This window comes from Corvus moneduloides, chromosome 3 (genome assembly GCF_009650955.1).
Source record: "Corvus moneduloides isolate bCorMon1 chromosome 3, bCorMon1.pri, whole genome shotgun sequence".
NCBI classification, from domain to species: domain Eukaryota; kingdom Metazoa; phylum Chordata; class Aves; order Passeriformes; family Corvidae; genus Corvus; species Corvus moneduloides.
This window is the reverse complement of record NC_045478.1, coordinates 111,582,885-111,725,092: the sequence shown is the minus strand read 5'-3', so window position 1 is coordinate 111,725,092 and position 142,208 is coordinate 111,582,885. Positions and strand designations below refer to the sequence as shown.

Genomic DNA, 142,208 nt, shown 5'->3' with positions numbered 1-142,208 from the left:
ATGCTGAAGTCTGCCAAATATAAATGGTTAATTTGCTGTTTATAGCCCAGCATAAAGATTCCATAACAAAGGGATACAAGTTCTGTACCAGAAGTACCAGAACTTGCATCCTGCGTGGTATAGTCAATAAATTCACCACTGTTCTTACTACCAACTGTTGTTGCTGTTAGCTGTTGGATAGCCTTAAAAGATTTTTCTATTTTACTAAATGTCATGTACAGTGCAGGAGATGAAATATAATGTGGTTTGAACACACATCTCTTTTAAAACTTATTTTACTGATTTAGTTGAACTGAGATTTTTCTTTAACAGGAAAGGAACTTTTATTGTGGTCTGCACTCATCAGTGTTATTTGCTGTGAGCAGGGTAACAGAGAATAAGATTTGTTTTAACTACACCCCAAGTACACAGGAGTTGGTATTTCTTTCTTAGGTCATTCATACAATGCAAAGAAATGGAAAAGCTTAAAAATCAATTAATTGATGGGTGCTATATACGTTTGAATTATCTTCTTTGTGTATATATTGCACATATTTCAGTTAGTGCAACTTGCTTAGAAGGTTGTAAAGAAATAAGCAAACAGAAGAAAAAAAATCCGATTGTTTCCTATCTTCAGAGTCATTTTGTAAACACACTTCATAACTTAGAGTTTTTGCAGTAAGTTGAAAAGTGATCTTTGTATAATATTGTGTAAATAAAAGATTTGTCCTCCAAAAACCTACTGTCTACTAGCTGCTGCTCCTTGTTAAAGCCATGGAGAGAACTATCCACAGTTTTCCTACCAGGAGAAGGTGTTGTGACTTGCTGTGACTTTTGTGAGAGATCAATATGTCGTGATAGAAGATAATAAAAGTATGATGACTAAGCAGAGTGCTGAAGCTTATCAGAGAGAGTACTACCTCTGTCTTATACTGAGTTTGATAGACTTTTATGAACTTGCCAGTTAAGTGCTCTGTGCTTATCCTAATGTGCAGGCATACAAAGAGAGGCAGGAAATACTCAGAATTAAAAGGGAAAATGGGTTATTGGAACAGCTGTCCCGTAGCTCTGCTCAGTATGGAAGAGTAGGGAGGGTCTAGGAGGAACCAGTGATATCTTGCTCACAGCAAAGCAAACAGTGTGTTCCTTAGTCTTACTTCCACTCCCCACAGAGCCCTCTCTCCCAGTGTAGGTGTATGGAATTTGGACCTGCAAACTCTGGCTGGCTGTAGAAACTGAGGCCAGTTCCTATGCTGATGAGGCTGGTTCCAATGTTGTATTGGCAGGGCAGGAGAAAGACACTCTACCTGAAAACTAGCATTAATCTGTTCTCTTCAATAATCTGTTTGGTTTCTTATTGAGGCATTTTACCTTTGTCTTGGATTTATTTCATTACTTTACCAAAAATAGAAGGCTAGAAATATTCACAGAAAGTGTCCCCTGACTAAACGCTGATCGTTTTCTGGATTTATCAAACTGTGGATGAAGTAAGCTAAAAACTGTCTGGATACTTTTGAATAGATCATGGTTTAAAGGGGAGGTGAGCCCTCAGCAGACACACCTTCAACACTGTATGACTACCTCATTAGCATTAAGGGACTCTGACCTTCACCAAATCCTGAATATCTCACTTTCCTTGTTATCAAAGCCAACCGCGCTCAGGTGCCAGAGGCAGCGTGGCCATGGGGGCCAAAGCAGGATAATTCTCCTGCTAAGAAAAGACAACTTGGTTGTCAAAATGCACCAGACCGAGAGTGTTGAGCGGGCCTGGATTTCTGTGAAGGACAAAAGGGTCTGGATTCTCCTCCCTGTAAGCACCACCCATTCTGAGTCATCTGAGCTGGAAGAACTGGCATAATTGCAAAACATCTTCACACAGATGGTATGATCCAGTGAAGGTTACATGAGGATTCTTGAGTGAGATATTTGGCTGTTTAATTAAAATACTATGAGGACAGGTTTTTATTGTTGGGTACTTTTCACAAACATTTCTTCACAAGGCGGAGAAAATGTTTTTCCTTTTTAGCGTCACAGGGGTACAGAGTATGAACTTTTATTTTTGTTAGCTCATTTCCAGATAAACATGAGAACACATTGTAAAGGTCACTTTGTGTTTTAAATTCAACAAAAATTCCATTTCATGTGGTATCTCTAGCATATGTCCCATCTGCCATTCGAAACTTTTAAAACTGCATTTCAAACGAAGTTATCCTATAGAGTTCAGGCACTGCAAATCATCATGAATTTTGACCACTGTAGATGTGATGATACTTTGTCACAAAAGCCCAGATCCGTGCAGGGCATATACTTGTGTTGATTTCACTGAAATTTAGGGGCCACAAATAGTTTTATGGAAAAGAAAATCTGCCTTTACAGCTATGCTTCTTATTTGAAACAGTTTAATTTCTGAGGCCTTAAGATGAAGCAGTGAAATGTGCAGATGAGATTTGTTGGACACTGGACTCATGGGAAACCCCTGGATGCTCTCTCTGGACCCTGTTCTCCATTGCCCTAAATATTTTGTAGTTGTTTAGGCATGTGCAGCAGATGCAAAGTATTAATAAATCTGAATTCTCCACTTACAACACTGGTAACATTTTGAGGCCACTTTCCACAGATATAAATGACAACCAATGGAATGTCAGAGTTTCAGAAACCTGATTTCCAGAGATTTCGAATTCTTTTTATACCAGCTGAAGTGAATTAAACCATTTTCTGAAAACTGGGTTCCAGATATTAAAGTCTGGCAGGCAAAGCTGGGTTATCCAAAATTAGATGCCAATTCTGAAAAGACAATTGTAAGTGATGATCTCATAGGGGAAGTCTGAGACAGAGCCAAGAGTAGAATCTAAATCATCTGATACCCAGTCCTGTGCATTAACCACACCACTGATTTTTTAACACTCTGAGCTTGAATACTGAGTTCTTAAATAAATAAATGCAATTTTCAAAACTCATCCACAGCATATGTAAAATAGCATTTTGATGTAGTTTGCTTAATTCTGGTAGCTGAAGTCAATTTACATCTCAGATTTTCAAAGAAAGTGGTTTCAAATAAATTCATTCTTTATTGTGGTGAACTTAGGCCCTACATGGGTAAATGTTACTTTTAACAAATCGATTCATGGATTTTTTTTTTTTACCATTCTTTATGTGTTTTCTGCACTTGTAAAATCAGTCCTTACCAAATACTTTTACATGAGTGTATCTGTGGTTGCTATAAAATACTATACATATTAGAAGCTAGAAAGCAGTGAGATTTTCCATTTTTCCTATGAAGACAGGCTGAGTGAGCTAGGGTTGTTCAGCCTGGAGAAGAGAAGGTTCTGGGGAGACTTTATTTTGGCTTTTCAGTACTAGAAGAGGGCTTTATAGGAAAAGCAGCAGAAGACTTTTTACCAAGGCCTGCAGTGACAGGACAAGGGACAATGTTTTAAACTGAGAGGGCAGGTTTAGATTGGACATAAGAAAGACATTTTTTATAACAAAGGTGGTTAGACACTGGCACAGACTGCCCAGAGACACTGTGGATGTCCCATCTCTGTGAATGTTAAGGATCAGGTTGGATGAGGCTTGTGGCCGCCTGGTCTGGTGGGAGGTGTCCCTGCCCATGGCAGGAGGTTGGACAGGATGATCTTTAAGGTCCCTTCCAACCCAAACCATTCTGTGGTTCTGTGATTTTACGAGTTGCAATGACTGAAGCAAGATGAGGTGCAACAAAAATTTCAGAGCAGAGAGCACCACTGAAGTAGGACATGTGGGCTTAGTAAATAGGCCACGTGCAAGGATATTGGAGAGATTCAATCCCGATGGATTCAATCCTGCAAGTATTCCACATGCAAGAAGTTTGGAGATGGAAACACCTGTTGGTTGGTTCCGTGGTCTGTGGGATGCAGGAAGGCCTACGGTGCCGCTGTTCTGCAGGGGTTTTCAAGCTCTCCTGCTCAGGGTCCTGCAATGCTTGGAGAGCTCTATACAATATTTTGAAGACCAGGGAGGTTTGAATAAATGAGAGAGACATTTCTGAATGAAGTGCAGTGTCTTTCATAAAGTAGTTTTTCCAGAAGGCATACAAATTATCAATATCTGTTAGTGCTGGGAGTTTGAATTGCACCTTTCACTTTTTCTCAAAAGACTTGGTATTTTTAAAGCCTTTTGTTTTTAACCAAGTCCAAAGACTTACTAAGACTGAGAATGAAAATGGGGAAACAGCTCAAATTTGTGGATGCATCACTACCTTAAAATAAGGAAAACCTCTCTTCTCCTGTCACACTCAATATCACAAACGTTCAACTAGCAATTCTCTAGAGATTATTTGCCCTGAATTTCAAATTGAATAAGACAAACAAGAAGGAAAGGAAATACAGATTTTCTGGGTGTTTTGTTTTGTTTGGGTTTTTTGTATTTTGCGGGTGAACATTGGATGTACTTAAAACTTTTGTATGAGAATTTTTATGCTTCTTGATTAGGGAGATATTGATGTCTCAGACTAGATAGTAAGAGAGGAATGTGCATTTACTTGGATTCCAGTAGACAGGCTCATGAAGAGAAAGTCTCAGATGCGAATAAAAAACTGTGAGGTTGTTGCCTAATTGATTAGAAGCAGAGAACTGTCAGACATCTGGAGTGTGCAAAGTGTAAGATTGTCCTCTGATTTCTCAACGTTGGCAGTTTTGATGCCACTTGTACTTTAAATTAGTATTAATACTCGGGGAAAAAATGCAACCTTTCTCTCTTTAATCAACAGTTTATAAATGCAGTAGCACATTTCAGATGTGAGTAATGTATTTTTTTCTGGCAATTGATTAATGTGCATAATAAGATGGATAGGCCTGTCTGCTGAGATGCAGAACAGTGACACACAGCATAGTGCTGCTTGAGAAGGAAATAATATTTTATTTTTTCATTAGGTCTCAAAGCTTTGGATATCCATGGAAATCAATAGCTGCTTGTAAGATGGATACGACATATTGCATGGTTGCTCTAGTTCCTGTAACTTATGTAAATATTCGTTTCTGATTATTTTTGAGGAAACATCCTTTCTACACAGAATTAGCTTTACCATCAAAGCCGGTGTTGGGAGAACACCCTGATCAGGTTACTAATCAGCTCGTAAGGGAGTGGAGATTTAAGACAGGAGGTGGCAGCCTTGAGTAGTAACTCATTGCTGTCTCTGCTTAGTTAAGCTCGGATCCAAATGGAGTCAGAGCTGGGCATAAATAACTCAGCATCTCAGCCCTTTTTCTTAAACATCACAACGACAAGCAGCCTGCATAGTGAAGATGGCAACAACTAATTTTGTCCTTTTTGCCTAGTAATTAAAAATGTAGCTAATTAATTTAATACTTTTAATGTGAAGCTTGTGTGAGTTTTCCTGGATTTTTTTTAACATTTGGATCAGCAGTTGTAGCAGGAAAGACTGCAGCACACTGCAGATGCTGAATTTAATCTGTCTCATTCTCATCTGGGTATCAGATCATGTTGCAAACAAGAATAACTAACAAAATATGGAGTTGATTTATTCAAATAAAATTTGTGCCTAATTCTGGTCTCCTTTTTGGTATCCTGGAATGTTGGGTGTTTCTTCATCCCCTAACTGTGGTGTACAAGCAGGTCATGAGGTACTTCCATCTCCCTCATGATCTACCACACAGTAATGGCAAGATAACCTACTTTTATTAGTAATATCACTGAAATTTTCTAATCCATAAATCAGCAGAAGACCTTGCAACTATACAGTCTCAGCAGAGAGAGGAACTTGATGACATCATTGTTTTTCCCCTGTGAAAATGCTTAGTTGGAAAAAGACAAAAAAAGATTAAATGAATCAGAGTAGCTCCATGCAACCTCCCACTTCTAATCTTCTTGAAGAATGTGAACAGTACCATTCACTGGTAAAAATGTAACCAAGAAGAGTTCTGCAGCGTTGTTCATTTCTGCTGAATATTCACAGTAGGAATTATACTTGTAAATTTTATTATTGTAAATTTTGTGTATCTATTGATTAATTTTTCCCTACAGCTCCACATTTTAAAAATATGTATTTTGGGCCAAATCTCAATTTACAATTTTTTCATTCAGGTGCATGTGAAAAGTCTTCATTTGAAAGTTTGCTAAACAACAAATCCTTCAAATAGAACAGGTTGCAACTCTGCTCTGCCTGGAAAGTACACATGCATGTAAGTCTTGATCCATAACAGAACTAATTTTCTGATCTTGTTTTTTGTCACAGTCTGTAGACAAAAAATAGCATTTTCCCCTTTTCCCCCTGTGGCTTGAATCCTGCAGTTAACCTGTGCGTGCACGGATCTGTCTGTTTCACACAGACACCACAGTCTGCCTGGAAGGATCTGAATGAGAGCCCGTGCTTTCTGTAAGAGTCCTGTTAGGCACAGTAGACGTTGTCAGGGAACCTTCTGTTTAATCTTTTTATTAAGCAAACATTTCCTTAAGTTTGCATAAGCAGTCGCCCAGCCATGGCTTCCACACAATCCTTTAATAACTGGCAGGGTGTGGTGATTACATTTCCTCGGAGGCTTCTCCTCTATCTGACTACCAAAAGTAATTTATTCCTCAGTTAACATCATTACTTACTTGTTTTGTTTCTTCACTTCCTTTGTCTGTCACAGGTAGATCTGGGAGTTAATAGCTGTCTTTTTAGTGCAAAAAGTGGGTGGAGGATGATTCTTCAAGCCCGATTCCCTAAAGAAATAAGGCTTGTGTGATCATTCTCTGCCTATTCCAACATTCAACATGCTGATAACATGGAACCCCACTGGCCATTTCACTTCATGTGGAAGAGAAACAGGGGACTCCAGTCTTCCATCTTCCTGGCAATTTATGAAAGTGGATGGCTGGGGAGTGGAAAAGAGCCTACTACTACCTCCTAGTATTAAGGTACTTGTTAATTTAGGAGATACATGCTAAGTTTTGAATATCAAAATACCAAAATATTTCAGATTTATTTGGAGTCAAGAGGAGCACCTCCCTTTTGTGTGTATTTGGTTTTTAAAAAGGCCACTGAAACTGTGAAAGAATGTGCAAAACTTGCTTGGTACAGATAATCAGTACTGATCACTACTTTTAGGTTGAAGGCTGAGTCATAACAGTTGTTCTGAGCAGTAATTGAATTTTCACTCCATCACAGCATTGATGGGATTGGAAAATGTGCCAGACAGTATTTTGCTCTATGAAGGAGCGCAGTAAACTTGGACCTTATAATGTCTGTGTTGCTGGAGAAATATGGCTTTCTTTTTTTGAGTAGGTGGTTTTGGAATCCTAAAGACTCTCTGATTTTTGCTTTCTTAAAACAACAATAGCCACAGCCTTGGCTGGGTAAGGACATGGACAGATGTTTTGTTCCAGATACAGCTGTGCAGAGAGGAAAGAGGTTTTCCATCCAGAGCCACATGGGTGCTTCTAGCTGCTACAAACCGACCTGTCACGGAGAAGTTTTTTATGGGTTCTCCCTAATTCATACTAAGCACAATTAGGTGTATCATTTTAAGCAGTTTAAAATCCTGAGGTATGAAGTATGGCAGCTGGCTTTGCCTCATCTGAGTTAGCAGTACTGCCATGGACTCTTCTGTTAGCACCCCTGAAGAGTGGTCAGAAAGTTCTGAGGTGGTTAGTCCCGTCCACTGGCACTGCTAGATGTAGAAGAAATCACCTCTACACAGCCTGAAGCCCTTCTGATAATTCACAAGCATATGGCATCATGGGCAGGACTTCTGCCTGCACAAAAGGTGAGTGAATACCATTTGGGGATTTGAATACCTGAGCTCAACAAACAGAAAGAAAAAGACTGAGCGGGTTTGGTTCTGTAACCGGGCAGAAACACCAATTTAGTGTAGTGGTTTGGTCCAGAATACTCATTACTGTTTACCTTCTGTGAGATAAGAATTAAGAGAAACGCAAAGCAGGCACCAAACTTGAAAGAATATAAAGAAGTTTATTAACAGACCTAAAAGAAGGAAAAAAAATTATACCACACCTTCAGAATCTTCTCCTCCCCCCACCTGCCTCCCTTCTCCCACTGACAATGTAAAAAGACAACCCTTAAGATGTTCAGTCTGTTTACCACTTCCATAATAACCTTGTTCAGTCCATTTAGGAAGAGGAGTCTCTCTGCTCACATGTGAGTCCCTTCCCCCGACTTGCAGCTTTTCCCACAACTCCTTTCAAGGGTCCACTCTTGAAGGTTTTTGGGGTACAATTTTAAGGTTGAGCCGTTCAGAAACAAAAGTTCTCTTCACCCATCTCTGGGAGCATTTCATCTCTAAGAACAGAGGCCCTTCTCCTTCCCTGGGAGCAAAGGGTCTTCCTCATCTTCATCTCTAGGACTATCTCTGGGAGCATCTCTAGGAACTGAGGTTTTCTCCTTCCCCATTTGGAGCAAAAGTCCTCATCGCTTCCATCACTCCCTGTCCAAACTTCTCATGAAATTACAGCTGCGTCAGCATCTGCCTATCTCAGCGCAGGTGCTTTTGCTCACAAGTACAAGTTGAACGCTCCACCCCCCATGCCTTCATGAAATTACAACGGGATACTCTGATCTATCATAGCTTCACAACAGAATTTCAGCTTTAAGCATCTCCTCTTTCTCTTCCCTCAGGTTTTCAGCTCTTCACAGCACTAAAAGGGTTAATCTCACCTAGGCCTTGCAGCTGGAATGTGGCTTATCGCAGTGGAGAGGGGGGAGAGCCAAGCTGCTCCTGCTGCCCACAGCAGGGCTGTGGGGGGTTCTGTGGGTGGAACAGGGCCCATCGGCTCCAGGGTGGCCGTGGCCCGGCCCGGCCTGGCCCAAGCAGGGCCTGGCCAGGCCCACTGGCCCCCACACGGGGCCCTGCAGCCACCTGTCCCAACACCGGAAACGAGAGAGAGCTGTGGGGGGTTTGTCTATTCTTAAGTGTGGATCACAGAGGTGGTCACAACTTTAAGTGGCTCAGAGAATTGTCCATATTCAAACTGGCCAGCTGATAGGTTCTATCAGGTCCCAGAGGAAGCTGTCAGCACCCCTTAGCAAGGACATCCCTTCCGGGACTATGCTTGCTAACCTATGACACTGACTCATATGCTTTTACAAACCAGTGCCAGTGAGCAGAATCACATTTTAAATAGGGCCACATGTGAAAATGGTTTCTTATGCTGAGAAAAATTGTAGATATGTGGAAATGGTATTTGAAGAACTATTTAGTGGGGCACTAAGGAGATCTATTCTGAGAGCATAGCTTGGACTGTGAATGGCATGAGCAGGCATTTGGAGAACCTGAGCCCTGTGTGTGGTAGAAAAGTCTAAGAGAAATGAGCAAGAAGTCCATGAGTAATGGAATCAGTGAAACCTGGTTTCCAGTGGATTTGTGCTTCATACAAGTTTTCCCCCTGGTCTGTATGGTCTTTGTCTTAGATGGATCATCTGATGCCTAGTAAGAGTTAGGCTTTTGCTACATTCTTTTCCATGGCTGGAGACACCATCTGGATCTCCTCTTCCTCCCAGCTGGCTGCCTACTTTCACTAAACTTAGGATGATTTTGTGTCTTGAAACCTGTGATTCGTTTTCAAATTTAGTTGAAAATCAGCACTGGATTCAAAAGTTACTCCAAGAGGAAGTGAAGACAGCAGAATAGGCACTGATACACAAAACATGATGACAAAGGCCTTTTTTTCCTTAGGAAATCAGAAGAGTTGGGGAAGGCACTTCCTTCATATTTGGTGATTTCCAGCACTGGCAAGGTCACCTCATTGGGACATAGAAAGGGCAAATGGAAGCAGCTCTCTAAACGTAAACCTGCTTTCATCTTGCAGCCCTGTTTTATAGAGAACTGAGGGACAGGTTTACAATATTGTATTCTTGTGGAGGTTTATTGGCATTTATTTGGAACTTGGTTATTTATTAGGTGAAAATATACTATAATTTCAGGAGTTGGTCTATATCTATATGTGGATTACATTTTTTAAACTGTTTCTTAGGTCAGTATTACTGATATTATTAATTTTGCTTAACCTGCTAATCATTCCGAAATTATATATATTTGTCTAGTGGAGATGAATGAGAAAACAAAATCCAGTAACAGGTGCACAAAGCAATCTACCTGAACATATAAGTTAAGTTTAATAGGCATATTTTGTGAACCAGAACAATTTTCTGTAGGTCTTATCAACATCCTTATCTTTGATCTTCAACTCAGTAGGTAAGAACACCATTGTTTTGCTAGTGCTTTGGTTGACTTGAAAAATAATCCTCCTTTGACTATTTGAGAACACGTATGTAGCGGGTTGAGTTCGAAACCGGGCAGAAACACTAATTAAATGTAGTGGTTTTGGTTCAAAATATTCATTACTTACTTATTTTCCTTCTGTGAGATAAGAATTAGGAGAAAAGCAAAGCAGGCACAAACCTTAAACAGTTGCAGTACAATGAAAGAGTTTTATTACTAATAGAATTAAAAGTAAAGAGAAAATAACAAAACAAAATTAAAGCAAATCCCCCCCCCCCAGCAGTTCTCTCCTTTTACCCAGCTCACACAAGGGATAACAGAAAATGGGATGTTAGTCAGTGTTCCAGTTCTTGAAAAAAGTCTCTCTCTTATGCTTAAGGAAAAAAGGGTTTTCCTTCAGTTGCACGTGGTTCCCAAACTGCCACTAACAGCAGATCCGCCCGGAAACAAACAATCTGCTGTGTGTAGAACATCTCTCCCATGAAAAATCTCACAGTTCCTTCACACTACAAAACATGGGCCACCACATGGGGTTATTCATCTTTTTAAGGATAAGTTATTTTGGCCTGCACACAAAGGCTTTTCTTCTCCACAAGTCTCTGACAGCCTCTTACTGCTTCTATATAGGCTGGCATAGGCATTCTTCACAGGCACACGAAGATACTCCATCCTCCCATGTTCTTCAAATGGATTAAAGAGACAAACAGTTTGTGGTATTACAGTTTCTTACCACGGCATGCAAGAAGGTTTCTTTTAAGCTGCGCGCCAGAATCGCGGCACCGCCCTCTTTTCTCCCGTCGCCATGCTCAGCTCCGTCCCACGTGACTCACTTCTCTTTCTCTCTGACTCTGAAACCGCCATGTTGAAGGGTGTTCTTGTTCAGGCTTTACGGTGGGGAAAGCCTCGCTCCCTCTGTGCTGCTGGCTGCATGGTGTCCTCTTCAGTTCAGCACGAAGTGTGCTGGCTGCAGACAGGAGGCTCTGCCGGCTCCCATTGACTCCGCCGGCTCCGCATGGAGAGGAGAGGGACCCACCTGTCCCCAGAAGCTGCGCTGGATGGGTTTAGCTGTGAGCAGTCCATGGCTGGTTTTAGCTGCCTGCGGCTCTGGGACAGTCCCCCCCAGCGACCCAGGGTCCGTGCCGCAGCGTTGGGAAAGGGGGGGAAGGGGCAGTGGCCCCGGCCCAGCGGGGCTGGGAGGCTCGGACCCCCCCCCACCTTCCAGCAGGCGAGCTCCGACAAAAGGGGAAGTCCCGCCTTTCTGTGCGGTTTAAATATGTAAATTGTGAGAAGCGTAATTGGTCTTAAAGACTGTCCATCAACTCAGGGTCAACCCAATACAGCATAGCTGAAATATCTGGTAGTGGCAAGCTATGCTTTTGTCCCAGGGAAAAAACCACAAAAGCTTAAATGGAAAATGAAGGAGGAACTTATCAGAAGAACTGTTCAGAATAAACAGCTCTGCGCATGTCCTCTCTGAAAATTTCATTTAGCTCCAGGCATGGGCTTGAATAACCCACCTCATGTTTACTAGCACCAGCTAAAAATTTATTCAACACAGAGAATATACACCTTTTTATTCTACACAGGGAATGTGTACCTTGTATCAGACTTGGTAAGAAAGAAAGGTGGGTTTCACATAGATTATGTCATTGTCTGTAAAAAGAGATACATCTTGACTGCGGAAAACAAAAGTGCTTTATCTAGGTGCTTAGCCTAGTGCAAACGTTTTTCCACCAAATACAAAATATCCGTTGACATATCTAGGATGGAAGAATCTGTATAGATAGGTGTGATAAAAAGCCTTCTTTGCCTCACTGAAATTCTCAGTAAGAATGTACCCTTCAGTAGGGCTTGTAACAAAATAATATTTCAATTAAACAAGCTGTAACTTATGGTTCTAGAAAGTAATAAATCTTCTGCAAGAACTATATGTACAGTAGACCCTAGGATGTGTTGTCTAACAGCACAGCTCCTATCCAGGGATAAGTACTTCTTAAATCTGAGGAAGTTAAATCCTATTTTTTTTAATGTTATTTCTTACATTATTCTATGTGATAACAGACTTCTGCATTTAATTCCTGCCTTCTTGGCCTTACTTCTCCAATTTTAAGGCAATCAGGGCATGAGCCCTTCTTTCAACAGTCCCAGTGTATAATATGAACACCAAGGTAGGGAGATCAGTATTCCCCTCTGTAAGGAATTCAGGGTGGTGTCAAACCTGCCAAGTGACTTTCACAACACTCTGATACAGGTGGTGTGGCCGGGGTGTTTGAGTGACTCCTGCCTGAGCAGTCCTGGCCTTGTAAACTAGCACAGGTATCTTGACTGCTCAGATCTGTGCTTGCATAACCTTAGCCAAATCTGAATCAGCTCTAGGGCCAAGAAAGGCAGTAGTGCTGGGTTTTCAAGGCTCCTTGTGCCATTTTCCTGCACACAGTGTTTGCCAGCAAGTTAGAACTGAACCTCGTGTATCAGCTACAAATGCCAGGTATGTATGGGAAACAAGAGCTATCTTCCAATACCAGGCCTCCTTTAGATACCATGAAGCTTAAGCGCCTTCTTTCTGTTAATACCAACCATTTACCTACTGCTTCTGCCTGAATCTAAATGAGTAGTTTGAAGTGATCTTTGTACTTATCACAGTATGCAAATAAACTGGTTCTTTTGATTCTGTGAGGGGAAGGGGTTTGTTTGTGTGACCTTGGGAGCAGACATGGGTATCTGTTCCTGGCTGCAGGAGGAACACATGGTTGTGGAATTTGGAGACTGGGAGACTGCTTATGAGAAGTATTACCACATGTTCATCTTATCCTGAATAGCCTTTCTTTGACACTGTATATTGGAAGTGTCTGTATCATGGAAAACAAGTTTTAACCACAAAGGCTGTGTGGAGTGTGACCCTGGTGCCTGAGAGCATAGGCCATACCCAAAGCAGCCGTGGTCTTCCCCTTAACATGCTCAGTGTAAGTCACAGCACTCGGGTCACATTTTCCAGTACTATTTTCAGTGTTCCTTGGGTAGTATTTTTAATATTATCAGCTTAAAAATTAACTGTTGCTCAAGAATATTTCACTGATTTCACTGGTGAATATCTAAGAAAATCTGAAGGGTACAGGACAGTCTTGCATTTAATTTTTTTTTCTTTCCTCCTCACCACTTTTTTCTCCTTGAAGCTGGCAAAGCCCTGAGTATAGAGATTTTACACTCTGATCTCGTGCCCTGAATTATGACCTCACCATTCCAGACCAATTTCTGGTAGCCATTTAGCAGTACCTCTGCTAGATGTGGATATGTAAGTTAACTATGGGGATAGTAAAATTAACAAAAATCATGTAGTTTAACTTCTAGAACCCAGGCTAAAACTTTAGTGCCAAGGCATGGAAACTCTGGGTTTTTCCTAATGAAAATGAACAGACCAAATTATTGAGACAATAAAGATGGAGTCTCGCAATGGTATTGTACACAGCTTTGCTGTTTCTTATTACACAGATTCACTTTTCTTATTGAACAGAAGTAATTGAGAAAGTAAAATGAACGACCCTCTAAACACCAGCTAGCTTCTCTCACCAAATGGTCAGTAGGCAATAAAGAGAAACAGGCAATTCAGAAGATAATTCGTTCTCATCATCTTTGATACCCATTTCAGGAGAGAGGAACTCATCCCTCAGAAGCAGGAAGGGATGCAGTCTTGTATGTGCAGCTATCATTGCTTAGCTTTCAAATTACCACTAACAACCTTATCCAACCTGTTTTTGTGACTGGAACCTAATGAAAATGCAGCCAATATTTGCAAATGCAAAGCTCTACAGCAATATAAGTCTTTCTAATATATTTCACCCTGCTCCACAGAGCAGCAGAAGAGATTTTTAATTTACCCACTAAGAACAAAGTGCTGATTTGGCTCTGTGCTTCTTGGAAACTGTCTTTGCTCTGCTATTTCCTGTTATTTTCTCAAGTTTTGTATTTCAGAAGAGAACGGGGACCTCCTCAAAATCTCTTTATGTTTGTGGCAGCGTGAGGTGATTCCTTGGACAGACGTAGATGGGTGTTATTTGCAGGTAGAAAGGGAAAGAAGAGCGAAAGCACGGCAGAAAGTTTTCTCCTTTTAGGAGGAGAAAAAGCCTCATGTGAGGCTTTGATGCCTGACGGCCAGCACGCCACGGCGAGCAGCCGCCCGCAGCGCTGACCTTGCTTGACACATTCAGCAGACGCTGCTAAATCTCGCTTCCTCAGACTTTCAGCATTTTTCATGACTGTTCCTCCTTCCATCCCGAGACACGAGCCATGAGCCGGGTCGTGCTCGCTCTGGCAGCTCCTGTGACACAGCTCCGCTGGGCTGTCTGCGGGCTAGCGGCCACTTTGGAACAGCCCTTCTGGCTGCATTAGCAGATGATTGCATTTAAAGACGAGGCTTTGCCACTGCGTGCGTTTGAATGATTGTGGTGCTGCAGTGTCTGCTGGTGTTTGCTGACATTGAAATTTATAGAATTTTGTTTGTGTGTCTTGTGAGAGGGGAATATATCACTGCAGTCGTCTGACACCTCACCTATGTTGGTGGCCTTATTTCAAACCTTTTTGGCAGCCAAGTTGAATAAATTGCTTTCAGAATCTGTGGATGACCTGGCAGGAACTGAGTGATTGTCCTTAAAACCATTTGTAGTTTCTGTTTTGTGCCCTTGACAGATCAGTGGTTGGGAAATTTGTTCACATGCCATCTGCACCTGCTAGCTTTGCCATGCAGGAATAGGTCATTTCCTTTCCAAACATGACTGGCTTCTGATATCAGCGGGAAATTGGCAGCTCTTTTATGAAAGCAGTAGATTCCAGTTTCCTTTTTTCGATTTTCACTGAGATAAGAAAGGAGTTGTTATTGTTACGGTCTCAGTGCTCTGTCCAAGTTCTCTTCCCCACAGAACTGCTTTTTCAGTCATTCAAAACCAGTTTGTCAGTAGCACACAGCAATATCTTCTACTGTCTGAGATTGTCCCAAGGTAATTTTTTCCCCAATATCACAGGCTTAATTCTAAACAGAACTGCACAACCTAGAGTGAAAATATGTCTTTCTTCTTTTGTCTCTTGGTCTTTCTTCCTCATTTTTGTGAAAGTCTAAGAGAATCCAGAATAAAGTGTCTGTCTGGTGTTGGTGGTAGGGCTTAAGAAACAACATAATGGAATTGAAGTATACTTTTCTCCCTATTTCTTTGTCATATCAAAGTGTCACTCATAGTACTTTCAGTTCTCTTCTCAAATGGCAGAAAGCTGTTGCAATGACTTCTTTGTAAGGAGTGTTTAAACCAGCAGCTAGGGAATCAGTGATGTTGGGCAGGGAGCACGCAATTGCCTCATCTCCAGCCTGAAGTATCACCTTTGCAGAGAGCTGCAAAGGAGTTTTGTTGCTGACAATAAGACGGTGAATTTTGTTCCCGTTCTAAACAGCATAAAGCAGCTGCATTGGCTTTACAAGTGATTCAAAGGTTTGCTCTCCCTGAAAGTTAGGGGAAATTGTTTGTGCTTCCAATGTGTGCTGTGTGTCTTTTTCCTCCTGTCAGTTACTGGAGATGGAGATAGAATTGTGGGTTTGTCTGTGCTTTCATGTAGCATTATTAATGAAACAGGTAATCCTATTTGTCTTAAAATCAAGGCAAAGATCTCTTGTGTTCCATCTGTTCCAGACACCAACAGCATGCTCATCACCATGGTATTAGAACAGCCTGGTACACAAATAGCAATCAGCAGTTATTAACCTAATATTGTTACTTGGTCCATAAAGCTAGTATTGGCAGAGATACAAGACATCACTCACTGTGAGACAGTTGCTCAAGTGATGTACTTTGTTCTGCCAGAATATGATAATATTCTGTATAAAAGTCAGTAAAAGGATGCTTTTTTGTCGTTTGTTTCATGCAAGCAGCAAAAAATTGCCAGTATAATATATCAAAATTTTCTCTTTATATCCAGTAATTTACAATCCATTGTTATCTAGCTGTAGAACAGCATTCTTTAGAAAACAAAAGGGCTTTTTATTTTAATATATATTAGATCAAATCAAACCACTGAAAGTTCCCCTTTCCTTCCTTTCTTCCCCAGCTGCTGATATAGACTGATAGATACAGGAGTGGCTTTTTGCATGCAGACCACCATTTATCTCAAACTGGACCTAGATGAGTTCAGGTCTATTCAGCAGGTGATCTGTAGTGCTGAAGGGGTGGCATGTGATTGCAGCCCACCAGGAAACCCTAAGTCTCTCAAAACATCCTGAACACCCACAAAATTTGGACGTTCCTTATTTGTCCTTACTCCCATTCATACATCTCATTTATACATGTTCAAAAGTCCAACTTCAAATGCCTCCTTTTTGCTTGGTCACTTTTCCCTCTGAAACAACGTAAGGATTTTTTTCAGAGTTGAACAGACACACCTTTAAAATCTCTGGTATTTAAATTTCTGGTTAAAAGGAATATATTCCTCTGGAGTGGTATATTTGTGCCAATCCAGTTAAATTAATAGCCCATCTGTATATCGTTTTTCTTCCCTTCTTAATCAGAATATACTCCTGGGAGACCTATTTTGTAAGCTTGTCTACAGAGACTTCTTTATTGCAGCAAGATGGAGCCTTTTCATCCTGCAGCTTCACAGTTGCAGGGTTCAACTGTGAAGCAAAAGTGAAACCAAGTCATTACAGTTCCTAGGTTCTATACACAATGAATTTTGCTTGCTTTAGAAGGCAAACTGCTGCCAAATTAACATTTCTGTCATCATTATAGTGCCTATACAGGTGCTGCTCTAATGAAAGGAAACATCTTTATCTGAGCTGGTTGTGTCAGCAATTACTACTCTTTCAGTGAACATGAAACTTAAATAGTCATGATGTTGGTTCAGCCTCCATTTTTATATCAATAGCTTCTTTTTTTTTTTTTTTTAAGTTAACTAGAATAATTAACTAATATTATTAACTATCACAATAAACTAATTTAAAAATGTAAGTGGATTCTTAAGAACACTGTTGCCAAATGGAGCCATCAATTTGTTTGGAAAGGCCAACAGGATCTTTTTATAAAAAAGAGGATCATTTTCTGCAGGTCAGCTCTGTCTTGAACACTTTTTGTGTTTAAAATTAATAAAATAAATTAATAAAAACTAGCTTTTGGCTCAGCTAAGGGAAGGAGTCTAAAGTACTGAGTGACTCTCATACATGTCTAGATACAATGAAGGGCAAAGTGCAGCATTTTTATCCTGTCATTCCCTGTTATCACCCTCAGTTATTAAGCATGTGGTGGGTATTAACATCAACCTTGCCTCAAACATTTAACAGACGTTACTTACTAGACAAACTGCATGTGCCCTGTGTTATTTCTCTCAGGGCCTGTCTCTCACTGGATGCATGCCAGACTGTCCTTTGGGATGTAGCCCAGTGAGCAGGAGAAATGGGTTTGGACCTGGCAAAATGGCAATAAGCATAAAGGTATAGTTGGAACTTTCTTGGAATACTCTCTCCTATCTCATTATCCTAGGCCAATATCTTGGTCCTCTGCAGCCCAATGCTTTGGAGCAATGTTGTGGAGAAGAATGAGTAATTTCTGACTCAGTTTAGTAGGTTTATCAGGACTGAAAAAGCTATAGCTGGACTAAATGCCGTGTCCACAGCTTGTTTCATGTAGCTCTTTTTGTCATGTACAGTGACTGCCCACCAAAAAAAAATGAAGATGCATTGCTTCATCTTTTATAAGAAAGATCTCAAGCAGGTTGTGTTGTATCCCTGAATACAAAGGGCTTCCAGGGGTTGTTAGTTCTCTCTGCTCCTGTGTTGCAATATACATTACAACAGTACATGTTGCCACTGCACAGTCTCCCCTTGTCCTCTTATTTTAGATAGGCTGCATCCTCCTCGGTTATCTTTGAGATTTATGACTTAGAGCATAAAATGTAACCACTAAAATAGGGCAGATGATTTTTCTGCACAATTTTGAATGACTAGTCAAAGCAGGATTTTGGGGAGAATGTGTCATAGTTTTGTACAACTGGGTGCCTTTCAAAATAGCTGCTCAGAGTGGGGTGCTCATTCAATTCACCACATGTTACACTGGGCGCACTCTAGAAAAGATCAGACACTGTTTTGAATTAACGAGGAGGGCTGGGATCTCTGATATTGTTAATTATGTGTTGGTGGAAAGCACAGTAGTCCATTGTTCTTTCTGAACCAGAGTATCAGAACAAAAAAAAGCAGCGAAAGGTCATCGCTGCAGAAGCTGCCACCCTTGTTCCCTTGTGTGCTCTATCTCTTCCATGGGGAGGTCCAATGGATATCAAAAAGCAAAGCAAATGTAGTTGTCCTGATTTTTTTTGTCTTCAAACCCCATCACACATAATAATCCTCTGTGGCTTTCTGCCCCACACGACGTTTTGATGCCCTTGATTTAGGCATGATATTGCTGTGTCTTTTGAACCACACATTTTAGCAGTTTGTATTTGGACATAAGAGCCTGGATATGGAATGCATATTACACGGGGCAATACTGTGCTATAAAACACATATATAACATATATAGTTAATCTCATGTACTCAAAATGTCACCCATTTTGCATGGTGCAAAAAGAATCTCATTAGTTAATATAGGCAATGCATGCAGTGTAGGGAGTGACTGCATTTAACTATGACTTGCATTCAACTATGAATTAGTTGATCTTTGAAAAGCTTTTTTTCTTAAGATAAAAGGAACAAATAATTTCAGTACCTTATTTTAAATAGTATTATTTGTAATTATTTTTCACAATAGCAAATGGAATGTAAATAGGTAATGGTGAATTTATAGCTCCTGAAATTATACCTGTTCTCTCTCCTTTTGCTTGCTTTTAGGAAGAAACTGGAGAGCTGCTTCATCAGTGCAAATCCATGCTGTGGTTGGTCTCATGAAAAGGATCATATTGATGAATTAGTGTAGCTACCCTTCCAGCTGTGGAAGAATACCTCATACAGAAAAAATCCATAGGTGACTAATAGGTGTGGTAAGGAGCCTTTGAAATTTGGGAGAAACATTTGGTATGCCTGGAAATCAACCTAGATCTAAATTACCTGCCACTGTGGATATTTTAATCTTAATTCATGCTTTTCCACCACATTTCAGAATGCGCCCTTTATTTGAACAGCTTTGCTTTCCTGTTTGTTTGTTTTTTATGTTTGTCAGTCATTACACAGTGCTATTTAGAATCAATTTAGCACCTTTCCATGTGTTGAGTGGTTGTGGTGAGTGATGATTGCAGGATTAGCCTGCTAGTAATCAAATATTGCTGCCTCTTAGCTTGAAAATGAAGCATCTCTATGGAATTTAAGAGTTTCTTGCTTTATTCAGGTTGTGCATGTCTAAATAGTATGGATAGGTGTACCAAGACAGTGCAGGCACAGTGCAATCTTTTAAAAAAATAAATTAAAAAAGCAAAAAGAAAAAGGGGGAGGGGTAGAGAGAGAGGAAGAAGAGAAAAAGAAATTGAGAGAAGGAAAACAAACTCAACCAATCATTAAAACTTTGAATTGTATGGGAAATCTTCCACACTTTGCTGAATCCTGGGTGTAATTTCCTAATTTTGGCTTTGTGCAATCCAGGTAAGGTTTCCTGTCTGGACTCATTTTTACTCACAGATGGGTCTTCAAAATTTGCAAGTGTTAAGTTGTGTAAAATAGGATGTGTTGCCTGTCTGTTGAAGCCGAGGGGTACCTGTCTTAGTAAAGCAGAGGCTGGGTTCCTCACCATTTGTGGACCCAATGGATGCTTGTTTTTCATATTGGCTCTACCACTACGAAGAGTTTTACCTCTTGAATTCACTGATTAATGGTTTAAGCAGAATGAAGCCTTTTTTTATTTTTTTCCAAATCTGCTACCAAAAATCACATTATTTCACCATTCAAAGACAGTTCTTTGATCCGTACCATGCTCCTCACAGGACTGCAGCAGTGTAACCTCTTATGATACAAATGATGAGCTTCTGTTTGAAATAATAGGGATGATGCCTAATCCTGAACAGACATGAGACAGATTTTAAGTAAAGGTTGTCATTGAGAGGCCTGTAAGTTAACCTCACTTAGTTCTGTCTGGCCTATGTTAGGGTGAAGATGAAGGCGTTTGAGTCTCTTAATTGAAGCAGAGCATGAGCTTTTTACCTTGAACTCTTGTTACATTTAAGGGTTCCTGCTGAATAACAATAATAAAAGATGAATTCCATCTGGTTTTCTGTTGATTGTTAGTTTAATTTAGTGTATGATGACTCAAAAGTTTAGTCTGCCAGCCAACTAAGGTATGCAGTTATCAACATTACTGATAGGATAAACCAATTATGTAAGCTTATTTGCAAATCTCCCCAAATCCCATAATACTTAACAAAGTAAAACTCTTGAGCTGAAATGTACCTGTTTACAGAAAGATACAGCATCAAATAGAGATTTAATTCAGAATTTTGGGTAGACGAAGTGGCCTTGGTGCCTGCTTGTTTGTTTTTTTTTTTTCTCTGTTGCCATTTTTAGACATTAAATATATCAAGAAAGTGAAAAGAAAGTATGGACAAGAAAAACACAGTCATAAGAAAGAATTCTGAGACTTTTCAGAAAGGAGGCCCAAACCTGGAACAGTATGTTCTGTGTCTTGAGTGTCTAGTGAGTGCTGCGTCTTTGAGCTGTAACAGAATTTCCCAAACCCTGTGTCTAACCATTACCTTGGCAGGACTCCAGATTAAGCCTGTGGGGAGAGGAAAGTGCCTGTGGAGCTTGGCAAAAGTTGTTTGTCCTTTCCTCCTGAAGATATGCATTTGTTCCTGGGTAGTGTGGGAGGTGGCTCCTCCTTCCTGCATTTGTAGCCACCATGGAAACAGATAATTCCAGAAGACGGTCTAATAATGGAACTGCAGACCCAAATGTCATTACAGAGGTCTGAGACTCTCTCTCCTGACACTAAATTGTATATGCATCTCCTGACAGCTAAACTGCATGTGCACGTGCAAGCAGTTCCACAGGCCTGCTCATGAACGCCCCAAAGCAATTTAGATGGAGATTCCAAGGGATGAATAGGGTGAGAACAAAATGTCGAGGGCCAAGAAAGTCAAAAAACCACAAAGAGATTCAAAATTTAGATTATGGAAAGTGTGAAATGATATTGTCAATGTCAGGCCATGAGACAAGGGAGGCATTCTGTTGTTGAATTGCACATTGCAGGCCTCTGTAAGCATGCAATAGAGAAAGGATGGAAGATGCTGTGCAGGGCAGGTGTGTAAACAGGATGAGCAAACAGAGGAGGATTATGAGCAAAGAAAAATTAAGAAGAAAGTTTTTGAAAGAGGAAGAGGTCAGAAGAGAGCCTGGTGGCACAGAAGCTGACAGGGAAGAAAAGGGGTGTGACAGTAGAATGGAAGCCGAAAGAAAAGTACAGCCATTGATTTAATTTGCTGCTTTTCTTTAGAAATGTATCCTTTTGCCACTTCTGGATGCCATGCACATGCATAAGAACATACAAGCTTTTCAGCTTACCAGGGTGAAACTGCCTTCCAGAACTCTGGCATCAAAGGCACCTACAAAACCCAATAAAACAACCTTCAGTATTAGATCAATGTCAGTGTTCAATAACATCCGGTGCCAGGCAGGGAGATGCCAGCCCAGCTGGGTGAGTAGGAGCCAGAGCATTTGGATGGTAATTGGTTGATGAATCGAACTCTTAAGCAAACAGACACCTAGGCAAAGAGCAGAGCGGCTGAATTCCAGGGAGCACTACCCTGCTATCTCGGTTGTGTTGCAAAATGCGTGAGTCAGAGGGAGAAGATAGCCCTGGGCAGCACCTGCAGGGAGTACTCTGACCCCCACTTCAGCAAACCTTATGCTTCTGGGCCCTGTTCAAGTGTGCTGTCTAGCAGGACTCTGCCCCGATGTCTGTGGGGAGGTGAACCAAGGTCTGCAGCAGGAACAAAGGGTTCATTTGCTAGCAGGAGATGAGTGCCGCGAGCAGGACATCAGGAGACAGCACCCTCAAAGTCCGGCCTCCTGTTGCAGCGCTGTGGTCCAGAGTCTGAGCTGCCATTATAAAAACAAACAGGCCACATCCTCAGCTGGCACAGAGCCGCAGAAACTCAGCATATTAGCTCAAGCTGTGTCTTCTTTATCGCTTGTGGCACTGAAGATTATGATTGAAAAGATGCCCAGGGTGTAACAGATGAACTAAAGTGTACTGAATTTACCAGCAACCTTAAGTAAAAGCCTAAGTTGCTTAATTTATCCATGGAATCATTTTAGCAGTGAACTTTTTTTACCTTTCTTGTGGGTGCTGTCATAAATGGCCTGTGGGAACAGTGGAATTGTCATATCTGGACGTTTTCAAGAATATCGCTATTGAGATTCAAATAGGTGCAGCTGAAGCAGAGAAACTGACTAGATCATCTCTTGGAGTCTCTTCCAACCTTCTTTTTTCCATTATTTTAGCAAATCTGTTCAGTTGCTGTCCTAAGCTGGCAGTATTACCCTGCTTCCAGAGACTTGTGTCCCAGAAACTCCAACTCCCAAACCCCTCTGCTTCCTCTGCTTTGTATTGTACGGCTACTCATACAATACAAAATGTGGTATTGTCAGTTTTCCAAAATGTTGTGAAATCAAGATCTGAACCGTGGCAACAGTGTAAAGTAAAAAAGGATATCAAAGTTAATATGTAACCTGCTTATTACAGTGTTTCATGTCCTGCTCCACTCAACATAATTTTCTACTTCAAATTTGGGTGACAGTTGCCCTAAAAACACAGGTGTACTCACAGCAATACTGAAGCAAGTAGGCTTGAAGAAAAGAACCAGAACAAGGTGCTTAGATCTCCTTCTAGGAGTTTCCCAAAAGAGATTTAGCTCGCCAGGGTTGGACATCTGCTCTCTGAGCATCCTGCTATCACTTCACATCCAAGTGCTCTTGACACTCCACCTTCCCTGTATCTCTTGTCTCCTGCCTGTGATTGGTACCAATGTGAAGCCTTGGGCTCCATTCCCCTCACTGTGGGATGTGAAAACACAGCCAGGTGTCCAGCCAAAGTGAGAGGCAGAGACGGACATCAGCCAGTTCCTGGTGATTCACAGACCCATAAATTCCCTTAAGCAATGTGTGATAGTGGACCAGCTCTGTTAAACAGTTCCAGAATACCATTTTCCTCTCCACAGTTATTCTTCTGACATCTTACTACATCTGAATATGGGTACCTTTGTACTTTCCCTCCCAGGGGCACCACGGGTCCATCAGCAACTTACTTCTCCCTTGTCTTTTACTTCCTAAATCAAGAATTAATAGGAGGAATTTGTTGACACCAATTTAGGTGTGCTGCCAACACATCTGAAATGGCCTGGTTGTATTGTCTAAAAACACTGGTAGCTGACAAGTCCTGCAGAGAAATTATGCACATGGGAGGACTGTGAGCGAGGCCAGAGAGACACGCTGCTGTTGATAAGCTAAAATCAGTGTTTGTTCCCCCGCACTCCCAGTATCCAAACAGCCATTGCAATGTTGTGTGTTCCTGGTGCCTGACCTTCTTCCGAGGCTGCTGTGCATCTATCAGCCTGCCAGCTTCCCACTCCACAGACCAGACACTGAGAAGGGGGAGGGGAAAGGAAGGGCAGAGGAAGGCAGGAGGGCAAATAAATACCTGTGGTTTTTTTTCATTTTATACATAGTCCAGGGAAAAGGACCCAGCAGGGGGCAAATGATTTCTGAACACTGCTGTGCTAACATGACAGCTTTATGGGGAGGCAGTTCTGGGTCAGGAGCCCAATTCCTCCTACCTTTGGTTCAAGAACTGTTATGCAGGGGAAAGAAAGACATTTCCAGGGTAAAATTGTGGTAGAGTGTCAAATAGCACACCTGAAGCCTTCCTTTGCCCTGCGACTGTGTGGTGTGGTTATATAGCTTAAAAATATGGACAATTTCATAAAAAATAAGGGCAGCAGAGAAGGGCAGAATGGATCCTGTGCAGGTCTCTGCTCTCTACAAGGTGGTCCCGTCCCAGTCCCACTGACAGCCCCGCGGCAGGGGGGAAGGGGGGCTCTGTACTGCAATGCAAAACCTGAGCTCATGCAGTTCTAACATTCCTCCTCCATCATCTGTGCTGGTTTTCCTCCTTCCTTTCCCTTCTTACACCTGACTGCAGCCACTGCAGCTTGCTTTCTCTCTCCCATTCTCTGTCCTCTTGTCCCCCCACTCCCCAGAGATCCTCTGACATGGGGCTTTTGTGGCCTGGGGAGGAGAGACATGCAAGCAGGGGAGGGCAGATCACCTGAGTGGAACCAGGAACCAGCAGAGTTCAACCTCAAAAACATGAGTTAGTGGGTCAGGATGCTGCCCCAGGGTGGACAGGACTGAGGAAGTTTGTTACAGGTCGAGCCAGTCTGTGCTCGTGGCTTTTCCTTGGCTGCTCTGGTAGAGCACTATAGCCCAAGCTGAAGGAAATTCTGCAGTTGATTTCACTAACAGGATAATATAAACCTCTCTTTTCACAGGCAGAATTCAGCCCTGAAGGTACATAAATAATGTCCCCCTAACTGGCATCTGAGACTGCTCCCTGCATTGCACTCCTGTTAGCGAGAGACAAGCAAGGCCCCTCTAACCATCCAGAGGTTCGTGGTGTTCAAGACAAACCATGAAAAACCCCTGAAGGCAGGAGGAGGGACAGGACAGAATGCGATAGGGGGTTATAAATCATCGCTGCGATCCCAGATAGGAACCAGGCAAGGGTCCTGAGCCTGCTTATCCAGTCAGACGGGTACACGTGCAGACACTCGGCTGCAGATGGTGACACCACAGCAGCAGTGACCTCAGCCTGCCACACGGGAAGCAGAGAGTCCCCTCTGCACCTCCTGCAGAGCTGGAGCAGACCCACTTCTTCCCTCTGCCCTTACACCCTGAAGCCATGGGTTGCTACGGCTGCCACACTGCCCGGACAGTCGCACAGATTAAATATGCTTTCAGACATGGAAGCTGTTATTTCTCTGAGATGAAACAGCTTCCCAAACTCTTATTAACCTGTGCCCTACTTCAGAAGTACATCTAATTTGCAATTTCATAGTTAGCTGGTGCTGGTGTTGGTTTGTCCCTGTGTCTACTCTGACTTGGCTGGGTACATTTATGCAGCGCCATATGTGGCAGAGTCCTATTTATTGTGGCTTGTGAGCATTATTCCTCACAACAGAGTAAGGAACTGGGGTGGTTGGAGGTTTTTGTTTCACTGGAGTAGGGAAAAGTAAAAGCACAAATGTTAAAAATGTTAAGAAATCAATTTTTGTATTCAGCAGAGAATTAATTGCTGTCTGCTAAATGAAGTTTGTCATCTGGGGTATTCCTGCACATCTGGTCACCTTCCGTGAAGTGCCTAAAGAGAACGACTGCACCAGAGAGGAGAGCACATTTCAAAGGATTCACTGGATTTCTGATGGCAAACATCAAACAGAACAGGCATTGTTTCACAGATACACAAAGTAATAGAGAAAGGGAAGTGGAAACTTCAGCGATGGCCCCCGCAGAAACAACAGTTCGTACAGCAAGTTACGTGGTAGATCCAACTGCAGATTACGTTACCTCACCAGTAGTGTGAGAGAGCAGAGGAAACCCAAACCCTGTGTAACCAGTGCTCAGTACTTCCTATTGCAGCCAGCACAGTTTATCAACTTTTTGTAAGGAACTGAACATAACTAAAACCTCAAAGATGTGTGGAGCATGAATGGCTTTTCTTCATCTTACTGTGGGGAGAAAAGGTGACAAGAGTGCAATTTCAGTTCCTCTGGGGCTTCAGCTCTATTCTGATGCTGTCCAAGTGAAAGACACCCATTCCTGTCAGTTATTCCAGGCACAGAACACATTTAACATTGAGATGTCTGCAGTACCACCTCCCAGCTTGTCCCAAGTCCTGCACACACACAGCCCTGCGCAAAATATTTCAGTGATCTCAGTCCATTTGCAGATTGCTCCTCCTGTCCTTTGAGCTGGTTGGAAGATAAACTTTGGTCAGTGTATTATACTATGCCCTTTGTAATGAAATAGTGTCAGATAATATGTGTTTAGTGGGGATTTAAATTCCCGAGCTGATTACAAGGAGCTGTTAAGACTTGTAAGGTTTAGCAGTGCCCTGTGTGCAAGTCTGGAATGATGTGCAGCACTGCAGCGCTTGTACTTTCTCTGATGCTGTTGAAAGGGCCAGGGCTTTGCTCGGAATAAACCTGAGAACATCAACAACTAAAGTGTCAGTAATACAATTTGATATTTAGTGAGACCTTGTTAAAAGTGGTTGACCAGAAAGTAGGCTCCTGTACTGTGAATTTTTCCAGCTTTAACAGGTTGTTTGCTCTGAGATCCCAGGCATGTGGCAGTCTCTCCATGCCCGCTTCCCAGCAGCCAATAGAGCCTAGAAATATTTACTGTGCCTAAAGTATGTTGTGAAATGTGATTAACGCTCGTAAAGAGGTTTTGATAAAAGATGCAACGGCAGTGCAAAAAGGGACAGTGACTTATTAATGCATGTGAAAAACACAGGCCTTAGAGGGGCTGAAGCTGCCCTGTGCTGCTCCAGATGCGGCTGCACCGCCGGCCACCCCTGCGCCTCCCAAAGCCTCCATCGCTACCCGTCACCGGCCCGGAGGGGAGGCTGAACAGGCTCCAGAGCGGGGTGTCCCTTTCCTCCCCGCACCATCCCCTGCACCGCAGGCCTGGCCGCATTCCCCAGGAGCCTTGTCCCGCACCCTGTCCCCTCTGGGGCTGCCTCCCCCGGCCGTCCCGCAGCCCCCGGCCACAGGCCCCGAGAGACAGCGAGAGCCCGACCGGGCCGCGGGTGTCAGACCCCGGACGGGGCTGGGGCTCGCCCTGCCGCCCGCTCGGCGCGGAGCAAAGGGAACCACCGGGAGAAATAACGCCCTGCCCGGGCGGCACCGGGATGGAGCGAGGGCTGTTGGCAGACATGGATGGAGGGAGGGATGCAAGGAGCGACGAAGCCCGGGACGAACCCCGGGTGTGGCCCCGCCCCGCCTCGCGCGCCGAGGCCCCGCCCCCGCCCCGCCCGCGCGCTGACTCGCCCGGGCTGCCACGTCTGCCCGCAGACGTCACCCCCGGCCGGCGCCTCCCCGCCAATCAGCGCCGCCGGCCGCCGCTGCGAGCCGACGGGGCCGAGGGAAGAAAGGCCGGCTGTCGCGCATGCGCTGCTGCCGCCGCAGTGGCCACCGGGAGAGCGAGTCCGCAGGGGGGGGCGCGGCCGGGCGGCGGCGGCGGCGTGGACTCGGTTTCCCGTCGCGCCCCTCGGCCGCCCCCCGGCCATGTAAGCGCTGCTCGGCGAGCGGCCGCCCCGTTTCCTGGTCGGGCTCCGGCGGCCATTTTGGGCTGAGGCGCAGCGCGGAGGCCGCGGAGCGGGCGCGGGCGGACGGGCCGAGCCGAGCGCCGGGTGATCGCGGCTCCCTCGGACCAGCGCACCGCGGAGCGCCTGCCTCGGCGGCGGGAGGTGCCGCCGCACCGCCCCCTCACAGCGCGCTCGCCGTCCCTCGGGCCGCGGGCCCCACGGACATGTCCAGCATGAACCCCGAATAGTGAGTGCGGGACGGGGCGGCCCCGGGGCCGCGCTGGGGGCGCCACGGGGCGCGGGGGGACCGCGCTGGGCCCGCGGGGCCGAGGGCCCGAGCCCCCCCCAGTCCCTGCGGAGCCGCGCCCGGGCCCGAGCGGCGGCGGCGGCGGGGGAGGAGGAGGGGTGGGGGGGCGGGAGGCAGCGCGGCCGCCCGGGGGTGGGTCCCGGCGGGGCTGTGGGGAGGTAATGGTGTCCCCGCTGGGAACCGGCATCCGCCGCCCCGACAGCGCCGTGGGGCGTAGCCGACGGCGATTTTCCTTAACCTCGGGAATGCACATCGGGGCCTTGACTCCAACAAGTGACCGGGGGGACACCGGCGCCCTGTGAAAGCCGATCCCCCCGGCTGGTGGCGGCTCCGTAGCCAGGGGTCCACCCTTCGCTTTAGCTGCAAGTCATGTGTGTGTCACATGGCTCTTGCAAAACACTTCTTGCCTATGTAGATTTTGCAACGCTGTGACTTGATAATGAAACGCTCTTGGGGCTCTTTCGAGCTGAAATAGCACTTGCCTAGAAAACCTGGTGATGACACAAGGGGTTTTTGGGAGGGTCGTTGTGTGAGTATGGCCTTTTTCTTTAGTTGGCCTGCTCGGGAGTCGGGCTGTCTGAGCTCTCTGCCCAGGGGTTGTCTGTATTCTGGTAACTCGGGGAGCTGTGTCCTGCCCACCAGGCTGTCGGGAACAATAAACTTTATTTTGCTCAAAGCTTTTTTGAGTGAGTAAGAGGAGGGACTTAGGCTTACTTTAGAAAGGAGTTCAAAAATTAGCTGCTGTGCTTCCAACCCTTTAGCCTTGTAGGATGTGTTCAGGATCCTTTCACAGATGCTGGCTTTGCTGGCACCCCGGTTTGGGGTGGTGAAGCCGCTGTCCCATCTGATGCCACTGGAGTGGCTCTGGTACTGAAATGCACGTGTGGTGTGACATTGCTGCTCCGGATATCCATGGACTCTGCTCTTGGAAGACACCCACAATTTTGTCCTCACAGCTTGCCCTTCCACACAGCTGAGGCTCCTGACTTGTGTGGCCATGGCTCCTGTGCTCTCCGCTTCTGTCAGTGGGGTTGGTTTAATAGACTCTGAGTCCATTAAAATCACCTGAGGAGCAAACAAGTAGTCATCGGCTAGTGAGGGCGTTGGTGGCAACCAGGAGGTACAGCCAGGAACTCGAGTTACATCTTGGCAAGATTACATCACAAACTTGCTCATGTAGCTTTGGAAAACACCAAAACAGTAGCTGGAGGTGGGCAGTGGATGAAAATCCAACAGACTGCTGGTGCCCCATGGTCCTCATGGCTCTCAAGAGTTTAGCTCAAATTTACCTTGCAGACTGTTGAGTTTTGTAGTGGGACACTGCCTGAAGAGTGTTAGGCCACTAGGACAAATGAGGTGGAGGGGGCTTTTTCCATAGATTTTCTTTCTTGCAGTCTCTCAGCCCTCTAGACCGAGAGGCACTGAGTGCTGAGGACAGTGTTTTGAGAGAGACTCCTTCTCAGTGAAGAGTGCTTGTTCCTGGTGGTGAGCACAGCTGAGTTCTTGAAAGTGAAACAAAGAGGAAAAGCTGTAGTTTGAGATTAACTCACAGTGTTAAATTGCCGCTTCCTGAGAGGCCAGCGTCGGCAGGATGAGGGGAGGAGAGGGAAAGGGTGTGGTGAGATAGGCAGAAAATACCTGTCACTGTAATGTGTGTACTTGGATCCCTGTTAAAACAGGAATAAGATTTAAGGGATTATGACATTATTCCTTCTAGTTCCCTGTAACAGATCTGTCCATTCATCCTCTCAGAAGTGCCTTGCCTGTAATGTAACACATTCTCACTTCCCTATCACAGCTTCAGATCAGGCTGCAGCCCCAAATCCTCTCTCCTGGGCATGCCAGAACTCCGTCAGAAGTCAGTGGGATAGCTAGTTAAAATTTCTCACTCAAGACCTACATCCTTCAGCTTTCCTGATAAAGCTACAGGGTTAGATCCTGCTCGTGCAAAGGTTTGAAGGGGAGTTGTGCTTCTGAGAGCTTCCTTGAAGCCAGGTCTGTGGGACAGCCTAGTAGACCATTAGTTTTTAGATAAGTGAAGGAGCTGAAGAGGGGTAGATGAGATATTAAAATTAGTGTTTGGAAGCTGAATTCTGAAAACACCTGCCCACCAAGCATTGGGATGTGTTCCCTCTGTTCCTTCTTCCCTGCCGGTGTTTAAATGAGCAAAATGTCAATATTGACTCTGTTGTGACTAGGTCATGTCAGGTTCAGCATTTCCTGCCCTTCTCCAACTTGGATGGAGTGTGCTGACCAGCATAAACACACTGGTGGGTGCACAGTCCATAGCAGCCAAGTAGTATCAGGCGTTAGTCTTGATCAGTGTTCTGCCTGGATCTTGTTCTAGATACCTTCAAGCACAGATGAGGAAACTCAGTGGGTTTTGGAGCAAATCTTGGAGGGTACTTTTTGCATTCTCCAGAAGTGTTTGGGAATACCAGTGAGGTGGGTTTCAGTCTGGTGTGATGGTGGTTAGTAGATGACAATTGAGTGACAGCTCCTGGGTTGCTGGAAGAATCTGAACTTGTTTGTGTTCTAACCGTTCTAAACAGCAATCTGCCATGCAAGGTGGCATCGTGTCTTCTGGATTCTGTTTACTTGCACAAACTGTGTGTGATCAGAGTGGCAGTCGTGCTCCTCTTCAAAATTTCTGGGGTGGTAGAACAAAGACTGGGGATTGAGGCTGCTGTGAGTACCTGTTTACAAGTAAACTTGCAGCTGACATCAGTGATTAAAGCCAGCTCCAGCAGTTCTTGTTGGAGACAGATGACTACCTAGCCTTGTCTGTTTTGGCATAAAACCCTCCTGGCATTTAAAAAATCCCCACAGGCCTCCTTATATAAATGATATAAACAGTGGTATCTTAGAGGTCCCTTGTTCCACACAGCTTTGGCCAGGTCTGTCCTCAAGTTGATTTCCTGGTTTTCTGCTGAACTCTCTGACATGAGACACGTGTGTATCAGGAGGATGCTGCACTGCTCAAAACATCAACAGGGCTGTTTTGGCGGTGCCTTTTTTTTTTTTTTTTTCTTTTTTGGCAAGAGGCAGTTACATTTAACACCTTTGTCCTTTATCTCTCTGGCAAGAGGAAGTTATGGGGAGGATTTGAAAGCCTCACTCTTACTCACTGTACCCACCTGCCTTGCTGCACATGCTCTTCCACAGTGCTCTTTTAAACGTCCCAAGTATGGCTGGCTTATGTAAATGGTGAGAAATAATTGAATGATTAACCTGAATTCCCACTGTCTCCCAAGGAGTGTGGAGAAGGCTGTGCTGCATAGCTCAGCCAGCTTTATGAAGGCTCCCTGAACTGGAGGAGCTGATGAGTTTGAAGTCTTCAGGTTTAAAGAGCAAAATTCAGTGGCCTCAGAAATATTTGTGTGGCTCTTTGGGAGTAAATACCAAATAACCTGTGTGGTTTGTTGGATGCATTGCTATGGTTGAACCCTTTTACCCAAATATTCTATTGGTGTAGCTCAGTCTAGAAATAGGTTTCTGCAAATTTTTGTAGCTTTTTAAAGTTTTACTTGATTTAAACTGCTGCTGTACCCAAGAGCTGTCTCAAGCATCACACTCTGTCTAGCAAACTGCACATTTGGTTCTTATGGCCCTAAATAGGCACCTGCTATATTTTAAAAGGTCTGGAAGCTGTATCTTTTAAAGCTTTAAACTGTACTTGGAAAGGAAGGCACTGTAATACTGGAATATGGAGTGTTTTAAAAAATTAAAATCTTAAGTTCTTAAAGTCTTACTTCTATTTTTCCCAAACTGATGAAAGTCTTACCTGCCAAAAATTAGGTTTTTGTGACACAACACCCATTTCTAAGATCAGAGACAGAACTAACTCAGTAAAGGCTGTTTCCAGCTGTGCTGCAGCTGGACTGGTGCTGCAGACCACCGTATGACTCTGTGGTTCTGGAAATACTGAAGCCCAAAGTGAGGGGACATCTGAATAGCAAAGATATCAAACCCAGTTATTTAAGGCTTCTGAGTTCTTGTTGTGTTAGCTTAACATCAGTTCTGCGTACACACAGTTACTGTTCTTGTTTGCTTCTGAAGAGCAAGAGATTTAATGGGTAGGTTTTGCTGGGAGCTGCTCTTAGCATGAGGAGTAACAGAGGAAGACAAGTTTTCTTCATGTTTGGGGCCTGGGGGAACCTGAATTAGTCTTGGAAGCAAGTGGAAGTTTTTAAGTGGATCCCAGACTTACAGCTGAAGCCTTACCTCTATCAGGAAGGAATTACTTTTTTCCCACTAATTTTAGTGAAGACAATACAGTGCTCATATTCGTCTGTGTGTTAATATTCTCAAGGGGATTATAATTTGCTGCAAGCTCTAAGTAATAATTTGACTTCAGGATTGATGAAAACCCTGTGTTTGTAGGGAGCTGAACAGCCCAAACTTCCTGCTGGAGTTGGAAGGATCTGTATGGAAGCTGAGGCACAGTGGTGGGGAAGAAGGCATAGGTGTGACAGTGGACCAGGTCCTGGAGCCCTCATACTTTACCTTGGTCTCCAGGTTACAGAGTTTCTGCTGCTCTTGGGGACCAAACTATTACTGGGGGTGAGAAGTTTTCTGGTCTGTAATAGTGCTTCAGCCATCTTGAATCTACTGCAATGTGTGGGTTGTGGGGTAATGTAACTTGTGTCCCCTGAACAGTTTGGGTTAATTGCCATTCTCCTAAAGCCATCTTGCCTTGTGTTAGTGCATGACTTGACAGGTGGAGTGGTGAATTTTGTGACTGCAAACTGCTAGGTATCCTTTGACTTTTTTTTTCTTTTTGATGCCTTTAGTGCTTTTAGCTGTACACTCTGAGGGAAGGTTGCATTTCTAAGGACTGGGTTATTAGCTGGTACATTCAGCACTTCTGACTCCCCTCTAGCCTTGGCATAGGTGCTGCAGACACTGGAGGTTTTATCTGGGTGTGTTCTGCAGCCTGGGCCCAGCCAGGTGAGAGGCACTTGGGCACTTGAGCAGAGGAGTGGTGAAAAGCTGTGGTTGGCCATCTGCTTGGCTGTTATCAGCTGGGGATGGATGCTGTTTCCTGGCTGGATTCCTGCCAGCCAGAGGCAGTGGCGATTCTAGGGAATAATAGGTGGGGACAGTTGACTTCAGGCACTTTACATACCCTTAATCTTTACTCACCTTGCTTAAGTGGGCATAAGAATATGGCTGTTGAACTGATGTGGTTAAGTGAGAACAGGACTTAATCTTGGCCATTGCAGGGCTGAAGGGTTGTCAACTGACAATGAGTTAATGTAGTACTTGAGAAGCAAAATAACTTGTGTAAGTGGTGGGTTGTTGTTTCTCTCTGTTACTTGTTCTCTAGCATGAAATTTCCCCATTAGTCTTAGGACTAAGACAAAACCCGGTATTTTGCCAACAGCGAAATCTTCACCACTCTTTGAAGTGTAAATATAGGCTGGTTGGTGACACTGTGCTTATTCTTTAATGTTGGGAAGACTCAACATTAAGCAAAAGATTTGTCAATTCTTCAGTGTATCTTGAGAATTACTGATACCACACCTGCCATCCCCCAGAGATGTATCCTCATCTGGAAATGACTTGAGCTTTGCTTTAATTCCTGGAAGGCAGGTGTGGTATTGGTCACTGCTCATAGTCTATTGTGGAAGGTGGGTATTCAATTGCGCTGTTGCATTCTGCTGGAACTTAAATGTGAGTAACTTGAACTGAGGAAAGAAACGGCCGGGTTTGGCAGCTCCCTGGTGTTGGTACAGCTGGGCTGTGGAATCAAACCTCTGAGTCTAAAGAAGCAAAGACAATGGCCCTGGAGGGCAGCAGGCTGTTACCACCACCTGTGTGTTATTTGAGTTACTCAGCCAAATAAGGGGGCTTGCACTCAATTGCAAAGCATGATTTTCATCTCAGCTAGGCTACAAAGGGCTGGGGTAGGACTGTGGTATTCCTGCTGATAGTCCCGCTATTATCCTCAGAGTAACTTCCCAGGAAAGCACAGTTCCACACAAAAATGCTGTGTTCAGAGCATCTGCCTCACACTTCCCTTAACAAGTAAATTGTGAATTTCTAAACTGAATAGAGGAGCTTGGAGTTGTAGGTGATTTCCCTAGCAGTGAATTAATTTACCCTTCTCAAAAGTCATAATGTACTGACTGTAAGGAACTTCATTCTTGACAGTATTTTTCATTAAGTGACCTAATTTTTTTTTCCTTCTGCAGTGACTATTTATTCAAGCTACTTCTGATTGGAGACTCCGGTGTTGGGAAATCTTGCCTTCTACTTAGGTTTGCAGTAAGTGATCATGCTTGACAACTATGTAAAAGAGGTACTTAGCAAGAACTTCCCTTTCAGGTAGCAGGGCTGATGTCTGACAGGCCTGGTACTACCAAAGAATAATATTGCAGACTCCTCCTGTCTTCTGAATTTGAGCCTAGATGATGTATTTGTTTGACTAAACTGGAAAGAAATAATATCAATAATATGTCCAGTTAAGATTAATTCTAATTTTCCTGTTACTTGAGAACAAGATACCTTAATTTAACTTCCATCATTACAGTACTGGTGGAGTGCTGAGGATGGAAGGAATTCTGGGGGTGTGCCCTTAGGCATGAGGAGTAAAGACCTTGATCAGTTACTGCTTGATAAGAACATTTTCAGCCAGATGAAGTTTGATATCTGCAGTGAAAAGATCTACCAGTTGTTTAGTCAGAGAAGTAATGTAAACAATACTCCAGGAACAATAAGGTCTTATGCTTTCTTTAGTGAATGTTAAAATTGCTGGTGAGCTGTTCTGGCTCTGGTTTTCCTGTCAACAAGAAAATTTAAAATGGGTTTGACAGCTCTTAGTAGAAAAAGCTGAAGTCCAGTGAACTTCTTATCTCTGCCTCTGCAAAATGCAGCTTTATGTTGCCATGGGAGGAGAGGAAGGGAAGCAGAATGTGGGACATGAGCTTAGAAACTTGAGTGGGACACTACAGCAAGGTGATGGCTTCATTTTCACAGCCTGAGCAGTTGCTCTGGGCACCTCTGGTAAGAGCCTGGTGTACTCGGTGTTACTAATCTGGAATGGTGATCTGGGGTGTACAGTAGCCTCAGTTAAAGCCATTATGGCTGCTGTTGGGGCCGGTATGAACAGTAGGAGGAGGAGGTCACCTGCTCTGCTCACAGTGTGGAGGCAGCGCACTGGAAGTTACACCACAGCTGGAGCAGCATTCCCAGAGCAGTCTAGCCTGCTTCTCTTGCAGATACTTTTGAATTAATTTTGGCTTCATGTGAATAATCCAACTTTTCTTTTTTGTTAGCCATCTTAAGTTTGTGCTCTGTTATCTGATGTTTCTTCAACTGAGTAGTTTTTTCCTTTAGAGATGTGCTTTTCCAATTAAGCTGTATTCGCCTGACATAAGGAATTACCACAGCATTCACTTACCTGTGTTCTTGCTGCTGTAGGTTGAACTTCTTCAGGCTTTTCAAACGTACCCTTTGGAGTATTGAAATCTTAAGGAAATAAATGTCATGTCATTCTGAAAGATTTAATACTTTATTCATACTTGGATGTATTACCTAAGATGTCTTCCATTCACAGCCCAGAGAAATCCCTTGTTTTTGTGATACCTACTGGTTGCATAAAGCCTTTTGTGGTACATTGTACATGAAGTTCTAGCCTTTGGGTACTTTAGGAATAGAAACTTCCTTCCTGCTGACAAGCTGACAATCACTAGAAGGTAGCAACAACTGACCCAGCAGCTTCTGTGTGCCTAAAGGCCTGTTGGAGACTGCAGCCAAGTCCCTGCGGACTGCTGAAGCAGTGTTTTCCCTCCTGTATTGACACAGGCTGCAGAGCAGAGGCCTTAGCACCAGTACTCCAGCTGTAACTCTAACCTGCCTTAGCAACCAGCTGCAGCAGCAGAGGATCTGACATTCATGTGTGACAGGCAGAGCCTCTGACTTGTTCTAGGTAGCTGCTGTGGAACACAGATGAAAAACCATCAAAGGAAAACAAAAATCTGGTGTGTTTTAATAACCTTAGTGGTTATTCTAAGTAGCTCTTCAGTCTGCCAACACGAGCAAAGACTGTATTTTACACTTCAGCTCACAAGGACTTGACACTACAGGATTTCCAGAAAAGAGGCTTTTTTGACTGGTTTTTGAAGCACAAGTTTGGTTGGTGCTTTTAAAAGCTGCAGAATTTTTGAAAAGTAAATACTTGGTGGAAATGCTTGGCCATCTCCTGGACTTTGCCATGAGAGATCAGGCTGGTTTTACAAGGAAACGAAGTCCTCTGTCTGACTGGTGCATAATGAAGTAGGTGAGTGCAGAAGAGGTGCAGCTGGCTTGACTTCTGTTCACTCTCTCTCCTAGGATGACACGTACACAGAAAGTTACATCAGCACGATTGGTGTGGACTTCAAAATCAGAACTATAGAACTAGATGGGAAAACAATCAAGCTTCAGATAGTAAGTAGCATTTCTCAACTCCTGGGTGCTTCAGTCTGTTGGAGCAGAGAGTTATATTCGTAGCTATTGGTGGTTACCTTTGTACTTTAAAATACATTAAAATACATGGGATATTTTCCCTGTTATAAGAGGCAAGGCAGTTTTCACAAGACTTCCCTTCACCTGTCCTTAAAGAAGGGTGCTTATTATCAAGGCTGTTTGCCTGGAAGAGGAGATTCTGTGCTGGAGCGCTCTCATATCAAAATTGGTGTAGTTCTGCAGTATTTAGCTGGGATTTGTGTAAGTGCAGCAATACCACTCAGTTGTCCAAGATGCCTGAATTCCACAGCAGCTGTTACTACCAGGCTCTACTGTCTTAAGTGCTGGAAACTCTGCTTTTGTTGACCTGAATGGAAAAACTGACACAAAGGCTTGTAACTGGCCTGGCTGCCTTAGCACTGGGCGGTGTTTTCTGGTTATGCTTTTCGCCTTTCACTTGGAATAAACAGGGGAAGAGACTTGGCAGTTCTTTAATCTTGAAGCACTCTAAAAGGGTGACTGGTGTGATGAAATCTAATATCAGTGCAAGGTCAGACAATCCTTGTCAGCCACTGCCTCCAGCTCAAGCAGAGGCTCTCAGGACTTGAAGGCAATGACTCAGGGATTCAGTGTTGTGGAGCAGTCCAGCTTACAGCCAGAAGCCTGAGCTTCCAGACTCTAATGTAACTGTCCTGACTACACAGCAGCCCACTAGGAATGCTGCCACTGCTGAAATCTTCTGTGAGTCTGTTTTTAATACACAGCCTGGCCTATTCTTGACACAGCTCCAGGGAGAGAAATGTTTGGGCGAGTCCTGCTCCCTGTCCTGGGTGGGAGAAGAGGTCAAGCACCTTATGTCCCTTCTTAACTCTCCAAGTTTGGTTTGAGTTGTTGCCTTTAAATACCTTTGCCAGAGCCTGTGTGCCAAGGAAGTTGAAGGGAGTGGTCATGTTGGAGATGTGCAGCTCTCTGACCTTATTCCTAACAGGTTTTCAAGCCCTGGCTTGTGTTTGCTCTTCTGACCACTGAACTGTGGCATCTTCATGGGTCAAAACTGCTTAATGTTTTCCTCAGAGATCTCTTGACTACACTTGGCTGAAACCAAAAAAATGAGCACTTTAGAAAAGTACCTACGAGGTGTAACTCTCAGTTAAAATACGTGATCCCCTTGAATCCTGTTTGATGCATTCAGCTTCAGAGCCACTGCTGTAGCTGTGGCTTGTATATGGTTGTAGTTGGATGGCTGCTCAGCTGAGCTGTTTCTGGAAGCTGATGTAGAGCACTGGCTCAGCCATGCTGCAGTAGCTGACCCTGTTACTTGTCTTGCAGTGGGACACGGCGGGACAGGAGCGGTTTCGGACTATCACTTCCAGTTACTATAGAGGAGCTCATGGCATCATAGTTGTGTATGATGTTACAGATCAGGTGAGTGTTAAACCTGTGCCTGCAGAGTTTCTCCAGGCTGATGAGTAAATTGGGAATTTAACAACTGGGCACATCTTAAGGAGACAGTGACCACAGTTCTACAGGCTGTGTTAAGGCTTATCAAGCTAAATGTATGTGTTTGCCTCTGGTTTGGCAGAAATAAAGGAAGCAGTAGGATTTGTGGCTCCTGAGCAATTGTATCTTAGGCTTAACCTAAAACTTGGTGAGCAGGTAACTGATTGTTCTGTGTAAATACTTCTCACCCTGCCTTTGGTAGCAGGAAGTCTGAGTTACTGATGGAAGTTGTTGAAAGATTTCTGAATGTACTTATACTGTGGTCTACAGTAAAGACCAGCATTTGGAACAGAAAATTGTCAGCCTGCATGCAGGATACAACTGAGCCAGTGTTTTCTGTGAAAGGATCTCTGAAGAACTGGTGCAGTTGTTGAAGGGCATTTGGGAAGTATAGGGCTTCCTGAATTAATAGAAAAAGAATGCTTGTGTTCAGTCACTAACTGGATTATTAGTCCGGCTTTTCCGGAGTCAAAGGTTGTTCCAGCATATCTACAGCAAGGTGGCTTGCACCTAATACCTGATGCTTTGTAAATATGTGGGATGCGTCTGGTTTCAGCTGTGTGCCATGGCTCTTGTCTGTGCTACAGGAGGAGGAGGAAGAGTCCCAGATGGTAAAAGATCTTGAATATTCAATATATGGAGCAGGGAAAAATAATTGGGGGAAGAGTGCAGGAAGGGCCGATTGTGTAGGGCTGGGAACAGGAGCTGCATGGGCCCTGTGGTTACTGGCCCAAGGCCGTCCAGGGGAGTTTGGCAGCATTAGAGTCCTCTCCTGTGGTGGTGAATCACATGGATAAGTGCACTGCTTCATACTCTTTCCTGGCCGTGACCAAAGGGATAGTGCTGAACTTGCTTCTTTATCAAGGGCCTTGCTTACAGTTCTCTTATCTCGTAGGAGTCTTTCAATAATGTCAAGCAGTGGCTGCAGGAGATAGACCGTTATGCCAGTGAAAACGTCAACAAGTTGTTGGTGGGGAACAAGTGTGATCTGACCACAAAGAAAGTAGTAGACTATACAACAGCAAAGGTATGTTGGGGCTCATGTGTTTGCTTGGCTGAGCGCCTACTCTGGTTTGTCATGCATGGAGGTTCCAGGGCAGGGAGGTGTCCTGTGTCGCAAATGGGGGCAGTTTAATGACCCCCTGCCCTGCAAGTTGTCTTCAGACTGGAGATGGGGTGTGGGGTGGGATCCAGGAACTTGTGGGTTATCCAGTGGTGGTGCTCCAGGAAATGAGGTGAGGTATGAACTTGTGTATGAGCTTACTGTTCACTGTTTCTCAATTTGCAGGAATTTGCAGATTCTCTTGGAATTCCGTTTTTGGAAACCAGTGCAAAGAATGCCACAAATGTAGAACAGTCTTTCATGACCATGGCTGCCGAGATTAAAAAACGAATGGGTCCGGGAGCGACAGCTGGTGGTGCAGAGAAGTCCAATGTTAAAATTCAGAGCACTCCAGTCAAGCAGTCTAGTGGAGGTTGCTGCTAAAACTTGCCTCTCCCCTTTTGTCTCACAACAATGAATTTGCAATCTGAACCCAAGTGAAAAAAAAAAAATTGCCTGAATTGTACTGTATGTAGCTGCACTACAACAGATTCTTACCGTCTCCACAAAGGTCAGAGATTGTAAATGGTCAATACTGACTTTTTTTATTCCCTTGACTCAAGACAGCTAACTTCATTTTCAGAACTGTTTTAAACCTTTGTGTGCTGGTTTATAAACGTGTAATCCTTGTTGCTTTTCCTGATACCAGACTGTTTCCTGTGGTTGGTTAGGATGTATTTTTGTTTTGATGTTTCTATTGGCATGTTTAGATGTCAGGTTTAGTCTTCTGAAGATGAAGTTTAGCCATTTTGTATCAAACAGCACAACAGTGTCTGTCACTTTCCATGCATAAAATTTAGTAAGATATATGTAAGATCTGATTTGCTAGTTCCTTCTTGTAGAATTATAAATGGAGAGATCACACTATCTGATTAATAGTTTCTTCATACTCTGCATATAATTTGTGGCTGCAGAATATTGTAATTTGTTGCACAATATGTAACAAAACTGAAGAAATGTTTAATAAATATTGTACTTATTGGAAGTAATATCAAACTGTATGGTGATAAATATTGTCTTAATTTGTATGGCTAAGGGGGAAATCAGGCTTGCATTGTGCACAAAACAACATATCTGTGTGTGCAGCCATGGCTCTCAGACCCTCCCTGTAACTCGCCCAGTGACTATGGCCCCAAAGCCTGAGCTGTCGTGGTGCTTAAGGCACGTGTGCTGTCCCAGAAACACCCAGCCGAGGTTCATGAGGCAAAATGCACTCTGAATGTACAACAGTTCCCTAACTTAGTCTCGGAACTTAATTTATTTCTCAAGGACTCGATGTAGGGAATTCCTGTCAGCTTTGCATAGCAGGGGAGAGAACAGTATTTCCCTAACATGAACGATTTCAGCATAACCTTGGGGAGGTAAAACTTTCTACCAGTATATTATGTCTTTTCTATATACTGTTAATTCCATCCTCTTTTAATCAGTATCTTCTGACTTAGTGCAACAGCTTAGCTTCTATTCCCTTCTGCAGCGAGGCACCAGGAGGGTGACATGGGGATAGCAAGGCCCCCACCAAACTGTTGCTCAAAGTAGGCGCTTTCTCAAACAATTTGGAACTAACCAGCAGCCAAGAGGTTTTGGATGGTGTGTGATTCTTTGTACAGAGCTAATCAAATCATTAGTGCCTGATGTCTAGCTAAAAGCCACAGGAAAGCTAGCCTATAACACTTCCTATACATGTAAAATTGTTCAGCTTTATCTAAACTCAAATGTTCAGCCTATTCTGTAAATAGTCTCATGTTTGAAAGACCATGTAACATTCCCCTAGTAGTAAATACACCCTGTGATAGTAAAAATATAGCCTAGGTATGTTGTGAGGTATAAACTAAAACTGGTGCAAATATCCTCTGATTTTTTTTGGGGGGGGTGACTTTGGCTAACAGCTTTCTTCAACATAGTTGCATAAATCAACAGGCAATTGTAATACATAAAGTATTGTCATGGTTAAGTTGAACTCTTCCACTTGAGACCTTCACAATAAAGTGATGTGCTTTCTAGTAGAGATGTGCTTGTCAGTATAATTCATTATACATGTGATCTCCTGCTCCTCCAGAACAGGAGGAGCAGTGAGTGCTGCTGAGGTCAGGAAGTGAAGCAGAAGGAGGTGTGTTGAGGGTAAAACATCTTCCCTGCAGAGAGTGCACAAATGAACTTCAATGTTGAGATGCCTGCTACATACTATCCAAACCAATGTTAATATATACAGTAATAAAAGCATTACAAAACCAGTTGGGCTACACCAGGTGTTTGGTGGTTCTTTGTTTCCCCCTCAGTCACAAATGGGTCGTTGGGCTGGTGCTGCTCCATGCTGCAGCCTGGGGGTGTCAGGCTGAGCTGTGTGACGAGGGTAGAGCAGGCCTGAAAGTCCTGGAAAAACGCACTGTAGTTTGTGAGCTGAAATACTGAATACTTGGGACACAATGGGCCAAAAAAATTTGCCCTTCAAGCTGAGGATGTAGAAGATGGGAGAATATCAAAACCCCAATTAATTATTTGCTGTAACTGCTTCAGTTTAACTTTGCTTTCACCTTCTGCTTGTGCAGAACAGAAACTTCTCTGTGTTCTGTTCACAGGAATGGGAGAACTTATGTATTCTGCGCAAAAATATGATGATCACCACTCAGATTAAAGGTTAATTAAAGCCAAGTAGCAACATTCTGTAACTTTTTTTGGCTACTTACCTTATGCTGTTTCAGAGCTGCCCTTTTTCTGTTGGAGAAGGGGTTTGGAAACCCTTGATGAATGTTCTGAGCAGTGGTTTAACTGCAGTAGCTGGAAGGGGGGGAGGCACGACTCTTTACCCCAGGAAACCAGCACAGCACTAACGCAGCTCCTGCCGGCAGCAGGAACCAGCAGCTTACACAGAACCTGGCTCCTCCCTGCCTGCACTCGCTTGTTTATTGCTTTATTGGGATTCAGTATCATGGCTTTCTGTGTTTTTGAATAACAAAATTGAAAGTTAAGTAGGCCCTGCTTCAGCAGGGAGTGGTAATTATAAACAGGCCCTCAGTTTGCTCCCAAGAACCAGAAGGAGTTGCTATTTCTTGGCTTCTCACACCTATTTTTGATGAGCATAAACAAACCATGAGAACAGGGCTATTAAAATCACAAGGCTTTACTTAGTGAGCTCACAGCACACTATGGATTGCTCAGTTAAAAACTCCGTGTTCCTGATGTTTTGCTAACACAGAACAGCCCACTTCAATAAAAAAAGGGAAGCTATGTTAATAAACAAACCAGAAAAGGCCAGCTGTACATTCCTTACACAACTCCAGACATCTCAGCAGCCGCACACCTTCTGTACAGGGCACCTTTCTCAAGCCCTGGCACAAACCCACGCTGGAATCAGCCCTGTGGGCAACTGGACACAGATTTTGGCATCTCTGGAGAGGTGATGGAGGTGGTTTGGTGCTTGCTGCAATTCTTCTTGGCCTTCCTGAGATGGGCTAATGCAGCCTAGGCCTGACTTCAGCAGCACCTGAAATAAAATGAGGTGTTTGGTGCTGTGCTTTGCCTGCAGTCTGACAAAGAAAGAAACCCCCAGCTCTACTTCCCCATCTCACCAGTGTAGAGGGTACAGCTGGGTAGAGGTAGCAATTCAAAAGCCACAACAAACCAAACACTACTTAAACCATTGTTATCCTCTTCTAAGAGGCTGGCACCCCTGAAACGCTTGCCTCCAGTTTTCTTTGAAGGGAGATGGTCAAGAAATAAGCAAACAAGTTTTCTAGCCCCTATTTTATACCTGAATTCACTTGCTTGCCTTTCCCACCGTTATATAGCAATCAGAATGTTTCTGAGAAAATACAAAGCCAAAAGATACCCCTTTCTCATCTTTCCTGTGCTGTGCAAGGGATTTGGGGAGAGCAGGTGACTGTGTTGGACTGCTGCCATCCCTCAGCCCTGAGTGACTGGGACCTGCCTGCCGGGTCCCTGCAGAGCTGCCATCGCTCCCCTCGCGCTCTTGGGTTTCATCAGCTGGCTCACCCGCACTGCTCTTTCCCTGACACGGTTAAACATGACAGGGCAGCTATTTTGAGTCTCCCTGCTGCCTTCTCAGGCTTTCCAAACAGATTCAAAGAAGTAACAATAGACCCTGATGTTTGGTGTTTGCTAGTTCGAGTGTTCCTGTGCTTCCTCCCCTCTTTGCCCACTGCAGCAAGGCTGGTTTGCCCCCTGCTTACCCATGGAGCAGCCGTGTGCTGCACCCCCCTCGTCCTGCAGCGCGTCCTTGCCCCGCACAGCAGCCAGGATGGACTCATACAGGTGCTCTGCATGGCTCTCGAGCTCTTCTGACTGTTTGGCAATCAGACCCAGCGTGTCTTTCAGAGCTGGAAAGCAAAAACGTCTGAATAGAGGTGACAGGAATGCAATAATTCAGTGTCTGTCAGAGCAGAGTTCTGCTTGCCCAGGCAGACTTTGGAAGGAAATTGAGTGTTAAAAATCAATAATGTGCTGTTCATCCCATCCCCATTGTGATGCAGCATTTGCAGGGGGTGGGGACTGACCCAGGAGGCTCCAGGTTCATCACGAAGATGCAGAAATAGGGGGTCTTAAAGAAAACCTTTGGAACTGTGCAAGAAAGCCCATCCATAATGCAGCACTCAACCTCTAAAGCCCCTTTGGTGACTGCAGCTACAGCCCACCCTTTAGAAATCCCTTCTAAATCACCAGAGCAACCACTCTATGTGTGCTGTGGCACCAGCCAGGCTGGGCCAGGGATTTTGGGGGGGCAGATGCCTTGACCAGCATCACCTATGTCTATGAGCAGCCCCACACAAGTGCTCCTCCTCACCTGGAGAATTAGATGCCATGCAGGCCAGGAGAGCTTCTCCCCTCTCCAGCACGCTCTCAGTCAGGCTCCGGTGGTCAGCCACATCCTTCCTGAACTCCTGGCAAGGCAAGGAGAAGAGCAGCCTTGCTTAGAAGGGTTTTTGAAAGAGACACACCTGTGGCAGGTTGCCCAGGGAGCAGTTTCCTCCAAGCAGGTTCCTGGTGCTCCCAAATTTGGCTTTGCAAACCCAGTGCACCCTGAACCATTCCAGTGATGCCTGGCTTCCCACTGCTTGCTGCCTGCAGCACAGGAGAGGGGGAAGGAAGCAGAGCAAGGGTGACACCCACCAGGTAGCGGTGCAGCGATGCCAGCACGCTCTCGGCATCTGGTGAGGGTGGCACCCAGCTGCCGGTGACATCCGCCACGTTGTACAGCCAACAGATCAGCTCTTCCAGCTGGGAGCAAAACATCTGCTCAACAAAGCATAAAAATGGGGTCATCGATCTATTTCTGCAACAGAGATAGGGCAGGGACAGGAAAAGGTGAGCCAGTGGTGTTTTGGAAAGCACCTGTTCCCTGTTTGTCTCCAACACCAGCACACAAACATCCCTAAGCTTGGGAAACCAAGGGTCAACAGGAAAAAGGCAAAAATTAACTTAAACTCCTGCACAGCTCCAGCACTCACCGTGTGGCAAGAATTGAGGGTCACCATGAAATCTCTACACGGAGAGGTGCTGAAGGCTGGTAGCACCCAGACTGAAGGAAGAGGTTGGCCTCCACCACCTCCCAGCCCAAGAGATATCCTCACCCTCCTCCTCCTCACCGGAGCCAGGCAGTTAATTTGCAGTTGCTTTTCCCCAAGGGACTGTCTCATTCAATTAAGTGCTTTCATTTATTTTTAAAGCATCTCAGTAAGGGATTATTTTTGTAAGATGCTGCATGAAACCCAGGAGCCTCTGCTGGCATCAAAATCAGGATCAAGACCTGCTCCTGCTCCTCAGGAGTTTCCCATAAAGCAGTGCTTTTCCCTGGCACTGCAATTTGGCATGACAAATACAGAAAAAACCCTTTCGAATCAACTGAGTTATTTCCATAGCAGAGGAGGGGATGAGTTTGCATCTATGTGCATGATAACGCTCCTGTGCAAACAGCCCAGCATCGTTTCCAAATTCATCCCAGCACTGGGGTGGGAAGAAGATGGAGAGGAGGGTGGGAGCATAGTGCTGGGACAAAGTTAATAATCCACAAAATAATCAGGAAACCCTTCAGAGCTGCTGCAGCTCCTGCCTCCTGCCTGCAGGATGGGCGGGCTGGGGGACCCAGCTGAGTGCCACATCTCCACTCAGCCTGGCCTGTGACACTGAGCCCCAGGGAAAGCAAGATGGGCTCTTGCTCCATCAGAAGGAATTATCTGCTCTGGTGAGCCCCCCTGCATAAATTACCATCAGCTGCCAGGCGGGGCACATCATGCAGAACGGGAAGCTTTAATTAATCGTGCCATAAAGACGGGCACGTTTTATGTGCAATCTTCCCAGAATAAACTTTATTTCTGGTCTCAGCCTACCTTAACACACTGGACAAGGGACTCGCCCTGCTGGCTCTTCTTTGAATGCCCCTTGACCCGTGGTTCATTTAGGTACATCCCATCCAGCGTGTCCCTGAGACCAGATGGTAGATGACGCCCCTGGAGAGGATCCCTATGGATCCAGCCATATGATTCCATGTCTTCCCAGCTGGGCTTTCGGGAGCTGCGGTGTTGCCACAGCCCATCATAACCCTCAATATTCCCTCTGTTGTCCCTGCCTCTCGCTTCTCTGAAAGGAGCCAACCTGGATGAAAGGGGCTGCCTGCTGGTGCTGTGATGTGGAAGGTTATGGTGGTCATGCCTGGGCATCCTTATAGTTAAGGAAAGATTGGACAAAAACTGAGCCAGCCTTTCCAGCTCCTGTAGTCTCGGAGGCAGGGAAAGAAATTCTTCATCACCTTCCCACTCCTTCCTCAGGGGGAACACTCCTGTGGTGGGTAAAAACCTACTGGGTTTTTTTGCCTGCCCTGTGTAGTTTGGGCAGGGGCTCCCTCTGGTAGCCCAGCTTCTCCCATCGCCAGTAGGGCACCCAGGTGAGCTTGGCCCAGCTGATTCCACCCTTACATCCTTAGCAAAACCTCTGGAAGGATGAGAGGAAGCACTCCTTGCAAATGATGCTTTGGCAATAGGTAAAGGTTCACAGTACGAGCCAGCTCCTGAGCAGCCTCCTTTTCCAGGCTTCAGGGTGGAGAATCTCTCTGCAGAGGCCACAAACTCCCAAAGTACATTTTCTCTGCTTCCCCGAGCCTGCCCAGCTCGGCCGTAGATGCTGGTGGACCTGGATGTGCCCTCAGGAGAAGCAGAAAAGCTGTCCAGACCTATTCCCGAGTCGTGGAAGAAAGGCTCTGGCATCCTTCCCAGCTTGTACCTCGGCCTCAGCGGGTAAGCATAATCCAGCAAGTCCTCGTACTCTTTGTTGGGGTTCCAGTGGGGTGAGCTGCGGTCCGGGGATGGGGGCAGTGAATCCGGAATGGCACAGGCCCAGTAATCGGCTTGGTAGGAGGAGATCTCCCGGGTGCGCCCCACGGCGCTGCGGTAATCGAGCAGAGGGCCCAGGGGCTCCCGCCTCTGCAGGGCCCTGCCCTCTGCTCCCCATCGGCAGCGCAGGTCCTGGGCGGCCGTGGTGGCCGCAGGAGAAGGGACATCCGTGCTGGCTGGCAAGCTGCCGGACGGCTCCTCGGAGGGGCCGTCCCCTTCTGAGGACAGAGCGGAGAGGCTCAGCACGGAGCGGCTCCGCAGGGCGCTCCCGGGGCTGGGCGGGGTTTGGGGCCGCAGGAGCTCTGGGGTGGAAGGACACGGGGATCGAGCTCCCAGACTTTGTCTCCGACGGCCAACATGGACATCGTGGCGGCTGCCAGCAAGGATGTTCTCCTCGGCAGAGCTGCGCTGGCTGGGAGGGCTGGACGCCGGGTCCCAACAGCCCGATGCCTTCACCTGCTCAAAGACGGGGTGGAAAAGGAAAGGGAGAGAGAGACATGCATGAAATGAAGCACAGCACCCGGACAAAAGGCTCCTTTGTGCCGGGATATGGAGATAAAAGCCCAACCCTGGACCTGCCATGAGCTGAGGCTGGAAGTGGAACTCTGTTCCATCTGTGGGATGTCCTGCAGCTGCTCAGAGCAGGGCTTGTTTTTGAGGACAAGGGCTTGGGAAGCTGCACGAGTCATTTGGCAGAAAGAGGCTTTTTTAAAGAGCACTGTCCTGAGCAAGTTCCCAGCTCTGCACTGGCAACATCGGAATGGAGGCAACATCTTGGGTGTTGGAGCCCAAGCCCTTCCTCACCACCCATCTTATCCTGGGCAGGGGTGGGCACACTCTGGCTGGGAGAGATGGAAAGCCCTTGCTGGACCAGCCCTGACAAACAAGTCCCCACCTCTCCTGGGACTTCCTGGTGGTGCAGCAACACCTGCAGGTACAAACCCTCTCACCTGCTGTTCTTCTGAGGAGAGGAACCAGTGGCCAACTCGACGAGGCACAGGGCCACCATCAGCATCCATTAATGCCCCTTTCCCTGAGGGGTTTGCTCTTGCTCTGGGAAATCCAGGTGCAGAGGCTGAAGACACTTCTGGGTGGCAGCTTGAGCCTCCATGGGTAACACCAGTGGCCATGTGACTGTGTCTGCTCACTGCCACGCTCTCTGTCCCTTGCAGCCTGGGCTTGGCTTCCTCTGTCCCCAAAAGCCGCTGCAGGCTCCCTGCCAGCTCCGGGAAGTCCGTCTCCACATCTGCACTGTCCCACCTCCCATCGCCCTCAGCCTTCCCGCTCAGTGAGGCTTCAGAAGGTGACTTTCCCACATCCACAGCCATCAGGACAGAGCTTCTTCCACAGGATGATGCTGAGCCTCGGGCTCTCTGAAATGCACAGCACACAGCAATGGCATCTCACCATCCCCCCTTGTCTCCATGCCAAAAACTGGGTTTGCCCAATAACGAAGAGCTTAAGCATGACCTGGGTGAGACCCCGAAATTCATAAAGAAGCATCTTGGGACAGCAGAAAGAAAAAACGCTCACATCTCAGCAGCATTTCCTGGTTTTGAAGATGTGACACACCAGGAAAATCTCATTCCAACCCAGCCTTGCCAGGAACAAACCTGGGCTTTACACCTTGCTGGCACTGGAGTCCTGCACTGATGGCCAATGTCACCAGCACTTTGTGCACCATGAGGTCACTGGGCCTGAATGAGACATCATTAACTCAGACACAAAGCACCTACTGGTGTGGCTGAGCCCTGAAGGCTGTTGGGGTGGAAGCCTGAGCATTTTTAAAGATACAAACCCAAAACCTTGAAGTGGAAGCCACCCAGAAGCAAGAAGCAGCTATAAAAAGTTAGAGGGGGAGGTAGGAGGCTGTAAAATTCAAACCTGGAGCTCAGCTCTGCAGCTTCTACCTCAATTCATGAAATTAACTCTTTGGGAAATTAATTTATGGAAATGCTTCCACTCGCTTGGGCTTGAGTGAGGAGCTGCTGCAGGACAACCCCTGAGCCAAATCAAGGAGACCCAACACAGCCTCTTCCAACAATTCCAGCCCAAACCAAGGTGCTAGCAGCAGGAAAACGTCAGCAGAGTGATTTTGCTGGTAGTCCCCCAGCTAGTGCCAGCAGAGACCAGCCAAGGGAGCATCAACAGTAAACACAAAAAAAGAAAAAAAAAAAAAAAAAAGAATTCCCAAACAATATTTGGAAGTGGAAAACAAGTTGATGCTCAGTCCCTCCATCAGCTCTTTTGTCACAGTCTCGTTTTATGACCCACCCCTCCCTCCGACAAGCGGGGTTTTCCCACGGGCTTGGGAACAAAGAGCGGCGGGAGGACGCGCCGGCTCTCCAGGGGAAACCAAATCCCCAGCACAGGCACAACCTGTGGCAGCTCCCGCAGCCGCCTGTCCCCTCCCCAGAGCCGGCAGCTGATCCCGCACGGCAGCAGCTGCCGAGGGGACGAGCACAGCCCGAGCTCCGCCAGCCCTCACCCAGCGGCCCCCAGCCCACACCTGGACCCCCCCATTCCACTCCTTAAATTGCCACCAAAGCCAACCCTACACACATCACGTTATCTGAAACGGATGGCACTGCTCTCTTCTGCCCTCAGAAACGTCCTGTTTCCACACAAAGAAGTGGGGTTGCTGTAAAAAAACGGAATCAATAAACCTACCCTTGTTACGTGGCTTAAAAATACACATATAAAAGAAAGAAAAGGTTAACAAGGCATCAAAGCAGCCTCTAAAGTTTAAAAGTGAATGTGCTGTATGTAACTAACAACCAAGCTCAGGACAGCCTTATTTTTCAGAAGATGCCGCGTTAAATTCAAAGGGATTTCAACATCTTTACCTCCAGCAGATTTAGTGGTTTGAGTCAGGTGTCAGCCCAGTAAAAACAACTGTAAAAACATCGAATTTTGACCTTAAATATGAAAAGCATGTGTTAAGCAACATAAAATAAAACTTACAGGTCAAGACCCATCTGTTATTTTCCTAACTGTGTGGAGGAGGGCAAATATTCTGAACTTAAGATCATTTGTTATCTTATGGAGGCAGCATGCAGTGATTTACATTTCTACGATGCCATTGGTCTTTAAAAAAAGAGCAAGTGCTGGCTCACAGGTTCATTAAATCTCCAGAAGCTAATTGGATGCTGAAGAGAAACCAGGAAACCTGCCAACACACAGGAGTGAGAGTAAATCTGCTTACTGCAGGATTTGTAAGGGTATTTAAAGGGACACCAGAGATCTCACTGCATTTCCCAAAGTCTCTAATTCAGGCAGCTGATTTCAGTTAACTTCAGAGGGAGCTGGATATCCAAACCACACCCGGCCACAAACGAGACGGGGATGTCACACACATCCCACACACAGAACAATCGGGCAAAAAGTCGTATTTAACAACAAAGTGAAAACCCTGCTGCCGCTAAGTGCAACTCCCAACCACACGAGCGTCTAGAAAACAAGGTTTCTCACCATTTTCCAACAAGTCCACAAAAATTCAGAGGTCAGGTTGCCCGTGGCAGCGACGCATCCAGATTAACCCTTGCGACAGGAAGAAACAATCCCAAATCCTCGGGCAGGACTGAGGAGGGATGTACGACCACACCTTTAGGCACGGTGGAAACTTTCCACTGGCCTCAAAAGCACAGGAAAACAGCCCAAACTCCCAGCTACAGCCAAGCCCTCAATTGTCTCCCAGAAATGGTACCCGCGGCCGTGTTTTTAGATAACAGAGGAAGACAGTGGGGCTGCTTCATTCATTTCAAAGGGAAGGTCCGCAGGGACCTCTCCTGAAAAGCGATCCCTGAGCATTTTCACGCCATCAGAAGGGCCCTGCCGGCCAAGGCGCTGCACAAAGCCCGGCGGACAAGGCGGGCTCTATCCAAGGAGGGGCTCCCTCTGCCCGTGCGTATCGCTTGGCTGATGGAATTCAGTGAGCGCAGCGGATGCTGATGGAATTTCCGTCTCCCTCCAGCTCCGCTTTGGCTGGGGAGCATTTCTGGAGTTGTTTTGGGGAAAACCCACACCGCTCTCGCCTCTCAGGCCTGCGGGATCTGCGGGTTGCTATTTTCTGCTCCTTTCCTCGCCCGCTCTCTGCCCTCCACTGGAAAAAAATGGCAATTAAACAAAAAAAGACCAGAAATAAAGACAAAGAAGCCGAGGAGGCGCCGCACCCGGGGGTCCCGGGCCACTTTCCCTTTGGAATCCCGGTACCCACGGGACACCCACGGGACACCCCCGGGACCCCCCTCACGCCGCGCCCCGGTCCTCACTCACCGAGCGGCGACCCCGCCCCGCCCCCTCCGCGCCAGCAGCCAATGGCAGCGCCGGGTGCGTCAGCACGCGCGCCCCCGCCGCCCGACAGCCAATGGGAGCGGAGCTCGCGACGGCCCCGCCCCGCGGCTGGCGCTGACCCCGCGCCGGCCCCGCCCCCCGAGCGGCCCCGGCCCCGCCCCCCGAGCCGCCCCGGCCTCTCTCGGCCCCGCCCCGCCCCGCTGCCGGTCCGGGTCCCGCTGGGCCCCGCGAACCTGAGGAGCGTCTTGAGCAGCTTGTGTAAACAACAGGGTGTTTCCTTGTACCCCTGTATTGACCTTCCCGTGGCTCAGCTGTGCCCTGGCTGCAAACCGACTGAAACTGGCGCTGCGCGAGCCACGACTGCCCGCGCCATGGGAAGGGATCCCGATATCCTCAGGCACGGCTGCAGGAGGCAGCCCCGGTGCAAGACCTCCCTCCGGTGGTCTGTCCTAGGGATGATCCCTGTGGGACGCCGGCCGTGCCCTGCCCTCGGGGCAGCTTTCTGGGAAGATCCCCATGCCACACTTTAAAGCAGGCTGCTCTGGGGTTTGTATCTGGCCAGACCTTTCTTTGGTGGCTGGAGTGGACATATCCTGACAAGTTCTCCTATCATGTACAAATACAAACCTTTCTCCTTGTTGCTGTCCATTGGCTTATTCTGTTTTGGTTTTTTTGTTTGGTTTTTTTTTTTTTTGGTCCATGTCACCTGGCTCCTGGAGATTATTTCTTACATAATGCAGAGATTTTCTAGAGGTCAAATATCTCATAAAGTGCTTCATGGACAACATTGTTCCCAGCTTTAGGCCAGGAAGGACCAAAGAGACATCCTGGGTTTGCTTATCAGTTTGGGAGCAGGGTGAGGGGAACAGTACAGATATCCCAAGTCCCTGGCTAGTGCTTTGGTGCTGGCCACAGTCCTTGGCCCTGCAGTGTGCTCCACCTCTGCCATCCCAGTGTTATAGTCCAGATTCCCAGTGGCTGTGAACCGGGTTCATTCTGCTGCACCCAGTGGAGCCAGCCCCATTTACATCCTGGCAGATCTTGCTTTTTCTCCCTGGAGAAACACAGTGGGAATATGTTTTCCAGGGCCGCTTCAGGAAGAGGAGCTGTAACGCTGCAGTATAACGTGGTGGGTGCTCTCAGAAGCACTCAGAGCCAGGAAAAAGCCCAAATCCCCTCTGTTCCTGTGTAATATTTCTGTGTTTGGGGTTTCTTTGATGAATGTTACAGCAAGTCTTCCGGCAGGCTGCACATCCCTCTGTCCTGGATGTGCACACTTTTTCGAGAGTTGGCTTCTCATTGGAATTCACACAGGCAAAGCCCTTGTGAAAGAAAATCCCTTTAAAATGTTGTTTATTGCTTATTCTCCAGGGAGCCGCTTGCCTGCCAGTAGAGGCCGTGCTGATTTCAGGCGAGTGGAAAGGCGGAAGCAAACACGGATGGGCCATGATTCATCCCCAGGCTGGGCTGTTTTTAGCCGGTTTCAATTACTCGGGAGCTGCCAGGCATTGTTCTGGGAGCTGAATAGCACCCGGCTGCGGGCTCGGCCCCGGCAGGAAAGGTCCGCGTCCTGTTCCGCCCCCGATCAAACAAGTGCCAGGATGTCTGCGGGAACAGCCAAAGCGCGACAAATCTTTCCCCTCCCCTTGGGCTTGGGCTGCCGTGGGTGTCAATAAACAAGGGGGGAATCAACTGGTGATCTAAAGGAGAGACTATTTAAGAAATTCAGGGGGAAAATAACGATTTTCTTCTGCTGGCATCTGGCCCTCTTTGTTAGGAACTTCGCTGAAGAGAAACTGGCCTATTTGATCTATAATACAGGGTCAACCCAGCCAAACTCCCACCCGAAGTCACCCAAGGCTGGCAAAGATTAACAAGGATATTTTCTTGCTGATTTGAGACCTCAGGATTCTTTCAAACGTGTTCTTTTCCCAGCAAAGACAAATTATTTCTCTGCACCTGTGGATGTGACAATTCAGCAGTAATCTCTATATCTATGACATGAAGTAGAGCTTCCTTATGATGATCAGATTTGAAAGCAGTGTATTTCTGATATATGAGAAGCTACCTTTTTGGTGGGAATATCCATGGTTTTTGTACAGAACTGGATCCATCATGAACACCAGCTGTATGTATTCAGTTTAATATGCCCCTAACTGCAGTGACCTGCAGTTATCCAGAGTCTTTGGCACATCAGTTTATTTGTTTCTACCCTGAATGGTTTCACGATACAAGCCAGACAGCCAGCTCTCTGGGATGAAACCTGAAGCCTGGAGGTGCACCATATGTTCTTGCATAGCATCTGAACTATCTTCAGCATCAAATTTCAGTCTCGCAATGCAAATGTTTGGGATGGATGAGACGTCAGCAAATGCAGGACTTGGACCTAACCTATTTGTTCCCAGAGCATTGATAACAATATTAATTAGTCTTTGTACAAACTGCTTGGGATGCTGTTTGCTCTGCCTAACCTTTCTCTGAAAGGCGTTTGCAGGTGTTTGTCCGTCTCTTCTCAAGGCTAACAACTCTTTTCCTTTCCCCAGAGGTCAGGATTGCCACATCTTGGACCATTCTCTTTGTTCTCATCTTGATTCTCATTCTTTGGGCCACATTTCTTTGAAACTCAACACTGATCCAAAGCTCCAGCATGGGCTTGGCTGTACTTAGGCAGAACCGGTGTGGTAGTCCAGGCTGTGATCCTGCTTACACACCCTGGAACAGGATCTGCCTTGTTCACAGCACAGGAGTCCTGCTTCTGACTGCTCATAACTTCCTGATCCTGCTCCTTAACCTACAGTTTCCCACCAGTATTAGTGCAGGTAATTACTCTTATCTAGATTAATTCTTTCCAGCCTCTGTTTCCCAGACTGTCAGTTTTTCTGGTGTTGCTGTGAATTTCAGCCCTACACTTTTCCATTTTCCCAGGCCTTCTTCTCTAGCTAAGACCTGCAGATTTTCTCTGTTCTGACATTTGAAGTCACTAATCAGCTACTTATGGTCCTGGAACTACAGCAGGCTCCCGAGGAATCCAGTCATTCATCTGGACAGCTGCTCTGGTAATGCCTAAATAAGCAGGTTCAAGCACAACCACATTGCTTTCGCTTCTTTATAAAGCCATGGGAAGACTTGCCTGAAGCTTGCACAGTTCCCATCACTCCTCTAGATCATCACTGCACTAACTGAATACTTCCTAAAAAAGGTAGCTGGTGCTTTTTCTTCCTGATTTTGGAGAAGCACCCGAAATTACGACCTAAGCACACCCATGGCAGCTGACAAAGGAAACATGTAAAGCAGGATTAAGGAAGAACAGAGGGAAGACTAGAGTGACAAGTATTTTAGCGTCAGCAGAGAAGTGTGGAGTTGGGTGCGTTGTCCAGTGCTAGCAGCTGCGCAATTTGAGTCGTTTTACCACTTGTTTGCCAGTTGGACCGAGTGGTAGGATTTAGCCCAAGGAAAAGGTCAAACAGAAATTGCACTTCTCCTTTCTGGCCACACGATGTGCCCATCACACCACGAACAGCCTGGCCAGCCCGCCAGCAATAACAGATGTAGCCACAAAGGTGGGGTTCCAGGCGTTTGTATTCCCTCACAGCACCGCCTTACCTCTACCCAGGCCCTCTAAAACACTCACACAGCTGCAGACCAGGGCCAGGCGCCGTGGAGCAGAGGGGGGTGATTGGGATGGAGTTGGTGTGGTCCAGATGCTTTGCCTTTGAGGGAGGTGACAAGTTGCTGTGAAAGAAATAGGAGCCAAGTGGTCAAGAGGCAGTGGCAGCTTTTCATCTGTGTGAATTATAACAGATAGTGAATAATTGGAATTAAGTTTTCTTATTAAATGTGAGATTTTACTTCTGCTCTCGGTGGGGAAATGTGAGTGACTTCTTTTTCATTCCAGTTGCTGGGGTGTCTTGGCCCTTTGAGCAGAACCAAGAAGCTCTTCAAAACCAGAGCTGGGATCTGCAGGAACCAGTCGTCAGCACAGAGATTTGTAACAGAAATACTGGGATTGGTACAAATTAAAATCTGTTTATGTAAGTGCCAGAAGAAACAGCAGAGCTGGGGGGAGGTAAGAACGGCTTGAATTTATAACAAATGACACCAGAAGAGAACTTGGGACTGATAATTTGAGCCATTGCACACACACCTCACTTGATGGAGAGCCTCCTCTCTGACAGCAGGAGGATGGCAACGCATCACATCTGCCAATCCCCTCCCTTGCAGCCAGGCAGGAAGAGAGTCTGCAGCACAGGATCATCACAGAACAACTATTGATTGTTAAACAACTGCCCCAAAACTGGGAGGTTGAGTGAAGAATTCACAGGCATCATCCCTTGTGGTTATGTTGCACACAAGTGATTGGGGCTGGACTGAACTTGTTGCTTGAGAGTGAATGAAATCTGTAGTGCAGGTGGCTAAAATGAGCTTAAAATGTAAATAAATACCATATTCCCCTTCTGTAATATCCGCTACAATGATTCACTGATACTTCAATGCTCATAATGGGGACATAGCAGAGATCTGACTTTCAACAAACCTACAGGTTTTAAAGGTGACCAGGTAGTGCAGCTGTACCACACAACCTGTGTGAATCAAACCATTCATTATGAGGCAGAACAAATGGTATTGTCTTCTGTTTAACTCACGAAGCACTTCCCTATAATTCTATGTACTTTAATCAGACAAACTGGGGATTAAAAAAAAGGACTAATCTGCTCATTGGCCATAATTAGATTTCCTCTGCAAATATTAAGTTAGAACAATAGCAGTGGCTTTGGTAATAAATTTACTTTTAAATGCTTTTCTTCATGTGAATGAGAGAAATGTGTGTTGCCTGTCTAGAGCTTCTTAGAGGAAAGAAGTGAGGAGCATTTCCCCAAAAAGACTTTTTTCTCTTAAAAAAAAAAAAAAAAAGAAATTAAGAAATTGGAAAGCAGGTGGCCAGATTTATATGTGGTGGTAGAAAACCAGAATAAAATCATTAAACTTTAATTCGAACTTATCCAACTTTTATCTCTTGTTGAAACATCATAGGAAACTTTATTTCTTTATCCATAATAATACCTAACAAGTGCTAATAATGTCTGGCTGGAGGCAGCTGGGACTCAGTTTAAGGCTTAGGTCAGTTCTCATTAAAGACAAGCAATCATTCCACCTTTTCCATGGGTCTCATAAAACTTCATGGGTTTCAAATGGCAAGTCACTATGACTCTGACAACCACCTGAGAAGATTTCAGAAAACCTGTATGCAAAGCTGACATGTGAATGGCTCCAGGCTCTGGTCCCAGAGGACATCTCCCTGCTCTAGCATTCCTCCAGATACCTCCTCAGGGGTTCAGCCAAAGACACAACCATGGGGTCAGAAAAGCTTTTGGGAAACCACCACATTGATGGTTTTGTAAGATTCACATACCAGGGCATAACACCAGCCACAATTTGTAAGTCATATATGAGCAGGTCCTTCAAATTATGCTTCTTGCTTTTGATGCTTGCAATTCTTGCAAATTTTGCCCCCTTGTTTATTTGTTCTGGGAGTTTAATGCTCACAACTAACTGACCTACACTTACAAAGTAGATGTTTTTCCCTGGATTTGTGATGTTATGTGTGTGCATCTCAGGACAGAATCCACCCTTTGGAGATATATAAGCTTTTCATGGAAAAGCTGTATCAAACCCACTTAGATGGCAAACCCAAGCCCTCAGTTCTGAGACCAGCACACTGCTTGGATGGACTGTGTAGCAAATCTAAAATGACCCTAAACTTATCAGCCCAGCTGCCTACTGAAAAGCATTTCCGAATGATTACTCCCACTCCTCAATCCTTCTCCAAGGAACCAAGTCAGCTGGCTTGGAAGAAGGGCAACAGGTGTGTCTGTCAGCCCTTCTACCCCACCACTGCATAACTACTAGTCCAGGCTCTCCCAAAGCCCCTTCAGAGCCCAGTACCTGTGCAGAGGGCTTGGAGAAATGCTGGCAGGGAAAGGGTTAAATGCTGGCAATCAGTGACACCAGCATGCCAACAAAGGGCACAGTCTGGGAAAGTGGAACCAAACACCAAGGTGCACAATTCTCATCCAGGGGCATTTCCAAAGGAGTCTTTGCTCAGGTGACAGAGCCTAAGAGCCTGGTCCAGCAGGATGTCACACTGCCTGTGCAAGGCTGATCCAAATAAAAGGCCAGGACTTCTCCAAAGAAAGATGGAAACCTGAATTCTGTTTGGGGTGGGTTTTTATTTCAGATTGAGAAGCTACACAAAGAGAGAACAAATATACATTTCCATGAGAGAAGGGAAAAAGAGAGTATCCCATTGTGTCACCCTCCTAAATACAACAAACCATCCCAACCTGAGCCACAGGACTGGTTGCTCCCCAGGTAGGCAGGGAGTTCTTACACAACAAACATCTGTAACATCTGCCCCAGGGTCACACACGCCCATACACAGCAGTATGGTCTTTTTTTTGCATATGTGCACGTACCATCTGTTCTGGGTAGACAATGGAAAGGCTGATAGGGAGTCACAAGGATGAAACCCACAGCTTTAAAAGAGGAACAGCTACAGATATTCATAAGGATCAACACACCCACATGGCACAAACTCTTCCTCAATGGAGTGGTTACTCTTAAGCACAAGGTTTTAACCTGAAGGCAGGTACGTTTGTATCAGTGATACTGGATTGTACTGGAGTGGATGGCAGTGAATTTCAGAGTTCATCTTTTTATTAAAGTAATTAATCAAATGGTTTAGCATATAAAAATACAATAATCCTCCCTCCTAATTAGAGCAATATGTGTTCAGGTAGAAATAAAAGCACACGCACACGTACACACCTCAGGATTGCTGTCACAGAGCTCACAGGATAAAGAAAAGAAAACAACTTTCCTTGTCTCACACCAGGACATCACATTCTCCCTCCTGTCTCCAGGAATAATGGAGTCTTTCAGCTTTGGTGCATAGTTATATTTGAAAGCCAAACAGCAACTTGGAATTTGTCCTGAAGGGAACCAGGACAAGGCACCTTTAAGGATAATAAGGCAGAAGGGGACTCCTCATGTTCAGGGGTGTTCCTGCTATCCCTGCATCTGAGGGATTAATCAAAATATAATCAATATCTTCACCCTCACAAAGTGTGAGTGAGTCAGTCTCAGTTTGCTGTAACCAGAAGCAGTTCAGGAGCAGAGGTCTGCTCAGCTATTTGTGGTTCTGTGCGTGGTCTCCATCCCATACAGCACGACCTTGTAAGAGTGCAGCCAGGATAGTAACTTAGGAAGTTTAAGTAAGATTGTGTTCTTAAAAGAATGGAATGCTCATGGATGGCAAACACATCACCTCCACAGTGGCCTTCAGGGAAGACACGTCAACAGAGCATCTGTTGTGGAGCGGAGCAGGGAGGCAGCAAGGGCTGGGCCACCTTGGTTACAGTTATTTGACCAATTAAGTGTAAAAAGTCATTAAGGTATTGCCTTAATGAAGCAGGGTTTGTTCAGTCCAGACGCTCTCCAAAGCTGAAACCATGTCTTCGTCCCCTCCTAACAGGATGTGAAACAGTCCATGTCCTCACATGGGGCCAGAATATCTTTGAATTTGATCTATCCTATACTATAGGAGCCTAATCCTGCTGGGATCTGGGCAGACTCCAAGGAACACAACAGACACTGCAGGAGGGATAGAGAGAAGGCAAACTGAACAAAACATGAGGAAGTTTCCTTCTGCATCAACACTGACCACTAGGAAAACACTTTTTTCTTATTAGAGGCACCACATCATAAGAATACTCTGAGCATGTAAAATGCCTCTAGTTACCGTGAAGAAGTTCTAAAAACACTGCTTTACTGCTGCTTTGCTGATCAGGATCATCTTAAAAGGCCCAGACCAATCCCCTATGCTGTAAGGAGATATCTCCATCAGAAATCCAGAAGCCATGGAAAGCTCAGGAAATTACATCAATGCACACCAGTGAAGGCCCTGGCCTGTCCTTTTTGTGGCATTCCTTCTGGACCTTAAAAAAGCTACAATCCCAATCAGTTAATATCTGGAGTAGTTTTTATGGTTAAGCACAATTCTTTCTGTGGGAATGTAATCTGGGGGATTCAGACATGTGTAAACAGTTCCTTGAGAGAAGAGTTCCCTTAGTAATTTCCTTCTGCAACACGCAACTGCAATTAAGTTGCACACACATGCCATATGCAGTTTAGTTTCAATTGCTAAATACATGCTTGGCAAAGAAGAGCATTACTTTCTCTGTGTTGTTTTACCAGAAGGAGCAAGTGAAAGCTATCCTAAGGAACATCTAATACCGAATTTCATGGTCTCTCTGGCTTAAAACCACACCGTTAACTTTGCATTGCAACAGAGTTGGCTCAAAAATAATTTCCTCATGCTGGTTCCTGTTGGTAGCCCCGCTTGCCTTGCAAGCAGCATCTGTGGCCTTGGGAGACAAGTATAAGTGTTTCTTGAGCAGGATTTTACATAAGAGCTATTGGCCTGCTGAAATGTCCACAGTCCTCACCTGCTGGCGCCGAGATCTGAGGTTAAATCCAAATGAGGTTTCATAACTGTTAAGGATGATGCAGCTGCTGACACTGAGATATAATTTGATAAGTAACCACACTGTGAACTCTTGAATCAAAGAGATTTTCTTTTTCTTCTTCTATTAAAAACTGTACAGAATCAAATATATCTCTAAACCCTTAGGTGTGGATTTTTTTAAGGAGGTGATAGTTGCTAGCTAACAATGAACCTGGCTTCAGGACTCAGGGTCTGCTCCTAGCCTGCTTGGCAACTCTTCATGTGACTCAAGAGAGAGTTTTTTCACCTTTTTCTGTATTCATTCACTTGGGCAGCTGTGAACTGATGCCTGCTGGTCACAAATGTCTGTAAAGACCCTATGCAGAGAATGAATTCTGTGTTAACATTAACTTCCCAAGACAGTGCTCAGATGTGAAGACCTACAGGAGCCAAATAAGGCTCTTGATCACTTATTGTCAGAGTTAAAATATTCAGGGACAACTGTCTCAATGTATCGCCCAAAGCCTGGAGAAAGTTTTAGATCATTTGTCAAACCCTTTTTCCTCCAGCCAGAAACTGAAGCAGCAAGTGAACATGGCTTTCATCAATATGCTCCCATAGATAACAAGTTGGTCTTTGTCCTCGGAGAATAATGGTCTCCATGCATTTATCTGCGGAGTATTTGTCCCAGCTACCCTGCAGGGAGGAATGTGGGTCAATCCCTGATCCAGAACTGTACTGCTATTCCTCTGGTCATGGCCAGCAGCCAGGAGCAGCTTATCAGAGCTCCACGCTGGCCCTCTGCATGCTGCCTTGTTGCTCAGTGAAGATGCATTTCAGAAACTTCAGCACTCCTGCCTCTCCCCCCAAATCCTGCCCGAGGAGCAGGCAGGGATTTGCATTGTCTCTGCCACGTGCCAGATAAATGCCTGCAGCCTTTTTGATCCTATCTATATCAAAATGCCAAGGAAAAGATGCTCCTTTATCCTCTTGCTTACCCTGTTTTCTGTGACGGTGCCCCTGCAGCCTTCCAGCTCTTCCTTCTTTTTCTCTACCTTTGTCACCCACACTGACAAGACAACTTTGAGTTTGAGTTGAAAAACTCCTTCTCCCCCTGAAACTAGTCAGGAACTAAGCTGTCAAGGCTCCCAGTTTAGATGTTGAATCCATGGTGATGTCTGTTAATTTACCTGAGCCTAAGCTTTCATGGCATGTCAGGTGGAGCTGGAAGGAGGCAGACAGAACAGGGCACTGTGTCGTCCTTGACTAAGTCACATCCCTTTTCTGAACTGCAGCTCACAGTGACACCAGCTCCCCGCTCCCCCCAAATTAGCCCAGCAAATGCATCCACCTGATCTCCTTTCCATCAGTCATTCCTCCCCTAGCACAATGCAACTCTGCATACTTTCATTATTTGATTCCTTTCATATTTTTGAAAAGTTCATTATTCCTCAAGATTTACTGGTCTGTGTCTTAAGAGTGCTTTCCAAACATTGCAACTCACTGTCTTCCACACTACTGCCTGTGCAAGACACGTAAATATCTGTAAACCTAATTTACAGAAAAGAAAGCACTGGTATAGGACTTACGCAACCTGCCTAATTCTGTGCTGTTCATCTGTCACTGGATCAGTCATTACAGGCAGCTCTGTGATTATGAACTGGCAAGGCTCTGGTAAAATCAGTGAAGATGTGACAATTTTCCTTTGGTGAGAGTTTATCTTTTGGTCTTCTGACTTGGTACCTGAGGCCCACTGCTCACTGCCTATGGGAGGGTCAGGATGAAAAATTATCATTTCCAACAGGATGATGCTTTACAGTGGCTGCAGAAAGGCACTGTGTTAGCAGAGGACCAGAGTGAAGATTTAGCCCAGATTCTTGACCAACACTGCAAATCTTTGCAGAAGAGGTGGTGGTTTTGTCCCTTTTGCAAGCTCTTGCGGACACAACCTACAACATATGGCTGGGTGGTCAGTCACAGAGATGACAGGGACTTTGACTTGACTGAAAGAAGAATTGCCTAAACACCTCAGATTTCCCTATTCTTGCTGCAAAATAAGGAGGAACCACACGAGAGTAAGAATGGTTGCACTGGGTCATGTCCATCTCTGGCACCGGCCACAGCAAATGCCCAGGGAAGAGCATGGGAACAGAGCAAGCACCATGAAACCTTCCTGCCCCTCATACCATCCTCCCAGTCTCTCACCACCTCCAGCTCAGGGCATTGCCTCCTCAGGGCTGCCCAGAGAAGACAAAGCAGAGATTGTTTCACCAACTGATGTGGTACTTTGGCTGGCTGCATATCTCTGTTATGTCTGAAGGACACAGTCCTGTTTGTCACATCCCTGCAGGGGAAGCCCTGGGATTGGCTCTAGTCTGTTCTCCACACAAAAACCATCCTGACTGAAAGAGACATCCCCAGAAGGGTTTAAAGCCCTTTGCAATTACCAAGACTCAGCTGAAGCTCAGTTCTTAGGAATACAGGATCTTTACTGAAAATATCCTAAAAGCAGTCGAGTCCTGGCACCCTCCACTGCTCACTACAGCTTTTCAGGCATCTACAGCTGCATCTCACAGCACAGAACAAGCATCTTTCTCAGTGTGAGAGACAGATACTGCTCTGCACTCTCAGCAACTCTAAATTACCAAGGCTCACAAACTTCTGCTGAGTTCAGGACAGGAGCAAAGCAGAATGCAAACTGGAGCCCTCAAAACTCTGTCCACTCTCCCATTTATTCCTAAGCCACTGAAACATAAAAAGAACATAGGGTATTCCAGGAAACAGGATGAGATCAGGCAGTGACAGATAAAGCATGGAGTGAAAAGTCAATCCTAGAGAAAAAATAAAAGGTGGTGAAAAATGGTCAAAGAAACTTCACCGAAAAAGGTAAAAGTGGAAGAATAAACGACATCAGAGACAAAGCGGGATTGCATATGCCAAAGGCTTATGCAGTATTTCATAGAATCACAGAATCCACTGAGTTGGAAGGGACCCATGAGGATCATCGAGTCCAACTCCTGGCCTTGCACAGGACACCCCAAGAACCACACCATGTAATTTCTATATCTTTCTCTCAAAAAGCAATTCCTGTACTAGAGGGTAGGACACGAGCTGAGGAGAGAACTTGTACCTTCCAGAAAAAAACCCAAAACAACAAAAAACCCAACCTAAAATCAAACAGAAAAATAGTGTTTTCTAGATGGAATTTATTTCCTCTTAGGAAAAAAAAAAAGCAAATGACTAAAGGTTTCCAATTTACAGTTATGTCAGGAGAACAGAAATAAATGTCCAGTCAAGAGACATTGGAGTTAAGTACCACACTGGCACCAGATTTGTGGAGTGCCTGGGTGAAAGCAGAGCAGAGCAGGTACCCCTGGCTGCACATGCAAGGCTCCTGAGCACCTTCTCAGCTCACAGCCTCCTGGACCAGGAAGCTCCCAGTGTAACACATTACACTGCAGATCAAGAACAGCATCTAAAATGCACATCCCTCAACAGCCCTTTCATTTTTCTCCCAGTGGCCTTACCTGAGGACTCTGACCACTTAAAGCAAATGGCAAGTCTTCTGTCTTACCAGGCTTTCCACCAGGATCCACATCGTTACGGTGGCAGTTGTTGGAATGTGTCACATTTTTTACAGTCTGAGAGAGGGCAATACTGGATCTCTCATATTCCAGAAAATAATCCAGGTAGAGAGTTCTAGAATGCATCATAGCTATCGCAAGGAATGGGTACATCACAGAAAACCAAGAAATGTAAATTCTGACATAAATGATAAAAAAATGACCAAGAAGATGTTCTGACAAGCAGTAGTTACCCAGCACTCCTGCTTCCATAGCTGCCTCTTGTTCTGCAAACAACAAAAGAACTGGCACCTTTTTAAGTCTAAAGTAGGGCTTCTGTAAGACTACAGATTTTTGGCAGGTTAAGAGCCGAATACTCATGGTTTATATGAATCCTATGATATCTGTTTCCAAGAGAAGGAATGTCAGATTTCCTTGATTAAAATCCTGCTGTGAGAATGAGTTGACCTCCTTAAATCCAACTGCTCCAACAAGCTTTACATGGGACTAGACATTCATATTGATGCAAAACATGGCAATCCACTAGTGGGGAGTGGGAGAGGTGTTCAGCGAAGACTCTGAGCTTCTGCATTGCTATTGGAAAATACTAATACTGGGCTATTTGCTTTAATTCTCCATTTCCTGGGATCCCCTGTCAGGAACAATGTGCTACAGTCTATGGCACGCTGCTACAAGGGTGAGGCACGCTCCAGCTGCAGGACCGTAGGGAAGAAGGATCATATGGCAAACCCAAAGTGCTGCCTGCAAGGAAGCCCAACCTTTGGGTTTGCCCAGGTCAGTACTTTCACCTGTGGGCAACAACAGCTTCAGGGTGAAAAAAAATTAAAATGGAGATGTTTTCTACTCTGAAATGGTGTTGTGATGCTTCATGAATTGTCATTTTAGTGCTGCCCTCATGTCCTGATCCTAGCTGCATGTGTCATGGTGAGGGAGAGCATCACAGAACCACAGAATGTTAAGGGGTTGGAAAGGACCTTAAAGATCATTCAGTCCCAACCCCCCGGACATGTGCAGCGACACCTCCCACTAGACCAGGTTACTCAAGACCTTACTCAGCCCTGCTTTGAACACTGTCAGGGCTGGGCATCCACAACTTCCCTGGGCAACCTGTTCCAGTATCTCACCAAATTTCCCCTCTTTCAGTTTGTACCCATTGGTCCTTCTCCTACCACTACAGTTCCTGAAAGAGAGCCCCTCTCTGCCTTCCCTGCAGGCCCCCTTCAGATACTGGAAGACTGCAATGCCACCTTCTCTTCTCTGGGCTGAACAGCCTCAACTTTGTCAGCCTGTCTTCACAGGGGATGTGTTCCCATCCTCTTCGTGGCCCTCCTCTGGACTTGCTCCAACAGTCCCATGTCCTCCTTATGTTGGGAACACCAGACCTGTAATGCAGTATTCCAGGGGGTCTCACAAAAGCACAGGAGCTAAATGTCTGATGGGGGATAAAACACAACTACAGAACTGTGTTGGTTTAACACAGCCTGGTTTTTGGTGGGGGTGGGAGAAAAGCTGCTCGAAACTTCTATGTCCGGCACAGAGCCAATCGCTGAAGGCTCTGACAATGGGCAGGTTACTAGCCCGATTAGACAAGTTGGTAACACCTCTGTGATGAGATATTTAAGAAAGGAAAAACCACGGGATGTTCTCTTTTCTTCTCCTGAAGGGCGGTGAGGCAGCCACCAGGGCCCATCCCGGCAGGGGCCGCCAGGGGCTGCGTGGCCGGGGCCTTCCTGAGGCCAGAACCGTGCGGCCAGGGCCCTCCCAAGGCCAGAGCTGCACACACAGGGCCGGCAAGGACCACACGGCCGGGCCGGCTGGGACCATGTGGCCAGCAGCGAGAGACATGGCGAGCAATTCCCCAGTGTGGAGCCTGGACAAGATCAACCTCTCAACTCCAACTTACAGGCACCAAGTTTCTTCCAAGTCAGAGAAAAAGGAAAAGTGAGGACACATGAGGAAAACCAACATGGCGGCACCGAGGTCAGTGGAAAAAAAGGAGAGGGAGCAGGTGCTCCAAACGCCAGAGCTGAGACTCTCCTGCAAACTGTGGTCAGCACCATAATACAACAAACTGTTTCCCTATAATTCATGAGGTGCCTGGGGGGGTGCACAGATCCACACGCAGCCCATGAAGAAGAGTATGGATACTGAAAAGCTATACTCTAGTGAGGAACTCAAACAGAGAGAGATGTCCTTGGCTTCCAGAGATAGAAGAGAGCCTTCACTTCCAGACTAGAACAGCTCATCCTTAAAAGACTAAACCCCATGAACTAAAATGACCCACGCTAGGCAGTTGTGGGAAGACTGCTTGGCCCGTGGGAGGGACTCACGTTGCAGCAGGCTCAGGTGGGACTGCTGCTTGTGAAAGTTAAAACCATGCTAGAAAAGTTTGCAGAGAACTGTCTCCTGTGGGAAGGACCCCATGGCACAGCAGAAGAAACTCTTCCTTAAGTGTACTGTAGAAAAATTCTTAAGAAGTGAAATACTGACCAAAACCCCATGTTTTGTTTCCTTGCTCGGTCAGTGTAAAGAGGGAGGGACTGGGAAAGAAAGGTGTTCTGAAGGTTGCTTTGGTTCTCATTACTCTTTTTACTTTTAATTCTGTTAATAATAAATCTTCTTTATAACTGTTTAAGTTTTGAACTTGTTTATCCTTAAAGTGTTTTTTATCAATAATCCTTAACTCATGAAAATGAAGTTTTCAATTCCCCCTCCTCTGCTCAGCTACAGCAGAGGAAAATAAGTAGATGGTTTTTTTTGTGGGTGCCTGGCACTTAGCCAGTATCAAACCGTGACAAGAACCCAGCACACAGGGGACAGTCAGGATTTTCAGCTTCCTTGAGACATCCATATACTGCTTTAAAGTAAAAGTATTTGGGGTTCTGGTGCATTCAGATTTTTCAGAGACACTTAGACTTAAAAGTGTGCTTTTGGTTTCCTGAGTCGAAAGGAGCCAGGATGATTCTAACAGGAAGAAATGCAAAGTTGATCTGCTGGGCAAAACACATCTCTACAGAATTGTGTTTGTCTCCTTCCATTTTGAAGATGAGCCAAGGAAAGACCAAATTTTGTGGACATGGTTATAAATAAACTTGTTTAAAAGAAACTCCACCTGCAGTTTCCCAGTGGGCTGACTAATCCTTTCCTACTTGGATTGTCTGCATGGCTCCAGTGCACAGGATTAACCAGCCAGTCATGACGCTCTCTCCCTCAGGGGTGGCCACATCTCACTCTGAGTGTCTTTCTGCAAAATTAATTGTGTCCCTTTACCAGAAGGCATGCTTTGCAAAGGAGGGCAGCTGCTGCTATGGAATTGGAGTTGCCTCTTCCTAGTGCTGGTATCTTTCCAATATAGATTCCTCTGAAGCAAGAGAGGAGAAAGAAAAAGGGAGACTTAGCATTACTTTTTATCAAAGCTAAGTGTAAATATATATTGCTGAATTAACAGTGTGGAAATCGACCACATGCAATCTTCTGCTGAAGTAGCTAAGGGAAAACATCAGAAGTCCAGGCAAATCCTGGCATGTGTACAGTCATAACTTTTTACCTATGAACATCCAAAGACCCAAGATAAATCAACAGGAACTTTGCAATGAGTTTGCCAGACTTTGTTCAGGTTTGGGATGCAAATTCAGGAAGGACACTGTAAAGGCAAAAAGGAGGAGTAAGAATCCAGAAGCATTTGGCTGAGCCTCAAGCAAAGGTTACCATCTGCCATTAAAGTATTACCCTGGCCCAGCACCACCCAGAATTACTAAAAGCAAACTGTTGCCAGAAGAACATTTACAGCAGGACCAAACTCCTAGCAGGAACAGGTAGCCAGCTCCCACACAGAGATCACTGAAATACTTAGGGTTATAAACTCACCTCTTCTCTTCCCCTTTCAAGCCAAGACTCAGACTTGCCTGTCATCAGTTTCCACGTGATGTGTGTTCAGAATTTTTCCTCCCCTATTCAATTTTGCTGGAAGAGGAGTATGACTAAAGTTGTTTGGATTACCCATTAAACAAACATGAGCAGGACGTGGTGTGCTAGCAGAGGATCATGTGTGTTTTCATGAAGGGAACTGACTTCTGGATTTATGGATGTTGTCACAGGCAAGCCTCTTTCAGACATACTAATGCTGGAACAGACTCAACATTTTTTTCAGCCCCAAAGGGATTACTTTAACTTTTAAAATTTGTGCTTCCTCTGGATTTTTTCCTTAACAGCTTGGTTAGAGGAAAGGAGAAAACCAATCCTTGATCCGCACGAAGATCTCCTATGTTTGGTCCCGCAGTTTGGGAGTTAGTCACCAAAAGGCAGGAAAGCTGCTATGAGCTGCAATGCAGTGGGAGAATGAAACAAGTGCCAATAAGCTATTAATTTAGGTATGAAATTAAAAAAAAAATTAAAAATAGAAAACAGCTAGTTTTAAGGACATACTTGACGTTTTTAATGGATCGGAGAACATGAGAGGAAGGGGAGTGGGAGAAAAATGTTGCTTCATATCATGGCTGTAATGGTTCGTAAGTGTTTCCAGGCTAGAAAACAAATTTAAGCAACATTTTCACCCACTCTGGAGTTTCTAGACTGCTTCTCCATTCAAACAGCAGCAAAAATAAGCTTACTAATTTTTCCCTACAATAAGCACATACTGGGTTTGTCTACCTCCCTACCTCCAACCCATCTGAGCCTTCACTAATGGAAGCCTTGTTACACCAGAAGCCTCAATCACGTACATGTACACAAGTGTGCACGTGCAACACCTATACATGTACACATATAAACTATCAAAATATTATTACAAAGCAAGTGTTCCTTCTCAACACCCCTTCTCTGCCTACCCCACCTCCCTCCCCTTCCCCAGGCCATCGTATTTCAAAACAGACTGGAAGTGAGCACTTGAAGAGCCATCCAGCCCCTGGTTTCACTGCAAATGTCTGGGTGCGTTGACAAGTCCCTGGGCCACCTCTAGGACTGGTCTTGACGAGTGGCCTCGAGTTCACAATACTGATTCCTTGGATTCAGGCTCTGCTGTGCTGTTTGTGTTGGAGACTGGGTTTTTGTGGGTTACCAAAGGTGACGTTTCCGCTTCAGACTTGCTGTTAGCAACTGCTTCTACGGTGACTTCCTTTAGCTCCTGCTCTCTGTCTTTCTTTTCCTTTTCATTCAGGTAATTAAGGATGCCCGCTCCCAGGGCATCCCCTTCCACATTCACAACTGTGGTGGTTCGGTCCCTGGTGAAGATCAGAAACAAAAACCAAAGCAGCAGGCTTTTAGTTTAAGAGTTACAACACGATAACGGGAGCTGATTCACCCCTGCTGAACTATGAACGTATCAGTGGAGATGACAAGGGAGATGTAGTCATCACAGGTGTTTTCCACAGAAGTAGCATCACTATTTCAGAACTAAAAATGTGCACCAGAGCAGGTCAGTCAAACTGTTACTATCAGCTGGTTCTGATCTCTCCGTGGGTTGCAGAAATGGTACTACTCTTTCTCAGCCATCCTGCTTTTCACAGCCCACCTCCTTCCTCTTCCCTTTCCCCAGGCCAGCATTTTTCAAATGCAAGTTCAGAGCAGGAACTTATTTTGGGCTTATCTGGAAAGTGACTCAGAGCACCCTGCTCTCTTTTTTAACTACAGTGACTTGTACCTTAATCCAAGCACTTACTTAAGGGATCCTTCCAAAAGCAGGCAGAATGACTTGTGTTCTCTGCATCTGTTGCCTGTAGCACCTGCCCTAATTTTTGGTCCTACAACACAAAACTAGTGTGCCAGGGTGTAATGGAGGAGATTTATGGGTCATAAAGAAGAACAATGTTTTCATGTGCCTTTTGAGACTTGCTAGTCATTCTGCAGCCTAACTTTAACAGAGGCTCAACTTGTAATTGTGGTCCTCTCTGGTAATTAAACAGCTGGCATTAAAGCAAGACATGGGACTCCTTCTTCCCTCCTTCCCCTTTTGTTACCACAAGGCTGAGCTCCTTGACTAGAACAGTGTTGACCACAGAGGGATGCTACATATTTTATAATGAAGGCAGCCAGCACAACACAGGCTGAGAGCAGCCCAGAGTGAAAGGAAGGGCAAGTTTATCACTCTTGCCTCCAAGCACTTGCAAGTACAAGTGTGGAATGCACAGCTACTACTGTACTTCCTTAGGAAGACAGGATAAAAAGGCCTAGCCACTGCTTTGCCTGCCTCTCCTGTCCTTTGGAGGTGGCTGATCCCCAAGAGGTTACAGTAAGAAAGAGTCTGATGACCCTAAGGAAGGAATATGATTATGCTCCACAGACACGTGTTGTGAGGGAAGGGAAGGTAATACAGCTGCCACCTTCTCCAGTCTCTGAAACTCAAGGGTGTCCTCAGGCATCCTAATTTCCACATCTGCTGTAGGAATGCACCATCTATCCAGAGAGGCTTGTATTTCCAAAAAGCAATGCTGAGGGATTATGTGCAGTCTAAACCATGAACTGCCCAATAGCCCACCAACTGGAAACAAATTACCTAAGTGGGATTCAGATCACTTGACCCATACTGACCTCTTCTTTCCCAGAAGATGGAAAGGAAAGGTGGTAATACTGTCTACTAAACGTGTGACTCTCAGCAGCATGTTCCAGCCATGACACTACCCACAGCAGTGACGAGTGCCACAAACCCTGTGTCCCTGTCCTGCCAATGGACAGCTCTGTGACACCTGTGTTAGCGCTTTGACCAGTCTTGAAACTATAAAAAAAATTCAAGCAATAGCTGACAAGAGCTTCTGATGGAAACTGCTTCCCACATGTGACCAAGGAAGCTTTCCACAACTGATATTCAGACTCAATTTCCTTTGTCCTCCCCTGCCATTCTAGTGTCCAACTAATTTCCAGCAATATCAACACCTTCTAAACAGACTTTTAACAACCCTTCTGAAGGGAATTGAAGCCAAGAAGAAATACATTTCTATAAAGCCTGAATAAAAAAGCTGAAGAGGGATTTTAGCATACTGACTGCCTTAACTGGGAAGGCACCACCTTCTTCATTCCCCATGATGAGTTACCTGTCCTGTAGGTAGACATCTTGTAGGGTCTTAGTTTCTACTGGGTTTTATTCTGCACTTTGACCGCGTTTCCAGCTGAATATGCTACAAGGATGCTGTAGTGAGGTGGATGTCACTCTCTTCTCCCATGTAACAAGTGACAAGATGAGAGGAAATGGCCTCAAGTTGCACCAGAGGAGATTTATATTGGATATTATGAAAATCTTTTCCATGGGAAGGGTTGTAAAAAATTTGAACAGACTGCCTAGGGAAGTGGTAGAGTCCCCATGAAATGGCTTAATGGTGAGCATGGTGGTGATGCTACACTGACGGCTGGATTTGACAATCTGAACGCTTTTTTCCAACCTTAGCCATACTGCAATTCCATGTTTCTGTGCCTTGCAGCAGCAGGTAGGAGAGGCCTGCAGTACTCACACGATCCAGTCCACGGCCAGTATGAGGGACAGGTCGTTGGTGGGCAGCCCGATGGCCTCCAGGATGATGGCGATGGTGAGGACGCCTCCGGCAGGGACCCCGGCTGCTCCCACGCTGGACGCGGTGGCCGTCACACTGCAAATCAATGTCCGTGCCTGGTTAGAGGAGCTCCCAGCTCTCCCCTGCTGCACTCTGTCATGTGTTTCCCCGCTATGGGAATTGTAAACAAACGCTCCAGCATGGGACACACAGAGTATTTGCTTCCCAGGCAAACCCCTTCCTGCCAGATGATGCAAAGGAAAGGGTACAGAGGACAGGGGCTCAGCAGGGATCTGCAGCAGTTACCATGGCAATGGCTCCGGGTTCAACACCAGGACTGCCTTTCTAGGATAAAAAACAACCAACACAACTGTATCCTTACTAACATTCCCAGCTCCAGCACGCTGAGTGACTTACACTTTCTGACCCCACATGTATAAAGGCAAACTGTGCCTTGCAGGGCACAGCACATTCTCTGCGTCTCGTTCGCATTCCAACACAGACCCCAAATCAGGAGCTGGAAACCTGCAGTGCATGTGCTCAGCACACTGTTTTGTGTGCAGATGTCTGCAACTGAGCTCTCCTTGGGCTATCACTGCATCATCCTCAGACCTATCTTCACACCTGATTCACTGAGAGTACCTGAAAAGCTAATTTGGCTACCCACCAAAAAAAAAAAAAAAAAAACAAAAAACCAATGCCCTAGCCCTGCCTTAAATAGACAAACAACATACTGGGAAACACAACCAAGAAGGAAATAAAACCTGCCCAGGGAAGGTAAAAAAATGCCAGGAACCAGCCCTAAGAGGCATCTGGTGGATGCAGCTGTGGCTGCTGGGCACAGTGAGGAGCCAGAACTGCTTGTAGCATCCTCATTTAAGGGATTTTGAGGAGAGAAGTTAAGATAATGACACTTTATGGGATATGGGACATTGGAGGATATTCCAGGCATAGAGGGGAGAGAGTCTTAGAGAAGGAGGTAGGACTGAGGTTGTGGAGGGGATAGTGGAGCAAAGCAGTTAGGAGGAGAACAAAAAGAGATCTGATCAGGAAAGCCAGCAGTGTGATGATAGGAAGGACAGAGGTAAGCAGGAACAGTCTTTAGTATGAAAAAGATGCATAAGGAAGCGAGGAGCTGGCAGGAGAATTTTCTAAGACATCCAGAGGGGGAATTCTGGGCAGAGCAGAATGCCTCAATTACCCAGCCTAATGCTGTCTGGAGGATGGAGGAGTGAGATGCTTAAGGAAGGAGAGGAATTTCATGTGAGAAAGAGCTTTAAACAGCTTCGAAGTCTGTTTCAGAATTCGATTCCGCCCCCCCGCCCCAGGTTCTACCTTTTGGTAAATCGAGACTCTGGCAAATCTTGTAAAGGTTTAAAGACTCCATCCTTTAATCACCCTATAATTATGTTACATAGCAGTTTGTAAGCTTTAGGTCAGAGATGTGGAATGCAAACTGCTAGTTATTAACAGAGAGACCACAGCTTGAATGTGTCAGGGGCCAGAAGAATGGGGTTGCAAGCAACTTACAGAATTGTGAAGATCTGCCCAGCGTTGAGGTCGACGTTGTTCAGCTGAGCAATAAACACAGTTGCCATGCACTGGAAAATAGCAGCTCCATCCATGTTTACAGTGGCCCCAATGGGAAGGATAAACCTGCTGATCCTCTTGTCGACTCTGTTGTTCTCCTCAACACACTTGATCATGGACGGGAGCGTGGCTGAGCTGGGAACAGAACAGGGAGAAATGAAACACAGAGCATCAGGGTACTCTGAATGCCTCATTGCTCTCATGGCTTTCATGTTCCTAACATGCTGCAGGCAGGACTGCCAAGACAACAATGCCATTTTATAGTCCCTCTCTGACACGATGGCAATGAGGGACCCGACTCCTTGAGTTTTGAGCAGAGGTATTTAATAATCTGCTTTCATCCAGAAATAGCTGATAAGGACTTTAATCTCCCAGAAGCAAGAACTCATGACTTAACACAGTATGCAACATTACATGGCTGTGGAATGAACAAGTCTCAGACTACAAAAATACAATAACAGATGCAAATATAGCAGGGGAGGTTGGAACTAGATGATGTTTAAAGCTCCTTCCAACCCAAACCATTCTATGATTCTATGATAATATATATACAACAGATGCAACAGCAACCTCTGTTAATGCTGTTTAAGTACCTTCTCAAATGAACAGAAAAATAATTAAAAATAAAACATCATTCTTGGATTTATTTCTTGCATTACAAATCACATGGTTTTATTCATAAACCCTCTCCTACTATGCAGGAGGAGAGAGTTTATTAATAGTATTTCAGCTCCTTTGACAGACATGCATCTAGTTTTGGAGATGACCAAAATGATTTTACAGAGATTTAATGATTTTATATAGAAATGTTGTTTGTTCAGGTGTTATAGATGTGTTATTTGATCAGGTGTTTGTACTTGAGAAAAGTGTAAATGACATGCTCAATAGTTTGGTTATGAGAAATAAAACTTAATAGGGCCAGATCTCTGAAATCAATAACGTTAAATTCCTTTACACTAGCAAGTCCACTTTGCTCTTACAAAAGTAAGCCTAAATTTGTTCCAGGTCATTCTGAACTTAATAAGTAAACTTCTGAGGACAAAGTCTCTCACTACTGACCCTCACTTTACTTAAAATTGACAGCTGGCAGGATCATTTAAAGACAATAATTTTAATTTTTTTTTCCAAGATATTTCCAAATCAGCATCATGCTACAGTCCCAATATTTTGAGGAATTGTTTTCAACAGCTAATTATCAGCATGTGCTGTGTAGCAGGCTGCTGACAGTAGTGGGACTCTCTATGCTCAGAAGTCTCTTTTCGCAATCTCAGGAACAATATTCACACCTAAAACTAAAAGTGGATACAGCCAGTTTAGGGTGACAAACATAACCAGGCTATAATCCCAGAAGTGGCACAGAAACCCACCTGGAGCAAGTGGCAAAGGCAGTGGCAAGTGGTGTGATAATTCCTAAGAGAAAACGATAGGGATTTTGCCGTGTGGCTGCAAAATAAATAAGCGGCAGAATGATTCCTCCATGGATGACGTGGCCCAGGATAGAGGCGAAGATGTATTTTCCCAGACTGGTCACCAGAAGCACAATATCTTCCATTTCCACAATCTTGCTCCCAACAAGGAACATAATGCCAATAGGTACATACCTGTGTAAATGAAATACTGGCTGTCATTAAGTGCAAACAAGAAGCCTTGGAAAACATGACATTTTCCATCCTGGAGATAACATTCTGCTAAAGAATCTGCTCCACCTACTGAAGGGTGGTTCCTTATTCACCACATGCTCAGGTTAGGCAAATTTGGAAGGCTTTTCTAAGACTCTTGTTTGGTGGATGGTAAGCAGTCAAATTTTAAAAGGTCTGTTCACTTATGCCCTCAGAGAAACAGCTAGGAGAGTGCCAAAGGGAAGGCGAGCAGGAAGCAGGAATGCTGCCAGGAGCTACCAGGACAAGACATCAGTGGGGAGGGGAAAGGAGCAGTATGGTATCAGTGAAGTAGAGAGAGGGGTGAAAGTGTTTGGTCTTACACATGCAGAAACTCACAGCATGAGTACAGAGTCAGGTCATCAAAATCACAGACATATGGGGTGCCAACACAGTGGGTGTTAAGAGAAAGCTGTGCACATACCAGAGAGCTCAGCTAAAGGCTGCTGATGAGTGTGCCAAAGACAGCAATTAACTCTGCTATTTGCCTAAAAAGGACTAAGTTAAATGATCAGGCTTCCAGAGCTTCCCCCAAGCCAAGAGCCAGGCACATACACACATCCATGCCTCCCATCTAGAAACATGCCACGTCAGCATTTGTTTGAAGTTTCCTTTGTCAAGAGCACCTGGAACTGCTCCAGGGGAAGGGCCACCTGCAGGCCACAGCCACACCTTTGGTCCCAGTAATGCAGCTGGGATCAGCCCTGGAAAGACTGAACTGCCCTTGTACCAACAGCACAGCAGCTCTAAACAAACTGTGTGAATCACTGCAGGCCCAGGGCCAGCTCCTTCCTAAGCTCTACTGGGATGTTTGTGTCTGAGCACCTCTGCTGATGCTGTCCATGCTCCATCCCTTTCTGCTTCTAAGATTATGAAATACTAAAAGATCATCCAGCTCCCCAAAATCCTGCCCCAGGAAATCATGTGACTACAAAAGGTTTCGCTGTACATCTCAGGAATAAAGAATCCAATGCCCATGTTCAGAGAAGCTGATTTGTGGAGTCAGGACAAACTTCTGAAGGTTTGGTTAAGCATGCAAAGGTCTGGAAAGGTGGGCAAGCCTTCAGGCTGCTCAGATCACTCACTTCTTCCTGGCCTGCCTCTCCCTCAGCGGTTCTGCAGCTCCCCTGTTCCATGCAGAGAGCCTCTCCCTACGTCCCAGACCCATGGGAGCATCCTCTGTCCTCCCTTGGCCAAATCTCTAGGGGGGCCTATGGAACATTCCCCACTTAGCCTCTGCAATTCTGCCTTCGAACTGTGTTTCTGAGGTCCCTGATTAGCCAGATCCAGCTGAGCCCTGGTCCTGCCCAAGCCCTGCAAACATGAACACTGAACCCCTCCCCTTGAAGAGGGAGGCCGGAGAGGAAAGAACTGGAAGTTGAGACCGAAGCGCTGCTAAACACGAGAGTGGCTGTTGAACAGGACCAGATATGAGCTCAAGCTGCCTCTGCTCCTGCTCGTATGATTTCACTATTCCAAAGTATCCCTTGGGAAGCACATGCAGCTTGACAGATTTTGAATAAATACCAGGACTACACAAGTGCCTTAAGAAAGGAAAGAGAACAAGTGAGGGCCACACTGTTAAGGGTCAGCAGTGGTCCCCATAAGCCACAAAATAAAAGATTACATACCAACTGATTGGCTTGAAGTGCTAGCACTGAATAAGCTGAATACATGAACTGCCTCTTATCAGTATTCAGTGTCCAAGGAACTACACTCAACAGCAAAAAGCTTAAGCTGCTTGGAGACCGAATTTTTCAATCCCTAATGATAGCAACTAACTGTGTAAAATCAGGTGTTTTGTTAAAACCCTTCTACTTCTTAGGGAGAGGAAAACAGTAGAAATAAAAAATGCAGAATGAAGAAGGAAAAAAATACTCCTGCTAAGGTACATTTACAGCTTTTTCACCAGCTTTGGAAAGGGAGTGAGAAATGTCCCACTGTTCATTTGTTTGCTAGCTATCCTTATGAATATTTTTAATTTTGTATGTGAGGTATTAGTACTGCTGGTGCCACAGGAGCAGCCTAAATCCATATAGCTACACAAGGACGGCCATGATACTGCTCTAAGGCCAAGGTTCATCCTACCTGATGGAAAACCCAGCCAGGAGGCTGTTCCTACCCCAGCTTAGGTAGCCTGAACCACTCTCTAGAGGTGCTGCCTCCTCCAATGTTGGTTTCTTGCCTAATGAGAAAGTTCAGTGTGCTCCAGTCCCTAACTAACAAACTTTTTTGGAGTCAAAAGCTTTGTAGGATTGATCAGAGCAACATTCACCCCATAAACTTTAGACTCCAGGGAAGCAAGTGAAAGAATGTATTTGCTCATTAATAGGCAGGATAAAAAAGACAAATCAGCCTTAGACTGTAGTGCAGTCACACACTTACCACATAATCCAGGTAACCAAGACCATTGTTGCCTCATTGAATGAGTTAAAGAAACGGATCAGATCTTCCCCCTCCTGGCCAAGCTTTTTCAGTGCCACTCCTAAAACCAGAGCGAACAGCACCAGTCCCAGGATGTTCATCCCTTCGATCTCAGTACCGACAGGGATCTGCAGAGACAAAACAAGGCGGCTTGTTACACGTGAGAATAGCACAAAACTTAACAAAAGGGTCGCCTCATTTTGTTGCTGCCTGACTGATCTGAAATCAACATGCAGAACCTATTTTGGAAAGGAAGAACCTATTTTGCTGGAGGCAATCAAAGAGATCAGAACACAGTTCAGATACAAACGTCCCTAGCTATGGGCTGGCATGGATTCACTGGAGAAGGAAAGGGCCTGCTACTACCTCCCCTTGTGCCCTTCAATATAATACTTATGTTCTCAGTGACCTGAAAAGGTCACTGAGAACATAAGAACTCCCATTTACTCATGATTTTGGTGCAATGATGATACCAAGGTGAAAACCCCAAGAAAATAAAACAGTATTATGAAGCAAAAAAGAGGGGAGAAAGGCAGCAAACTGTAGCAGCCTACTCCTTCATCTGTCCATGTCTGTGGGAGATACCTGCTCCTCTTCTCAGAAACCATGTCACTGCCTGGGAAAAGTGAGAGGATAAAAAACAGGATCCACCTATTAACAAAAACTAGTCTGCCCACAGGTCTGCTATGTAAGTCCTTCACAGTTTGCTTCTCAAAGAGAGCTGGAGCTCTCTTTGGCAGTGTAGTATCATATGAACTGAATGAGTGCTCTTGTGGCTACATAAAAATATAATTGTTTTGACAAACTGTTTCTTTTTTCCCCCCAACTTGGCAGTACAAACTCAACATGTTAAATTGTTGTTTTATTTGGAAGAACTTCTATAACAGATGAGGTTTGTGTACAAGTTTTGGCCTTTTGGCTAGTTTAAGTGGACACTAGCTCAACACTAGGAAAGAAAAATACATTCTGAGCTAAAAGCTTGAAATGAATATTGACTAAAGAACTCAGGATACTGATCTGCTAAATCTGATAAAACGAGCCTGCTTAAGATGATGTTTTTGCTGGAAGTACACTGCTGAACTGGACTGTCTCTCAATGGCAGGTGGAAACACAGTCCTGCAGGGAAGGGGATAAAATATAAATTACACACAAAAGCAGGAAGGCTAAACTGCTGTTAACAGAAGGGTTTACAAACAGTGAAGGTGCTAGCTTTTTTTATTTGCTAGGTAAAAAATAATTAGATATGGAATCTGCAATTTTTTATTAGTTGCTTGTTCAGGGCTAAGCTGCCACTATTTATTTGATGTCTGATTGAAAGAACTGAGAACATGGACAGATATTAAACATGAGGCACAGTGTATTTCCAGAGATGTCTGAAGAAATATGCTGTTACACACAGTAACACTTCTCTGTCTGGATAGTTTTGGCTATATTCTGGTTTTTTGTGACTGAGAGCTCTAAACTCTTCTGTGGTTAGAGAAGTTAAGACCAAAAAAATGACACCCTCCCATTAATCAACAAACAGTGTGTGTACATGGGATGTTATTTTATAATATGTATCATTTTATACTGGGCTCATTTGATACAGGATTAATAAGAGAAGTTCAGGTGGAACAGAATTTTACCATAATGCGCCCAAACCTTTCGTACAAGAAGTCCTAAAAACATTGAATACTCTTTTGTTTTGGTTCTCATTCTGAAAAAAAATATATAAAACTTCGCTCTGGAACAGAAATTCAGTGTTTCAGTGCTGCAAGAGCCTGGCATTCTGACCTGGGTGTCGTTGGGAGAGAAACTCTGTACTCTTCAGAATGACAGTACATGGTCTTCTTTCAACGTTGGAGAGGTGTCTCTCCACCTTACTCCCAGCACTGTGGTAACTGCTGCTGCTGTTCTCCAAGTGCTCACATTCACTAGCCCTTCAAGCCTAGATTTTGTGATCTGGGGACCCCCTGACCTCTTGGTGACCAGAGGATGACTGTGTGTGCCACTGCCAAAACCTTGGGAGCTGTCTCCCTCTATTCGCTGTCATCCTGTCCCCACTTTCAGGTCTTGCTCTCCTCTCTCTCTCACCAATTTCTTTACAACACACAGCATTCACCATAGCCTCTCATCACTGCAGATGTAGGCAGAAGATGCACCACTTGCCCAGAGTAGTAACATATTGCAAGAAATTTCTCTCTGTAAATCAAGGGGACGATCTGTAGCAGCATTCAGGGAATTCCACCTCGTTGCGACACAATATGGAATGAGTCCAGCAGTAAATCTTCAGCGGAAGAGCCTCACAATCCCGGCCTCTAAAACTGGCAGATGCTGAACAGCCTTTTTGTACTCTAACAGAAGAGTGCATCACCCCAAAGGGGCTGCCAAACCAAGCAGCATTGTGGACACCAAACAAAAACAGCTTTATTGAGAACTTTATTCCTGGACAAACTATGGGACATGTTATTGTTTGCCTGAAATTATTCATTCTCTTAGGAAGATTCATGGAGCTCTTCTGGTCCTTGAATCTCTCTGAAGATCCCATTGTTTTTTAGCTCTTGAAACAAAATGCTTATCAAGGAAACAACTGCTGACATTGAACTGTCCCAGTAGTAGGTGGCTGAAAAGAAAATGCAGCCATGTGATGTGAGGAAGAAGAACAACAACTGGTTTGTGTATTTTTACTCCTGTCAGAAAAGGAACTGAGCCCCCCCAGGGTCCCTGTCCTGCAGACGGTAAAGTGAGATAGTCTGTGCCCCAGGAAGTCTTGCTGCCAAAGCAACAGAGAGGATGTAGCCATAAAAGCTGGGTAAACATGAGGTGAGCATGTGAAACAACAAAAAAAGGACATGGCTGAGCAAACATCTACGTGCCCCACTATTCATTTCATCAGCAAGAGAAGACAGGGCCTATTAACCAGTGGGGGGAAAAAAATACAGTCAATGGAAAATTTTGCTCTACACTATTCGTACAGAAAGTTGAAGGAAAACATTTCTCCACTCAAATATTCTGCTGAAGAAAGAAAAAAGTAGATAGGAATATGATCTTATTGCTCTGGAACCAAACTTCTGTCACTATGATATCCAAAAATCATACTCTTCTTTCCAAACTTAATCCTCATCTATCCATAAATACTATGGTCAGACCAGTACTGAAACTAAGCTAACAAAACTGAGATGATGCTCTCTTTTTATTTAGTCTGTTCTTCCCTAGAGACAGAAGGGCGTCTGCTGGAATTAAAGAAGCTCAGCTCTGGTTTTGCTCCAACAACTTGAGAAAGGTTTTGGAAAAGTAGTAGTGGAAATAACCTTTACATCATCATAACTGTTGGCAAAAACAGACACCAGTGGCATATTCAGAATATTTTTTCTGATGTTACATCAAACAGGAGACTGATAAGCAGGAAAAAGAGAGGAAAAATGAAAAAATAATCTTGCATTTTAAAGGGCCAAAAGATGCATTCTTATCTCTTAGGAAAAGTGATGGCGTTGAACAAGCATTAAGAAAATACTTGACAGCCAGCACTCTGTCCAATGGATATGGTAAGCCTTAATACGTGCTTGGTTGCTAAGGAGCCCATATCAAACCCGACACTGAAGATAAATGTAAGACTTGCTCCCCTTTCATTTACCCCTGCTTAAATGTCGAATAACTGTGCACTCTGCAACAAACACGCAACTCTAAGCGCACGCTGCCTTTCATACCGAACGCGTTTCTAGCAGCACGATGCTGCAGGGGCATGCACTGCCCCAGGACAGGAGGGCACGGAGAGAGGAAGTGCCCTCTTGGCATTCTGCAGTCACTGGCTGCATCCGTATCACACGGGGTGACTGCGGATCTGGGCTAATGCAATCCCACAGGCACGGGCAGCGCCGAGCAGAGGGAGCTGCCTCCTTCCCCAGTGGAACTGCTCACGCTGTGATGCCAGGCTCTCAGGCAAGGCACAGCTTTGCCCCTGCTCAGTTCATGCATCATCCCAGTCACCTGTCATCCTGTCTCCAGGGCTGGCGAAAGTTCAGCCCAGGGCTGGAAGCAGAGTCTGCAAACACTGTTCTGCATCACCTGCTCACACACCATGCATGGGGAAGAGAAGGTAATGAAGCCAATGATTCCTGTGCTCAGGGATAGGCTCCAGAGCTCCCTGGGGGAGCATAAACTGCTTTTTCCTTGATGGTTTTACAAACTGGTGTGCAAACCCCAGCTGAGCCCTTCCATGACAAATGCAAACATTACTAGTCTCTTGCCCTAGGGGAATTCAAATCATATTAAAAACATAGTAACCCAACATCTGATACTGAGCTCAGACAGCCAGAATGAGCCTGAGGAAGAGAAAATCACCTTGAAATTTCTCAGACCAGTCTCCCCAAAATCCCATGGCAGCACATGAGACACTTTATTTGGAGCAAGGTGACACCTTGCAGGCTGGGACCCTGGGTCTGTTTCACAGCATGCTGCCTGTAGGACAATGGTAATTACTGCTGGGCCTGCAACATGTTGGCTCTGGCCAATAACAAACATGTTTGATAGCCCTGTCTGCAGGAGAAATGACACTCAGTGGGATACACAGCATCTCTGGAAGCTACCAGCTACATATAGAAGATACCACTCTCTGCTTTGTCTACACCTACACATCAGTTCCCTTTTTGACACCATTGCAACAATAGCCTATTTGTAATGTTCTGTCTGTAATTTTTACTCCTTCAGACCACTTGTTACTGCTTCAAACAAAATTTCAGCAATGAGAAAAAATTCTCAACCCAACAAATCTCTTTTTTTTTTTTTAGGAGCCTTGGGTAGAGGGAAAAAAATTCATTCTCTCCAAACTCTTAATGAAGAGTAAGGCTTAAGGGACATACTCAGCCAGCCTGATTGCTATTTAATTCCATGTCTACAGAAAGTTAGTTGGAAACATTAGGCAGACTGACTAAAATTTAGATCAAGTGAGACCAGGTCTAAGAAAGCACGGCCTAAAAAAATAAAGTGTCATGGGTCACATCCGTTGAGCTCAACTCTCCATCACAGCTTTCTCTTGTGGCTGTGCGTACTCATCCAGCCTGTGTGTATCTCAGTTCCAGGCAAAGAAAAGTACTTGTTTCTTTCCCAAGACTGCTGGAAAGGATTAAAGGCTGTGAAGTAGTCAAATACTACTGACAACAATTTGTTTCAAAACCTAAGAAGCAACCTTACCTTTTCCCATGTGGTGTTTCCAGAGGTAGTGTTTCTGAGCAGCATCTTATAATCTGTCGCATACTGCAGGTAAGAAAGAAACCACAACCAGACAAAAATGGTGAGGCAGGCATTAAAATTGTCAGCAAAATATCTAAAATCTAGGGCAACAGTTTACTTTGATAAATAAACCAGACACCTCACAAAAGCAGGGCACTTCTTTGGGCTTGTTTTCTTTAAATATGAGGGAAGGAAAAGCTTCTGTCCTTGTCAATTCCCTGTGACAACAGCACCACAGAGGAAAAGAGGACTGCTTTATTTCATCCCTGAACACACGCAATCTCGACACTCGAGGCATCACAGAATATCCTTTTCATGGTGTTATTTTTGTACTGCTTCTGTTTTTACTCATGGAATACATTTTTTTAATATATATATATATATATATATATACATACACATACACACATTATATATTCATGCAAAATGGAACTTGATTTTAAGAGTTTGCCCTTGGTTTTGATACAAAAGCAAACCCACAGAACACCATGAAAGCAAAAATTATTGTTCTGCTCCTGTATCACAAAGAATCACTCTGCACCATGACAATATTCTCAACCCTCTCTATCCTGACACCTAAAATTAGCAATAATAACTAAATGAAAATCTTTTTGGAGCCCTACAGCTCCTATCCATCAGTTTAAACCACACTATGTTCTGGTGCCAGTAATCATCCCACCAAATAAGTCTCTGTTGGAAGAGAAGCCAGGCTGAGTAATTAATCCAGCAAGGGATACAACGGAAACTACTGAATAAAACCATCAGGCAACAGGTAATGCTTACACATGTGGGAGCCTAGAAGTCTTCAGCCTTGTCTGTTCTGAGCCCAGCTCTAAACTATGTAGCCAAGGGATTCCCAGCTAGCTCCTGCAAAATGGTAAGCAGCCTGGCACAAAGCAGGATTGCCACTGCTGCCCAACATGGCACCAAAAGTTATAAGAATATTTTTGGTGAAGGTAGAAAAGATGGGCTTTGGATATGCTTTTGTTTGAGGAATACTTGTCAAATCATTTTCCATGGAAGTTGTATGTCTGACTATATCATGTGCTCTTAAAAACCCCACTTTCTGTAAATTAACTTCTGGTATTTCCTACACCATCTTTCCAGTCCTCTTCCAATAAAAGAGCCTGTGCACTGTAGCTCACGTCCAAAGTCCACACAGACCTTACCGTTCGGAAAGCCGCAGCAACAAGATTTGCAGGAAACAGGTTTCTGTAAACGACAAACAAGAAATGCAATACGTCATGGAGAACTTCTCAAATGAAGGCACCGATGTATCCTGCTCTCAGAAACAGAATTCCTTTTTCAAAGGCAAGCACATTGGAGCTGGTGAGGTGTGTGGCACAGAAGACACTGTGGCAGCAAGGAGCTTGCTGTGTGTCCAGAGGTGTGGATGCCTCAGCTCACATGAAAGAGTTGACAGATACTTGCCTGCCACACCTCACTTCTTGGGCAGGGCCACCAGAGGCAATCAGAAACAATAGTGGTTACACACACCCATTGCCCAGTGGCTACAGAAACTGGCTCAGCCACACCAGCTGCAGCACCAGCTTGTGGCCTCCAGTGTCAGGCAGATTTTTAACATTGCTCATGTGATTACACTTCGATCACAGCATCAACATGGAGGACAATCCAATCAGCAAAATCCACTTACGAGAATGGCTTAACCCTTCAACACAGCAAGGCCAGCTTCCCTGATCACCAAGGCAGAGCAGAACAGTATCACAGGCCAGACTTCTCTGCAAGGGCTTTGACAACATAGATGGAAAGTACAGGCAACTCCTAGGGAACATTTGGATCCAGTAGTGCCTTCATACAGAAATGCCAATCTAGCATCAGGTTAGTGCAGAGAGGACAGCACGCAAAGTGATGTACACTCTCTCTGAGCATCCAGTATCTGCATACAGGATGCAGACAGGAAATTAATAGTGAACTGGACCAAGCAGGGAATTCTTCCAAGCTTCTTGTGGCATCTTACAGTTGGTTTTAATGCTACAATTCCTTTCTCCCCTTATAGGCAAAGAGTATGTGTCCCCATGCCAAATGACACCTTTTGGTTTTCTGTGTCAGAAAGGAAAATAGGAATAAAAGCTGATCTCTGGGCAGGACCCCAGCTGGCAAGGCTAGGAAGGTGATGGGTATGAGCAGAAAATATTGCCAGCAGAAGGCATCACAGAGGCACAAGAACTCTTACGGTAAGGAAACAGAAGACCTTACCCAGAGCCAGTTAATTGTGGTAAAAACCATCTGGATAGCTGCTCCCCATCCTTTGCTCCTTGTGCTACTCCGAGGAAGCTGCAGCTCCCTCCAGGCTGTGCCCTGCTAACTTTCCCCCATTTTTGCCGTAGTTATCCTGGCAAACATTAAATGAGGCTTTCAGCTGTGGTCATTCCACGAATGACATGGAATGTGCAAATGCAAACCAAAGCAAGAAATGGAACAGCAGAGACAAATCTTTGAAAGCAAGAGGGAGATTAAAATATGGCCCAGATAAGGACTTTGGCCTTTTTGGTTGCATGGCTCCGTTCTCCTGCCACACGGGGAGTTTTCCCATAGCCTTGACAGCAACTGTAAAGGCCATGGAACTTCATCAAACATTCATCTGCTGTGAAATACCTCAGCCTCTCTCTCTCAGTTGCACTACAAGTGCATTAGGAAGATTGCTGCAAGAATAATCTGTCTTCTGGAGTCTACATTCCACCAAGCATGAAAGAAACAGCAACTTTTTCTCCTCAAAAGCTGACAATATAGCTGTCTGTCTGAAAGCAGGAGAGCGAGCTCTCCCTCTGCAAAGGCGCTAAAGAATTGGTCAAATAAGATCAATGGACAGCTAACGTGCTGTCCATTCAGCTGTTCCAGTTCTTGCACAGCTGGAACTCCCTGGTGGATAAAAACCTTGAGTAAAATAAAAGCAAACTTGCTTTTATCAGGATTAAAATATCACATATACAAATGGGCCCATGCTGTTGGGAAAAAAAGGATATTTCTTTTCAGCTTTTCATAGCAGGATGATTACTTTTTTAAAAAAAAGAACTGACTGGACTTTGAAGAAGCAAAGAGATGAAAAAAGACTGAAAAGCAACCAGAAATCAATTCTTTTTTTTTTCTTTAAATCAGCTTTTCCATCCTGATGAAAACAAAACCAAAGGAAGCAATCCTACAGCCTAAACAACATGGTTCTCCAGTGTTTAAATGTGGCCAGGAAACCAAACCCTCCATAATTTGCACAGTATGTCAGGCATGGGCCTCAGTAACCAAACATTAACTTATCTCCAAGCATATACTTAAAGCACATAGTTAAGTGATGCCAGCAACCCCATTACAGCAAGGCAAGGGGCAGGTTCTTACTTCACATGTGAATAGTGCTAAAAAAGAACCTAGAGTAGACACTTTGCTTTATTTCTCCAGCACCAGTCACAGGACTTGACAATTAGCCAAGTAAAAAATTTGGATCTTAATCAAGCAGCTCAGAAGGAGTTGTATGTTCTGTTCAATCCAACTTCTAAGTACACCTGACTGCTAAATACCAAAACCACATAAAATAATGTTTTGCTTCTCTGTTTCCAATCCCAAAGCTTAACAACAAAATGTGTCACGTCATAAAAAGCAATCAACAGATAAATGGCTTATCTTAGAGGCACAAGGTCTGCACAGACTGCACTCATTCCTCACCTAAGATCAGTCAGCATGTGAATTAAATTCATCTTTAATTACAGATGGGTTAGATCACAAGTTCTTACCCCTGGATGGATTTGTGCACCACCACCACAGCCTAAAAAACGGGGCAAGATGGTGCGTGCTCCGGGGAGAGACAAAAGCTGGCTGGTGACCTGCCTGGGCCCATCATGGACTTGTGCCTGCAGCGTTTGCTCCTCACACCTGGTGAGGTGAAGCTCACCTACCACAGAAACCCAGACACAGCTCTGTCCCTGTGAGCAGAGGAGTCGCATGGGGAAGTGTGGACATCCCTCCTATGAGGGTGAACCAACAAACAGGGAAGCTGATGAGCTGGGTAATTGGGCATGCAAATGAAAACTGGGTGTCTGCCAGTTGGCTTTTCTGTGAGGACCAAACATTTAGAAGGGCTTTTTTTGCTTTGAAAGCTAGTAGCAAATGTGAACATGGAGTTTAGGGAAATCACCCTGGTCGTATGGCTGGATTGTTGACTGTTTCTGATGGCCCCATCCCCATGCCCTGTGCCAGAGAACACAGTCGCCTCTTTGAAGCAGATGTGGATTATCGCAAGAACGCAGCACTGGCCAAACCCTGGCTCTGGGTGATAAGGAGTCCAGCACGGCAGTGTGGGATCAGACAGCCTTGGCCCCAAACTGCAGGGAGACAAAACTTGCTGCATGTGGCACGAACGAGACAGGCCATAATAACACACCACGGCAGGGGGACAGATGTGCTCCCTGCACCCCAGGTGCTGCACTGCTGCCGGCACCTCACTCCACACGTGCACAGAGCCCACCTCCTTTGTGCCACAAAAGTGAAGTATGTGGCACAGAGAGACTTAGTCCCCTCACCAAGCACCAGGCACAAAAGCCTCTCTCTGCCTGCTGCAAGTTGCGCAGACAGCCCCACAAAAACCCACATCAGAAATCCATCGGACAGCTGCCATGGGGGACAGCTGCGTCCTGGGGCTGAAGCAACAGCTGGGCTGCGCCAGGAAACCTCCACATACCTGCACAACACACAGGATGAGAAAGCACCCCTCTCAGATCCTCTTAAAATAGGAACAAGAAAGCAGCAGCACCAAGGGCGGGTGTTTCAGTGTGTGAGTATTTCCTGCTTGAATACTGTGCTCATCACACCATCTCCCTATGCACAGCTGGATAAATGCACCTTTCTTCCTGTGAAAAGCTGCTCTTACCAGTCAAAAATGGACCATTACTCCCCAGGAAGATCCCACTGTATTTCTGCTGTAATAGAAATCTTAGTTTAGCTGCAACATCCACTCTTGGGAATCCCAGACGACTAAGGGAACCTGGAGCTGCAAAGGGAGAAAAGGGGGGCTGTAACTCTCCTCCTTCTCCATTTTGATATTATGGCCAAATTGCTCTCTTCTTTACAGCCCTGTATCTTACCACCAGTGGGATGAGGATTACACAGGAACTCCTCCACTGTATGTGTAAGGGATTATGATTAACAACTGTTTCTAAATGATTCGTTTGCTAGAGCTCTGCAAACAACTTTGCTCTGGCAGCAAAAGCACGAAGGGAAATCCAGGCAAATGGAATGAAACCCTAAAATACTACGCATTCCTCCTGCATTGCTTCTTACAAAAAGGTTCCACTTCTGAGGCCGAAAACTTTGCTGTTGAAAAACATACTTTTTTTGAGGAAGTCTAGAAAAAAAACATTCTGTGTTAGTTATCTCCAGTTTTCAGGTTTTTTTTCCAATGGTACAAGTCCACTCACAGTAACTTTATTGCATCTGTGGCAAAATGCCAGAGCCCAGTACCCTTCAGTACCTTCATTTTTCTTTCTGTCCCAAGACTTTTATTCAATGTCACACAGTAATTTTCCTCATCTGCTTTTTGATATGTGGATGCACAACACATGCCCTGGACATACTCATATTTGTGAGTGTGTGCATTTGTTGTAACACACAGAAACTTGAAAATGTGCTTACTTATAGCAGATATTTGATACTTTTTTGCCTTACTGGTCCAGTCTGTATTTTTGATGCTTGGAAAATAAAACGTAACTGGGGGGAGTCAGTAGTAAAAGGCAACAAGTATAAGGAACAAATGAGAGGAGCAGAAATGTTCAGAGGCTTACTAAAAAACCCTGCCAGACAATGCAGGCACATGAATGAAAACACTGAGTTCTTCCTACAAAAATCAGTCAGCAATCCCTGTACTTCAACAGAGATTCCAGACTCAGAAAGTGACACAAGCAAAGAGGGACGCTTACCTTTACTTTAAGAACTAGCCATCAGCTTCAAAGCCAGAAGTCAGCCTATCTCTTGGTATAACTGCAGTCATCGCCTGGCCACTTTTTATTCTATTTCTGACTTCAAAGGTGGCATCTCCCTCTCCTTTTCTAACAGACACACTTTACTGTCTTTCCACACCAGGATTTCAGAGATGGCCTTCATGGTTGCTGGTTTTGGGTGACTCACTGGGAAGACCAAAGCTATAAGGAACAAGTGCTATTGGAGCAAATGGTGCCCAGGAGAGGGTCACTGCCTGAGTGGCCCACTCTGGCCACCTGCTCTGCAGCCCAGCCAGCAAAACACAACCGATGCTTCTCCTTGTGCTCGTGTCTGCCTTCCCTACGGCCCCGAAGACACTCGGAGCAAAGGCACAAACTTGCTGTGGGTGCTCCCTTTGGCAGCTCAGCTGGTAACATCTGGCAGAGAGACAGAGAAGGCAGTGAGAAGCAATAAAATTTAAACAGCTTTTGCAGACTTGCCTGGCAACCTGGGAAACCCTGACCTTACTGCTTGGGGCAGACATGTAGACCTCTGTGCACTCTTCCTATTAAAAAGGAGGGATTACCTCCTTCCCTTCCCGGACTATTACAGCTAGGGCTGGATTAAAAACAGAATTCCCTTCACCAAAGCCAATTCCACAGTTGCAAAACATGTTTTCATCCCAAAATTGGGCAAAGAAAGCCTGTTTCAGATCTTTTTTCCACTAAAAAAAAATATTGTAAAATACTCTGTTGAAATGTTCCTTTTTTGATGAGTGAGATTTTCTGCTTAAGTCTTTAGTATAAAACGAAAGCAAAACACTGACCTCACTGAAATGAAATGCCACAATCACCCACTGACAGAAATTTTGACAGGATCAATAGGTCCCTATGAAATTGTTCAATTTTGTTGAATCAGCAAATATAAATCAGAGCTAGAACAAAACTCTGATCTTATTGAAACATTCAGTTGTGACAATTGCCCATCAAAAGTGTTAACAAATCAATAGATTCTTGCAAAACACTTCATCCTGCTGTTTCAACTGCTTTCCAACAAGCTGCAGGTGGGCTGTGTTAGCAGGTGGTTGGAGTCCCATCCTTGTCACCACCTCTCTCCTCCCTCTGGTTACATGCAGGGCACAAGCAGAGCCAAGCCAGCTCTGTGGCACCTTCTCAGGTGGGGGCTGAGCCCCAGAGCCCACCATATCCCAGCCAGCCCTTTCCTCCAGCTGCCAGCCACTTCACAATCAAGCTCACAAGCTCTCTTTATTCCCTGTTGCTTTAGCTTCTCCACCAAATAAATGAGTAAGGGAAAAACCGAGAAATTCTAAGATTTCCCTTCACTCCCCTCATCTTCTGCTGACAGAGTTAAGGAATTCCAAGATCCTGCTTTAAGTTCAGAGAACACTGCACTTTCTGGGTGCTTTTTTTAAAGCCATCAGCCTTGTGGAAGTAGCTGGGAACTCTTGTTGGATCCCCTCCCATGATCACTGCAGTGATGATCACTGCATTTGGCCATGCTCCTCTTCAGGAAGCTCCCAGGAGCTGCCCACATGACAGATCCGAGATGAGATGAGCCATCAGCATCCCTGCTTCGGGGTACAAAAGCACCTTACAACAGCTCTGCTGTCCCCACCCCATGTCCTGGGGCAGAGGACAGTGTGCCTAAGCCCTGACTAGACACGTTCAAGGCTTGCTTGCCTCCAGCACTTGCCAGAAGGGAAACCAGGAGGGTGCTCCAGCACCTTTAAACAGATAAATCAGATCTGGAGGTTATGGTCCATGGACAAAATAAAACAGAGACAGTCTTTGGGTTCACCAGTCCGTCATCATACCAAAGCCCAAGATAAATCTTTTTTCCAGAGGTCATTTCTCCATGCCTAGACACATGTTTGTGGGGAAGCTTTAGACTTGGAAAAGGAAAACCAAGAATTAAGCTGGCCTCCAGACATCACTGCAACAATGAAAAGCAACATCTTTGGTCATTACCTAACAGACTTCCCAAAGGCAGAAGGGATCTGCAAAAGCAAACAGTGACACACAGCCATTATTTCCTCTTTGTTGCTTCTTCCCTGGGCCATGTTTTACAACAGTGTTCAGTCCCATAGGGGGACTCAGTTTACCCATCTGCAACTTCTTTTTACATTTCCTCTGAAACCAAGCAGCAGCAAAGCCTTGAAGGACACAGTCAGTCTTGTGACACAACTGAAAACAAAGTTTTCTTGCATCTAATAGAAAGTTTCATGGCCAGATGAGATAAAACAAGAAGCAAAGAGCAGGATGCTGCAAGACCCACCCACACGAAAACAATCATTTCAACCCTCCAGGCCCTATAGAATCAAGGCTTTGTTATCTGAAGATGAGGTTACTCTAGTAATTTCATCTTGGCAGGGACCAAGTTCAGTGCTCAAACCAAAACACACATTTTCAACAACAGTTAAAAAAGTAACATTACACGGCAGAGAGAGAGATCTTATTTCCTGAAAATCACATATTCTCTCCATCCCTGGGTCTGTCAGGGATTTGTGCTATGACTGAACATTTTAGTGATGGCTATCATCACAACTTTTCTGGAGTGGATTTCACTGTCACTGCTGAAGCAACTTGACTGCCCAAGAGTGTGGCTGCAACAACCCTTCCCTGGGGTTCCAAGGAAAAGCTGTATTCACAGCCCCCCATACATGCATTGGGGGAAACCTCCTGTCCTCTCATCTCCCAAAAGGAAATTCCTCTGCAACCCACCATGCTTTACCCAAGGCTCATCATTATGAGCACTCCTTCGGAATTAGGGACTCCATCCCATCACCCTCATAACCCCTTTGAAGATGAACTCTCCACCTGCATTTACAGACCAGATCAAGAAACACCTGTCTGCTCTGAACTTTAGCTATTACCCACAGCCTGAAGCTCACTGCAACATCCCTGGCCTGCTCCTTAACTCCATCCTAACTCCATGCTGCCAGGTGACAAAGGGATGTAACACCAGCTACAGCAGCCACACCAGGATGTACTGGGGCAGCAATCACTACAGGCATCTCCCCAACTCTCCCAGGTGTGCCTACTCCTTTTTTTGGCAATTTTCCTTCACCTCCCTCCCCTCCATTCAACAATATATCACTACCACAGCCAGACTACCTACTCCCACTGTCCTGCTATTCCTTCTTAACAGGCTGTCAGGAATTGCTGGTCCTTAGGAAAGGTCCTTAATTGTTGGTTCTTAAGAGAGGGAGAGGTGAGCTGAGGACACTGAGTACATGGCTGCCAATGGAACAAACCAGACTTACTTTCTGTCCAAAGGGAAAATACTTGTCTCAGGGGGAGAAAAGGACATTAACCTGAATTTGTAAATACAGTTCTGGGTTTGGGGTTGGTTTTTTTTTTTCAGAAAGTCTTTTTATCTTTGTTGCCACATCCACTTGTCCAGACAGAACAAAAACATAGCTGAAAAACTGGACTCAAAAAGCTAAGCAAACAATCAAAACAAAAGAAAAAACCCACTCAGCTTCATAATTACCAGGATATCCACTAAGCTCAACTTTCCAGCCAGTTTGCTGTAACACAGGTCCCCTCCCTTATTCTTCTGTTTGCACCTGGGTGCAAAGCACAAGGAAATGTAGTTGGAAGTCCAATACTCAAAGCACCATCTGGATGCCTGCCTCATTTGTCCGTGTGCTCCTATCTTATTTAAAAAGCCAGAGAGATCTCAACAGGACATGGGCTTTGAGAGGAGGGAAAAAAAAAAAAGGGTGAAGTCTGCAACTTTGTAAGGAGGAGTAAGGATACACAAAAACACTATTATCTGGTTATAGTTAAAGTGGAAGTCGTTTCCAGATAGATCTGGGGAATGCAAGTCTTGTGTTTGCAAGATGCAGAGGTAGGACGGGAAGCTCACAAACCTACAGAGCATCCTCACACTGGACAATGTTTAGGGTATGTCCTCCATGAAATTGCAGGGTTGCATTTCCATGCCCACAACTATGGGAGGGCACTCTAAGAGGTAGGCATTTGGGTGAGGAGACTAGGTGTCTTTGGAGACATTAAAGAAAAAGGTGTGTGTGAGGGATGGGAAGAGCTGCCCAGCCCTGCCCTGCCTGCGGGAGACAGGCAACAACAGGTAGGAGGGTAGGGGAAAGTGCCAGGCAAAGACTGCCCCACAGCCAGCACCCAGGAGCCGCTCTCCCTCCAGGCAGAACCAAAAACGGGCCCAGGCACCCAGAACTCTGAGCAAGCCTCGACTCATCCTTGCAGCCACCCAGGCAAAATTAAAAACAAAGCGGGGAGAAGCAGAGTACCATGAAGCCCTACACTTGACCGGGCTGCGGGTACTTGGGCAGAGAGCCGTGCTTCTGGAGAAGACAGGATTAGGATGAGGACGATGGTAAGAAGGAGAAAAAGAAGAATGAGGGGAAGATGCAGGAAGATGTGAAGATGCAGGAGGATAAGAAAATGAAGGAGGCTGAGAAGAAAGAGGTTGACAAGGAAGAGGAGGAGGGGGGCTCCCCGGCCCCGGCTGCAGCGTGCAACACTGCCGGGTCTGTCATCATCCTCCAGCCGCGGGAGGGCGGGGGAAGGAGGGGAGCGGGGCGGCCTCACCTGACGAGGTCGAGGAAGGAGTCCACCGTCTCCTTGCTGGTGGGCAGCGCGCCCGGCAGCCCCAGCCCGGGGGTGTTGAGCGCGGAGGCACCGGCGCCGGGGCGGATGATGAAGCCGAGGGCGACGGCGAGGCCGGAGGCGAGCAGCGTGGTGCCCAGGAAATAGGCGAGCGCGATGCCGCCCAGGCGGCCGAGCGAGCGGGTGTCCAGGCTGGCGGCGCCCGACACCAGGCTGCAGACCACGAGCGGCAGGATCACCATCCGCAGCATCCGCAGCAGCAGCTCCCCGGGGAAGGCCAGGTAGGCGATCTGCGCCGGGCCCAGCGCCGCGCCGCGCACGGCGGCCCCCAGCACCACCCCGGCCACCACTCCCGACACCGTCAGCAGCACCAGCGCGTTGCGCCGCAGGAACCCGCGGCAGCCCCGCAGCCGGGCCCCGCCGCCCCGCCGCTCCTCCGCCGCCGGGCCTTCGGCATGGCCGTTCCGACCGTGGCCCGCCTTGCCCTCACCCGCCGCCGCCTCCTCCATGCTGCGCTGAACGGCAGCTCCCCGCGTCCGGGTACCACGCGGCGCTCTGAGCACGGACAGCGGCGCGGTGCCGCCCCGTCCCGCCCCGCGCCCGGGAGCAGCGCTCGGCCCCGCCCAGGGGAGGGAGGACGCTGCCCCCGGCCCTGCCCCCCGGGCCCGGGTTGGCTCCGCGCCATCGCTGCCCGCCGGGCCCGCACGTCTCCCCCCGCGCACGGCCCGGGGGCCGTGGCCCGCCCGCGGGTGGCGTGAGGCCTCTCCGTGTCCTCAAGGGCCCCCTCGGTGTCCCCGCGGTGTCCCGGAGCTCACGTGTGTGTCCTCACGGTTTACAGCCATCCCCACTGGCGTCACAGAGCTCACACGTGTCCCATCAACGTCCGCTTTCGTGGCCCTGTGGGTCACACTTGTCCCTCCATTGCCCCCCCTCAGTATCCCCATTGTTCGTACACAACCCCGTAGTGTCCCCATAGTTCACACATGTCCCCTCAGTGTTCCCGTCGTTCAATCGCATCCCTTCAGTGTCCCTTTCAGTGGCCCCGGGCTCACATGTGTCCCCTCTGTTCGATTCCATGTCCCCGTAGCTCACACCTGCCCCTCATTGTCCCCCCTTCATGGTTCATACTGTCAGTAAAATTAATCCACAAACACCAGAGGTTTATGTCTAAAAAGGAGACAGAGGTGTCCTGTAACATTTTTCGAATAAAGGGAGAGGCCATAGGCATTTCCCATGGGGTCTCTCAAGTTGTTGGAGGACGCAGCCTCCCTTTTATCCTGATTTCCCAGTCGCTTTTCCCTCTCTCTCTCCCCATTGGCTGAGGTACTTGAGAGGTACAGGCTTTCCGAATCGCCTAATACAGACCCCTTTCTAATGTGTACCTCCCTCCCTTTTCTCCTTCCTTGTGTTCTTTTTCTTTAAGTCCAGGGATTTAGCACAGCCTTGAGTGTGTCAATTAGTGGAATTCCTCTGGAATTTATGGTTCCTTCCATTGCTTCTTTCACCTCTCAGTATCTGGCTTTATCTACCATCAGACCCACAGTTTGTTTGTAAAGACACCTCCTTCTCATTCCTTTCAATACACACCCCTGCAGTGTCCCCATAGTTCACACATGCCCCCTCAGCGTCCCTACAGCTCACACACGTCCCCCTCAGCATCCCAGTTCAGACTGAACCTCAGATGGCTCAGTCACATGCCCTCAATGCACCCATGGCTCACACATGTCCCTGTCAGTATCCCCCCTGTGTTTCACTCGTGTCTCCTCAGTGTGCCCGTGGCTCACACATGTCCCCCTCAGTGTCCCCGTGGTTTGCACACATCCCCATCAGTGTTCCCACCGCTCACATCTCCATTCAGAGACCCCCTCAGTGTCTTCACAACACACATTGTCCCCATCAGTGGGGTTCACATGTACCCTCAGTGTCACCTTATCCTCTCCAGGAACCTCTCATGGAGGCAGGAGCCATCCTCTGCACCAGGACAGGCTGTGTCTGTGTCCCCTGTCCCCATGGTCAAAGCCATTCAGCAAGTCCATGGGTTCATCAGGGTGATGAGGACACAGGGACTCTGAGCACCCTTCCTTGAGGAAACCCACGTCTGACCACACGAGCTGGTTGTCTGAGGAGCAGACAATGTCTGTGATGATACAAGGGCCTGATAAATGTCACTTGGAGCTTTCAAACCCACAAGAGCCTCATGGGTGCACTACTGTCATGTTTGCTCACAAGGGCACTTCCAGGAGCTCCAGCCGGTGTTTGGACTCTGTCGGGGGCTCCATTTCAGTTTGTTCCCCTGACATCAGCAAAGCACAGCCTAGCAGAAAACACGCTGGGAAAACAACCGGCCACACATCTGCTTTTTGAGTAGACTGTGCTAATTAAAGAGACTGACAAGGTGTGATGGGACAATAATCCCGATTTAATAAGACTCTTCTGCTTTCCAATCTCATGGATAGACCTGAAGATCGCTATACCATGGCTGGAGCTGCTGGGAATTGTCTGTGTGTAAATAGGTAACAACACCACTAACAAGCAGTTGTGTTCACCACCACCCACTTCAGAGCTTGATGAAAATTCTTGATTCGCTCTTGTGCTGAAGTTAAGACTCGCGATACCAGGCACATTCTTATTGATTTTGTATTTTTTTCCCTGCTAACTTTCCCTTTCAGTAACACTTGGTTTGTGGAAGTCTGTGAATCAATAGAGAGCAGAGATAGGAAACAGAGACGAGAGTAAACAGGAAAACAAGTGTCTGCAAACACTTTTAAACACATTCAATTCCACAAACCTCAAAAGGACAAAAAAGTTATGTAGATCTTTTAAAATTGGGTTTGAATTTTTTTCTGCAAATAGGTTTGTGAATAATAAACAAGTTACTGTCCAATGTAATTGTTTCTTTCACCATCAGAAGCATTTCTAAAATGGTTTTTAAATTAATATTTTCAGAGCATTCTTTGTGAAAATGTCATGCTTCATTTTTTCCTTGCATTTTTCCCTGCCATCCTCTCTTGATCCCACCCTTTTTTCTTTCCATTTACCCATGAGAAGGGGAAGAGAAAAGCAAAAAAGAAGGAAAATTATAAAATAATTATGAAAATAAATCTATTCCTTGTTTCAGTTGAGAAAAGATTCTAAAACCAAACAACAAACATAAATGCTGTTCCCTTGTGCAAACTGAAAGCAAGGGGAGAAATTCAAGAAAGTGTGAACAAGAAGAATGTATTAAATCAGAAACCTCATTCATAGCGGCACATGTATGAGACCAGTGCAAGAACTAACACAGAACCTTTTCCACCATATGATGGTAGACTCCTTCTCTCTTGGGGCATCCCCCCATTTCCTTGTGGCACTGGCTTTGCTCAGAGCAGTGCCACGAGAACAGCCACGTGACCTGCAGGAACACACACCTCCAAGACTGTAGATCCCAGTGAAAGTTCTGTAACCCATGCTGAGGCTGTTTGATAGCCAGCCCTTCAAAAAGAACACTTTGACATAGGGATGCTGGTATCGAGCTTCCTGGTCAATGACACCGTGGGAATTCAGATTCCCAATTTCTTCTTTCTATTTTCCCGCCTCTTGATTTTCTGATTAAAAACTGATCCAAACAGTTATCCCTCCTCTCTTGACATCTCTCCAGATGACAATGCTTTTGTCAACAAGAAGACAACAGAGCACATGAACCTCCCACCATACAATGGACATGATCCCAAAGATGTTCTAGGCAAAGCTGACTGTTTTTCCACACCCTGTGAGAGTTCATGGATGGCTGCAGTGATTAACCCCGAAGCCCGCTGGCTTATTCAGTAGTAATCGTTGACTGATCCATTGTGTCATGTTTTCATTTCAGCACTTGTAGATCTTGGGAGCTTTCCAGTGAGTGAGTCTGCATGTTTCCAATGTCCACCCTGCTGGTGTTTCTAAATTAGGGATTTTGACTTTCCCTACTGAAACTTGAAGATTCTTTTTTTGGCTTAAGTGGCTTTCACCTGCACGGGCCTAGGGTGCTTCCTCCAGAAATCAACAGAGGGATCGTAAACATTCAACAACAACAACAACAAAACAACCAGAAAAAAAAATCCAGTTACTTTTAAATAAAATTTTTAAAAATCCTTTTGCTTTTGGTGAAGAAACAGCCAATATAGTTTTCACCACTGGCCCAGGAAGGAAGATGTCATGCTGTTTGCCAGTCAAATTTAACTTAATACCAATTTTTGATGGTAGGTATTTGAAATTTCGGCCTCAGTGGAAGGAATGAAACAATCTTAATGTCTGCAAGGGAACCAGGTCCTTCCCCTCTATGTTTCATCACCAAGCAAGCAGATCACAGGACCCCTTTTCAGCCATTTCCATCACAGATGTTCCTATTTTGGGAAGGGAAGTTGATAGCAAGACCTCTCAGAGGAAAAGCTTACAGTTCCTTTATCCTACTGCTTATCCACTCCCACTGTTAAATTTTAGCACAATGTTGCTGCACATTAGTGGGATGGACACTTACAGTAGGATCTATGTAATCTAGCTGCTGCCTCCTGGAAATGTAGGGTCTAATTTTAATGCCCCTAGGAAACAGAGGTGATGGTTTTCCCCACCTGCGGAAGGTCAACACAAAGACTGGAAGGAGTCAGGTTTGAATTTCTTTGCTAGGGGAGGAGAGGAGGGCCTTCAAAGAGCTGTTTGCCACTCCCTGAGTCTCACATCTGATACATACAAGTCTCAGCACCTGGCACAGGTTAGAGTAGCCCTCAGGCCACATTTCCTACAAACCTGCATAGCATCAGGAGTGCAGAGAACACTCATTGTGCCACTTCTGCTTCCCTCTGTCTTCCTGCTGCTATTTCCCTCTCCTTAAGACTGGCAAAGTCGTCTGCAGCTTTTTTCTTGGGTCTGGCTGCTGTTTGCTCTCTGTTGTTGGGAGACTCAACAGAAACATCTGTAGGCTTCAAGAGAATTCAGCCATCAGTCATCTCCTGCGACTGCTTTGATTTGAAGTAGTTTGAAGAGTGATGCCTCGAAGGCAAGGTGGGGGAGGAAAGAACAAGATGAAAGGGAAGAGGGCAGGAAGGGATTGCATTTTATATTCATGTTTTTCAAGAGAAGCTTGAATAAAGGTGCTCCCAGACATCCCAACGGAGATGTGCTGGGCAGCCTGCAGTGTCCGAAGGGGCTGTATTACAGTGTGGCTTTTTCTGAGGAGGATTCATGAAGAGCACATGAGAGAGATCTTGTTTTCTACTGAGCAAAGGAAAGTCCTCTGAAGAGCCACAGCACTTGAGCTGAGGCAGGAAGGCCTAGAGCACTTCCTTGGTATGCAGACTTTAGTTTGGCAAGAAGATTTTGTTGGGCCTGGGATGCCAAGCAGTTTGGACAGGCTCCAGCCCCTTTGCAGAAATGCTCTCTGCCTGCATCTGGGAGGAACATGAGATGTGCTCCTCAGCTCTTCCCAGTGCCCCTGGCCTGCTCACCTCATTGCAAGCTGGATGCAGGACCAGCTACCCCTGCACAGTTACCTGGATTTACTAGAATGAGCCAGATTTCAAGACATCTGAAACCACAGAAAGAAACCCCCTGGCCTCCAGTGATGACAGAGCCAAAGAATTTTGCTCTGGCCCGGCTTCATTTAGGTTCCTGACTAGCAGCTGAAATAATACAGTCCCAAACACAATCCTACCACGGTGTCACATGTTGATTCAGCATTTCTCCAGGCTAGGTAAGTGCTCACACCTGATCAAAAATATTCTGAGTAGGAAAAAAATTCCTCCGTAAATTCATTTTCTAATAGCAGAGGCAGGCAAGGAATTTTGCAAATACCACTTGCTTGCCCAAACTCCAACAAAATATAAACTCTGCAGACAGGAATGGTTGACCTAGGGTAAATGTTTAACTTTATCCTTCAAAGGCACGTGGAGTTTTACCAGCAAGAAGATGAAAAATATAGAAAATACACACACACACATACCTTGTTTGTGCTAAGGATCCTTTAACAGCTCTGGAAACAAAGTTATATTGAGGCACGAATAATTTTAAAACTGTGTGGTGTTGTTCCTTTTTTCAAAACCATCATAATATAAAAGCATCAAGAAAAGCCAATCACTCCCCAAGATTAGGGGAATTTTCTCCTTCATAAGCTCTCCCTGAGGTTTTTCTTTGAGTTTAAAGCAAGGAAAAGCAGGGAAAAGTAGGGGAAAAGGGCAAGAACAAGCACAGACATTCAAGATCTTGGATATGTGACAACCTGTCCTAGCAGGGGACATTGCCTCTAGCTGGTGGGGGAGATTCAGGGTCAGGCTTTTCAAAACAAGCTGGGCTGATCTGAAAGCAAGCTGTGTGATCTCCCCTCGCAGTGAAGCTTTGCTACTGAAGAAGCGAGGGAAGCGACCGGAGCGTCTCAGCCATGGGAAACATGCTTGAATGAAGAGCTTGAAAGTGCTCCAAGTGCCTGCTGAGTTCTCCCGTGGTAGTGGGTTGATAAAGTGCCTTGTCACTGGCAGGAGGTGGGTAAGTTGGACATCTGAGGATTTGCCTGGCATTCAAGGATCCATACACAAGCAGAGCGTGCATTGATTTACATCAGCTGTATGGAATATGATATAAAAAGCAACATGAGGGGGAAAAAAAGTGTGAGCAATTTCTAAACGTTGATTGTGATTCAGTGGCTAGAAGCAACAAGGGGAATCTCTATCCTTACATATTTTATCCCTGATTACGGTATGACAATGAATACTGTATCCCTGATTATGGGTGACAGTAAACCGGGATGACAGTGAGCAGGAATGACAAAGCTTCTGCCAAGGAACACAGGGGACCGTGCAGCTGCCCTTTGGCCACTGTAAGGCTGTCTCCCCATGCCTCCAGCTTGCTGCAGGATGTGACAATGGCCACACCAAGGGGCTGTGGGAGCCAACGTGGGGACCAAACACGTCTTTGAGAAGTAACTGGAAAAGAACATAAGGGTAAGCAAAGCAAGAATGTGTTATTTTCAGAGAATACTTTCCAAGTATCCAACAATCTGCAACTCAGATATTTCCAGGTGGTCCTTTGATTTAAAAGCCTTCAATTCATTTTCCGCCTGGAAATTTGTCTGCTGTGTTTTTAACCCCATCATTTCTTTCCCAGAGATGTGGTTAGTCCTCTACAGAGCTCCCTGCATGCTTCTGTCGCCCTCTGCACCTCTCCTGGTGGAGACAGGTAGCTATCAGGACTATAACCACTAAAAATCTCCATATTTGCCATAGTCTGTGAAATACAGATTTAAGAAGGTGTTACAGCTTTTTGCCTCTGTCCTCCAAGGCTGCTGTTCAGCCACCAAGTGTAATTCCCTCCTTCATGAGGACGGGAATTTGGCATTCTGGCTCAGGAGATGTTATTAGGCTCATGAGTCTAATAATGCCGTAGGTCTCTGAGGCTGCGAGTCCTTGAATTTCTGCTCAGAAGTAATCTCAGGTAGTTCTTCAGCAGACGTTTCTCTTCAGCCAACCTTCCTGGTTTTGTGAAACTCACAGAAATACACTTCCTGTGAGATTTCCACTCTTCAGCAAAATTTTCAGTGAAATTGCACGTTGGAATTAAGTGCTGTTAACGAGGGACGGGTGGATGGAGTCAAGTAGAGACACATCTCCCAGTGCACAAGCCAACGTACCAGGCTAACACTTACCTTTATGTTTACTGTTGTCCCAACTCTCCATGTGATTCACAAAGTAGTTCTCCTAATACGGGAGAAAGGGCTGATGCAGATTTTTTCTTTAATCCTAAATAGAGCCATGAAAATATGTGGAAATGCAGGGCAGTCACATATATCTAAGGAAAATGGTAAATGCATACTCAAAAGAAAGAAGAAACACAGAAACGTGTGATGAGACTGCAGGTTAGTATGGAAATAACCTCAAAGTCTTCAAAGTCACAGCAGGGTGTTGCATTGCTGCTCTCTCCCTTTCCTCCCAACATGTTTGCATCATGGAAGATGAGCTTTTTGCTGCTAAAGTCCACAGTTTCAGATGTATTTCTTAGCTGGACCTGGAAAGCACATAGGTACCTGATGTTTTTCTGGGGCTTGTTCTCAGTGATCTCAAAGTCTTTGAGAATCTGAGCTTACTTTACCTATTGTACAATTTTCAAAGATGCCTAGGCTACTGTAGGTATGTGAGATACCTGCTGGGATCTCCAAAGGCCCTTCTACTCGCCTGAACTGATGCAATTTTAGCTCCCTATGAAGGAGCATCATTATCAAATCCAGGCGAAACAAAACAAACAACAACATACCTCTGCAGAGTAGATTACACACCACTGTGGCTGTGTAACAGTCCTGTTACTGCAGGTTTTGGAGTAATAGCCCAGCTGGGAATTAAGATGAGAAAAACAAAGCAGGAGGAGCATGAACTTTCCACCTGCCTGAAATCAGGGCCAAGACCTCCTGCATCAGGGAGTGCAATTCACCTCTGGCACAGTGCAGCCACAGAGTAGAGAGTCAGCCCCAGGGTGAAGCCCCCTGGTCCAGCACTGGGGCTGACAATCTGTGGGACACATGTGCTTTTTGGGGGTGGGTGAAGAGGTCCTAACTCAGCTTGTTACCCCCAGCTTGCAAAGGAGGTTTGAGAAAAATGAAGAGAGGCAAAGCCACCCTCCATCCCTTGCTCACACACCACCTTTTTTCAGAGGTGACAGAGAGGCTCTATTGGCAGCAGAGGATATGCTGAGCAGAGCCACCACATCCTTCTGGTGGATAAGGAGAGGCAGCAGAGGTGGCTGCTGGAGCAGACTGAAAGTTTTTTCCGAGTGCCACAGGAAAAGAAACCATTATGAGAGTGTGCTAAAAGCCTATTCATTGCTAAGGAAAGGGCTACTGAAGAATGTGGGATGCATGCCGAAAGCTGCCAGCCAGAGCAACAGAGAGATTATTAAGGCCCTTTGCAAAGACCCCCGTCTCCTTCCTTTGGCAGTGGCAGTTCTGGACATGGAGTCGTTTCAGCCCTACCGATTGAAATCTTGTAAATAGCTGTCTGCATGGAGGCAGGAGCTGGGTTACAGCTGAGGGGGTTTCTTCGTGTGGGAACTCTAGGTTGCAAATGTGGCTGTTCTCAGCTGTGCTCTTCAGTGGGCAGCAGTGCTGACCCTCTCCAGGCTGGCTGCTGGTGCAGGGGCTGTGCACACAGGCAGCTGGGGCTAGGGAGGCCTTTCAGTCTCCCAACAGGAATATTTTGCCCTGAATCAGCAACTACCTGTTCTGGCAAACCAGAGCACTGTCTCCTGCTTTCTCTGTCCCAGTTTCTGCCTTCCTTTCCTGCCTGCTTTTACATTTCTTTCTTTTACCCCACCTTAGCTTTTTACCTCCTCAGTGTTGTTTGGGATGAGCACCTGTGAGACAAAGCCTAGCCAACGGGAACCCATCCAAGGAACAAAGCCCCGGAGCAATGACTCCTACAAGACAGTCTGTCCCCTTTGCTCTCTAAGGTGAAACTGATCCTGTGACATTGCTGTGCCCATAACTATTTTGTTTTAGGACCTCCCTCCTTTTTGCCCTCCCTCCCTGCGCACTCAACCTGGTGGGAGCTCTGTAGTAGTAGGTGCTGTACAGACACATCAGGGAAACCCGCACCCCTTCAAGGGTTTCTGCTGGATGAGTAGAGAGGCGGAGGCACGGGAAGGTAAAGAGACATGCCCAGGATTATTCAGTACACCCAGCTCTTTGATCTGCTTTGTTCCATGCTGGTTCCTCTGGGACCCGTATGACATACTTGGTCGCATTAGCACAGCTCCAGCCTGGGAACACTGCTTTCCTGCCTCTAGGAGTGGCATGGCAGGGAACCAGCAGGAAGGAGGAGGTGAGGCTCTACCCTCCGGGGGCTGAGATGGTCTATTAACTACTCGTGGCTGCAAGGAGACTCCAACATGACCACTTCCATACCCAAGGGTTTAAAAGTCATGAGTCCCTCCAAAAGCATGAGACTTTATGGTTTCAAAAGCATGAGGTTTGAAAGAAAAGTAAGTGCATGCTCTTAATTTGCCTTTGGTACTGGAACTCTTCGATCATATTTTTGAGTTTTTAGCCCAAAAATCAGTGTTTGTTCTGCCTTTTGGTTAGGCAACACAGAGCACCTTCCCTGTCTGCTCTCTCACACATATTCGTGAGACTTTTCAGAACCTGAAGCCTTTGAGCCCTCTGACTCTCTGTCCACCTTCATTAAATTTGGTTGATGGGTTCAAGTTGTGAGGGAATCCACAGTTATGCCCATACATAGCACCCTTAAATAAACCTCGTGTCCTTAGAAAGTGGGACCAAAGTAGAGATGTCCAAAGTTACTGCTACTTTTTTGAGGATACGACTGGAGGAAAGACATGGAAACACTTCATGTGTTGGAAAAGCAGCTCAGAGGCTGGATCAGGAGTCTGTCTGGAAAGAAGAAAGCATGTTTAATAACCAAACTCAGCTGAAGGAAAACCACAGAAAACAAACTGCCTGCACCAGGAATTTGGGGAAAGGGTAAATGCTGGGAAAGGGGGAGAAAAGAGCACAGAGTATTATTTAGTTCAAGTGAAAACAGAGCAGCACATCTGAAGAACATAACAGGGAAGTGCATGTTACAACTGGCCAGGATGAAAAGAATCAGAAAAGAAAGAAGGAGAGGCAAAGACAGCTTTAGGAGTAATGACAGGGAGATCCAATTTTCAGGCAGAGCTCAGACATGTCAGCTAAGTGGAGCCTTGTGAGACTGCATGATGCTTAATCCAAAAGGCATCCCAAATTCCAGTAACAATATCCACTTCAAGCCAGCAGATGCACTGCTTCACCTACACCCTTAGGGCTCAAAAAAATATTGGTGTTTGGAGGTTTGCCCTTCCTTCCCTGCATCCATCCCAAATTCTGACTTACCTTTTCAGGGGCCACAGCTCCTAACAAGGTAGGAATGGAGATATTCAGCTGGGCTGAGCTAATGGAGGGTCAGAGATCTGCCTGCAAAAGCTTCATAGCATTTTCACCCCAGTGCATCCTGGAGATGAATGGCTGAGATGGGAGTACAAGTCACTTTCATCTCCCTGGTTTACCTCCCCAGAATTAAATGATGGTGTTCTTATAATTTCTTCTCCAGGAGACCATGTGCACTGCCAGGAAGAGTTCAGATATTCCCAGTGCTGCAGCACATTTATGCAAGTGGTGGCCAGGTGGTACTTGGTTCCTGAATGATCTGATACTGAGCAGAAAGGGGAGCAGCAAGGGTTCTCCAGGATGTGCACAAGGATGAATTATCACTGTGAGTCCCGTGACTGGAGACTGGGCACCCCTTGCACCCAGCTGGAAACAGATAGAGAAAGTGTTCAGGAAAATTTTTGAGATCCAGCCTGACCTGAAAAGGGGACACTAATGGGGACAGGAGGTCACTGTGGTGGGTCTTGCAAGGTAGGTAGGAGGTAGGAAATTCCTCCACGGTAGAACACCACTTCCTCGTACTTCTGCTCAATCCAAAGTGCAGCATGAGCAGCCAGGCACTGCTGTGTCCCACCCTTGGCAGCACAGTTGCCTGTCTTGTTGATTCAGTTCATTCCCAGTGGGACTGGATGGGGCAGGATTTGGCCCTTTGTCTCTAGATGTCTGTCCAATCTGTGGGCTTGCAAGCAGTGAACCGTAAAAAAAGAAGAGTTGACAATTAAATGCTCAAAATCTACTAGGACTTTGTCCAGAGTGGGCTAAGCAAACAAGTACAGATGGAGCAACCTATGATCTGCACAGTTACATGATCTGTACAGTTAAGGGTGTACTCTACACTGCTTAATTTGCTTTAACCGTACTAATTTATGGCCCAGGTTTCTTGCTTAATTAGTGAAATGAATAATGAAAAGTGAATGCATAGAATTAAGTCTCAACTTGCTCATCTGGCTTATAACCTCCATTACTGAGCTGGGAGAGCTGTGTTCATTTGGTGTCTGGATGTTTAATGTGGTTGTTCACATGGTGCAGAAAGTGGTGAGGAATCAGCAGAGAAAGGGACTGAGCTGATCAGTAGCCCTCAACCTCAGGGCCTATCAGTGAAGGCTGAGTCAGTGACCATATGATGTCCTTGGAAGGGCCATTTTGGGTGAAGGGGGATGCAAACTTTTGTGATGCTGCTGCTGTGCATGACACAGCATTTGCCCGCACATCTGGAGCAAAGTTCCCACTTCATCCCCAAATGATTACCCCAGAACACAAGGACATCACCAGGGCTCTGCATCTTTCATGGAAAGTATCATCACCCAGCCCCAGCAGGTTCTGGATGCATTTTTCTTCATGGAACACTGACCACTGTTGATCCCACTCACGTGGAACCAGGCAACACCATCTCTCGTGCCTCCAGGGGACTGAAGAGGACCTCAGGGAAAATAGTACAAAATCTTCCCTGCATTAGCATTTTCAGACAGAAAACGTTCTCAAAGAATGAATTCTAGTGGTAAGGCAGGGTTGGGTTTTTTCCACTTTTAAACCAATCTTTTTCTAGCTGCAGAGGGTTGTTCCCTCCATATTGTCAATTAGGAAAATTAATTTTAAAAATCTGATGCAAATGCCTCTGTTTTCTTTTTTCCTCCCCTCTCTTTTCTTTCTGCTGCTTTTAGTTTTTGGACTTACTCTATTATTGGATAATAGCACTGGCTAATTGCATTTAAACAGTTTTAGCAAGATTGGGTAATTAAATTCAGAGCAATTGGGCTGAAAATGCACCGACTCTGGTAGAAGTATTTCACAAGAGGCTGAACTAGATAAACAAGAAGGGATGTGTGAGTTTGTGTGAGGGTATATGCACATACTTAGGGTACACAGGTCCGACTCCCAGACAGAGAAATGCAATATTCATGACTCTGGGCCCTTCCTCAGGACCTGGAATCTATGGAAAACAATTCCAACTGGCAATGGAGGCAACTTGTAAATATAGCCTACATTTTCATTAACAGCAGATAAACCAATTCCAGAAGTGAAAACCCCACAAATATCTTAGGAGCTTCTCTTGTCACTGTATCAGAAGCCTCACTGACAAATACAGTAAATAAAAATAGAATAATACTTTTGTATCTAAATGCATTCAGTGAAATTCAAATTTCCAATAATTAAACAGTTGCAGCCAGGTGTGTAGCTGTACTTTCATCTCTCTTGTAGCCAGCAGGAAAACAACAATTGTCTTTTAACCTTGTGCATATGCTGAAATAGTTTCCTGGGAGTTTTTCACCCCCCCGTGTGTGAAGCAGGTATCCAACATGAAGGGACATGGGACTAGAGAAGTTTTATCCAGCTTTTTGTTGCTGGCTCCTTCCTTACTCCTCCCTGTGGCTGGGTATGTTCTGCAGAGTTTCTTCCTCCAAATCTCAGGCATATGGGAAGGCTGGTGGGAAATGCAACAGGATTTGGTGAAGGTTTTCTGACCCAGCAGCCCCAGTGATGGAGCCCTGTACACTTCTCATGGCCATGCTGTTTCTCAGGCCCCCACAGCACACAAGCATGAGGAGTCATTTTGCCTTCCTAGCACCGTGCTTTGCTCCTGGTGAGGAAATGAAATCCTCTCATTTTCTGCTCAGAAGGAAGGAGCAGGCAGGAATTGCACATCTAAAGCCCACCAACAACATCTCTAATGTAGCTAAAGCAATTTGCAGAGCCTGGAATGAAACTCGCACCAGTCTGCCTATTTGCACATCCTTCCTCTATCTCCCTCTCTCATCTGAAAGCAAGACACAAGTTTGTGAGTCACAAGCAGACTAATTTCAGAAAAGCCACTTCTGAGAGCCTCTGGCTCCTGGATGAGACACCGGCCCGGCTGGAGCAAACCTCCCACCAGTCCCACTGAGGCATCCAACTGAGACAAAACAAGGCAAAACACTTCTCATTAAACGACCCTGGCAGAAATAGTTTCATAAAGGGCATCTTGTTGATAGCAAGGACTTCAGGCTAGGGCTGTGACTCGGCCGCACCAACCACCATGTCCACACCCGGCCTGATGAGGAGTGAGGGTGAGCATAGCCAGGAGAACAAGTCTGAGCCAAGGGCTTCAGCCTTGGGCTTTTCCGAGCGTTACAGCCTGTGTGGGCACTGGACAGGCACAAGTCTGGGCAAAGCTTGACATTTCTTAGCTGCAGGGGCAGAATTTAATTTTGCTTCTCAAGGCAGGAGGAACTGAGGCACATGTTGTATGGGAAGGGAACAGTGAGGACAGATCTTGGGCAATGAGTTCCCACTGGAGTAAGAAAGATGGGAGAGTGGTGGGGGGATCTCGGGGGAAACGCTAGAAACTTACAGGAAACCTCCAGCTCTGGCACAGATGACAGGACCATAGTTGCCTGATAAAAATCTCACAGATTTCACTACAAGTGCAGATTTTGGATTTCCACCAGCATACACAAAACCCATGCCATATGGACAGCAACCACAGCAGCAGATGTTGTCACTCAGTGCTCCCCTGCTATTGCACTGCCCATCCAAGCAGAGAAGATACTGTGAAGGGGAGGGTGAAGGTCTGGCCCATGTGGTTGGTACCCCTGAGCCCCAGGTCCTCTGCAAAAGGGAGCAGGGGGGTTGATATTGTGTTGAGGTTTTTGGCAGTCCAGATGCTGAGGTGTACAAAGTCAATGTGCCTCGGGGAAGCTGGTGTTTTCTCACACCCAGACATCTCCCCTGGGACAGGAGCCTCTTGTTTTTCCCTCCAGTCCCACTAAGAAGAACCTTGCTGGAGCTACACTAAAACATGCCATTGCCATCAGCACACATCTGGATCTAGACACAACTGATATATAGACACTGGAGAATCTGAGGTGCTGGCATAAGGCCCACAGAGTCATTTACTTTAAAATAAAGAAGAGCAGGGTATGACTGTGAAAGGAGACACACACTGTGCACAAAGGGCTTGGGATTGGTCACAGGCCAGCATCATAGCAGCTGTCATCTCCTGAGGTGGACACAGTGGTACCTAGAGACACCAGTCACCTGCTCTAGCCTGCAAAAGTGTAGTCTGCTTTGCAATTGCCAAAGAGTTATCTTCTGAAAGTGGAAAAAGCAGGACTCTCACAGCACTGTTGTGTCCCTTGCTGGTGTAGTTCTTTTGGGGTCTGCAGTGAGTGTCCACCATGTGGCACCAATCCTATGTATGCTTGCCCAGCCTCTCACTGCACCTCAGAGGGATTTGATGACCATCTGCTACTCTCCCTGCATGTAGGGACCAGGTTTCTGAGTGCTGTGAAAGTCTTTTCTCTACTCTGGGCCCTCAAAAGAAGCAATGTTATTCTTCCAAAGGCTTCCCCCAAACATCTAAGAATGATTAGCTGATGCACAGCTCCAAAGTAAGCTATAGCTTTCTGAGGTCCTGGGGGTGCCCTCTTTGGGAAAAGAAGCTTGATCCCACATCACCACCTCAAGCAGGGTTAACCTAAGGCCTCCTGGCTGCCAGCGCCAGCACAGGCCCCATTGCATGACATTGAGCATTTCCAGTTCAGCAGACTCACTTTGTTTGCATTTTATTGCCCAGGCATGACTTATATCCTTGCTGAGGGATGTGTCCACAGTCAGTGTGCCAGGCTGGGCACAGCCTGTCCTCTGAACTGAGCCCGAGATGCTGCAGGCGCAACCAGCAGCTGCTGGGGTCACACAACATTTTTGGCTCTGTAGATGTTTGTGTTGCAGTTTCCTCACTTGGGTCCTCATCTGCCTCAGCGAAGATGAACTGGCCAGGACTGACAGAGTGGAAGGGCCCTCAGGTAAAATACCCTCCAGAGAGATGATGCACTGTTGTTTTACAAACCCTCTTCAGCGGGGTACCGTATTACTTGGGCTGCTTGACTAAAGTGTTTTGCTCCTATTTAGGGGTCATTTTCATTATGAACCCTGGTTCATTAGGGTGAACCCAGGACTTGTATGGATGTGGATATCCCCCTGTTCTATTTGAAGAACCAAACAGAAGTTTTAATTCCCCTACTGACTCCTATAAACTCTGCTGCTTTTCTCTGGGGACCATGCTGCTGTTGAAAGCTGGTCCCATTCCTCTGCTTAAGGCAGGGGCAGTTTTCCATTGAACAGATCCCAACTGCAAACTCTGAGCAGCTCTTACCATGAACCCCTCGCAGGCACACAGAGCAGAGGCAGGAGACACTGACACCTCCTGGTATAGTGTATCGCTGGGAAATGACTCACCAGCCATTGCCTGAGAAACTCTGCTTTGGGGTGTACCCAACACGACACACTGGGTTTCACTCTGATGCATGGGCCACCTTGGAACCTGGTCTTGCTTTGAGGTGTCAGGAGATTCTGCATTTTTGTCATGAACACGTGGTTGTTTTCTCATTGTTTCTTTAGCATTCCACTGTTTCCCTGTCAAGGCTGTGGTTTAGCTTAAAAAAAATCCATTCCGCTTTTTAGTACAGTTTGCCATACAGCTCAGTGTTTGCTAATATTGCAGAAACTTCCTTAATTTTTTTGAGAACAACATTTTCATACAAGCCCAGCCCAGCTGGTGATCTCAGCAATCTGGGCAAATATTTCTGTGTCCTTTCCCTGCACGATGAACCTGACTGTGCCCTCTCTCAGAGACTCACAGACCACACCATCTTACTGTTGTTCACTTGAAGTCCATTCAATTTGGCAGAATTTTTGCAATGGGAGTTAATTAGGGGGAGCTTGCTGATGAGAAAGTACTAGGGCAAATGAAAGTCGGGCTCAAGTATCTCTCTTGCATGTCTAACAGAAGTGAAACACAAACAAAAATTATTGCAACAGATGCAAATCAAGTTCCACATCTCTTCTTATCAGGAACAAGTCACAACACTGAGTCTCAATATTTTGAAGTTGTACATAGGAGAGAGACGGTCACAAAATAACATCATCTGGAAAAGCAGACCAGAAGTTATTCTCTGTGTTTTTCAAGAAAGAAAGGGGAACAAGTAGCAATCTTACTTGATTTATCCTAATAAATACTTACTGCTCCTTAAATAATAGAAGAAGCAATGAAGAGCATCCCTGAAATCAAGCTCAGCCTTCGGAGTAACTTTACCATTTCGGATTTTCACAGGGAAGCATCCTCCAGTTCCCATGCGATGAACCTCAGCTTTGAGATGCTGTCGGTGCTGAACCCCCTGTCCCTCCGGAACCGCAGGGCTCAAACCCCAGCGGGCTGAAGGATGAAGGCAGTGGAATAAAGGGAAAGCAAAGCTATTTTGATTGCACAGTGCCACCCACTGTCGGAGAGACAGACGGCACCGGGGCCGCTGCGCGGGATGGGCGGGGCGTTGCTGCTCCCATCAGTAACAAAGATATTTCTCTGAGACGTATCGTTCTGATATCTAAGACAGACAGACGTCTGTAAGGCAGCTCTCTGCGTACGGTGGGATATAAACTCACAGATAGATACATACTGCTGGGGTCAGTTGAATATTGCATATATATATATCTCAATATGATATAAATATTGTCTGTATCAATCAATATCTGTGTACCATTTTGAGTCTTGATGGGTTACAGAAAAATAAGATGAAGTGAGTGGAGATCCAGCGAGGAGAAGACCTTGCTGGAAAAACTTTGGATGGGTCTGGGAGTCACGGTTGCCTGGGAAAACACATCATTTGAGTGCCAGCCCCTCATGGTGGCCTGCAGGTGTAGAAGAGATGGTCAAGGAGATTGGGAGGGGATGGAGATGTGGAGGTGCAGAGAAACACGGGCCCATGTGCACATTTCTTCAGTGAAGATGCTTAATTTGTCATTTGCAATAGATACATATTTTGATTATCAGCTACTTATGTGTATCAGGATGGATGGAATTATGTGATTAATTTCCTCTGTCTGGACATTGGGTGGAAAATATTTCACACAAAGCACCATGCCACCCTCTGGGTTATGCCATTGTGCATCTACAGAAGGGAAGATAGTTCTAAAACTTTTATGAGGAGCTCAGACCAGAGCATCCCAAGACCCTCTATGCCTACAAAACCATGTATCCTGGGAAAAGACCGAGCTGTATTTTTCTATACATCCACCACCCACTGCCAAAGGCAATTCAAGCAGCCGGAGAGCAGGGCGTGCTCTGACGAGCTGGGAGCTCTTGCAGGATGGTGCTCTCTTCCGCAGAGACGCCCTTGGAGAAGTGATCTTTCGTTAAGATTGTCACTTGCTACCATTTCCATCCCCGCAGAGGCTGCCTCCTCCTCACAGGCAGCATCCCCAGGGAGGGAGCGCTTGTGAAATATTCATACATCAGAAGAAATTACATTTGTAAGCATGGACTGCGAAGCGACAACTGGCTGGAGGGGCGAGCAGGGAAAAACAATAGGAGTGAGGGAGGGAGTGAGGGAGGAAGGAAAAAAAGGCAGAATGTGGGAAATGGAAGGTGAGCTGTGATTTCTCCCTACCAAAATGCAGCGAGGAGCTTCGTGGGCTCTGCTGGGGTTCATTTTTGATGGCATGTGTAGGGAATAGATTTTCTCCTCATTCAGGGATGTCTAAACAGCATTTGTGTTCGTGCTTCTGAGAATAATCTCACCCAAGCATGCACAAGGGACAAAAACATCCCCTAACCACTGGCAGATCTAGTTGAATACTTTGGGCATTTCTGCAGGTTCTACTCCAGTTTTAAAGCACTTACACAAACATCCACATTTTGGGATTTTTGGTGAAATTTAATTGAACAGCAGGAAGAAGGCAAACCCAAGCCCATTTATCCCTGCATGACAGGGGGCTTCAGGTCCATGACTGACAGGATGTAGCTGGGCGCTTGGTGCAGCCTTTGGGTATCTCCAGCACACAGCTGCAAATCTTTTACATCCTGCTGGACCACTAATGCGCCACAAGCACACTGCAAGAACTCCTTGAGAAATATGTATTCCCTTTTCATTTTCCTCTGCTCTCTGTGTCTCCCCCTGAGGACTGGATTCCCTATCAGGATCCAGAGCCTAAGACCTCTAGCAGGAGCAGTAACAGTGAAAACGGGAAGAATCATTGTTTTTAATGCTGTGATCATTAAGATCCTCCCATTGCTGATGCAGTCTGTTGCCAGCTGCTGCTTAATTTATCCAGATACCCTATAGGTATAGGAAAGGAGACTGATAGCATCCTACAGATGTTTTCTTGAGAGGATGGTTTCCTCTCCTGCATAGGAAGGATCCTTACAGCCTCCCTGCGCCCTCCTAGCTGGGTCCTCGCCTCCCTCGCAGGAAGCACACGCACACTCACATGATGCAGGAGCAAGTTTTGACTATTTTAGGGCCTGAAATTTCCCTGTCGGCATGGCAACTTTCAACTCCTCACCTCTGACGGAAGCTGCTTAAAATAGAAAATCCAGAAAGCAAGCATTGTGCTCCACGCTCAGCAAGCCTGGCTCCAGCATGGCAGGCAGAGCAGGATCTCGCCTCACAGGGCCAGAGAAATGCCAGGGTTAAGGAAGAGGACCCACAGGCCATCACCACCCACTGCTGCAGTTTGTAAAACACCACCTGAATCTTCATGATCTTTGTTGTCTAAAGGTATCCTCTCCCTATCCAGCCTTCTTAGCTCAAAGAAGCTTTGTCTCAATATTCCCAGATTTACCCACAGCTGCTGAGCCTCCATCTTTCCATGGGTACTGTCTCCATCTTAGATGTATTTTCCCCCACACCTCCAGGGCTATTCAGTACTATGGGATTGCCATATGAAGAAAGGCTCCCCAACCTTCCAAGCTTACTTTTTATTCACTTTTTTTTTCCTTTGTAAAATCCATTAATTTTTTACACCAACTCTTTTTTCCCAAACCCATTTTTCCTCCAGCTCACACATAAACAATTGTGATTGCAGGGGGTCAAGTGGGCATGTGGTGTGTCTCCTCTAATCCCTGCTTAACCTAATTCATTTTCTGTCTAAGAACAAAACTCTGTGAGATTCATTCAAGAGTCTGGATTAGGTCCCTCTCGGCCTACAATGCTCACATAGGATTAGGGAATAAAAAAACCCAGAAGTCACTGGCAAGGCACTAAACCTGCAAACAAGCCAAACACCTCGAAAATCCCTTTCTGTGCCTGAATTTGAGCTATGGGCCAGAATGTGCAGGAAGAGCTTCTCCACTGAAATGTCATTGCCAGCACAGAGCCCAGCCCTCAGGGCTGTTTTTAGATCTGTGGGGATCTGGACCTTGCTGTCATATTTTGTTTCTGAGGGCTTTCTTTTTTTCTTATTTTCTCCTCTCTGCAACCCAAAGTTTTCTGCGGAGTTCAGTGGATGGACCTGGGATGTCTGGGGGGTTTCATTTGGCTTTCGTGTGGGAAAAATAAGATCAATCTTCTACATCAGGAAGAAGGGCTTGTTTTGTACAAACACAATCACTGCTGCTTGTTATTGCTTCTGGGAGAGCTTGTTGACATTTTTCAATCAAAATATTTTCCACTCTCCCTCCAATTGATGTCTTCTTCTTTTCTTCCCTCCTCCTCCTCCTCCCCTTCAGTTTGACAGGTGTTGTTTTTTCAAACAATTTATGCACTTTCATTTCTATGTGTTTTTGAAAGGGCAACAAACACCCAAGCATGTTTCTTTCCCTTTCTGCAGGTGGGCAGCGAGTATTAACATAAAGAATTTCTCTCTCTTCTGTCTTTATTTTATTTATCCCCATCCCTTTTCCCACTGCTTCCCTCCCTCCTGAACTTGTCAAAACTGCTCCAAGCAGGCAAAGGGCAAATCTCAGCTCTCCTCTGGAGAGCTGGTAGCACCCCACTGAGCCAGGGTGGGCCAGTAACCTCTGCCTTCCAGGATAAAAATGGATTCCCTTCACTTTTCCTTCTTAATTTGAGATCCATGGATGCTTGACTGAGGCACCTCTAACAAGGCATCTTCTCAAGAGTCTGCTCCAGGGGAAGCAGGGCTCAGCTGGGAGAAGTTACCTCCAAGTACGGGGATCAGCTCTTGTCAGGAGCAAGCCTGGGACACTGTCCCCTGCAGCTGTTGGCACCTTTTTTGGGTATACAGACTCTTTTAAAAGCTGCCACTCAGAAATGATGATACCTGTATTTCACCTGACTTGCGTTCCTAAATTGCCGTTCACAGATTCCCTTAGGGGAAAAACAGACCATTCCCCAGACCAGACAGAAAACCTCAGGGTTGCATCTCTTACACAAAATGCCAGAGGAGATTTAATGCTTTACTACCACAGCGTGTGCTCTTGTTCAGCCTAAGAGGCAGCAAATCCCCATTTCCCAGGCAAAGCTCCTCCTGAGCTCCTCTAAGGGCAGGAGACCTGCTACAGCCTCCAAGGAATACTAGGAAGAGCGTGGGATACTAAGAATAAGCAGTCAAGCTGGACAAGCAGGTATCTGCAGCTCATCTAAAGGACCTGCAGATAAGAGAAAAACAGCAAAAGAAATTTCAAAAGCAGATTAAGGGAGAAAAAAAGTGCATTTAGAAAAATTAGATGTTTGGGGGTGATTTACCGAAGTGTGCTCACCCCAAACATCAGCTTTCCTGGAGCTATTGAACAGTGAAGCAAAGTCAATATACTCATGTAGTTGCCTTTATATAAGTGTCTCTAGTGTCATTATTAACACAGTCAATACTAGGAGCTTTATTTCTTGATTCCCCTGAGTGGGACACGAGTCCCGAGGTGCCCCGGGCACAAAGCCCATCAGCCTGGAGCTGCAGGTGGGTTCCTGCAGGACTACAAAGGGCTCCTGTGCTCAGGCTGCCCAAGCAGACAGGGTAAACACCCTCGGCCCTAACTATTCTAGGAAAGTGAGCCCACATGTCCTGACTCACTCCCTGAGGGACACCTAGCAGAGGAGCTTGTGGTCACCCGTGCACCCTTCCTGCCCCACCACTCGCCTTTGCTGTGGCTGCAGCTGGTTCCCTCTGGACATTGGAGCCTCTCTGACCTCTGCTCCCAGGGGAGTGCACCCCTCCTTTCCCAAATTCACTGTTGTCTCCAGTTCCTCCTTCTGTGCAGTCCCAGTTCTTCCTTCAGATGTCCCCTCCTCTGTGGCAGGGACCGGCAGTGATGGAGCCCCCTCTGGGGCAGCCCCGGGTAAGGATTAGCCCATTGCTCCCTTCTGAAGGTGTTCATCTTGCAGAGGTGTAAACAACTCCTTGAAAATAAATCTAAGTTAGATATCTAAGCCCCCTTCTTGGCTTGGAGCTTCTCCATCAGCCCCACAGCCTTGCCTTGCATGAGGGCCGTGCAATCACAATGCTTTGAGCTTTGGCACAAGGATGGGACAGAAACTTGTGTGTGTGTACAGAGGAAAGGGGGTGATCAGGATGAGGAGAAAGAATCAGGGAGCAGTGCAGCAGATTTGTGCCAACAAAGGAAGTTTTTCTCTGCATCACCTTCATTCCCGTTTAACTCCCCCCAACTCCTCATCAGCCACCAGCTGAAGCCCAAACCAGCTTTGAGTGTTTGGGCTCTGTCTGAGGGAACAGAAACCTGCTGTGAGAAGCACAAATGTTGGGGTAAATAGAAAAGAAATCTCCTAAAATTATTGCCAAAATGTCTGCTACTATTTAATTTAGAATAGATATTGCTAATGAGAATTGCCTGGGTAGGCTGTACAGATTACTAGAAAGCCCCTTCCATACCTCACCATTAGTCTGACTATTTAAAATCCCTCTTGTCCCCTCCCGAGATACCCCTCGACTGCCCCTGCTGGCAGGACATCTGCCTGGGGAGGATGATGAGACAAAGAGGCCACCATAAATCAACAGCTGCTAATTGCAAAGCCGTGTGTATCTGTCCTTGCCCTTTTGTGCCTTTGCCTTCAATCCACGGCTTGCCAATCCGATCCATCTCCCTGTCAGTCCTGCTCCTTTGTGTCTCTCTGTGCTTCTCCCCTTTATGCTCTGAAGCACAGCCTCTGCTTCTTCATGATCAGCTTCCTGTGTCTTCCTTCTTGAGCACTCCTGGCCCCTTTGCCAGCTTGTTCACTCTTTTTACATTTCTCTTCTTCTTCCTCGAGCATCATCACCCTCCTTGCGTCCCTGCTTGCCTCTCTGAACAGACACACATGATGTGTTTTGCTGTTGCCATGCTTTTCAGACATAAACTAATTATGGTCTACAAGCCAGAAGGTCAGCAGTAGGATCCTTATTTTTGCAGCCCTCGATCCCACTATGTCAATGCACACACAAACATTGGCAAACGTCTTTCAGGGAGATGTCAGGCCTAGGCACCAAAACCCTGTAAAACCAGTAAAAAAGGCTGGTTCTTACCATAGAAGCACTCCCTTTGCAGCATATGCTGCTCCCAGTGCTTGAGAGAAAAGCCACGTCAGCTGCAATTTAATGTCAGGAAATACTCAGGAGGCAAAACTGCCAACCTGCCAACCTGCCAACCTTTGGGTCATCTCCTCATCCTTAAAGCATTAGCCAGACTCCAGATTTCCAGGAAAGGGTTTTTTACCACCCAGAAGAGTGGTGGGAGACTACAAGAGGCCATAGTTTTACATTCAAGTGATTTAGGAAAAATATCAGGAATAGATCCCAGAGAGAGAAGGAAACTCCTTAGGGATTACTAGGAGCCAGTTCAGTGTTTTCCTGAGGGAAAAATAAATTGCTGGGGAAACCAAGAACTGACAGTCTCTGAGGCGGTTTTGACTACCTGCAGAAAACTATCCTTGATATTTGCTGTCAGGGCTTTGTTCCAGCCTGAACTGCCTCCACCCAAGCAAAGTTGCTCCACAGGTTTCAAACACTGAAAAATTGTAGGGAAAACAGGGTTAAAATATTTCAGAGAACAAAGCAAACCAGGAAAGTTCTTCTGTGAGCCAAACACCATTATTTTTTGCAGAGACTTCTGGACTGTGGGACCCCAGCATTAGCAAATCTTGTTAACAATTTGCTTGAGCATTTTTGTGAGGCACCAGAAGAATGGGTTACGTGTCTTATTGATTTAATGACAACTATCGCTGCTGGGAATTGATGCTTTCATTAGAGAAAGCAGGTCAGCAATAGACTTGTGGAAGTCTGGCCTACTCAGGAGGTGGCAGGGAACAAATGGTTTCCCCTATTGAAATAAAACTTACAGGCAAGGTGTAATGCAGGAAGGCTCTGCTAATATCACAGAGCTGTAAGACAGCTCTGGTTCACTGAATTAAAAAATCCCATAGTTGCTGAAACCCACCAAAGATTATGATCAATATATCATCCCTTTGGGAAAGAGCAGTGAAACACCTGATCAAAGCTAGTACTGGTTGCTGAGTATCTGCATTTGAAACCCTGGCAATAGGACTCAGTTTCCCCATGCTGGAAATCTTTGGCTGATGATGCCAAATGTCTTGGATGGCGATTCCTAGAAAAATATAGGCAACATGAGGCAGAGAAGGCTTCCTCATTGGAAAAAACATCAGGAAGGAAATCAGAATCACAGCAGGGTTGAGGTGGGAAGAGACCTCTGGAGGTCACCTTGTCCTGTATCGTCTGCAAATTCCCTGTGGATGCATCTCTATTCTCTCCCTGAAGTCCTTAGTGGAGACATGGGACAGCACAGGCCCCGCTGCCAATCCCTGGCTGAACCATTTGCCCCCAAGTGGGCTTTGTGCCACCAGCCACAACCCTCTGGACCCAGACATTCAGCTGCTTTTCAACCCACCCTGCCATCCTCTCCTCTAGCCTGCAGTTTGTCCAGGAGACAGCGTCAAGACCTCACTAAAGCTGGGGTGAAGAACATCCACCACTCCCACTGCATCCCCCCAGTCACCTCCTTCGGGTTGGTTAAGCACAATTTCCCCCTCACCTTTCCCTTTTTCTGCTGAAACAACAGCAGAGCTCAAGGATGTGTTATTTTAAGAAAACAATGAGATTAAGAGACAGACGCTAAGTGTTCGCAGCGCTTCTGACAGAGATAAACTGCAGTATCAGTCTCTATCAGATGGAGAGCACAGGCCCTGCGCTTCAGGGGAGAGGCTTCATGATTTAATAGAGCTTTCCCACCTCTCACTGGCAAGCTCCAGCCCTGCACACAGATATGTGAGCACCAAGGGGAGACAATCCCAGATGTAAATAAATCATTAGAAGCCCTCACTCAGGGTCTCAGCACTGAAGACATTACTTGGGCACATTTCAAGCAAGAAGCAGAGCAGGTTTCCCTCTGCCAGGTTATGTCCCATATCTCCTGGAGGAGGGTGGATATTCTCTTCATTCCTTCTGCTGCCTCTGGGGCTAGAGCCTGTATTTTCTTTGGTGTTTCAGGCTTTTTAGCAGGCACTTAAGTGTGCATGTGAGTGTACAGTGATCATGCTCATGGTGGGAGAGGGGGATTGAAGAATTTTCTGGATTCTGCTTCCTGTCTTTTTTTTTGTCTGCCTCCCTCTCCACCTTGGCTTTCTGTTCCCCAATGGAGCTGCTCCACGTTACCCTACAACGCAAGCGCATCTCAGCTCTGCAGGTTGTCCTCCGTCTGCAGCCTCCACTCCAGCACTCAATTAGGTGGAAACCTCTAACCTTCTACTAGATGGGAAAGGCAGGAAGAAGAGAAACTTCCATGTGGCTGCTTGTGGTGCAGCATCTACCATGATTGCTGGGGAACAGGGTCATATCTCTGGCATCCTCACTGACTCCCTTTCTGAGGAGGGATGTCCTCTGCAAGATTCATCTTCCTGTACAACGTGCATCCAGAGGCTTTGCTCACTGAAGGCTGATGTTTAAGCATTTAAATATGTGGATCCACAAGAAAAAGGAAAGTTTGTGATGGTACCACTGCTCTATTTCCTCTTAACTCATTGACATTTATTTACCATGACAGTTAATACTCACAGGGTTTAGCTTGATGAAATGAAGAAAGAGAAAGGGAGAAGGACATAAGTAAATATCAAGTATACAGATTGGGAGAGAGGAAATGTCCTGAAAATGCCATAAAACCTGCCAGACATCCTTATTGCTGCCATTGGGAATAAGATATTTTTCAAGTACAATGGCAGCAAATGGTTCAAAGAAGGAAAACAAAGATGTGATTTCGATGACCCCTTAAGAAATCTTCCTCCTTGCTAGGTGAAGCTTCATCTTTTCTGATTAGTTTTTAACACCCTGCTTAGACCACTGTACCGATTACAAAACTAAGTTGCTCCTCCAAAATCAGGATGTCTACACTAAGTAACAGCCAAGGAAGCTCTAGTCCCAAATCCCACATAAGAATCTCTGGCACTCACAAATTTCACAGGATTTTTGGGTGCTCACCACCTCCCAGGCAGGATGTGTCCTCAAATGACTGAACTGAGAAGAAAAAAAAAGAAAAAAGTCCTCTCAAAGTAAAACACGCTTCTGATGCAAAATTAGCATTTGGCAGAGAAGTGACTCATGGTGACTGAGGGCTTCATGCACCCCTTCTCTGAAGAATCCAGGATCTTTTTCTGGCTTGTGATTCACCAGAAAATGGCAGATGAGCACATCTTGACCTAAGCAAAAACTGAGGGTGTTACAGAAGAAGATGAATGTCTCTTCTCTCTGAAATGGCGCTGCTGGCAACTCTGTGATGCCAGGAAGAAGGAAGACAGCATTTCCAGGGGTGGGTTAAAAGGCAGAAAGCCTCATTTATAGTGGATTCTAAGTCTTTGGGAAGCCCGACGGTGAGCTAGTGGTGGATTCCACTGTACACAGAGCAGGATCCTGTGTGGGAGGGGGACACGTCAGCTCTTCTGGGGGCCTGATGCCTTTTATTTATTGCACAACCCCATGTTTTGGCATATTTTTCAGTGTGACCCATAGCCCCCCCCCAGAGTTCAAAAATCCCATCTTCAGGCTCTTCACAAAGACCCCTCAGACTCCTTTGAGAAGAGTCTTTGGGAGTGGGTATCAGCAAAGCACCTGAGCACCATCCTAAACCCCTTCTCTATACTTCCCCTTCAGACACAGCCTTGCATCAGTGGCACTGGGTGCAGCAAAGACAGAGTTTAATCAACACACCACATGAATTGCAGTTTTACCACCTAAATTGCTACAGGGCAGAAGGAAGGAGACATCTATATGTGTTTACTGAGTGGAGCTCATATATAATGAATTTGGGTTAGAGTCCAGCTGCATGAAATGGGGCAAGCACAACACCTCTCGCTCCGCAGTGCACTGGCAAAAGCTTTCTGACCAAGGCAGGGCACAGTGTGGAGCCAACAGGCACATCTGGCTGTCCAAACACTACGCTGCTGCCCCAGGTACTCTTGTGCTTTTTGCAGCAGGGGGTGATTGCAGGAGCCCCGGCTGTCCAGGCAGGGAGAAGCAATGAAATACATTTTGTTTGTGGTTGGATTAGCTGGGTTTACTGATGGCTAAGGTGAAAACACCAGCCCTTCTTCTGCTTCTTGTTTCGTAACTCTGCCACTTGTCATACTTCATTTCTACATCTCTCTTAATTATTTTTTAATCCAGATGACTCCCCACAGCAAAGTCCCTGAGTCAAGCAGTCTCCTATTCTGTAGCACAGAGAAATAAATGTTGACAATGATCTTTTTTTCTTCACATCAAGTAGAATTAAGTGCCAGCTTTTGTCATGACTACAAAATATTCTCTCTTGGCAGAGGATTCCCTTTGGATAAATGCTCGTCACAAAATAGCACCTTCCCAAGCACCCCTCATTAACTATCTCCCTGGTCAAAATTTCCATGACCTTCCTACTGCAAAAACACGATGACACTGATGTCATGGTTTAACCTGAGCTCATCTTAGACAATCTAAATCAGGTTTTGTGGGAAGGGTAGTCACGACTACAGAGCAATACTCAGGGTAAACACTTGAGGTGGTGGATGTTAGCTGAGCTCTGTTGGATGGCAGCATCATGCTGCAGGCACTTGAGAGATCCCTGGGCGAGTGGGTGGGGTGTCATTCCCCATGGCTCCAGACATCCAAGTGCAAAGTCCTTTTTTGCCACTTACGTTGTGAATGCAGGCAAGGGCAAGTGACTTCAGGCTTTATGCTTCCCTTCTCTGGGCTTTCCATGAAAAGGAAGGTGAAAATTGCCCCCCCCATGCTGTTCCTGAGGAGAATCCGAGCAGGAGCCCTTTTCATAAGGATGCTTTGCTGTAGGATCATCCATCTGCCCTAAGGTACCTGCTGAACCTTTTTGTCGAGTGGCAAAAGAGCGATGCAGATGTGGTATCGGGCCAGCCATGCAGACCTGAGCACAAAATGCTGCCTCGTGATGCTGCTGCTGTGAGCAACAAAGACAAGGAAAAAAAAGGAGTAGAATTCAAATCCTCCCATTGCTTTCATGGTAATCAGCATGGCATTATGCAGAATGATTTGTAATTTTACAGTGACAGCTATTATCTTCTGGCAGCCGCCATGACTTAAACAAATGTCTGACGTTGCAATGGGCTGGGGGTTTGTGCCTTTGACAAGAACCTCAGCTCGACAAGGAGCCCAAAGAGAGGGAGATGCTGCTCTGCAGTTCCCATTTCAATCCTGGCCTGTGGATCATGGAATCCTTCCTTGGCGCCTGTGGTGGTGCTGTGATGTCAGCCTCACTTGAAATTCCTTTTGCAGAGCAATATAAGAAACACAACCTGTGGACTTTGCTCTTAACATTCTCCTTTTCTTCCGATGGAGGAGTGTCCAGAATGAGAGGAGATGCAGGGACAAACCCTACAGCCTGACCCAACATGGCAGATTTTGAATATGAATGAGAAATGTCAAAGTAATATCCGAGCTCTTACTTGGGCAAAAACTTCTATTTTTTTGATGCCTGCTAGAAAGGCAAAGCAGGCAGCAGGTGCCTGGGTAAAAAGTGATCAAGTAACTCCTCAGCTGTACAGGTTCACAAGAAATTGTCTAATATTCCTTATGACTCACAAAACAAGGGAAGCAGGATACAGAAAACGAGAAATACTCTCTTTTGCCTTGAATTTGTTTGTCTTTTCGACTGAATTTCTCAGAAATCCAAATCCAGTGACTGGGAGAGCTTCAGCCTCATGAGCTGTCCGGTCCTGGACACCGAAGAGGATCAAACACAAAATGGGACGAGGCTCCAGTGCTGGAATGCTCCAGTTCAGGTTCATTCATAATATTAATATTTCTCTTGCTATCAGGTCTTGTTCATTCAAGATGCCTGGGGAGCTCAGGCCCTCCCACCAACCACAAGAATACCCTGCCAATCCACAGGGATTTCCTATAGTGCTATTTTTAGAAAAAGTTTAGAATTTTGAATCGATAAAAACTGCTTAGGTCAGAGTTCCATCTGTGTCAAGCCTGGCTGGTTTTCAATCAATCTCTTCATTAAATTTCCATGTCTTGATAGCAAATTAGTAAAAAGAAGGATTTTTTATTTTGTAGGAAAAAATTTTGCCTTCCAAGCAAAGCAGATATAATTTGTCCAAAGTTGATCCACGCTTACAGAAATTCTTTGGCTTCTGTGAATATTTTTAGTTTTTATCTGGCTACTTTTGATGGTTTATTTAAGGTGTTGTTGGCACAAGTGGGAGATTTCTGGGAACTTTTTAAAAGCTTTTAAGTTTTTTTGCTTTTATTCTGGAAGCTTTTGTGTGCCCAACAGCTGACAAGCTGTTTCCAGCTCTAGTGGCTTGTCCAATAAAATATATTAATGTTCCCTACGGCCTTGATACATTTCTGTGATGCTCAGAAAAATAGAGGGCTGCAATTCCCACCTCAAAGCCTCTCACCAAGTACTCTGCCTGATATGTAAAAATCCCAGTGTCCTGAGGCATTTGTAATATAAAATTGAGGTTATATAACGCACCATCCCCTTCAATCCTGATCAGGACAGATCCAAGGTCATTTCCCTGGTAACTTCAGGAGACTTTGGCACAAACCCATGGCTTCTTTTTTTATAATTACAAGCCACTTTTGAAAATCTTGCCTGATACCACCAAAATTTCTTCAACCCAAGGAGAGATGTTTTTCAAAATTTTTTCCTTGCAATGCTTCTCCCCCCCACCCCCCCCATGCCCCCAGGTGCTCCTTTTTTAGGGTGAGGAGGTGCTGGTATCTCTTTTGAGGTGTTCCATGCGTCCAGCGCACGAGATCCAATAGGAGGTGGCACAGTGGTCCCTCAAAGCAAAGGGACATTTCCCCCAGCTGGCTCTGGCACATCTGGCTGGGATTTTGTGCCCAGTGGCCCTTTTGGTCTGAAGGCACATGAGCCTCGCCAGCTGGTAGATAAACATCAAACCAGCCTTGTCCAGGTAAAGCCATTTTTACTTATTTCAAAGATGTGGCTGCTCTCCTCAGTGGGCACGGCTCCACAGTGTCTCCATTCCCCTCCTTCACAAGCCCTGGCTGGGCCCTGGGGTCCTTCAATGTTTGAGATCTTCCTTTTAATCTCAGGTTTAGCCTTGAGAAGAGTAAACTCTTTGCAGCCTGAGTGGAGCCAGCCAGGAGCTACTCCCCAATAAACATCTTGTCCTTTGTTTTGCCCAGCAATGTTATCTAGGTCATCGTTTTGCCTTTCCTGCTCTGCCCCACTCAAGGTGGCTGAAACCACATAGAAACCATAAAATGGGGATCTCCCAGTTTTCAGGGCGCATCTTCACCCATTCTTTGGATGCCCACCTCACCTTCTCCATCCTTCTTCCCACCACACTGAGATCTCCTGAGATTCCTCACTTCCTCATGGCAGTGTCTCACCAGCCCCCCATGGGTAGGATTTGCTGGGGTCATTCTGCACAGAGGACATGGCCAGATCCTTATCCCACTATGGCATCTGGTGGGCAGTGGCGTGTCCCTCAAACACCTGAACTCTGTCTCTGTAAAGAAATCAACCCTCTAGGGCTCAGCTGTAACAGTGAGCAGGTCTGTGTGAAAAAAAAAAATTAAAAATTCAAAGAGAGTTGACTTTTATCTCCCCACTCAGCTCTGTGTTTACCTCTGAACATCAGCACTCATGGCAGGACTGTGTTTCCATGTAGCACACACTCCCCTTAGATAATTGCACTTAATTGCTGGTGTTGGTGGCTCAGACGCCTGCCAGGCTCCACCATGGTTCCACCAGCAGCGCTCGGGAGCTGAGCAGGGCCACCACGCATGGTCCACGCTGCATCCCGAGCGTGCCTGGTGCCATTCGCACCTCCTCCCTGCTCCCTTGGCTGCTCTGGGGAAAGCAGAAAGGCCCAGGATCTGCTATGGTAGGATGCAGAGGTCTACCCCAGCTTGCAGGCCAATAGTTATCTGTGAAGTGGGAATAGCCCCTTTCATCTCAGCCAATTAACTCCGAAGGATAAAGATGGTGACTGAGCGACAGCAGCTGAGTTTATCACAGCTTTCAGTTTAGAAGAAACAACCCGCTAATGTGCGCTCTGAGCAGATGGATGTCACACAAGCCAGGGTTTTAGGAAGCATTCCCGATTTTTCTAGACTTCTCTTCTCGAGGCCCTCCCATTGCCTTTTCTGAGCTCCACGGAGATCAGCAAGGACCAAGGTGGGATGGTGGGGGAGCAGCAGCCAAGGAAAGGTAGAGAGGACTGGCTGGAAACCTTCTGACCCAGGATGGGGAGCCCTGAGGCTGGTGTAACTTCTGCCCCGTGGGGAGCTGCAACAGATAACCCTCCCCCATCAGGAAGGGATTTGCACCTGGAGCCATTGTTCCTGTGCTCACACTGCTTTTCTCACCTGGAAAATGCCCTCCTCCAGGGAAGGACCCCACAGAGCTTTATGAAGGCAGCAGTCTGACCCCAGCACATAACTGAGATGCCAGATTTGCAACAGCCTCTAACACAAACATTTTGTTTATTGCTCAAATGGAGTATGAAGAGAATCACTCTTTTTCTGCCTTATTACTGAGGCCCTTGGCTTGTTCTCACATAGTTTCTGAAATGCCCAACCCTGCAGGAAGTTTAACAAGGGCTTGGTGTTCTGCCCTTCGGGTATGAATCAGTGTGAGTGGGCACAGGATAACTCACAGCCTGCCTGCCTGCTCACTTAAGGATCTGCTCTTTGCACAGCACCAGAAACAGGGCTTTATTGCCAAATAAGCCTTCGTTCCTGAAATCATCTACCCCAGCACTCTGAAATATCAAGAGATAAATACTAATTTCAGTGTTTCCCTGAGCCATGCTCACAGAACTTGTTCACAGTGTTTATCTGTATAATTTCAGCCAAAAATTGTTGTAATACTTCTTCTTGGTAATTATTTGAAAAAGCCACTGCAATGTGCCACCTGCCCCTCTGCACAATGTGCCTGTCCCCTTCTTTTACTGGCAGCTACAGGAACCAGATGCCGAGGTGAGGAAGATAATTCCCCCAGGCCAGGAACATCTGGCTCTTTGGCAAACTCCGAAGACCATTGTGTCAACCAACCTCTCTGGTGTGGATTCTGGTTGTACAATGAGGTTATATGCGGGCTGGCACAAAAAGCTTGCTCTTCCCGGCACCTCCTGTCTTCAGGTGGCTTTTGAATGTAGAAGATTGGTTGCTTCGCCCAAAAGACGTGGTTTCTTGAAAGCTTCTCAGCTTATCTATGCTGTCCTTGTTTCTCAGCTGAACCCTTTGCTAGCCTCAGACCTAACCACATTTCTGCCATGCACAGTGGCTTCTTTTTTCCTCGGAAAAGGTTCATGCACTGACCTTTTCCCCACACAGCTCACTTTTGCCTTCTGTCTGTCTCACCCATCTTCAAGCAGTTCTCTGAAAAACCTAAATAAGGTGTTTTGTCATCCTGGATTGTCCCTGAAGTCATCACCACAGAAGACAGAAGAGGTATTTCTCCCAGCAGGAGTTACAGCTGGGCACAATGGTGTTCTCTAGGTCTTTCTTTCCATTTGAGTGACCATGGTCCTATCTTGGATGGCTTAGTAGTATGCAACGGTATGCAGGGTAGCTTAGAGCTGACTTGTAATTCACTTGTGCTATGATGATGCCAGAGATGATTTGCCCAGGCATCACTCAGGTGACGTGGGCTATGGGGCAGGGTGGGATTCTTCAGGTCCCAAACCAGAAGGATTTTGTGGAATCTGCTTTGGGAGTGCATTTATGGGTATAAAAGAGCCGACAGCCACAGGAGGTGCAAACGCAGTGAAGAAAGTAGCCTTTGACTAGTGTTATTTTTTTGGCTGGTGAAAAATATGCTTCTTGTCTTCTATCAAGTGCACTGAAATGACTCCATTAAATTAAATAATTTCCTCCTCTTTTTAAATTTTTTTTTCTTAAATATTCAGTGTTTTGTTTCATATAGTAACATTTGCTGAAGCAGAATGACAAATCATTGTGGTAGAGCTAAACTACTGTGCCTTGAAGAGTTTTGCAAAAATATGGAGTTTTATATTAGATAAACATGGAGATCTTGGTTAGTCGGAGGTAGCAGCAAATGAGGCAGAAATAAAAAACTTGGAAAGTTAAGAGACTGCTCTCTCTGTTTGATTTGCTACTTACGTAGGAAGCATTCTTGAATTTATAGGAAACTTCCTTTGCACCCCTTCTTAAACTGACACTGTGCTTTGCCAGGACCTGAAACGTAAAAATTAAAAATAATGGACTGTCCTGCATCAATTATGAGACTTTTATGCCTTGAATGCCTCTTCTTTCTATTATTAATTGTCCTTTTCCCAGGAAAAATCTTTTTCCCAGATTGTAAAAATGGGCTGCTTTGAAAAGTCTTCCCCAGTCTCCTGATGGAAGGAGGCATGACAGACATGGTTTGGGTTCTACATCTGGTTGCTTCTGGGGCACCTCTTGCCTGTTCCTTCTACCTGCAGGAGAGGAGAGGGGTCCAAGAGCACAACTGCCAGGCCAGAAGTCAGGGTTTTCACGAGTTTCATCTCCAAACCCACTGAGATGTTCATGCAGAAGGGTTTCTCCCTCGGGGCTTTCATTTCATCAGCTCTAGCTGAGCAAAGAGAGTGGGACCACCAGGTCCATGTCACTGCTGTGGGCAACAGCCCCAGGAGACCAAGTTAGCTCAAAGCTAGCTCTGGAATAGCTGCTCTTCGAAAATGGCCATGCATTAAGTGTCTGAGTGGAAAAACTTTACTAAAAGGTGCATTGTGCTGCCTAAAAATAACTACCACGTCTTTGTCCAAACCACATCCCTCCAGAGGGCTCCAGTATTTAAGCACATTTGGATCTAAGAGGAATCCTAATCAGGAAGACATTTTGCTTTGGCCGCAGATCTCTCTGAAGTCACTGGGAAGCATCTGCAGAGGCGCTGGGAGGACTTGGCTGTCACCCATGCCTAGGCACTGCAGCAGCAAGTTGGCTCTTTGAGTGGTTTCCTTTAATTGGGGTGATTGCTCACATGCAGAAGAGCAAATTAAAATCCTGGGAGCTTGGCTGTATGGAGAAGCTCACGGCTGCCTGGGGAAGGCTGAGGGACTGACACAGAACCGTGGGCTCCTTTAGGTCGGGATAAGACTTTAAGGTCATTGAGTCCAGCCATTAACACAGCACTGCCAAGGCCACCACTAAACCGTGTCCCCAGGTGCCACATCTACACATCTTTTAAATACCTCCAGGGATGGTGACTCCACCACTTCCCAAGGCAGCCTATTCCAGTGCTTCCCTAGAAGCTTCTCTGGACCCTTTCCCATCTTTATTGACCTCCTCTGGACATGCTCCAGCACCTCAATGTCTTTCTTGTAGTGAGGGCCCCAAAACTGAAGACAGGATTTGAGATGCAGCCTCACTTGTGCTGCATAAGGGGGACAATCACTGCTCTGGTCCTGCTGGCCACACTGTTTCTATGAGCGGGAGGTATCACTTGTCACCTGATCCCCTGCCCCATGGAAAAAGCTCCCCTCCAGACACCATCTTTGCCTTTTCAAGAGTGTTTGACTGGAGGGAAGAGGTTCCCCAGAATATTGTGTCTTACCACGGGCTGTCCCAGCATACTCTGGGGAGACCACAACGTGCCACACTGAGCCTGTACCTCCGAACTCACTTCCCATCTGTTTCTTCTGTCAGCAGGATTCCTGTACCTTCCCCCCCAAGTAGATGGATGGGATTTTGGATGGGAAGGGTCAAGGTCCAGTTGAATCCAACAGATCCCCTTCCTCCTTTACCCTCACCCTGCCAGGGCTGTCCCTTGTGGAGCTCAGCTTTGCTCCTTCCATGATAGCAGACATTTCAAACACTATTTTAAAAAAATAAAAATAAAATTGTCCCAAAACACTCTCACTCCCCAAAGCTCCTCTTTTTCTTTTCCCAGCAACTTTCTTTCTTTAAATTTAAGATGGTGCTGGTCACCTTTGCTCCAAAAATACACAAAGCTGCTGCATAACTATTTTCCAAATAATTAATCTTTCCAGTGGAATAACTTAAAGCCTCACGTTTCCTGTTATGTTACACAGCTGCAATTTGTAACAAGAGATCCCGCGCTGAGCTACGTGGGCAGAAGGCCAAGGACGTGGTGCTTTACCTACACAAGAGCCCTACATAAATAATCCTTCCCTGCATGTTAAACAGTTAGGTACTGTTCAGTTCAAGAAAAAAAGGAGAGGGAAAACAAAAGCCTTTCTTTTGGTTGTCATTTCACAGTTTGGAGTTAAATTTTCAGTGGTAATCTGTTTTGTTTCGTAAGCTTCAGGGGTTGGGAATGCCCCTTCTCAGCTGCCAGGGACATACATGCTCAGTTCCACTACCAATAGCTGTTTTATTGATTAATTCACATGTCACACAAATATTTTGTCTGCCGTAGAGCTTACAGCCTCCTGTATAACTGGGATCTCGAGATATGCCAAGTATAAGCAGAGTAATCCTTACTTCTCTGCCCAAAACCAGGCTTGGGTGGAAATTGTGGAAGATGGCCAGGGGATAAGGGATGTCACTGGATGGGACAGCCCTTGGAGGGCCACTGGAGCCAGGCATAAATCAGAGGACCCTGAGATGGCAAGAAAGGATGCCAGGAGCTGCACTGGTCCCCTGCCAGCTGGAGCATGGGGACAGCCCTGAGGTGATATAAAGCCTCCCTTGGCAAACCTTCGTGCCTCCTCTGCCTGGCACAACATGCAGCTCCCATCATGCTGGAATGTGGGGGTCTGGCCTCCCAAACTCACTGTCTCCTTTCATGTGTGTTTTACATATCCCTAATAACAGCATCATAAGTACTGTGGGGCGAATGCAGGGCTTAGCTGAAGCAGTAGCAGCGTTTATGGGAGTTATAAGTCATCACCAGAATCATGCATACTGCTATTGTACTTTCAGGATAACAGTGAGAAGGACTGGGACATGGCAAAAATCAGTTGTAAATTGTTGTCTTATCAAATTGAGGGGAAGGATTTCAAAGGCTTTCAGCAAAAGCACTTAAGCATAGTGTGCACACTCACGGGTCAACCTCCTGGTTTCATCCCTAAAGATACAGGTACAAGCTTGGCAGAAGTTTGCAGTGGGATGGGAGGGTCTGGAAGCGTCTAAACCAGTTCAGCACCTAACCTCCTGTGCTGTCAGTGAGATTTTAGGCATCATTCACTTCCAGACCACTAAATACACTCAAAGCATCTAACCTGTGGTTAATGGGACTAACATGAGGGAGGTGGGATGGACTGGAGGATGTGTCCCTTGTAAGAGCAGGTGCTGCTGCTTGCCTCCTCTTTTTGATGAGGAGATGAGGGTCTGAGTGCACTCTGTAAAAATCACAGTTCACTCAGCCCAGCAAGGCAGTGAGCCAGGAAAGATTACTTCCAGCACCTCCCAAATTTGAAGGATACTCCTATCTGTTTGGGGGGGGTACCATGAGATTTCCAGGTGGTGGAGTGGTCTTACTGGGAAGAGTGAGTGAGGAGACTGCAGGCTGTGGTTTCCCTTGGCCCTACCCACGGCTTGTACTCACACTGATGGGATTTACCCCAGGTGATGGAGAAGAGAAGAGCCTGGTGCCCATGTCAGGACCAGTCCCAGCTGGTCAAGTCTGCTGCCCTGGTCACATCACACACATCAGCTGCAATAAACCTTCAAAAGGGAAACAATTTGAAATTAGGCAAACAGGAGAACAGCTTCCAAAAGGCATGAAAATTAGCTCGTTTCATGCTTAGAATAACCCCATTACCTCAATATGCTGAATGAATTATGCCAAACTTCCCATGCACGCATACACACACACAGAATCCCCCTTTGGGCTACTTAACAACAGTGAGAAATTTCAGAAGAAGCAGCTCCTGAAAAGAGAGAATTTGAAACAAAAGTGTTCTTTGGAGCAGAACTACAAAGTGTGTATCATCATGCTTTGATATTTAGAATGGCAATTGTTCTCCTTATTGTGAAATACATTTCTTTTGTACCATCAAATTCTTGAAAAAAGCTTAATCTTGCACACATTGTGCATCAGGAAACTTCTCAAATGAAGACTCTTTGAGACACTGATCAATGCAGTGGTGAGGAAGGTCAAGAGGGAAAAAAAAGCAGCTCAGAGAGGGAAAATTATTTCCTTCTGGACAGAGAGGGCTATTTATTGTAAGCAAGGATGGGGGGAGCTTACGCTGCATTATGAGAAATGATGTTTGTGACTTAACTTCTCCTATGTAAGACCAGAGCTGGGGGGGCTGCACCCAGGTAAAGTGGCTGTAGAGGTAATTGTGCTTCAAGAGTGTTTGATGTTCTCCTCACACATGGGTGCTGTCAAACTCCACACATCTTTAAGAGCTTAAAAACCTGTTTGTGAACTTTTTTATTCCAAAGCACAGAATAAAATGCTGGACTCGCATGAAATCCTTGCCTTTTCCTCGTGTCTGCTCTTAGCTGATTCTGCATATGTGGCTAAACCATGAGTCCACTTTTTTCATCAGAGTGATCCAAAAGACTGCATGTCACCTGGAAATGACTTTGTGTCAGTACAACTCTTATTAGACATCAGAGAATCCCTACCAGCAAATTGGCCCAACCCTGGGAAAACTTCTACCCTTTCTTGCATGGAAAAGACACAAATCCAGGGTCAAATTGGATATACTTTTTCCACCACTTGCAGAAGTTTGGCTATTTTCTTCCAAGTTTGAAGCAGTGGGTGGCAAATCTTGGAGAAGAAATGGAAAGGACACGATGGGAGGTCATATATGGCTAGGGAAAGGAATGTAGCAAGAAAGCTGATGAATTGGTGAAAAGAACAAGCAAGCAACCAAAAAATGAAATAAACTTACAGAAACATGGAGAAGTTCCAGTGAAAGGGGAAAGAGAAACAATCTGGGAATGTCAGGCAGCAACGTGGACAGTATATTTAGTTAAGCCACTGACACTGGTGGGAAAAGTGACAATTGCAGGGTTTAGGTCTTAATCCAACAAGGGAATTTCAGCACGGGCTTATTTTTAGACATCAGTAATCCTCATGATTTCAGTTCAGAAAGGTAGATCCCAGCTCATATCATCCTGTTGTCAGTGTGGACCTCACTGTTAGGAAAAAAAAATGTTTTAAACCTCTTTTAAGTCACATTTTATTTTTCCCTGTGAAAAAAATATACATGATCAAATTTATTCAGATTAATAAGGACATGGAGGTGGCTGTTATGAGCTGGGGGAAAAGGGGTTTGAGGTTTCCTGTGGGCTGAGACAGGTCTGCCTGGGGAGCCTGCTCCTGCTCTGGTTGTGTTTTGCTGAGAGCAGGCAGAGCCGGAAAAGCAGAATGATGGAGACACTTCCAGCATGATGGAGTGAGCAGCAGGACATGGGCACCCAAGACATCACATCCTCAGGAGTGGGACTTGTCTGGTGTGGAGAAAAAAGGACAGGTCACAACTGTGTCCACCCCAGGCTGTTGCAACCTGTACAGAAGACGGCTTGGGTGGAAAGAGAAACAGAAGAGCACATCTGAGGGGGAGCATTGAACATTCAGTGTACAATTAATTATATTTACATTTGAGATGAGATAATATTATTAGAGTGATTTATTGATTGCTTCCAAGTCCACTGTCTCCTCTTAAAAGTCAGACTAGACAGAAGTTTCATATAAAGTATTTTATTCACTGGATTTTAGGGTGGTTTTTTTGGAGGGGGAGGCAGGATTGCTAGTTCTTTCTGCATCCATCCTTTTAAAATGCTTTCAACAGTAAGTGTTTTGAAGCTTTCAGACACTGAGAAAACAGTGATGCTTGGAGTCACCCACCTTCAAGTGAGCTGTTCCTATGTGGAGATGGTCCTACTCTCCCTCAGTGACATTTTATCACTTGCTGCAAGCACTGCAGTGTCCCCTGACACAGCAAAGCCCATCACAGGCTGTTTGTTATGTGCCAGTGATCTCCACTGACACCAGAAAGATTAACCACAACCTCATTATCCCCTTTTTGTGCTGGGCTTTGTACTGGTAAACCTGCTGGTTATTGAAATACCCACGGAAAACTGCACCTCCTCCTGCAGAGGTTGCACTTAGCCAAGTCCACACGGCTCCAGAGCTTCAACATCGTCAGGGAATTTAGGAAATTAGGATGCCTGAAGGGGTTGCTGGATGCAGTGCAATGTCATGGAGAGATGGTTCCTCCACTGGACATTGATGTGGCACCTGTGGGCCCCATGGAGAGCCCCAAATCTGGGAGAAATTATCACCTTCCTTGAAAGGGAGCACATCTCAAGGCATTGGCTGATCAGAAAGACCTGCCTGTGTCAGTCTGGCATCTTCTGCTGAACAGGTTGGTTTTTAGCAAATAGACCCATATAAGAAGAATTTGTCAGCAGGTTACTCTGCTTCTTTCCATTGGATTGACGTCACCAACTTCAACAATGTCCCATAATTTAAAATTTATTTTGGAAGAGGGTTGAAACCAGTCAGATTTGGCTAGTCCATCCTCATCCTTTTATCAGCGACATCATGAGTCACTGAAATTTAGGAAATCAGGAAAAGATAAGGAGAACTCCATTAACTGGGCTCCCACAAATATACATCAAATTGCATCTAAGTTTGCCAAACCTTCCAAGGAGGAATTAAGGAATACAAAACAGATGGAGAAATGACTGATATGAAGCAGGTCAGATGCTCAGAAAATATAGCAGCGTTGCAAAAAAAAAAAAGGGGGGGGAATAACTGGAGTCTCATTTTAATCAGTATAAAAATTCAATCCCATGATTATGCAAGCATTTTATACTGTCTTAGATACAAGTTCTGTGGAAGAAGTGCTTTATCATACCGTGCTGCTATGGGGCTGAGAGCAGGAGCTCAGGAAAGCAAGGTCCAGGTCTTTTCTCACCCCAGCCCTGAAATCTGGATTAGACAGCAATGGTTTAAAAAGATCAGGCAGGAACAGCAGCTTTATTTACGGGAGGGTTATCACCATGGTGTGGAGTGATGGTGACAGTGATGGGAAATTTGGGCTAGAAATGCTCACTAGCATCCCTCAGACTTTTGCCTTTAGTCAGCTTTGAGAGCAGTGTTTAACCCTGCAGAGAAGGGATCACTAAGTGGTGGCACTGACCCAGCCTGCGCATCTTGCCCAACTTCAGCTCCTCTTCTTCCTCCTCTGACCTTTCACTATGGGGAGAGGAGGAGTGAGGTGGGGGAGCAAACAACACAGCAGGACTTCAGAAATCCTCCCAGCATCCAAGTCAGGAGGAGGCACAGACCTTGGACACCCATTTATTCCAGTAAGAAGCATTTATCAGCGCTAACCGGGCAGTCGCAAGAGCAGGAACCAGAATACACTTAGCAACACTGGGGCGAGGCAACGCGGCTTGTAGGGACGCGTGGATCATTTCCCTCCCTTTCTCCCCGAGCCTGACTGCGGCAGGCAGCCTTCAACCCCGTTTGCACCTCCCGGCCTCCCTCTCCCGGCTCCATCCCTGCCAAGCCCAGCTGCTCGGCTCGGGGTGCCGCCGCAGCTCCCGCTCCCCCTGGCACGGCTGCTGCGGAGCGGGGACGGGGAGGGCCCTAGTGACGCACCCGATTGGTATTAGAAGACTTCACTGGCTATTTATAGGCCCCCACCGACCGCAGAAAGCTCTTGGCCTCGCTTTTTCTCCCTCCCTCCCTCCATCTCACTCACTGGCTTTAGCTCAGCACAGGAGGGGGAGCAAAAGAAATGCTGTCAGTAAACCAGCGAGTCCAAGTGCGACATTCCCAAGCACAGCAAAATTTCTGCTCCTCCGCTAGCGGATTCAGTCTGAACAAATTATTTCCAGCATGCCGGCCTTTCACTCTGGTGTTCTTTCCTCCTTTTCAGCCTGCATTTCTTTCCCGTTTTGCCTTTTTTTTTTTTTTTTTTTTCTTTTTCCCTCTCTCTCTCTGCGCAGTTTCACTTTCCAGTTCCTGGCATTGGCTTGGCTGTTCCTCAGCAGGGCTGGATACAGACCAGAGAGGGGGAGACCTCTCTATTGAGCTTGGCAGATTGCCCCAGTTCCTGCCAGGAGCTTCCCTGCGTGTCTCTCTCCAATACCCAGGCTGAGCCTTGACCCTTATTTTGGCCCACGACATCTAATGCTCTCCTGACTGCAGGGTCTGGCTTCAGCTCCCACGGTCACCGTCTGAAGGACAGACCCATGGTCTCCACCCTTGTCACCCACGTCTCTCCAGCCCCTGCCCTGTTCCCGTGCCGGTGGGTGAATCACTGAGGACTAAGCAGAGCTGTGGATGGAAACTGTACCCACGCATCGACCCTGGGTGCTTCTTCAGTGTGGAAAACCACAGCAATAAGTTTTAAAGTGCTGTTGTTGCAGAAGCACAGTCTGCTCCAGTTTGGGGCAGAGGCGGCATTTGGAAATGCGAGTAAAAAATTCGGTACACCTGGATACGGCCAGTGAGGTAAAAACAATGCCTAGTGTCCACAGCAAAGGCACTGATGGAGAAGTAAAGCCATTTATAATCACTTCAGCGAAGTGAAAAATAGAGGTCACTGGAGGTGCACATCCATTCTTTTTTTAACAAAACAATGCTGATTTTCACAATATTTATTGTCAGAAGCATTTCTAACAGAAACACTCCCATCTGCGTGCAGGCCCTCAGGTTTACAACAGAGGTAAGAGACAACGACTGTGGGAATTAAATCTGGAGCAAGCCATTTTTCTTCCACTTTCTCACTGAATTAACCATTGCCCCACCTAAGACACTCCGTTCCTTGCAGCTCCATCAGCACTTCAGGGCTAAAGCAATTAAGGGGTGGGAGTGTCTCGTCAGTCTTATCTTTAGGTAAATCACTTCACCTCTCAGTTTTTGTATGGCACCCTGCTCCACGCTTATCTGTGGACTTGCAGGCTCTGGGGCTATCTCCCACTGCAGGGCAGGATGTACAGCATCAACTCCAGGCACATCCCCAGAGGGCTGAGGCTTGCAGCAACGCTGGCAGACAAATAACAGGGCCAGGGTCGGAGAGCTGCTGCAAGCAGCTGGTCCCAAAGCTAATGCATTATGTTTTTCAAATTTATTATTATTTGTAGTATTTACTATGTCCAGTTCTGGGCTCTTCAGTACAAGAGACATGGAGATCCCGGTCCAGCTCCTGGTCCAGGAGAAACAAAGTTGATCAAGGGACTGGAGCCCCTCCCTTCTGAGGAAAGGCTGAGGGAGCTGGGCCTGTTCAGGCTGGAGAAGAGACACTGAGAGGGAACCTCATCCGTGTGTGTCAGTGTCTGCAGGGAGGGCTCAGAGGATGGACCAGGCTCTGCTCGGCGGTGCCGGGCAATGGGACAAGAGGCAGCGGGCAGGAACTGAGGCACGGGAAGTTCCACCTGACCATGAGGAAGAGGTTCCTCACTGAACAGTGCCCGAGCACTGGGACAGATTGCCCAGAGAGGCTGTGAGGCCTTCCTTATTGGAGATACTCCAGAAGAATCCAGACACACTCCTGTGCCACGTGCTCTAGGACAACCCTGCCCGAGCAGGGAGGTTGGATCAAATCACCGTGGTCCCCTCCTATATGACCCAGTCTGATTCTGTAGCTCATCAAAATGCAGATACAGTAATTCATTTGAACCTGGGGATGGTGCTTAACATTTGGCCACAGAACCAACAGCATTTTACTTTTTCTTGACAAGCTTGTCCCTTCATAATTTTCCAATCCCATTTCTAAACCTCAATGCGAATGAGGCTCTTGCTAAAGGTGTCTTACTTGCAGCTGTGTCACGACCAGGTCACATGGGCTGAAAAACTGGGTAAGAGAAAGGAAATTCTTATTACCTCTATGCAGCTCCTTTAGAGGCTTCACAGAATTGCATTTGCTGTGTCTGACAAGGTGAGTGGGCTGCCAGTGGTCAAAAACAAGTTGATGCGAAGTGGATGGGAAGTGTCCTGGCAAAGGGAAAGCACCCCTTCTCATCTGACCGTGCTGGAGGGTGCATGGTGTGGCACTGAAGAGCCATGTACTCTGCTGACCTCTCTCCTCACACTCTGCAGAGCTGAAAGCCTACAGACCCTTTTTAGAGTCAAATCAGTACATATGGATTCCCCTTGCCACAAGTGACAGCCAGGACACTTCAGCGTTGCATCCTTCTCAACTTGGATATGCTCTAGCCCTGCCTTGAAAACTGCACGGTCACCCTAGAAATGTGGGATAAGCCAGTAAAATTTCAGGATGCCTCTGGAAAGCTGTTTCAAAAGCAGGTCAGAAGCAACAGCCTGCACATGAAAATTTTTATTTATTCCCCAGTTCCTACTTCTTCAGTTTTGGAAAGGTACATTCATAAACCATAAAAGCAAATTATCCCTTCACCAAAGATCCAGCCTTGACCTTTCCGCAGCACAATTAAAATGTGAAAGCACTTTTGCTGTATGACTGAAATTGTTCCTTTCATTTACACGCCATTTTCTGCCAGCAGCAGAAAGGTGGTCATGACTCACAATAAATGTCTGGTCGTCCTCCTACAATAAAATCCTGATTTTAAGGGACTTGCAACTTGAGCTGGACAAACACCTCATAAGATGTAACTCTTGAATTCAGCACCCCTGTCCACATGCAGCTTTGTTTCCTCCAATTTTTGCGTGTGAAATTTTCTCACTGGGCGTTTCCTAGAAGTAAATCTTGTTCTCATGGACCACACAAAAGCATCCCTGCTACAAGTACCTGACGCATTTGACAGAGGAATGTGCTTGTTTCATTGCTATAATTTATGGTATTTTTGCCAGTGCTACAGTTATGCCACTCCATTCCTAAGCAGGAAAAACCACACAGGCTCTGCCTTGGATGGGCTGCAGTCAGATGACAGCTGGTAATGCTGAGGTGCTGCAGGTGGCACACATGGCTGGGGAAGCTTGCACACAAGCACCCATTAGGCATTTCACAGGTCTACATAAAAGTTCTGCTAATTTCTACAAAAAAAACCCCCATGTTTAAATTGCAGTTCAGACTTTGGACTTAAGAGTGAAGTGCTCACCATTGTGTTTTAATTTAGTAAATGTCATGTGGTTTCTGGTAATGGAATAATACAAGCAACTCAGTGTGTTATGCATTCATGGATTAGGTTGGAAATGTTTGTAAACCAGGCAATAAAGCTGTATGAGCAGAAGTATTGACAAGATATTAGTGAACTAATTTGAGTTTTAAAATGATGGGAGAAGTTGGTGTTTGGCAGTGCTGTACAGGGTCACAGACACTGGACAGCTGAAAACATTATAACCAATAGAAGCAACATGGTCCAAGGTGAAGAGCAGCTTACAAATGGGTATAAATGGCATGAATTAGGGATAAAACATCACAGATTTTTTCACCTTTAGGCAAAGGAGGGTCTGTTTTCTTGCAACAAGAGCTCTGGATCTTCGCTCCTGGTCATTTAGGAAGCAAAGGGATTGAGAATGTGGTGCTAAATTGCCAAAGAACACACATGAGCCTGATTATGTGGTGGTAGTAGTAACATTAAACTTAAATCTCAGTCCTTCAAACTACACAATTATATTGTATGTCCTGTAACAAACCCAGTATTCTCCATGTAACTATTTAGAAAGATGAATGTCTTTTAAAAAAAGTAAGCATATCACACTGGTATACCTTTATTCCCAGTTCTACTTTACAGTTGCCAACAGAGAAAGAATCAGAAGTACCCAATATCTACATGAAATGTATAAAATGGCAATTATCTCTGTTTCAGCAGACAGTATTGTTATTTCTTTGCTAAATACAGATGGTCTCCTAGAATCTATAAAGTCATTGCAGCTGGACAATGTTTATAGGCCTATGGCAGAGGATGGTTTTCAAAGGAATTTAAATATTGCAGGGAGTGGTTTTATATTCCAGGGCCCCAAGTTTGTTTTGTGATAGCGGTTTAGTTTCACTGTTGCTCAAGAAAGGAGCCCTCTGTTCAAGAGGGAAATGCAGAAGGTGTGAAGTGAACAAATAAAATGTTCAACTTTCCATCCCTAGCAGAGCAGAGGAGTAGGAATCAGCACGGCAGAAAAAGAGACAAGACTGGATAAACAGCAGAGATACAAATCCTGAACAAATCAGACACGTAATACTGGTTTGCATTCCCAGAACATAAATTAACACCTCGTAAGATGACTGTGTTTCTGAGATAAAATTTTGCTTTCCATGAATACCCTCTAAAACAGGCTTTAAAATCTTTCCATAAACATTTCAAGCCACTAGTCGAATTGAAGGGAATGTTTTCAAAAAGCAAATACAGCTGAAGGAAAGTCACTGCTTTTATTCACTTAAAAGTGAGTATTTGCAGGTCTTTAAAGGTATTCCCCAAGGTCAATAATTAACTAAACAATCTTATTTTGTACACATCTGTGGTGCAGTAAAAAAAAAACAGGCTCCAAGGTCTTTGTGCAAAACTATCAACAAGATCATCTCAATTGTGCTCAGAAGAACAAATGTTTCTAGCAATTGTTCTCCTCAACATGATACACACTTTCTGGTGCTCCCTAGAGGTAGTTGAAAGTGAAGTTTATGTCACCAGGGCACCTACACAGGATCAAAGGTTTCTGACTGCTTGGGATATGCATGGATGTGAGCAGGGAGGGATCAGGCCCCTCTTGCCAGACCCTGAACTGATTCAGGCTTTGAAACTTCAAACCCATGAGCTTCAGGGGAATTGCTCCCTGCTTACAAGGGTGGAAGAGCTGCACCAAGCCCCTGGGACCTACCGCAGCTACAGGCACACTGCACCTCCAGCAGGCCTGGCTGCCCGAGCTTCTTTTAAGTCTGGATTTTGTGGTTTGGTTCTCTCAGGTAAAGCCAGAGCCAAGCCCATGACACACTTCCTGCAGTTTTGCCCCACACACAAATTACAGGGGGACAGCTGCTGGATCTCCCAGCCGGGACACCAACTACCCCTGCTGAGCTGGTCCTTGTCCTGGTTTAACTGTGAGCACTCCTGAAGCAGTTTGGTAGAAACGCTGTAACTTCTAAGCCCAGTCTAACTGAGGAGTAGCTTGTCTCAGATCAGCTGAAGCAAACACAATCCTAAACAACCAAACTTGCAAACCCCAAACCAAACCACCTCAGAGAGAAATCACCTTCGGCAGACAGGCCGCGTTTTCACTTTTCTCTTGTAGCTGTGAAATTGAGACTTTCAAAGTAAAAGCCTTCATACAATTGCTGCCCTGCCAGCGCTGGCCCTGAAAAACCCTGCTGTATGTCGGGAAAGCTGCAGTGCTGTGATGATATGAAATATTCCCTCGGCTGCTGTCTCTGGAAGTGTGTGCAAAGCCCCCGTGGAAGGCTGTACAGAGGCACAGGATGATTGCTTATAGACTTCCACCAGCCAGAAACAATCGTGCCCAAACTCACGAGCTCAATTTCTGTCTCGATTCTGTCAGATTATTGCTGTTAAGGAAGGCACAGCTACGAAAAGTCTGCCCTGAGATTCCCACCCTTTTAATTTCTTTGAAGAGGTATGTGTGTGTGTGTGTGTGTGTATATATACTCATCTATCATTGAATGGTGAATACTCTGTTCATTCTGTTTGCCACACTACACAGGACCTGATGCAAAGCCCTCTTTAGTGCAGCGTTCAGAAGTCTCTAAGCATGAATCAGTGTGACCACTGCCGAAGGCTGCAGAACCTTGCACGTATTTTAACCTCTTGCTAATGGCAGGGGGGGAAAAAGAAAGACGACAGATCCTAAATTCTCTGCTTTTGCTATCAATTCAAAGATGGAAGTCACTTATAAACATCCTTCATTATTCCCAATGATTACTTGAAAAGAAAACCTTACCCCCACTGTCTTTTTTTCTTCCTTTTTTTATTCCAACAGGATGGTCTTAAAGGTCTTATTTTCCTCTCCTTTCGTATTAGAGCAATTTGAGTACTGTCCATCCTGGATTCCTTGCAAGACACTACGGCAAGGCTGGCAGAATGGGGCCTTAGAGGCTAAGACACAAATCTGAGAACCTTTTTTTTTTGGTGTATGATTTGACAATTCCTGCTTCAAATGAAGAACTGTGAAATCTCCCCTCCAACTCCCCTGGATTTCAATAAAAGCAAGCAGGAAAAAAACTGTAATTAGTCCCACCATTTCTAAAGTGAAAAACATGAATAAATTATTGCAGGTTACCATTTTTCTGCTCTTCAATTACCATGAATGTCAAAATAAGAAAAAAAAAAACCCTCTATTTATAGCAGTCCATTGATAGAGCAAGTTTTTAAAGCAAACAAAATTGTATTTTTCCAGCCTGTGAAAACGCCAATGTAGTCCCTTATTCTGTTATCTTATTATCTTACAGAAGTCTATCACCTGTTTTATGCTTTTACTGCAAAAAACAGGTCTTAGTGTAAGAGTTTGTACATAGAGATGAACAGGTAAAACACAATTTGAGTATCTCATTTCCTTCACGGGGATTAAAATTTTGGTACGGTTCCAGTATTTGCTGGAAACTCCTACTGGGCATTACTTCCTCACCGTACCCAAAATAAATTCCTCCAAAATTAATCATTTGTGATAACAGCGTTGCTTTTTTACACCACTGACGCTGCTCGTACCTGTCAATTCCCCCCCAGCAGCAGGAGAGAGGAATTGCACTGCCAGCGCTATTATTGCTCTCACTTTTTCATTCACCGGGTCAAATTTTGATATCGTGCCGGATCCTGGGATGTGCTTTGTTCTCTAAAATTCTGTCAAAATTAATAAACAACCAAGACCTTGAGCCGAGACACCTGTCAAATACATGCAACCCCCAACCTCCCACTTCCAGACCCCGGTGCCCCGGGGGAGGCCGAGGCTCTCCCGGCCGAGCTGCAGTCCCCTCCCCAGGCTTTTCACCGCCGCCAGCAGAGCCTCCCCGGCTCTCCCCGGACCAGGCCCCGGCTCCGCTCTCCTTCCTCCCGCGGGAAACGACCTTGGCGGCGCCGGGGCCAGCCCCGATCCGCCCCGGCCACCTCCCGCTCCGCAGGCGGCTCCGGGGCGAGCCCTTCCCCTCCCCGGGGTCTCGGAGGCGCCGGCCCCGCCTCGCTCGCCGAGGTTCCGCCGCCCGCGGCCGCCGCCCCCGCTCCCTGCGTGACCATCTCCCCGCCGCGCCCCCGCGCGCTCCCCATTGGCCGGCCGCGCCGCCCATCAACCCGGTCCTCGGTGCTGATTGGTCGCAGGCCAGGCCGGCGCGTAGGTCCCGCCCCCGGGGCTCCCCCCGGCCCTCCCCGGCACTTGGCGGCGGAGTGTCCTCAGAAGACTCGCTGGGCCGGAGGGGCCGCTCCGCCGCTGGCGGCCGGCCCGCGCTCCCATTGGCTGCCCGTCCTGCCAATCAGACTGGCCGCGGCGCGCCGTTGGCTGTCGGGAGGCCGTGGGGCGGGGCGCTCCCCCCGCCCCCGCCCGCGAGGTGCCGCCCTGTGACCAACTCCCGTGTGTGAGTCACGGCAGCGCCGTCAATGCCGTGTGCGGGCGGGCGGCGCTGCCTGGGCTGCCCCGGCCCCCCTCCCCCGGCACAGGGCTGGCGGGCCGCACTTGTCACCGTGTCACATCCTCCCCGCCGCCTGCCGACCCGGCTCACCCTCCCCAGCTCGGCCGCCGCCCGGGGCCGCCGCGGCGGCATGGGATAGAGCCGGGCACAGCCGCCCCCGCTGCTCGTTTCACACTGACCTCCCCGCGGTTTAAATCCCTCCCCCGCGTGTCCCCCCCGCCGCCTCTTCGCCTCCCCCGCGCCCCCTCTCTCCGCCGAGCCCCCGCTCCCCCGGGCACCTCCCTCGCCGGTCCTCGCCGCGGAGCCCCCGGAGCGGGTGAGTGCCGGGCACGGCCCTCCCGGGCTCGCTGAGGGGGCTGGGGGTGCGGGGGGCGCGGGCCGGGGCAGCCCCGGGCTGTGCGGGGCCGCCGCCGACAACTGTTCCAAAGTTGGGGCATTCCCCTCCCAGCGCAGCCTGGCACTGCCCGCTCGGACTGCAAAAGAAAGGGGGGAAAAAAAAATAGATACAACCCCCCCCCGGCGTCGTTGCCAACTTCTAACGCGTGTCGTGCTGCCGGTGATTGTAATTTTGGTTTTATTTTGTTCTTTTCCCCGCCCTGGTTGAGGCTGTGGTGATGGTTGACGTGAGGGTATCCCGAAAGCCGCCCGGGTCGAACAACCCCTCCATGCCAGGCTCTGGCCACTGTCCGTCCTGGAAAAGCGGGGAAACCTACCTTTTGTATTTCTAGGTGCCCCATCCTCCTCCCCGCCCTGTCGTTCCTGGATGTTTCGCTGTTACCTGGGCTTCACTTGCCGTGGCAGGAACATGCGTGTTTGGAAGGGGGAAGCCGTGGTCCGCAGCGGGGAGTTTTGGTGTCTTGGCTTAATATTGGGAGCGCTTGATGTGAAATGGTTATGCCTCTGTTTCACTGCTATTGATTTTTCTTCCCCCCCCCCTTAATGTATTTTTAGAAACGTGAATGTGGTATATGTTCTCGTGTGCTGTACGTACAGAACAGCTAAAATAAAACAGAGGCATGGAAAACCCCAGCAAATACAGCAATGCTTCCATGCACAGGGCATCCAAAGCCTCAGTACTCTGCTGGGTTTATTTATTAATATTAATTGCTCGATCTTTGTAATTTATATCATATGGAAACTAATTGCTGAATTGAAGGTTTACCAAACCTCGCAGGGCTCCAAAATAATCTTTCTCAGGCATCTGAAAAATAAATCTACTGAACTTTTGTTAAGAGGAAAGGCCAGCATCATTCTGGGAATCCTCCACGTAAAGTTTCTAAAGGCAAACACTGTTGTAAATAAGTCCTAGTAAAGTATGGCTTTACTCAGTGAATACTCAAGTTTATGCAGAAGATCAGTGAATTTCTAGAGGAAATTAAATCTTTACAAAGTCTTGTCTAGCTTTTATCTCTAAACAGAGAGAGGGAAACAAAAATCAGCTGTGAGATTGACATCAAATAGAAAAATCAGTCCAATATGAAGTGGGCCTGTTTCTCCTCTGGAACTAGTTTAGCACCAGTGTAACTTCGTTAACAGAGCGGATTTGCATTAATGTGAAGAGTAATCAAGAAACTCACGTTTTCAGAAAGGCCCCTATAGTAATGCCGTGACAAGCCGTGATTCCTTCCCTCATCACACCCAATTACACCACCCTTACTCACCCAGAGTGGTACTTCACTGCGCAAGTGCTCCCTGCGATGCTTGTGTGACTACTTGTGTACTACAGTGCCAATCCGGGTGAGGTAGAGTGGCGCTTATTTGTTCGTAACTATTTTATTCCTTTGCCTTGAAATGACAATGTGTTGGATAACTATTTTTCCTTGGGCCATGAAGAAAACTTCTGAGGATTAAATGTAAATCTGCTTTGTTAAGTGACCGTTCCAAAAACCCAGTTTAAGACTCCTGTGCTGCCAGGTGAAACGGGCAGGTAAGTTTTTTGTGTGTTTAGCTTTCTCTTGTTGCTATGGAAAGTAGGAAAAAGATTGTTGAAAAATTAATTATCTTGTCCTGAAATTCCTCTGTGCCTGTGGGATTCCATACCTATATGCGGTGTCCAAGTTGGAGTTGTTTTTCTAATTCCCCTCTGTCTCTAGAACCGTCCCCACCCCCCAAACATTCACATTGCATTGTTTAAATGTTTGCTGTTGAAATCACTGGCAGAAGGATCAGGCCCTCGGCTGGTCTTCTTTAAAGCAGTTG

General features: G+C 46.0%; 3 protein-coding genes and 2 long non-coding RNA genes across 13 annotated transcripts in view; 3 read left to right on the top strand and 2 right to left on the bottom strand.

Annotated features, from left to right (window-relative positions):
* The window catches only part of LOC116441533, a 28,762-nt gene extending 2,152 nt beyond the window's left edge, over window positions 1–26,610 (top strand). The window contains exons 3-6 of one of the 6 annotated variants that reach the window (XR_004239117.1): window positions 6,061–6,158; window positions 19,051–19,199; window positions 24,693–24,809; window positions 25,485–26,610. This is a non-coding gene — a long non-coding RNA (uncharacterized LOC116441533). Of the gene's footprint in view, window positions 1–6,060; window positions 6,159–17,556; window positions 17,659–19,050; window positions 20,416–24,692; window positions 24,810–25,481 lie in introns of those variants that run through there. The other 5 variants (XR_004239115.1, XR_004239118.1, XR_004239116.1 and 2 more) reach the window with 5 other exon arrangements.
* A 747-nt stretch (window positions 26,611–27,357) lies between these two features.
* Window positions 27,358–41,102, top strand: RAB1A (RAB1A, member RAS oncogene family). Its single transcript, XM_032103558.1, has 6 exons — window positions 27,358–27,758; window positions 34,016–34,088; window positions 36,156–36,251; window positions 37,599–37,694; window positions 38,665–38,796; window positions 39,058–41,102. Exons 1-6 carry the CDS (start codon window positions 27,373–27,375, stop codon window positions 39,253–39,255), a joined length of 981 nt encoding a protein of 326 aa, XP_031959449.1. The 5' UTR covers window positions 27,358–27,372; the 3' UTR covers window positions 39,256–41,102.
* CEP68 (centrosomal protein 68) lies at window positions 40,735–50,522 on the bottom strand. 3 transcript variants are annotated; one of them, XM_032103555.1, is made up of 8 exons: window positions 50,487–50,522; window positions 49,683–50,313; window positions 47,162–47,584; window positions 45,213–46,667; window positions 43,996–44,118; window positions 43,670–43,766; window positions 43,059–43,205; window positions 40,735–42,352 (listed from the first exon to the last, which is right to left on the bottom strand). In XM_032103555.1, the coding sequence occupies exons 2-8, from the start codon at window positions 49,683–49,685 to the stop codon at window positions 42,321–42,323; spliced, it is 2,280 nt and encodes a 759-aa protein (XP_031959446.1). In that variant the 5' UTR covers window positions 49,686–50,313; window positions 50,487–50,522; the 3' UTR covers window positions 40,735–42,320. The 3 variants fall into 3 exon arrangements, with proteins under 3 accessions (XP_031959446.1, XP_031959447.1, XP_031959448.1); XM_032103556.1 differs by lacking the exon at window positions 50,487–50,522 and adding an exon at window positions 48,774–48,852 and having other exon boundaries at window positions 49,683–50,480; XM_032103557.1 differs by lacking the exon at window positions 49,683–50,313 and having other exon boundaries at window positions 50,487–50,504.
* A 6,189-nt stretch (window positions 50,523–56,711) lies between these two features.
* On the bottom strand, window positions 56,712–140,746 carry SLC1A4 (solute carrier family 1 member 4). 2 transcript variants are annotated; one of them, XM_032103551.1, is made up of 8 exons: window positions 140,723–140,746; window positions 82,119–82,161; window positions 80,911–80,973; window positions 75,703–75,869; window positions 73,027–73,260; window positions 71,600–71,794; window positions 70,031–70,165; window positions 56,712–67,810 (listed from the first exon to the last, which is right to left on the bottom strand). In XM_032103551.1, exons 3-8 carry the CDS (start codon window positions 80,953–80,955, stop codon window positions 67,576–67,578), a joined length of 1,011 nt encoding a protein of 336 aa, XP_031959442.1. In that variant the 5' UTR covers window positions 80,956–80,973; window positions 82,119–82,161; window positions 140,723–140,746; the 3' UTR covers window positions 56,712–67,575. The 2 variants fall into 2 exon arrangements, with proteins under 2 accessions (XP_031959442.1, XP_031959441.1); XM_032103550.1 differs by lacking the exon at window positions 140,723–140,746 and adding an exon at window positions 91,461–92,043.
* LOC116441529 lies at window positions 94,512–108,894 on the top strand. The gene is made up of 2 exons (XR_004239109.1): window positions 94,512–98,425; window positions 108,482–108,894. It is a non-coding gene; the product is annotated as an uncharacterized LOC116441529 (long non-coding RNA).
* Window positions 140,747–142,208: the final 1,462 nt, after the last annotated feature.

Coding starts and splice junctions, on each gene's coding strand:
- RAB1A (XM_032103558.1), top strand. CDS start 27,373: ATGCGCTGCTGCCGCCGCAGTGGCCACCGGGAGAGCGAGTCCGCAGGG. Junction 27,759..34,015: donor TCCAGCATGAACCCCGAATA/GTGAGTGCGGGA, acceptor TTCCTTCTGCAG/TGACTATTTATTCAAGCTAC. Junction 36,252..37,598: donor AAACAATCAAGCTTCAGATA/GTAAGTAGCATT, acceptor CTTGTCTTGCAG/TGGGACACGGCGGGACAGGA.
- SLC1A4 (XM_032103550.1), bottom strand. CDS start 91,987: ATGGAGGAGGCGGCGGCGGGTGAGGGCAAGGCGGGCCACGGTCGGAAC. Junction 82,162..91,460: donor TCCTTCCTCGACCTCGTCAG/GTGAGGCCGCCC, acceptor TGTCGTTTACAG/AAACCTGTTTCCTGCAAATC. Junction 75,870..80,910: donor GAAACACCACATGGGAAAAG/GTAAGGTTGCTT, acceptor TTGTCTCTGCAG/ATCCCTGTCGGTACTGAGAT.
- CEP68 (XM_032103555.1), bottom strand. Junction 46,668..47,161: donor TCTCCTCAGAAGAACAGCAG/GTGAGAGGGTTT, acceptor GTCTTTGAGCAG/GTGAAGGCATCGGGCTGTTG. Junction 43,767..43,995: donor CATCGCTGCACCGCTACCTG/GTGGGTGTCACC, acceptor TTGCCTTGCCAG/GAGTTCAGGAAGGATGTGGC.